The sequence below is a fragment of the Podarcis gaigeae genome (assembly GCF_964106915.1).
Source record: "Podarcis gaigeae genome assembly, chromosome: Z".
NCBI lineage: Eukaryota > Metazoa > Chordata > Lepidosauria > Squamata > Lacertidae > Podarcis > Podarcis gaigeae.
The window spans coordinates 12,787,508-12,928,536 of NC_139691.1; the positions used below are offsets into that span (position 1 = coordinate 12,787,508).

General features: G+C 45.1%; 7 protein-coding genes across 26 annotated transcripts in view; 3 read left to right on the top strand and 4 right to left on the bottom strand.

Moving 5' to 3' along the window:
- The first annotated feature begins 11,313 nt into the window (after positions 1-11,313).
- Positions 11,314-17,589, top strand: HSPA5 (heat shock protein family A (Hsp70) member 5). The gene is made up of 9 exons (XM_083721176.1): positions 11,314-11,641; positions 12,768-12,931; positions 13,468-13,699; positions 14,034-14,171; positions 14,744-14,856; positions 14,950-15,340; positions 15,842-16,079; positions 16,270-16,437; positions 16,712-17,589. The coding sequence occupies exons 2-9, from the start codon at positions 12,813-12,815 to the stop codon at positions 17,275-17,277; spliced, it is 1,965 nt and encodes a 654-aa protein (XP_083577302.1). The 5' UTR covers positions 11,314-11,641; positions 12,768-12,812; the 3' UTR covers positions 17,278-17,589.
- A 1,310-nt stretch (positions 17,590-18,899) lies between these two features.
- RABEPK (Rab9 effector protein with kelch motifs) lies at positions 18,900-27,858 on the bottom strand. Of its 2 annotated transcripts, none has more exons than XM_083721242.1 (7): positions 27,559-27,858; positions 24,767-24,927; positions 23,146-23,298; positions 21,686-21,847; positions 21,295-21,444; positions 20,467-20,616; positions 18,900-19,178 (listed from the first exon to the last, which is right to left on the bottom strand). In XM_083721242.1, the coding sequence occupies exons 1-7, from the start codon at positions 27,630-27,632 to the stop codon at positions 18,931-18,933; spliced, it is 1,098 nt and encodes a 365-aa protein (XP_083577368.1). In that variant the 5' UTR covers positions 27,633-27,858; the 3' UTR covers positions 18,900-18,930. The 2 variants fall into 2 exon arrangements, with proteins under 2 accessions (XP_083577368.1, XP_083577369.1); XM_083721243.1 differs by lacking the exon at positions 27,559-27,858 and adding an exon at positions 25,037-25,170.
- A 1,744-nt stretch (positions 27,859-29,602) lies between these two features.
- On the top strand, positions 29,603-42,417 carry PPP6C (protein phosphatase 6 catalytic subunit). The gene is made up of 7 exons (XM_083721249.1): positions 29,603-30,124; positions 33,455-33,550; positions 35,231-35,296; positions 38,261-38,402; positions 39,718-39,797; positions 39,936-40,145; positions 41,444-42,417. Exons 1-7 carry the CDS (start codon positions 30,050-30,052, stop codon positions 41,690-41,692), a joined length of 918 nt encoding a protein of 305 aa, XP_083577375.1. The 5' UTR covers positions 29,603-30,049; the 3' UTR covers positions 41,693-42,417.
- A 7,228-nt stretch (positions 42,418-49,645) lies between these two features.
- ARPC5L (actin related protein 2/3 complex subunit 5 like) lies at positions 49,646-59,613 on the top strand. The gene is made up of 4 exons (XM_083721259.1): positions 49,646-49,897; positions 56,509-56,581; positions 57,637-57,813; positions 58,976-59,613. The coding sequence occupies exons 1-4, from the start codon at positions 49,734-49,736 to the stop codon at positions 59,036-59,038; spliced, it is 477 nt and encodes a 158-aa protein (XP_083577385.1). The 5' UTR covers positions 49,646-49,733; the 3' UTR covers positions 59,039-59,613.
- Positions 59,614-60,995: 1,382 nt separating this feature from the next.
- On the bottom strand, positions 60,996-99,535 carry GOLGA1 (golgin A1). Of its 12 annotated transcripts, XM_083721167.1 has the most exons (25): positions 99,210-99,282; positions 98,500-98,605; positions 95,140-95,410; positions 94,315-94,405; positions 93,217-93,291; positions 91,915-92,012; positions 90,955-90,987; positions 89,287-89,415; positions 88,481-88,650; positions 87,066-87,177; positions 85,759-85,854; positions 85,248-85,373; positions 83,146-83,241; positions 79,233-79,328; positions 73,834-73,929; positions 72,302-72,457; positions 71,537-71,632; positions 70,136-70,216; positions 68,088-68,190; positions 67,163-67,323; positions 66,101-66,259; positions 65,511-65,570; positions 64,770-64,916; positions 63,358-63,444; positions 60,996-62,591 (listed from the first exon to the last, which is right to left on the bottom strand). In XM_083721167.1, exons 3-25 carry the CDS (start codon positions 95,272-95,274, stop codon positions 62,511-62,513), a joined length of 2,484 nt encoding a protein of 827 aa, XP_083577293.1. In that variant the 5' UTR covers positions 95,275-95,410; positions 98,500-98,605; positions 99,210-99,282; the 3' UTR covers positions 60,996-62,510. The 12 variants fall into 12 exon arrangements, with proteins under 12 accessions (XP_083577293.1, XP_083577294.1, XP_083577289.1 ...); XM_083721168.1 differs by lacking the exon at positions 98,500-98,605 and having other exon boundaries at positions 72,302-72,454; positions 99,210-99,535; XM_083721163.1 differs by lacking the exon at positions 98,500-98,605 and having other exon boundaries at positions 99,210-99,535.
- Positions 99,536-102,377: 2,842 nt separating this feature from the next.
- Positions 102,378-115,299, bottom strand: LOC310836151 (uncharacterized protein). Of its 2 annotated transcripts, none has more exons than XR_014559891.1 (3): positions 114,346-114,475; positions 111,510-114,235; positions 102,378-104,038 (listed from the first exon to the last, which is right to left on the bottom strand). XR_014559891.1 is itself a non-coding variant. In XM_083721058.1 (3 exons), the coding sequence occupies exons 1-2, from the start codon at positions 115,164-115,166 to the stop codon at positions 114,110-114,112; spliced, it is 318 nt and encodes a 105-aa protein (XP_083577184.1). In that variant the 5' UTR covers positions 115,167-115,299; the 3' UTR covers positions 102,378-104,038; positions 111,510-114,109. The 2 variants fall into 2 exon arrangements, 1 of the variants encoding a protein (XP_083577184.1); XM_083721058.1 differs by lacking the exon at positions 114,346-114,475 and adding an exon at positions 114,975-115,299.
- A 3,809-nt stretch (positions 115,300-119,108) lies between these two features.
- SCAI (suppressor of cancer cell invasion) overlaps positions 119,109-141,029 on the bottom strand; it is a 90,296-nt gene continuing 68,375 nt past the window's right edge. For 5 of the 7 annotated variants that reach the window (XM_083721179.1, XM_083721180.1, XM_083721177.1 and 2 more), the window contains 6 exons: positions 139,977-140,076; positions 139,294-139,375; positions 134,190-134,262; positions 130,875-131,048; positions 130,544-130,644; positions 119,109-129,849 (listed from right to left, as the gene is read on the bottom strand). In XM_083721179.1, coding sequence (XP_083577305.1) covers positions 129,700-129,849; positions 130,544-130,644; positions 130,875-131,048; positions 134,190-134,262; positions 139,294-139,375; positions 139,977-140,076 — 680 coding nt within the window. In that variant the 3' untranslated portion in view covers positions 119,109-129,699. Of the gene's footprint in view, positions 129,850-130,543; positions 130,645-130,874; positions 131,049-132,587; positions 132,765-134,189; positions 134,263-139,293; positions 139,376-139,976; positions 140,077-141,029 lie in introns of all 7 variants that reach the window. The other 2 variants (XR_014559936.1, XR_014559937.1) reach the window with 1 other exon arrangement.

Sequence of the window (141,029 nt, forward strand, 5' to 3'; positions counted from 1 at the left end):
TAAATAGGTACCGCTCTGGTAGGAAGGTAAACGCCGTTTCTGTGCGCTGCTCTGGTTCGCCAGAAGCGGCTTAGTCATGCTGGCCACATGACCCGGAAGCTGTACGCTGCCTCCCTTGGCCAATAAAGCAAGATGAGCGCTGCAACCCCAGAGTCGGTCACGACTGGACCTAATGGCCAGGGGTCCCTTTACCTTTACCTTACATCTGTATCCATACCTTTCCTTCTTGTGGTCCCCCCCCCCAAAAAAAAAACCCACTCTGTCTTCACAACAGATCTGTGACATAGGTTAGTGCTGAGAGAGTGTGACTAGTTCAAAGTGAGTTTTCTGGCTGAACCATGATTTGAACCATGGTCTCCCAGGTCTTAATCCAACACCATAAGGACAACACCACACTGGCTCTCATACACTATTGCTGTTTGTCATGCAATCTACATTCCCAGGGGAGCTGAAGGAAGCGGTGGTGTGTCCGCTCTTAAATAAAACTTCATTAGATCCTTTAGATCTGTCCAATTACCGCCCAGTTTCAAATCTTCCGTATCTGGGTAAGGTAATTGAGAAAGCGCTTGCTGAACAGCTTGGCAGGTTTCTGGAGGAAACATCGGCTTTAGATCCATTTCAGTCTGGTTTCGGGACTGAGATGGCTCTGGTCGCCCTAACAGATTATCTCCATAGACAACTGGATCAAGGTGGGTCGGGACTGCTGATTCTCTTAGATCTGTCAGCAGCCTTTGATATGGTTGATCATGATCTTCTGGACCACCGCCTTGCTGACGTGGGGATACAGGGCACAGCCCGACAATGGCTGTGCTCTTTTATCTCTGGTTGCAGACAGAGGGTGGCACTAGGGAGGGAGATGTCCTCATGCCACTCCTTGGTGTGTGGAGTGCCGCAGGGCGCAATCCTCTCCCCAATGCTTTTTAACATCTTTATGCACCCCCTTGCCCAGATTGTCCGGAGCTTTGGGCTGGGTTGTCACCAATATGCTGATGACACTCAGCTCTATCTGCTGATGGATGGCCACACCACCTTGGCCCTGGACAAACTGACCAGATGCTTGGAGACTGTGGTGGGTGGTTTAATGGGAGTCGATTGAAATTAAATCCTTCAAAGACAGAGGTCCTCTGGCTAGGTCGGGATGGCATGAGGATGAGGGACCAACTCCCTTCTCTTGTGGGGGCCCAATTAGTGCCAGTGGCTTCCGTTAAGAATTTGGGTGTTATCCTTGACGCCTCCCTTTCCATGGAGGCACAGGTTACAGCAACAGCTAAGGCGACATTTTTCCATCTTATAAGCACTAAGCAGTTGGTCCCTTACCTTTCCCGCCCCAATCTGGCCACAGTGATCCATGCGACGGTCACCTCCAGGCTTGACTACTGTAATTCGCTTACACGGGACTGCCCTTGAAACTGTCCCACAACTCCAGCGGGTGCAGAATACTGCAGCGAGGCTCCTCATGGGGTCCCTGCCATGGGAGCATATTCACCCAGTGCTTTACCAGTTGCACTGGCTCCCGGTGGAGTATAGGGTCAGGTTCAGGGTGCTGGTCTTGACCTTTAAAGGCCTTTGCGGCTTAGGGCCCTCATATCTATGGGACCGGCTCTCCTGGTATGCCCCGCAGAGGACCTTAAGGTCCATGAATAACCATAGTTTAGAGGTTCCAGGCCCTAAGGAAGTCAGACTATCCTCCACCAGGGCCAGGGCCTTTTCCGTGATGGCTCCGACCTGGTGGAATGCTCTGTCCCATGAGACTAGGGCCCTTCAGGATTTAATCTCCTTCTGTCAGGCCTGTAAAACAGAGCTATTCTGACTGGCCTTTAATTTGAATTCAGCCATATCTTTTATTTCCCTTCTCTTCCCTCCCCCTCCCCTTTTATGAAGATCACCCGCTCTGAGACCCCACAGATAATTCTCCCCTGGCCTCCTTGCTGGCCCAAGTAGGACCAATTCAACCAGCTAGCTCTGGGGATTATCTAATTGATTTTTGATTTTTATCGTTATTCATGTTTTTATACTGTATTTTATGCTGCTTTTATAATTAAATGTTCTAAAGTGTTTTAAATTTGTTGTTAGCTGCCCTGAGCCCAGTTTTTGAACTGGGAAGGACAGGGTATAAATAAATTAATAATAATAATAATAATAATAATTACATCTGCTGAAATTCTCTCTTTTACACAACTGTTAAAGCCCTGTCCTCTTTTCCATCTGACCAGTCTAGTTACATTTACATTTCATTCTGACCTTATCAAAAGGCAAGCAGAGTTCCTGGGGATGATCTTAAAGCTCAGATAGGCCCATGTGAGTGCAATCTGTCTTTCAAATAACCAGGTGTGAAATTCCTCCACTATAGATAACACCTGCTTCAAACATGACAACATTCCCTGAAATGAAAAATCCAGCACTTCAGGGAGAAAGGTGCTAGCACTTTTTAGGGTGCTAGATTGTAGTTAATGCATGTAGTTAATGCATGCATTTTATTCTGTGAACCACCCTAAGACCCCCAGGCATAGGGCAGTATACTACTACCACTACTACTACTACTACTACTAATAATAATAATAATGTGTTGCAGTCGCTTAATAATAATAATAATGTGTTACAGTCACTAACTCAGGTTACAGACGCTTCAGGTTGTGTTTTTTTTCGGGTTACGGACGACCCAAAACCCAGAAGTACCGGAACGGGTTACTTCTGGGTTCAAGCGGTCGCGCATGCACAGAAGCGCCAAATCCTGCATGGGTCACGTTTGCAACCTGAGCATCCACTGTACTTTAAAAGTGCCTGAATGAGGACACTTTTTGTCTAATGATCTAGCCAACCTCTGCTTGTACAGTGGTACCTCGGGATGCGAATGGGATCCGTTCCAGAGCCCCATTTGCATCCCGAACAGAACGTAAGATGCAACGGCGCGTCTGTGCGTGCGCGGGTTGCGTTTCGCTGCTTCTGCACATGCGCGTGGCGTCATTTTGATAATCTGCGCATGCGCTCCCTGGCGAAGCCCGGAAGTAATGCGCTCCGTTACTTGCGGGTCGCCGCAGAGCACAACCCAAAAGCGCTCAACCTGAAGCATATTTATCCCGAGGTATGACTGTAGTTTCTATCTCTTAAATTGGTTCCGCCCCTAAAACCTGAGCTACTTTGTTGTTCTCCCCAACTTGTTGATACAAGATGTCTGCTATTTCTCTCACTCTCTGTAACTGTAACTTGTTTATGCATTAATAAAGCCTTTGAACTCTAGAAACTTGTAACTGATTGTTTTGATCTAATTCACTCAAGCTGCAAGGTCTGCTAACAATGGTGAAGAATTATATTTTGAGATTTTAACATTCCTACTTGAGATTTCCACTGGCCTAAGGACAATGATTATCTCAATAGGGATCTGTTTTAAAACTTCAAATGGAAACGGTGTCTGCCAAAAAGGCAACACCCATCACAGCACAACTACAAATGATGGCTCTCTCGCTAAGATGCATCCACAAATAATTTGGTATGTATTCAGCTTTTGTTCTTCCACAGTATACAGGGTTAGGGGCGAGGGAGCACACAATTGTGGTGTTTGTTTGCTTGCTTGCTTGCTTGCTTGCTTTTTGGTGCCAGTTTTGCGGACAAGGAAATAAGAGCAGAGTTGGAACGGATCTCAAAGATCTCAAAGATCCATCGACGCAGGAAATCTGCTGATACAGTTGGTGGCCATCCAGCATCTACCTAAAGAACTCTTAACAAAAGAGAGTTTGACACCTTCCAAAGCAATCTGTTCCACTGTCAAACCATTAATAACATCTGGAAAATACCTTTTAATGTCTGGCCAGAATCACAGCCACAGATGCATACGTCAGAACAAGTTCTCTTTTTCCCTCACATCACAATAAGCCAGACTTTCTGGCTTATTGTGGTTTATTGTGAATAAGCAGTGTGCTGAAACATGCAGCCCACTTCACTCCTCCCCTGGTGCAAATAAGGTAAATGCACCCAGATGCCTTGGCATCTAGCTACATCCAAACCAGGAATCAGAGCTTTTTGCTCCCTGGAAAGTCATGATCGCTAGCTATGGTTTGCTGTTGGCTTCCTGATCATGGTTTGTGAAAGGGCAATGGACCATTATTCATGGTTTGGATGTACAGTGGTTCCTTGGTTTTCAAACATAATCTGTTCCAGAAGACCATTCGAGTCTCAAAACGTTTGATAACCAAAAACTCAATATGGAAAACTCAATATAGAAAACTCAATACAGAAGCTGCGTGGCATGTTCGACTTCTGAAAAGTGTTTGAAAACCAAAGCACTTCTGGGTTTACAGTGTTCAAAAACCAAAACGTTCATCAACAGAGACATTCAAAAACCAAGATACCACTGTAACAGGGAATCAGAGCAGGACCAGAGGCAAAAGCAAGTAGAATAACAGGCGTGTGCAAAAGTTGAAAATTTCTACACACACACTTCCATCCAGACAAGAAAGAGGCAATATCATAGTTCAATGACATATTCCAGCCAGGCAAAAACATTCAAGGGTAGTGGAGAGAGGAAGGGCCTGGAAGGAAGTTATTAAGGCCAGCAAAATAGGTGTGGAGACTGTATTTGGCTCCTGACCCTGAGGCTCCCCACCCTGACTTCAGGACTAATCATAAATATATCTCACATCTGAACAGTAGGTAGAACTGAAGCCATAGAAGCTGGGTGTGAGTTGTACATTCTCTGACTCCAGTGTGTTCTACTTCTGGAATCAGTGAGCTGCTCTGTGCACATTTCCACACCCATTTATTCCCTCCCCGAAATTATAGAAGATCCCCCTGTGGGGTCTCAGAAAAAGCCACAGAGGCCTGTTCTTGTCCTGCTTTTTTGGGGGGGGGTTGGCCTAACTGATGCCATTTTGCTTCTGTGAAAAACTGCTTGCTTTAGAATTTAGGAGGATGAGCCACAAATATGTGAAGACCATTTAAAGTTGCTAGGTGATTTTAAGGAAAACCTCCCTCTGCCAGGCAACTCTCCCTTTCAAGGTATCCAGGAAGGGTGTCCTGTTTTGATCAGCGCAAGGAACCTCAAAAGGGGGGAAAGAAGGGGGGTGCCTATAAAAAGTAAGAAGAAAAGCTGTTTGGTGCAGCTTCATCATCACACTAGTGAGTGTGGCTCCCCTGCTGTTTTACTCAGCTGAATAAATTAGTGATTATGGGAATCTCCTCTGTCTATGGCATTTATTGGCTTTTCAGTGACCAAGGCAGCTTGGGCCCAATTAGTTGACCCCAACACCCATCCCTCAACAGCTCCCATCTTGATACTTGCTTTATATAGTATTTTATTAGTGCCTGCTAAGGTAGGGTTACCAGACGTTCCCGGTTCCCAGGGACAGTCCCCGGATTTGCAAATCTGTCCCCGGACAAATTCCGTCCCCGGAATGTCCCCAGATTTGCAAATCTGTCCCCAGGACACGTCAGCAGCCTGGTAGCACATTTGGTTCTGGCTGCTCACTGCTCACTGCCGTGGCGCCCGCTATTTTTCCTCTCCAGAAGTCCCCATATGATATGTCTTGTGCACAACACACCATATGGGGACTTCCAGAGAGGAAAAATGGAGGGCACCATGGCCATGATCAGCTCCTGAAGCCAGCCAGAGCCAAATGAGCTACCAGGCTGGCTCCAGGCTGCTGACTGCCTCTGCTGCCACCACTGCCAAAGAGGAACCGGGGACGTCTAGCGGTACATATCTCCTGCCCACTTCCCCCTTTGTTTTAACTCATCGGGGAAGGCTCAGGAGTCTCAGGTGGGTGGTGTGCCATTGCCCAGGAGGGGCGCAAGGCGCGTGGTTTCTCTGCCAGGCAAGGTGCAAAGTCCTTATTTCACACCCTGTGAAACATAAATGCGCAGAGTCTTTTAAAAACTGGGCAATGGCGCGCCACACGCTCGTGATTCCCGAGCCTCCCCTGATCTCCTGTCCCCTTCCCCCTTTGTTTTGACTGATTGGGGGAGGCTTGGGAGTTGCAGCCGGTCAGCCGTTGCCCAGTTTTTTAAAAACTCTGTGCATTTATGTTTCACAGGGTGCAAAAGAAGGGTTTTGCACAGTGGCATAGCATGGGGGGTGCAGGGGGGGCCGGCCGCACCGGGCGCAACATCTGGGGGTTAGGGTTAGGGGGCGCAAATCCATGGGTTAGGGGGCACAAATTACTTGCTGACAACCCACGCTACGCCACTGGTTTTGCACCTTTATACAATATGCATATGTGCTTGGGCCCAGCATCCCCACTACTGACTCCCTGTTTCTACTCAGCTAAAAAAAAAAAAGGTGTCCCTGAATTCATTGAAAAAAAATTGGTAACCATATGCTAGGGCACATTTTCTCTCTTGGCTTCAGTCTTGGCTTTTGAATATGTTGGGCTGGCAGGAGGGGCTAGCATCTTGACAGACAACTGGCAGAAAAAGAAGCGTATCTGCATCCTCAGCTCTGAGGCTCAGCACCATATGCCTGAGTGAAAAATAATAATTTTGTGATGTATTCACAGAGTTCTGCACACATCAAACAGGTAGTTTAAAGTATGTGTAGAAAACAGTTTTATTACTAGGCAAATAAGAGCCAAGCTCATTAATCTGAATTGGTTCTGCAGTTATTGTGTTTGTAGCACCATTAAGGCATTTCAGTGGCACTTGCAAAAAGGCTGGAGATATAACATGGTGTGTTAGAGAGGAATTGTGTACTGCAAGGAGCAGGACACACACCCCTTCTCCCATTTGGGGCTGTAATCTACACAGCTGGCAATAGAGGTGGGTGGGACGAGAGCAGATGGTAGCCAGAACCTCCCATCCCATTCTCTCTTTCTTACCCCAAATCAGCTTTCCCCTTGCCCAAAATAATTACCCAGCCAGATTATCTGACTAGGCATTCTTAAAGTAGGCTTTGACCACCAGGTGGCTTCCCCAAGGTTTTGTTGGACAACTGGCTGTCATACTGTCTGAGCCTAATGGGAGTTGTAGTTCAGAGCGTCTTGGAAGGCATCAAATTGGCAAGGCTCATTTTAAAGTTTAAAGCAAGGATTCAGATATGCATCTGAATACCCTGCTGGAAAACAACAGGAATATGTTGTGCCCATATTTGCCTTCAGGGCTTCCCATAGATATCTGGGTAGCCACTGTGGGAATGCAGGACACTAGACTAAGAAGGACTTTGGTCTGGATACCATGGTTTGTCTCATGCCTTTTTATTGTTAAGCAACAAATCAGTTCACAGAAGGAATTACTGAAGGCTGTTTACTTTCCACATGGCACATTTCACAACAGCCAGTAGTTTGATGTTAAATTGTTGCTGTAACATCCAGCTGTTGTTTGCAACTCTTATTTCCCCTTGAATGACAGTAGTGTGTGGGACCCCAGAACAGAGCATAACTCTTGTATCCTGTTGAGCAGAAGTAATTTGTATGAGGACTGAATAGTGACACAACAAGCTTATAAAAGTTTTAACTGTCATGCTTTATTCCATCAAATTACGGGAATTGTAGTTTGTGAGAATACTGTTACATCTCCATTAAAAATCCCCGTCACTGCAGAACTATAGCTCTCAGGATTCCTTGGGCTTGGGCGCATCCAGGAGGGGGCAGGGGGCAGCTGCCCCCACAGATCAAGTAAAACAATACAAATACTTTATTATCTGAGGTTCTGCCCCCCCCCCATAAATTCTGGCTACACCTATGCCTTGGGAAGATGGAATGACTGTTAAACCTAATTAATTATGTGGCATATATATATATATATATATATATATATATATATATATATATAACTGTTTTTTTCCCCAAAGGTAGAATCACCTGTTTTATCCTGCAGAGGGTTAACAACAGCAGCTAGGAGGAAAATGTGCACATTAGTGGCATTAAGCCAAATGTAACTTCTCTTAGAATGATAGAATTATAGAATCTTAGAGTCATAGAATCTTCTTGGTATAGGTCTTGTTAGAGTTTATAGGTATACAGGCTTCACAGGTTCTTCCTGAAGGCAGCTGAGCAAGTTGAGGAAGTCTGTGCTCAAGTAACCCTAGGACAGCTCTCTCATCTTCTGCCTGGATGAATGCTAGGAAGTTGAATGGCAGGATATGGTGCAATACTACGAAACTGTGGGGTGACTCATACTATGTACATTTATTCAGATATTAGTCCCACTGCGTGGTATCTGACTTAAGTCAGAAAAGACCAATTGAAATCAACGTCTGCTGACTTCTGTAGGTTTACTCTGAGCATGGCTTAGGCTTCCAGACAGTTGCTGTTTTCAGGCGGGATGCAATCAGATACTGGCAAATTTATGTATTTATTTATTTTATTTATATCCCACTTTTCCTTCAAGGAGCTCAAAGTGGCATACAATGTTTCCCCGCTTCTTGTTCTATTCTCGCAACAGTGCTGTGAGGTAGGTTAAGCTAAGAGACAGTGAATGACCCAAGGTCACCCAGTAAACTTCATGGCTGAGGGGGAATTGAACCCTGGTCTACCAGGTCCTAATTCAACACTCTAACCACTGCACCACACTAGCTTTAAATCCAGGTTGTGCAACTGAAGTTGATTTGGTGCTTTTGTCAACAAACCTGCTTCTCCAATCCCATCAGAATTTTTATAATAAGTGACAGGAAAATGCACTGGAAAGTGATGGATAATAATTGCTTGATGAAGTATCATACAGCCTCTCTGCAAACAATCAGAACAGAAGTTCTAAAAAAGATGGTGTGACTGTTGTCTACCCTCCCCACAAAGTTTGTGCAAATAAAAAAAGAGCAAAGTGACCCTAATTGGATATCACCCATAGTGTTCAAAACTAAGTATATTTAAGATTCAAAAGCTCAACCTAAACAATATCCCTTCAGTGGATGGTTATGTCTGTTTTTCCCATGGGAACTCCCAGTTGGACATTCTATGCCAGGGATGCCCAAACTTTTTTCAAAGAGGGCCAGATTTCATGAAGTGAACATGCGTGAAGGCTGACTTTTTTTCGATTTTACCCCAAAGTTGTTGAGCTTTTTAAAGAATTATTGAGCTTTTTTTAGGATTTGACCCCAATGAATAAACTGCCACAGGGGCTGGATAAAAACAGACTTTGGACGTGCCTGTGAATGCTTCATGTAAAAAATCATGTGTGACTACTGCACGTGTGTGTGTGTGTAGGATCTTATTTGTCTTATCTACCTCTATGCAGTGACATAAAGAAGAAAGATTATCTTACCCACCAAAAGAGTTTATTTGTTGCCAGCAAATATGGACCCTGGCAAGCTAGTACTTGATATAATGGTTTGAAAAGAGTTTTTCCTTTGCATTAATTATTGTCAGAAGCAGGGGCACGCCTACAACTGGAGTTGCTACACCTGTGACTAAGGGGGAAATTGCAAGTTGATTTTCCCCCTAGTCACGAAAGCTTATGCAATTTTGAGTATTTCCCAACACCTTATACCTTAAAGCTATTGCACTGTTTTTATGAGGCTGCCATTCTCATGAACAGTTATGCCACTTTCAGACAACCTGTTAATTGAGCACTCGCATTGATTTGGAAGTTTGCAGGAAGGTTAGACAACCCAGGCCAGGCATAGGCAAACTTGGCCCTCCAGATGTTTTGGGACTACAATTCCCACCATCCCTGACCACTGGTCCTGTTAACTAGGGATGATGGGAGTCATATTCCCAAAACATCTGGAGGGCCAAGTTTGCCTATGCCTGACATAAGTTATTTATTGAACATGCATTTTTATTTCTTTGCAGGGACATTAAGCAACACTGAGTCAAGCAAGTGTAAGCCCACACTTTCCATTTAATTTTCCTGTCACTTTTCTTATTACAATAAATCCATTTTGGGTGGGATGGGGAACAGGTTTGTTTGCAGTATTCTGGTGAAAAGAAAGAATGTAAGAAGAGCTTGCTAGATCAGGCAAGTGGCTAATTTAGTCCAGCACCCTACTCTCACAGTGGCCAACCAGATGCCTCAATGGGAAACCTGCAAGCAGGACCTGAGCACAGGAGCACGCTCCCCTTCTGCAGTTTCCAGCAACTGAAATTAAGAACTAGAGGCAGAGAATGCCTATCATGGCTAGTAGCCATGAATATGCTTTTCCTCCGTGAAATTGTCTAATAAGCCATCTAAGTTGGTGGCCATCACTGCTGCATGTGGGAGTGAGTTCCATAATAGTAAATTTGTTTTATTTCCTGAATCTTCCAACATTCAGCTTCATCGGATGCCCACAAATTATGGCATTACAAGAAACAGAGAAAAGCACTCTCTATTCACTTTCTACATGCCATGCATAATGTTATAAATTGTCAGTTTGCATTTCTTAGTGCAGAAAGTATAGATCTGATGTATAGAGATCTTTCCTATTCTCCTTAATACACGAGGATTCTGGAAGCTACTCTGTGTGACAGAAGCAAGCCGAGGGGTTAATGATTGGGTTATACCTTCTGGGAAGCTGTTTGAACTAGTTCTCTTATCTCTTCCAATTAAGGGCATGCTGACTATAGAATGCTTAGTGTTAAGGTTTAGTCTTAAGTTTTTAAGTTTTTGTAAGTGCTGCAACTGGATTTTTATGGACTGTGCCAATCCTGAATGTACAGTATTTGGACTTGTGACCATTATGCTCGTTTGCCTTCAGCACAAGCTCTACTGGATAAAATATTGCCTCTGGTCTATTTTTGGAAACTCTGCTACTACGAGTTTAAGTTTTTTCTTCACATGTACAACATACAGCAGCAGTCTGTTGGTTACAAGGGGGTGGTGCTAGTATTGTTGTAGGGCAAATCTGCTGTTTCACTAGTACCATTAACTACTCGTGAATCGGGCTGAAGAGTCTGTATTTAGGCTCCCCATTTTCTCCTACATTGAATGAACTGTGTTACAACACCATATAACACAGTTTGCCTGCTTAATTATATATTCCCTATTTTGTCTGGGAAGCTCAAGGGATGAAAACGAGGTTCCAACGTTATACCCTCACAATAACCCTGTGAGGTAGGCTAGGCTGAAGCAGAATGACAGGTCTATCCTCGGCCAGTGAGCTGCATGGCCTACAGAATACAGCAGCCAGCATCTCCCCCAGTCCTAGTCTGACACTTTAACCGGTGCAAAGCAGCCTTCAACGGAGACGTTGTGGCAGCCATAGGCACAGCAACCCATGCCTTTTTCTGCCCCCGCCTATAACAGGCTGCTAGGCCTCGTAACCATAGAAACTTCCAGAAAGAGGCAACCCTTCCTGCCTAGAGATTTTTCAACATGACGCCTAATTCCAGCCAATGAGCTCGCTCCGCTTGGCTCATGCAGCAGCCCTTGATTGGACTGCAACACCGGTAGGACGGCCCAATGAGGCTCGAGGACGGCCGAGAGGAAAGAGAAGGGGTGGGGAAGGAAAGCGACACAACCAAGCCTGACGGAGCGGTGCGCGACGGGGACCTGACGTCACAAACGGAGCGGACCTATCGGCTCCGGCCAGCTTGGTGGCAAGCGACCAATCGGGAGGCTCCAGCGAGAGAAAATGGGCCAATAGTGCGACTCCACGCAAGGCCACGGGAAGGTATATAAGAGCCGAGAGGGACATCTGGGCCAGACCGTGATCTTTGAGTGAGAAAATCACAATTCAGATCGTTGCGTTCGTCGGATAGAGCGTGAGGCGACCGCGAGGTCCTGTTACCTAATCCAGGTAAGGCTCGGGGTGGCCTAGTGCTTGAGCGGAGGAGGAGGCGGGGGCCGGGGCCTAACGAGAAGGGGAGGGCGGCGTCTCCAAATCTATCGGGCCTTGTGGGGTCCCCCTTGCCCTCAAAATGCCACTTCGTTCTCAGTTATCCAGGTTCCCATTGAGAAAAATCCTATTGCGGCTCACGGTCCAAAGCGCGCCATTTTTATTCCCATTTCCTGCCAGTTCCATATTCCCCTTGGTGGTGGTGGGGTGGCCATTGCAATGATTACAGTATTTGGCATGCATGAATGAATAAAAGGGGTTTATATCGCAGAACAGAGGTTTGTGCGGGGTATTCTTTTTCGTTCCCCTTGCTCCTTATCGGGGAGAGGGGATTTATGCAAAAAGCAGAACTTGCTAGACGTCTCTGTATGGTGTTCGTTTTGTATATTGATAACCTTTACCGGTTTGGGGTGAATGGTAATGGCTGGGTTTCTGGTGGTGAGTGCAGCGACTACTCCCTTCTCCCACTTTTTACGATGGTTTTGTTATGAGAATGGGTGAAGGCAAAACAGCTGTGGTTGTAGTGAACAATGTTAATTATTTGATTTGAGGCTGCTACTCGTTTTACAGTGGCTCGTATACCAAAAAATGGGAGGGGGGAGCAGACTATCTCTGGCGCTGGATTACCAATTTACTCTTTGCCTTTGATGTTGGGATTGTCTGAACTAAAGTTAAGAGGTTGGTAGCCCTTTTTTGATGTGTTACGTTTTGCAGCTTTTACACACTGCCTTTCCACATGATTTTTCTCAATGAATGTCTGTAGAATTTAGCAGTGTGTGGGTTCACATTCATGTTTAAGTATCACGACAGCTACATATTTTCTTAACCTCTTGGCTGCCTTATCCTTGAACAGAAAAGTTTCCTTTGTATAGGATTTAGGGTGTTTTCTTTGAGCTGCCTGCATGTTTGCAGGCTGTGGGTCTTGGTAGCCTCTAGTCCTGATTGGCCCTCCCAGCCTTTGCTAATGATATGTGGGACCAGTAATACTTACTCTGTAAATCTGCCCCCATTTCTGTTAAATGGGCATCATGGTATTGTTTTTTTTGCTCATAGTATTGCCACTGATGATTGGTTTTACTTATTACAGGTTTTTTTTTCCTCCCTGATTGTGAATACTTGGTACAAGGGCAAAATGAAGTATGCGCTTGTCTGCCTGTTATTCATTGGCAGTGTATTTGCTGCTGATGACGACGACAAAAAGGAAGATGTGGGGACTGTGGTTGGCATTGATCTGGGAACCACATATTCCTGGTAAGTAAAAGAAGGGTGCCAATTTATTGAGTGGCTTCTGGGTGTCTTGAATAGCTTATGGCCACTGCACCAAAATATGGCCAAGATTTGATGCAGTGTTGTGAACCGTCATTCTGCACTAGTGTATGCAAATTAATTGTACTGTACTACTATTTTAATGCACTTGGTACAAGTCAGGGGAGTAACAATACGATAGCTATTCAGCTCAAACTATTTTGATTCAGTGTAGTCTTACAGCTAAAAGCTTGAGCACTGGCCAGAAACATTAGTATTAACCTGTTTAGCCTAGAGGATACAACTAGCTTACTTGTTGCACCTCTTCACAGGGCTCAGATTTTTGGCTTGATGTGCTTGATTTTCTGTTTGCTGTTGGTTTTATGTGAATTCTGTTTTTTTTTTGTTGGTGTTCATTTTTCCTTGGTTGTGTTAATGCATTTTAATGTACTATATCTTAGGTGTATTATATTTTGCGAACCACCCAGAAGGCTTTAAATAACACGTATATTTTAAAAAGTAACTTCCATTCTCTTTTACAGTGTTGGTGTTTTCAAGAATGGGCGTGTGGAGATAATTGCTAATGACCAGGGTAACAGAATCACACCCTCCTATGTGGCTTTCACACCAGAGGGGGAACGTCTTATAGGTGATGCAGCAAAGAACCAGCTGACTTCAAACCCTGAGAACACTGTATTTGATGCCAAACGCCTCATTGGTAGAACATGGAATGATCCTTCTGTGCAGCAGGATATAAAATATCTACCTTTCAAGGTACTCATTTTGTGCCTTTTATGTTATGGTATATATAAAGTACATTGAACACCTTTTGGTGTGAAATTTGAACCTAGCGTGTCCCCAATCATAGCACTGTCTTAGAGCAATGTATGAAGTGTTTTTCCAGTCCACACAACGTATGGCACTGCTTTCACTCTGCTTAAGATACCAGCATCCAAGCATGGGTCATTCTGCATCTGGCAACCCGATGGGCAGGTTGTTTGGTCCTGCCACTTCTTCAATGGAACCTCTTTAAGTCCACCACAATATTAATATTGTAGATGGTGTGCTTTTGGTTTGTAACCATTTCCACTTGTACTTGTCATTACAGGTCATTGAAAAGAAGTCCAAGCCCCATATTCAGGTTGATATTGGAGGTGGCCAAATGAAGACCTTTGCCCCAGAAGAAATTTCAGCAATGGTTCTCACTAAAATGAAGGAGACTGCTGAGGCCTACTTGGGAAAGAAGGTAAGATGATGTTTCCGCTGGAGCACACAAGCAAAAACAATAGGCACTGAGGGGAGTCTTCGTGAATCTACCGTGTATGGAGATTGGCCAGTGCTTGGTCTAATCTTTTACTGCTTAGTCTAGTTAGCAGCAGGTCTCGATGCCTTTCTGGTCTAGAGATCATTCTAAACTGGCTTGAACATGTAATATTCTACTTACAATGTAAGTGCTCTGCCACTGAGCTTTGATGCCTCCTAAAAGGCCTGGCTGCTTGTACATGAGGAGTCCCTGATTTTTTGGTTCCCCAGGACATAAAATGGATGGGGGTGGTAGAATTGCTCTCTAAGCTGAGAAGGCCAATCTGTAGCCTTCTGGATGTGTTTTAATTCCAATTTCCAATATCTCTGAGAGTTGACAATGCTGGATGGGGCTGATGAGAGCCCTGCAGCATCTAGAGGGCAACAGGCAATCCACTCCTCTAAATAGTCTTGAAAGGTGCATTCTAGACAATCGAGCTCCCCACCCCCCAAAAAAACCCTTTATTAGATGTTAATTTGGAAACGGCAATCAGAATTACTCTCATTCTTCTCCAGGTCACCCATGCTGTTGTCACTGTGCCAGCTTACTTCAACGATGCCCAGCGTCAGGCTACAAAGGATGCTGGTACTATTGCAGGGCTGAATGTCATGAGAATAATCAATGAGCCGTAAGTAGGGTTTTAATAGTCTTCTGCCAGTATTTGGAGTTTGTGTGGGTTTTTCTCACATTTACCAAACTAACAACTTGCTCTTTCTTACAGGACTGCTGCTGCTATTGCTTATGGCCTAGACAAGAGGGAGGGCGAGAAGAACATCCTTGTCTTTGATTTGGGTGGTGGAACCTTTGATGTCTCCCTCCTCACAATTGATAATGGTGTCTTTGAAGTTGTGGCAACCAATGGAGACACTCACCTGGGTGGGGAAGACTTTGACCAGCGTGTAATGGAACACTTCATCAAGCTCTACAAGAAGAAAACTGGAAAGGATGTTCGGAAGGACAACCGAGCTGTTCAGAAGCTTCGTCGAGAAGTTGAAAAGGCCAAAAGAGCGCTTTCTTCTCAACACCAATCTAGAATTGAGATTGAATCCTTCTTTGAAGGAGAAGACTTCTCTGAAACCTTGACAAGAGCAAAATTTGAAGAACTGAACATGGTAGGTATCTTGAATTTTAAAATAGGTTGTTTCTAATAAAATGGCTCTACTATTTGGAGCAATTGCTGTACACAAAACATACAATTGGGAGAGAAGTTAAGATTATAGTAACGTAATAACGTAGTACATGTGCGTCATGGGAAAAATAAAGTGGTGCCCTCCTGTGTGAAACTCCCAAGTTATAAGAGAAAAATAAGGTGGTGCCACTTCCAAGACACTATGCTGGTCAAACTGCACCAACGGCAGAGAATAAATTGGTTCCCTAATGGCTTGAGTCAAAATTGCTTGCCCTCTAAAAGATAGCAATGACTGATCTTTGTAGATTCTCCTGTTAAAGAAAAATGAGATATTAAGAGTAGGCCCATCTGATCTCAAATAGCATCATACATGGGCATCTTGGGGGCGGGATGTATCTGATAATTTGGTGACTGTATCATCTTGTGGCCTTGTTCTGTGATTGCCTTTCTACATCAATTAAGTGATTTTAAATTCTGCTTGTAGGATCTCTTCCGTTCCACCATGAAACCTGTCCAGAAAGTCCTAGAGGATGCAGACCTAAAGAAGTCTGACATTGATGAAATTGTGCTTGTTGGTGGCTCTACTCGCATCCCCAAGATACAGCAGCTTGTGAAAGAATTTTTCAATGGCAAGGAACCCTCTCGTGGAATCAATCCTGATGAAGCTGTAGCTTATGGTGCTGCTGTGCAGGCTGGTGTACTCTCTGGGGATCAAGATACTGGTAAGTCTGAGTGACTTAAATGCTGCATGAGGTGTTGGGCAGAGTAGCCTGTACAAGTGAAAAGCTTCCAGTCAGCCTCATAACTGTTTGGAATGGAAGATCTTTGTCTTTGCTGGCTGTCAAGTTTGTCACTACAGCTAGATAAATTATGGTGATGCTTCATCGCTTAAAACCTCCTTTTCATTCTTAGGGGATCTGGTGCTGCTTGACGTGTGTCCTCTGACCTTGGGCATTGAGACTGTTGGTGGAGTAATGACCAAACTTATCCCAAGGAACACTGTTGTCCCCACCAAGAAATCACAGATCTTCTCCACAGCTTCAGATAACCAGCCAACTGTGACAATTAAGGTTTATGAAGGTAAGTGGCCGACCAACATCATTTGGTTTGGAAACTTTTACAGTTTTTTGTCTTCTGGGCAGTAAAGAGTAAAAGGTGACTCCAACACAGCTTAATTTTGCAATGCATGATTCCACATTTGTGAGGTTCCTTAACATGCTTTGAGTATCACTAGCTGTTGATTATTAATAGAAACACAAGTGAGATGCCTTTAAAAAATAATAATCTTGTACTTGCATGATTACCAGAGTATAATCTGAGTGATTTCATATGAAATGAAATTTCCCCCCTGTAGGAGAACGTCCTCTTACAAAGGATAATCATCTCTTGGGAACTTTCGATCTGACTGGAATCCCTCCTGCTCCCCGTGGCGTCCCTCAGATTGAAGTTACCTTTGAAATAGATGTGAACGGAATCCTTCGTGTTACGGCTGAGGACAAGGGCACAGGCAACAAAAATAAGATCACCATCACCAATGACCAGAATCGTCTTACTCCAGAAGAAATTGAGAGGATGGTCAATGATGCAGAGAAGTTTGCTGAGGAAGACAAAAAGCTGAAAGAGCGGATTGATGCTAGGAATGAGCTGGAAAGTTATGCCTACTCACTGAAAAACCAGATTGGAGATAAGGAGAAGCTCGGTGGCAAGTTGTCATCTGAAGACAAAGAAACAATAGAGAAGGCTGTAGAGGAAAAGATTGAGTGGCTAGAGAGTCACCAAGATAGTGACATCGAGGAATTCAAAGCCCAAAAGAAGGAACTGGAAGAGGTGGTGCAACCAATTGTGGGCAAGTTGTATGGTAGTGCAGGCCCACCCCCTACCGAGGAAGAAGCAGCAGGAGGAGATAAGGATGAATTGTAGACATCAGTTTCCTAGATGTTGATGCTGTAAATATTGGACTTTGAACTTTTTGTTTAAACTATTTGAACTCTAGATTTGGAATGTGATCTGAATCTTCACATTGGGTGGAGTTGGAAATGCTAGCCCAAAAGTGGCTGTATACTGCTTTTCATTAGCAGTTGATAAATGTCCAGCAGGGGGGTGGGCAACCTGACACGGGGAGCGGGTGAAGTATTGAAACCATTCTATTTAACAAGTTGGGTTGTGTGTGTTATGTGGAGAACTTTTCTACCCTCCACAAGTGACAACAATAAATTTGTTACTTACACTGGATCTGGGTCTATTTGATCTTTGTAACACAAATGCTTATAGGAACTAAGAACATACCAGGACCAGAGCTATAGTTCTGTCTGCATGCTTCTTGGTCTGACCCCCTCAGACACCACCTTCCTCAGAGCAGAATACAATTGGACGAAGAATTATTCCCATGCATGTCTGCTAGGTGGTAGCAGGCCATTGGGTGATGACTTGGCATATGTGGACAAGCCACAGAAGCATTAGAATCAGAATTGTCCAGTTGCAAGATGCCCTCAGGGTCATCTAGTGGTCCTTAATGTTTACATGTTTTGTTTCTAGATGAAAAGTGATGTGTAAATGAGCTCAGAGTAAGTATGCATTATTGTGCCAGGTCAGAATACCTCAAGCTGGATCTCTGAATAATTATGCCTAATTTCAGGCCCAGAAATATACAAGAGAGAAGCTAAGGGCTGGACCAAGCACACAAGGGAGATGATTTTGGATAACTTAATCCCTAGCTTTATCAGCTGCTCAACTCTGCAGTTTGTTTGCTTGATCACACAAGAAGCAGCCCATCTACTATTTTAGTTAACCATAACTAACTCTGAGAGCCATGATGTGTTGCTTATTTAATATTCAAGCTGTCTGGCTCTTTAATTAACATAAGCTAATGCAATGAAACCACTTGGCCAATAACCTGTGTTAATTACAATCTGCTACCCATTGTTGGCAAAAGCTGTGTGCCCTTAGGAGTTAATGGTACTTTCCTATCTCTACTGAACTGTTTCAGTGCAGTAAATCTGTTATATGGGAAATTGTCCAATCCTGAACCCTCCAGCACTAATTCTTATTAGCTTCTTCTAACACATCCTGATTCATCCCATTGTTGGCAAGAGAGCACCATTTGGGGTTCAGTGCCTGTAGAAACTACACATTTCATTTTCTGAGGCAGATAGGTAGCCGTGTTGGTCTGCCATAGTCAAAACAAAAAATTCCTTCCAGTAGCACCTTAAAGACCAACTAAGTCAGTATCTGAAGAAGTGTGCATGCACACGAAAGCTCATACCAAGAACTGACTTAGTTGGTCTTTAAGGTGCTACTGGAAGGATTTTTTTTTTATTTTCTGAGGGTCTTATTTCACTTCCATGGTAGCAATATGAAGCAGTCAACCACGCAAATTTGATTAAAGGAGGGCAACTCACTTGTATTTTATTAAACACTCCCCTTCCTTTTCCAGCCACTGGACACGCTGAAACTTTCAAGAGGCAGAAATACGCGCGCGCACTTCATTTGTAGTCCTCCGGCACAAAATGTGGGTTGTCTTGTGTTACAAGCAGGGTGGCAGATTTAGATTATTAAACATTTATTTAAAACATTTTACTTAAGAAGAGTTACAGCACTGTCTTTGTAGATTTCCCCTTTAATATCCATTCCACCAAACACTAAGCACAAGTGTTCATCTGGGCAGCCTTGAGATAGATTGTCTCCATTAGAGCCTCCAGCTCCTTCCTTCCTGTTGCTGTCCTCACTGGAAGTCACTTTCCACGGAACAACACACATAGACTGGTCCAGACGAGCAGAAGGCACAGGAGTTTTAAACTCCAACTTTGTCCAATGTCCCTTTTCTGCAGTTAAAAATAAATAAATAGAAAACTATGCAAAAAAAGAGGGGGGAAGCAGCAGCTTCTTGTAAATTAAAACATCACTATTTGTCAATCTTAAAGAGAGCTGGAAAATTAGACCTGAAGCTTCTACAGGGAGTGGAAATATTGGGGATCTTTTTTCCCTCTTAACATTTTAAGTGACATACACGTGAATAGTGATGGCTGCCAGCTGTATGGTTTTAAAAGCAGCAAAGAAAGATTCTTGGAGGATATGGCAAACCAGTTGTTTGGAATCAAAAAGGGGAGACTGCAGTTTCGCACAATTCCTGCTTGCAGGCTCCTGACTGAGAACAGTATGTGGGGCTATTTAGACCAGAAGGGCTCTTGTGGGTGTTATGGAACACTGAAACACTGAGCTGCTCTTAGGCACCTTTCAAACAATTCCCATCTAGACCAGGAGTAAGAAACTCATGGCCTGCCAGATGCTGTTGGATTCCTAACTTCCATCAGCTCCAACCAGCGTGGCCAAGGGCGGGGGTTCAGCAACAAATTGCAGAGCCACAAGTTCAGATGGGTTGGGTAAAAATAATAAATTACGTACTATTATTCCTGGTCTAGCACACTGCTGCCTAATACTGACAGCAGCTCTTCAAGGTTTCCGTTAGTGAGAGAGAGGAGAGAGAAGCCCCTTTCCTATCACCTGCTGTAAAAGATCCTTTTAACTGGAGAATATTTGGGATTAAACCTGGGACCTTTCTGCATGCAAAACACCTCTTTCACTGAGCTATAGATGCTTTTGATAAACATGAAGCTGCCTTATTCCATATCAGATTTATTTTGCACACGGAGCCCAGGTGTGCCTACTCTGAATTGACCACAACTTTCCAGGGTTGCAAGCAAATCTGTTTCAATATCCCTTGTTCCCTGATGCTCCTCCTCCATCTTGTTAAAAATTGCAGACTCAAGGGACTGAGCCTGGGACCTTTTTCATGCAACAGGTGAGCACGACCTCCGATCTAGTACTCCCACTTCCTTTAGTATGTGGTGACAGTGTTTATAATCTGGGGCGGGGGCGGCGGCGGGGGGGGGTTCACACTACATAATCAGAGGCCACATAAGCACTCTGTTTTGGATTACAGCTCCCATCAGCTTCAGCCACTACTAGCTTCAGATAAGGTTGTCATGTGGGGAGGTTACATGGCTGGGGCTGCCATCTCAAAATTGCTGGCAATGGCACATACACAAAGAGGACTCCCCAGTATAATGTTCCCAATGGAAACTAAGCAAAGATATCATAAGAAACACCCACCTATGTGATATTTATACATTGTGTCCAGTGCTCCTGTTGGGTCCATTCCACCAAATATATACAAATGGCCCTGAAACACAACTGCTGAGTGGGCTGCCCGCCCTGCTGGTACAGATCCAGTAGCCGACAGGGTCTCCCACTTCATTTCAGCTGCAAGCACATTAAACCAATCCACATCAGTGCTCATCAGGTGCAAAGCTTAAGCAAACAGCTTGAAACACACATAACAGGGCTGCATGCACATTCAGCGATTCTGCAACAGGAAAATGAATTTGGTAAAGAGTTTGGGACAGTTAACTTCAAAGTTAAAGTTTCTAGCTGTAATGACAGCAAAGATTATTGGGGGCGGTGGCTTAAACAATGGGAAATGCCTGTAAAATAGGAATCAAAGGAAGGCTAAATGGTATTTAGAATTTATATTTCACATTAATGCCTGCCTTTCCATAAAGGAACTTATGGCAGCATACACGGTTATCCTCCCCTTTCCTCCCTTGTATCCTCACAACCCTGCACGGTAGGTTAGACTGAGAGATTATGCCTAACCTAAAGTCACCCAGTGAGATCTGAGTGGGGATCTGATTCCTCGTCTTCCTGGATCATGTCAAACGCTACTCACTACCCCACACCACCTCTTAAGGCTGTACCACAATTCTGTAGTAACACAGCCTGCAGGTGGAAACTGTAATCAGGATCCTACAGTATTTCTTACATCCTTAGCCTTTAAGGTTTTATAATGTGTGGCTTCTAAAGATCTATGGGTTGTTATTTTTTTAAGGCAAGGTGGGAAGATAATAATCCCTTTTCACAAAGTTTGCACCGAGTACTTACTTGTATCAAAGCAGAAGAGATCATCAAAAAAGGTATCACCAGCCAATCCGCCATGTATGTAGAGCCTGTTCTCAACAGCCACCACGGCATGGCCATGTCGAGGAGCAGGAGGGTCTCCCCGAACTTCTGGTTGCAGCCATGTCAGAGTGGCTACAGGTGGCAAGAGATAAATGTATTAAGATGAAGCAACAGCCACCTCAAGGGCCTTGCTCCCTGCTTCCCACACATAGGGTTAAAAGGCCTACATTAGTCATGTTTATCCATTTCAACGGGTTTTCTTTAAGGACTAACAGGATTCAACTCCTACTTTGCTCCATCTGCTGCCAGGCCCAGGGGAATCAGCTAAACATTTGGTTTGGGAAATATCTGCACAGGAGCAGAGGAAGCTTACCAGAGTCAAAGATGTGAAGCTGCTGGTCTTTGACTGGATCCACCCCTTTATCACCTCCTCCAAATACATATAAACGGTCCCCAATCACTGCTGAGGATGTATGATAAGTCCGAGGGGATGGTGGAGTGCCGCTCACCTTAGGGCTCATCCACGTTCCAGCTTCTAACATGGAAAACAAAAATATTTGTAAGCTAAGCTACAATATTGAAAAATTGGGGATTGCACACAAGTAAGTTATAGGCACAGAAAATTAGGGTGGGTGCAAATTACACATCACATGTGGAAGAAAGAAATGGAGTTCCTAGTCCCTTTGGTTACCAGGCAAGTGCTTAAATGCAAGGCTAATTTAGTGGTAATTTGATTCAAAGGAATGTCAAAGAGAAACTAGAACTTGAAACTACTGAACTGTAGTTCCTCAAGAGATTTAGTGCTATAAGTTAGGGACTGAATTGAAACATTTTGCGGGTTTTAAATCAACTTACATGTGCCAGTTTGCTGACCAACGGCTTGGATGTTAGGATGTTATAAACCAATTATTTTGTATGTATGTCAATGGCCACTGTTAAAACACAGTTATCACGCGGGTGGCGCTGTGGGTAAAAGCCTCAGCGCCTAGGGCTTGCCGATCGAAAGGTCGGCAGTTCGAATCCCCGCAGCGGGGTGCGCTCCCGTTGCTCGGTCCCAGCGCCTGCCAACCTAGCAGTTCGAAAGCACCCTCGGGTGCAAGTAGATAAATAGGGACCGCTTTCTAGCGGGAAGGTAAACGGCGTTTCCGTGTGCAGCTCTGGCTCGCCAGAGCAGCGATGTCACGCTGGCCACGTGACCCGGAAGTGTCTTTGGACAGCGCTGGCCCCTGGCCTCTTGAGTGAGATGGGCGCACAACCCCAGAGTCTGGCAAGACTGGCCCGTACGGGCAGGGGTACCTTTACCTTTACCTTTACATATTATTTCCTTCTGATCTCACAATTCCACCTTCTGACCCACCAGTGCAGTAACTCAGGATAATACTTCATGCATCTAAAGAAGCAAAAGCTGATGCCATAACAAATTTATTATAGAAGGTGACACAATATACTGTTGTTTTTGCTGCAGTACGATAACCCAGCTACCACTCTGAAATGAGTTTTATTGTTATTTTCATCATCTAACAGATAGCCAGTGGAGTGGGGTGGTAAGATTGTTGGACTAAGTCCTGAGAAACTAGGGTTCAACCCCCTGACTAAGGCCAAGTGAACTTGGACCACTCACTCTCTCCTAGCTTAACCTACCTCACTGGGTTGTTGTGAGGATAACCATTCTCAAGAGAGCTATATTTGCTGCTCTGAGCTCCTTGGTAGGATAGTGGGATGCAAATATTGGATATGAATGAATTTAGAAATTGGACAGCTGCATGTTTGAAATCTTAAAAAATAAAATACCCCAAGAAGCAATAAAATGAAAAGGAAATAACTAATACTCACGGAGGTCCAGAACTTGCACACAATTCCTGTTCCCAGTTTCACTGGCTCCTCCAAACACCCAGAGGCTCGTGGGCCAGCTTGTGGGAATGAAGGTGGCATGCTCATACCGCGGCAAGAGACCCCGCCAGGCAGGTGCCGTCCAGCAGTGTGCATCTGGGAGCCAGAAAGACACGTAAGAGCTGATAGTGGGATGAGGCCAAAGGCGGCTCATCTAGTTCAGCATCCTATTCTCACAGCAGCGCCTTATTTCGGGCAGTGTAGGTGCTTCCCATACATAGGGCACCAAAAAAGGGAGAGCCAAATTGAGATGGTTCATTTCGGTGTGCCAAATTTTGTCATAACTCAGCGCACCTTATTACCAAAGATTACCAAAGTCTGCCCCTGCTCAGGGGCTAGCCAGATGCCCCAATGCAAAGCCCACAAGCAAGACCTAAAAGCAGCAGCACTCTCTGCAATTGCTGTCAGGTAAAGGGTGGGAGGCAGGTGGCGCTGTGGGTTAAACTACAGAGCCTAGGACTTGCCAATCAGAAGGTTGGCGGTTCAAATCCCCATGACGGGGTGAGCTCCCATTGCTTGGTCCCTGCTCCTGCCAACCTAGCAGTTCGAAAGCACGTCAAAGTGCAAGTAGATAAATAGGTATCGCTCCGGCAGGAAGGTAAACGGCGTTTCCGTGCGCTGCTCTGGTTCGCCAGAAGTGGCTTAGTCATGCTGGCCACATGACCCGGAAGCTGTACGCCGGCTCCCTTGGCCAATAAAGCGAGATGAGCGCTGCAACCCCAGAGTCGGTCACGATTGGACCTAATGGTCAGGGGTCCCTTTACCTTTACTTAAAGGGTAGATGGGCAGGACTTTCCCAAAATGGCCTGGTGGGCCAAATGGAGTGGATTGGTGAGCCAAGTTTGGCCCCTATGGCAATGGCCCCATCAGGGCAGAGCTTTTTGGAAGAAGTCTAGGGCACCAAAATGCCACAGGGCTCCTTTGCGTGTCGAGACCCCGCAGTCACCCCCTCGTTGGAAAATAACTCACACAAGGACAGAGATATTAAGTTTATGCTATTGGGCAAATTTGGCCACAACTTTATTGAATTACAGAATGTGAGCGGTATTGGCTTAGGCATTGATTGACTATATCTGACTCCTGCCCGCTGTGCAGGAAGTCCGGTAAGGGTAAACCACCAGTAGGGGGAGCCCTGTCCATGCAAGAGGAAGTCCTCCGGCTCACTCCTCAGTTTAAACTGTCCCCAGCCACACCCCACCGGCCAGCGGATTGGCTGGCCAGGCTCTGACGTGGCTGGGATCCCTCCAGGCAACGGGAGACAAAGTCCCCTGCCCCCCCCACCCCGTGGGGAGTGGGTGGCCACACGCTCCACCGTAACTCCTCCCCACTGGGAAGTGGAGCAGATTTACCACATTTGAAAACCTGGTGAAGAAATACAGATCGTCATCTAAAGAAGGAGAAAGAACCCCATGAATCCAGGGTCTAAAATTACTGTATTGCAGCCATGAGGACCAGGAACTTGCTTTTTTTTACAAACAAAAAACAAAAGCAGTTTGCTTGAGAAGCTGAATTCTGCCACATATCATATGCTTCCTTCCTGCTTTAATGACACTCTAGCCCTTACCAAGATCCATGACGTAGGAGTCGGCAAAACTGCCACTCGGGTCTGCTCCCCCGACAAGGATGACTTTCCCTTTCCTGCAGCCTGGCTCTGCAGGAGGTAGGTACAAGGAGTTCTGCCCCACACGGGCACAGGGACTGTCCCCAGGTAGGAGAAGGGCATACCTGGCATGGAGAAATAAGCAAAAGGGATCTCAGCAAGGCTGCTGTTCCATGTGGAGCAGAAGATGAAGCGTGTCTCTTTAAGCCTGCAATGCTATCTATGAACACTTACCCAGGAGTAAACACCACCAAACAAACATGCATAAATGGTGTAGCAGATACTAGGATGAGCGGGGAACCAGGGGAACCCTGGGCTATGAACTCAGTCAGAGAGTCTCAGGGAAGTCACTCTCAGCTTCTGTTTTATCCCCATTTACAACATGGGGATAAAACAAGGCTGGGTAACCTTGCTGGGCTGTTCTATGGATTATTGAAGACGTGGTGCTGCTGTGGGTTAAAGCCTCAGCGCCTAGGACTTGCCGATCGAAAGGTCTGCGGTTCGAATCCCTGCGGCGGGGTGCGCTCCCGCTGCTTGGTCCCAGCGCCTGCCAACCTAGCAGTTCGAAAGAACCTCCGGGTGCAAGTAGATAAATAGGGACCACTTACCAGCGGGAAGGTAAATGGCGTTTCCGTGTGCGGCTCTGGCTCGCCAGAGCAGCGATGTCACGCTGGCCACGTGACCCGGAAGTGTCTCCGGACAGCACTGGCCCCTGGCCTCTTGAGTGAGATGGGCGCACAACCCCAGAGTCTGTCAAGACTGGCCCGTACGGGCAGGGGTACCTTTACCTTTACCTTTATGTGCAAAATACTGTGAATACCCCAATCTTATTATTCATACAAGAGTGAAACAAACTGTTGCAGTATGGACTCTGCCAGACAGCCTCTCTTCCAGGATACTCCATTCCACCACCAAATTTTCTCCTCCCTGCTTCTCAGAAGCCAGTCATTATTCCTTGCCCAGTGTGTACATTTCACCCTAAGTGAGCTGTTTTGCCCTCTCTGGGTCCAATCACTCCCCCCCCCCCCCACCAAAAAAAATTAGTTTTAAACTTTTGGAAAACTTCAAGCTCTTCCAAGCTTGTTGTGTGTGGGTGGTGCTGTTTTACCTACATGAGGTCACATACCAGAAGATGCTATGTAGCGTTTGCCAAATGGATGCCCTCCAGGTATTTGGGACTACAACTCCCATCAGCTCCAGCCAACAGGGTCGTTGTCATCCAGAAGATCTGAAATGCACCTTCTTGGCAAAGACTGTCTTCTCTCTGTCCCATCAACACCAGAAGCCCATTAGGTGGTGACAGGAGAGAGAGCCCCTGCTCCCCTAGATAGGATTCCCTCCCAAGAGAGGTTAGATGAGCTCCCTCCTTGTTATCCTTCCACCAGCAGGGTAAGGCCTTCCTGTTCAGACAGGCCTTTGGGAACTTAAGGTACAGGCGATGCTGACCACTGGGCTGTTGTCAAGACAAGCAGGATTCCAATTACTGGTTCCAAATGTGTTCTGATGTATTTTAAACTATTGTTCCTAACTAGTTTGTTTTTATTACTTTGTATTTTATAATGCTGCTTCAAAATGTTGAATCCCAACTTGGGAGAAAGCTGGGATATAAATGTAATAGGCAAACGAATAATACACAGGATAGCATCCTCACCCCCTGGTACACCAGATTTCTGCAACCTGGTGTACAGTCATGTTCTTTTGAGGATAATGAGAATTGGTCTTTAAACCATCTGGAGGGCACCAGGGTTGGGGGAGGTTGATGTGCGTGCACAAGATTTTAAAAAAAATAGTTCTTAACTGAGGTTTGCATATTTCAAAAGAAAGAGCCACAACACAATCATAAGGTAATACTACCAATAAATAAATTACCAGAGCTGCCATCCCATACAGCGATAAACAAGATCCATACCCCACATGACAATTCAAAATGTAAGTGTGGTGTTGTGGTTAGAGTGTTGGATTAGGGGTCTGGGAAACAAAATTCCAAATCTGCACTTAGCCATTAAGCTCACTGGGTGTCCTAGAGTCAGCCACTTCCCTCTCAGCCTAACCTACCTCACAGGGTTGTTTTGAGCATAAAGCGGGAAGGAGGAGAACTAGGGCCACCTTGATCAGCTTGGTATAAAAGATGGGATATAAAATAAACATGACAATGCAATTAATATAAAAATCTGTCAAAAGCAGCATTAGAACATTGTAGGTGTTGTCTTCCCCTTTTTAGTGGATTTTTTTTACAAAACACAATACTGTAATTCTTTAAGTATTTACTTATGCATTTTCATTAGTACAGTAATGCAAGAATTCTCACTGATGCGTGCAGACCATTTGACAGGGCTGCAGGAGATCAGGGCCCTGCCTCGCGGAGCCTACGGTCTAAAATTCAACCTAGGAAAGCAACAAATGGCGTGCAAGAAATCCGCTATAAAATTGGAGGCAGGAGTAAATATCGGAGGCAGAATCTTGTAAAGGAAGGGCTATTATTAATTTAAGCCTCTGGCCGCAAGCAGAGTTTGACTGCATATTGCATGTCATCTTCCGCAAGTTAATACTCCCTTTGCAAGGCTATTCCCCTCTGCTGGGGGGCACAGGAGAGAGAACTCCCTGATCGATGGCTGCCCCTTCCAGATAGGCTGAAGCGGATCTAGGGGGCCCACGCCTCAGTTCAGCACCGACCTCCCCGCACCCTGTTTCTCTTTGCACGTCAACTCCCTCAAACTGCATCCCACGTGCACCGATGCCCCGCCTCGAGAACGCACCAGTTGCCTTCCTCCGGATTTCCTCCCGGCTTCAGCTCCAGCAGCGCCGTCCGCGAGCCCGGCTCCGGCCCCATGGATGCAGGCCGAGGGAAAGGAGTGAGATCAAAAAAACCGACGCCCCGCCCCCGGGTCCGTTGCTAGACGACCAGCAGTTCCGCCCTCAGCGTGGCCACTGTGCAAGCGGACAGCGCTTCACGGTAAAACCACCCCGCCGCTGCACACTTTTAAATTGCATATTCTTTCTCCTCAGTTCATTCTAAGGTGCAGCATACTTTTCTCCCCGCTTATTTTTTTTTTTAAAGAAAGAAGGCCACGTGAGAGCGTTTCTGAGCATGTGCAGATCTCTTCCCATTTCATCACACAAGCCGTTACTTCCTTTTGCTTCAGATATGTGGGATTGCTGGTGGCCAGGCTGCTATTAATATGTTTATAAGGTGTATCATGTATATTTATATAAAATATTTCTTATTTATATCTGTTTATTCAAAATGCCTTAGAAGGAGTAGCATCCAACTGAGAGTAGGCCTACTGAAATCAATGGGCCTGTCCATTAATTACAATGGGTCTATGCTCTGTGTATGCCTAACATTAGATACAGACCAACATTTTTTACCTGCCCTCCACCATGTGGTCCCCATGTGGGTTACACAACAACTGCTTAATAAATATATTACAACAAAAACAACAGAATTCCAGACAAAAGCAGCACAAATACAGATTAATCCAAAGAGAGAAGTCAACTACAGTGGTACCTCTGGTTAAGAACTGAATTTGTTCTGGAGGTCCGTTCTTAACTTTAAACTGTTCTTAACCTGAAGCACCACTTTAGCTAATGGGGCCTGCCGCTGCTGCTGCGCTGCTCCCCTGCAATTTCTGTTCTCCTGAAGCAAAGTTCTTAACCTGAGGTAATATTTCTCGGTTAGCGGAGTCTGTAACCTGAAGCGTCTGTAACCTGAAGCACGTTTCTCCCTTTCATCCTGAGTCTGAGTCTCTTCAAAGCCCCCGACACCTTTGGTAAAGGCTGTTCTCCAATTGCAGCACTTGCAGGCTAGTGTCTCCCAGTTGTTGGTGTCTATACTACATTTTTAAAGATTTGCCTTGAGGGAGTCTTTAAAACTTTTTTGTTGACCACCAGCATTCCTCTTTCCATTTTAAAGTTCAGAATAGAGTAGTTGCTTTGGAAGACGATAATCAGGCATCAGAACAACATGAGCTGTCCAACGAAGTTGATGCTGAAGAATCATTGCTTCGGCACTGGTGCTCTTTGCTTCTTCCACTACACTGGCATTAGTTCACCTGTCTTCCCAAGTGATGTGTAGTTAATCCCTGGACACATGGTTGATGGAATCTTTCAAGGAGTTGGAGATGGCATTTCTAAGTGGTCCATGTTTCACAAGCATACAGTAAGATTGGTAGTACAGTAGCTTTGTAAACAAGCATTTTGGTTTCCCTGCAAATGTCCTGGTCCTCAAACACTGCACTTCAATTGGTAGAAAGTTCGCAGAGCTCAAGTGATGCTGGATTTCGGCATCTATGTTGACTCTTGTAAGGGATAACTGCCCATATACACCCCAGAGAAAAAATGACTGGAACCTGCTCACAACACACATGTAACCCTGTGGAGGTTATTACCTGGCGTAAACTGCATTTTATGTACAATATTCATATATGCACACAAACACATACATACTGCAGATCTCATTTAACTAATGTACTAGGCACATTTTTATATAATTGGACTGATGAAATGTGAATCAACCTTTAGATGAATTTGCGTGTGTCTCCTGTATTGTGTTCTTGTATTCTGGCTCCCGGCCTCTAGAGCGAGATGAGCACGCAACCCCAGAGTCGATCATGACTGGCCCGTACGGGCAGGGGTACCTTTACCTTTTATTCTGGTTTTTTATAAATATAACAAAGAATTGCTGGGTGGGGGAGGTAAACAAAGGCAAAAGAGCACCGTCTGACACCCACTTTACATCCCGACCTCCCTGTGGCGTTGAGCTATAGGTTTTGCGCCAGACTACGAATCCCAGAATGCAATGGGGTTGGGATTCACCTCAGAGCGCTGTAGGAGGAAGAAGCCGGTAGTCGTCTTCAATCTTATCGGAAATCAGTCTCCCGACGTCGAGTTTCGAACCTCCAGCGGAAGTGGGTCCCCTCGTTTCCGGTCTGGCTTCCCTCCCGCCGTGGGAGGGGAGGGAGCGAGAGGAAGAGAGAAGGAGGCGTTCTTGCGTCCTCCTTGCTTTTTGCTTTCGCTTATTTATTTATTTATTTTAAGGCACATTCGCCCTTTTTTCATCCGGAAATTCGAGGGAGGGAGTGGGTTTCCCGCTTCACCATCAGGGATTGCCGTGTCCTCGCTTCCAGTCCTCTCTCTCTTCTTACCTCGCACCCTCCTCCTCCTCCTCCTCCTCTTCTCTCTCTTTCTCTCTTTCCCCCCTCTTTTCCTACCTCCCACCTTCTCCCCCGAGAAAGCTGCCCTCCCAAAATGGCGCCTTTGGACTTGGACAAGTATGTTGAGATTGCGCGGCTTTGCAAGTACCTGCCCGAGAACGACCTCAAGGTAAGAGGAGATGGGGAGGCTGGGTCTTAGGAGGGGCAGGGGGCGAGTGGGGACCCCTTCTGCCCTCTCTTTCCACGTAGGGCTCTCCTTGGGCTTCCGCTTTCACGGAAGCCGCCCCAGCGCGTAGCGGCAACACGGGCACCCGCTGAAACGCTTTAATCAGTGGTCCCACAATTAGCTAATTACTGGGCACCCCTATTTTTTAAAAAGCCAAGCCATGGACCCCCTACTTTTGAATCCCTAATAAGCAAATCATTTTAGGTATACTTAAAAATAACCGTAAAATTTGTAATATTACAACAAAAAATGGCAAAGACTTAGTTGTTGGGGGGGGGAGACAAATTTAATTTTATTCATGTATAGTACAAGTAAACAGTTACTAAACCTTAATTTTATTTATTTGTTTCCTTGCTTGCTTCCTTGCCGCTCATCTGGCTTGGTTGCCCCAGCCACTTGGGGCGGCTCCCAACAAAACACTAAACCTAAATGTGATGGGAGAAATCATGTCTCTTTTGGCCCCCCAAATTTCCTTCCACGTTCAGTTCAATATTGCCTACTTTTATTCTCAAATCTGGTTCAACATCAAGCTAATTTCTAGATATTTCAAAGCTTTTTCAACTAACTTCTTATAATTAGCAAAAACCTTCACCCAGAATTGGTTCAGTCTACATTCTTTGAAAAATGATTGTAATGAATCATCACTAGTCACGTCAACAAGTGCATCTTGCTCTTCTGCTGATACAGCCTAGGACTTGCCGATCAGAAGGTCGGTGGTTCAAATCGCCGCTACGGGGTGAGCTCCCGTTGCTCGGTCCCTACTCCTGCCAACCTAGCAGTTCGAAAGCACATCAAAGTGCAAGTAGATATATAGGTACCGCTCCAGCACGAAGGTAAATGGCGTTTCTGTGCGCTGCTCTGGTTCGCCAGAAGCAGCTTAGTCATGCAGGCCACATGATCTGGAAGCTGTACGCTGGCTCCCTCGGCCAGATGAGTGCCGCAACCCCAGAGTTGGCCACGACTGGACCTAATGGTCAAGGGTCCCTTTACCTATACTTGTAATGCCTAATAAAGATTTGGCGAAGAAGAAGTAGGTGCACATCACATTCAAAAGGTTTCTATAGCCATGAGTTTTCAGGATTTGATACAGAAAAGTAATCTCTGAAGCTAGTCACTAAATCATGCAGGTGCTCAGTGGTGTAATATTTACTTCTGGTATCAATTTTTCGTCGGTAGCCTCCAGAAATGTCTCCAGTGTTGGAATATTAGTGAGGCTACCATCTTCTCAGCTTGCCCATAACCATAATTTTTAAATCATTGCCTCAATCTTATCTTCACCGTAAAAAATATTCACATCGCTACCCTGGAAACTTGTGTTGAGAGTGTTTACATGAAACCGTCTGCTAAGTAGTCTACCATACACAACTGCGCAAAGTTGTTAAACTGATCACATGGAAATTTTGAGTCCGTCAGAAAAAGTCATACTGCATCACGTAATTCAAAGAATCGCTGTAAGTCTGGACCCTTCAAATGAGTGTCTGTTTTATATAATCAGACAAATCATATATGCTTCATTTCACAGTGTTGTTCAAAAGAGGTACAGTGGTACCTCGGTTTAAGAACAGTCCTGTTTACGAACAATTCGGTTTACAAAACTCCGCAAAACCGGAAGTAGTGTCCCGGTTTGCAAACTTTACCTTGGTCTAAGAATGGAATCTGAATGGTGGAAGGGCACCGGCGGCGGGAGGCCTCATTAGGGAAAGCGCGCCTCTGTTTAAGGACGGTTTTGGTTTAAGAACGGAGTTCCGGGACGGATTAAGTTTGTAAACTGAGATACCACTGTACTGTGTTGATTTCCTTACCTGCAGACTCACCAAATACTCATTTGCATATAGCTGGCCCTATAGTATGAGCCTTTCCTGCTTTGGCAATGATTCTTGTCATATCAAGAAGCTAAGGTTGATTCTCCTGAGTGGTCACACCAGAGTTTTTCCTATGGCTTTTTGCCCCTTCTTCAACTGCAAGTTTGATCTTGAAAAAAATCTGTTTGTTTGTTTTTTGTAGTGGTTGTGTTTTGTCTCCAAATGGCATTGAAGCGTAGCAGGCGTCATAGATTCATTAGCCAGAAGATCGTCATCATTGTACTTACGGATTTTTGTTTTTTTCTGTGATTGAGATATGAGATATAACACTAGTAGACACGCTGACACTAAGCATACTAGGAAGTATCCACAGAATTAACAGTACTAATGGGTGGCACCACCTGAGAGTCTTTTGTTTCCTGCTCTGTAGTACTCCTTGGTCTTTTCAAAGATCCCATCTTTTATCATGAATTTGTTTTTACTGGTTGTTTTTCTGTAAAAAATTACACAAAACATATTGTTACAAAAGCTGGGTGCCACCCACTCTCTGCTGAGCCAGTCTTCCCAAGATGGCTCTTTCTTCCTAGAACACCTGTTCCTGTCACCTCATGCCCAGTTACCCTGGGAACCTTCTGTCTGCCCAGGTCCAAAATACCTCCTAGATGGGCCATCAACACCTTTTGTCTTGTAAATCTCTCTGTCTCAGGTGAGGCCTTGGTTTGGAAGGAAGCTTAGCTTGTACTTTTCCACTGGCCCCGTGGTAACCCGGAAGTACCGGGTTTTGCCGCATGCGCAGACGCGCAAAATGACGTCATGCGCAGAAGCGGCGAATCATGACCCACGCACATTGTGAACCCTCATTGTGAAGCCATTGTTTTTGAGAGGTCAGTTTATGTTTGATCTGCTGTTATCTTTCTTTTGCCACCTATTGAAATTTGAGAGTTCTGAGAAAAGTAGATAAAATCTGGGATAACTGGCTTTTTCACAGATCAGAAGCCTTTAATTAACAGGAAATAAAATCACAGTTGGATTAACTGCTGAGATGTGTGACCTAATTTCCTAGAGGAAGTAAGAGTTTCCACCAGGTAAACTGGAAGGACAGTTTTGTAGAGGATTTTTATTTACAAACTACAGTTGTCTAGATGGTTGGACAGTGTTCTCCAAGCTACTAACATGAGTTTGACCCAACTGCGGGAGGCAGTGGAAGACAGGAGTGCCTGGTGTGCACTGGTCCATGGGGTCATGAAGAGTCGGACATGACTAAACGACAACAACACCACAGTTGTCTATAGACAGCTGCTTAAAGTTCCTGTGGGTTAGTAACTTCAATGTACATGTTTACAAAGCTGACCCTTTCACAAGTTTCTGGTTTGACATGGTCATAACCTTGTTAGCTGGCTATGTGCCACTGTGATGACCATAATGCAGAGAAATCCTGTATTAATGACCAAAATGCACTCTCTCTTTGTAGCGCTTGTGTGACTACGTCTGTGACCTTCTTCTAGAAGAATCTAATGTGCAGCCAGTGTCTACACCAGTTACAGTCTGCGGTGACATACATGGACAGGTGGAGTTTAAATGGATTGTTCCTTTGATGCTATACCCTCCAAGAATAAAGGATTGACACTTGCAAACAATCTTTTGCATTGTAAAAGAATGTGCAAGTATTCACCAGGGGGACATGGAAACAGCAATGCAACATAATATCCCTCCCTTTTTTATACCTTGAAGGAAAATGTTTTTGTTGTCATTTGTTCATAATGATAATACTATACATTCCACAAAATTCAGAAGTGACGGTTGGTTGAGTGTACTCAAGAGCAAAGTGTGTTAATTTTCTGGAAGTAAGCATGATCTATTCATTTCTTTCCCCCTACAAACAAGTAATCCAGCTTTGCAGAATGGGGACTCAGCTGCATAGCTGCAAATGAAATATTTTAAGTGTGTTGTAAAGACATTAGATGGCAATGGGTGAGCTATGGCAAATTCAATATATTTTTCAAAACTTTTTTTTATAAAAAATGCATTTTCACAGCGTTTTTTTATATGTGTGTAGATTCCACCTGAGTTGACTCCTTGAATCGTTTTTTGAATAACCAGGCTACATAGTTTTGGTTCTTGGCCTTTAGACTGCAGTTAATTGAACTGCTTAACATTAACAGGAGTATTATCCCTGAAGCCTCTAATACAGAAGTAATTCTGTTCAAAGGTTATAGATATTGTGCCCAGAGGAAGCTGGCAGGATTAAATCAAAGGCTTCCTTTAGATCAGCACCCTTGTAGTAAAATCAATGGTGCTGCTTATGATTTGCATTGCAAGATTTAAAAAATAGAGAAACAGAGTTCTCGCAGTGATGCCATGTTACAAAGTTATGGCAGTATTTTGTTGGGGGTGGTGCATTTGCAGTGCTTTAGAAGTGATAGTCTAGGTGTACTTTGCAAGAACTAAATGTTGGTCAAGAGGTTGGGCGTGGTAGAGAGAGCATCACTTAGTGATGCGTGGAATACTTATTTCCTCCCAATGCACCATTGAAACCATAAAACAAATATTAACATTAGTTTTTGAAAGGAGTACCAAGGCCCATAATTGAACACAGAATATTTATCAGGAATAGTTCAGATGTTGTCTGCCTTGCACTGATTCAGCATCAAACAGTTTAGGTAAACCCCAGGTTCAAGCTAGTAGTAGCATTTTAGCTGTTTGAATGTGGGATTCTAACACTTGAACATCCCCTAACACACCTATGTCTGTCCAGCCCGTTCCTTTTCTTCAGATGCCTTTCAGAGCCACCTGTTCTTTAAAAAAACAAAAGTTCATAACTTTTGGGGCGTTTTAAGTCATTTGAGTTTAACACAGAATGTTTTTTTTTAAAAAAAAAATATTTTCAGAGTTTCAAAAACACACACACACTTGTTTACATTAAACCAATATCAGTACCTTTATGGGGTTCCCTGAACCCCCTGATTCCCCCCCACCCCCCTCTTGGCTTCCAAAATTTATCTTCCTTTTTAAACTGCATCTAATTACATTTATCCAAATTATTATACTGTACTTCATTTTTATCCTTTGTCATTTTAAATTACAAGTGCTATATTAATCCTGCTAGAGTTTTTACAATTTTTCCAGTGTTCTTTAATATACTGTATTCTATAAAGTTATGCCATTCTTTGTTGAATTTGTTATCCTCTTGGTTTATCACAGAATGTTAATGATACAAGCCTTCCCTCCTTTTGTTTTTGTGTTCCAGTTTTATGATTTGTGTGAATTGTTCAGAACTGGAGGTCAGGTTCCTGACACAAACTATATATTTATGGTATGTACAAATAAAATTCTAAAAATAACTAGCAGGTTTTTTAATGTAGTATATCCATGACTTGGTAAAGCAGGGGGCTCTGTGTATGTTTTAATTTGGGTCCTGTTTCCTTGCTTGCTGTGTCTTGCCTCTGCTTTTTTCTCTCTTTACCAGGTCAGAAAATATAATCTAATTAATGAAGGCTTGGACTGAAGTGCTTGATTGCTCATGTTCCTAAAATTTCAAACCTTTGCTCAGTGCTGTGCAAAACTGGTAGAAGTAGAAAATGGTTCAAATTCTTTTCAGGGCAATGAGCAAGAGATTTGTTTCTTTGTGAGGGGATATCTTATTATTATTGATGCAACTTTCATTATTGTGGGAATTCCTACTTTGCATGAATCAGTTACTTGAGATAGGAGAGGTTCTGAATCTGAACAGAACATTTGAAATGTGTTTTATATGAGCCATAGTAGAAGGGCAGAGGTTGTGGTTTTCTGCAAGTACAGGTTTTTTTAACCGTCATGCTCCTAGAACTTGTGGGGGGCCATAGCTCAGTGTTAGAGCACATGCTTAATACATCAAAGGTCCTACATCAGAATTAAAATTTGCTCATGCCACACAGATCTTTTTTATTGATAAGAAATATATTGGAAAACAAAAAGAAATAATTCCTAGCAGTGCCGGGTTTATAACATAGAACACAACTACTTTATAATATGATCACAGGATATCCAGAAAGTATAAAACAACACAGCTACATAAGAACATGAATCATTCCCAAAATATAATTATAAACGAGCGTTATAGTACCGTAAGTATGTATACAAAGTCATTTGTATGAGCTTTCTTTTGCTGGGTAATCTTATTTATATTAAGCCTAATTTGAGGCACGCTCATTTTATCAGTAGTGTGGTATAGTGGTTAAGAGCAATAGACTCGTAATCAGGTGTCTGTCTCCGCTCCTCCACATGCGGTTTCTGGGTGACCTTGGGCTAGTCTCACTTCTTTGGAGTCTCTCAGTCTCACAAAATGTTTGTTGTGGAGGAGGAAGGGAAAGGAGAATGTTAGCCTCTTTGAGACTCCACTTCGGGTAGTAATAACGTGAGATATCAAATCCAAACTCCTCTTCTTCTTCTTAACAGCACAGAGAATCCTTTCTCTTTTATGATCTTTCGTATTTGTCAGAGTTGAAAATCCCTGTTCCCAACAATATGTCAAGGAGAACTGTAAAAGAATAGTCAATACTATTCTCCAGCACTATTTTCCAGCACAATTATGGAACTCAGTTAGTATTGTCCTCAGTATATTACTTGATGCTCTTGATTTGAAAAGATATCTTTCCATATCCTGCAACTAAAATAAAATATTTTCATACTATACTATGCTGCACAACACTGAAATGTTTAGGTGTTTCTTTGATTGTCCTTTAGTCTACCTAAAGGTAGACTACACCCTTTGAGAACTACTGTCCTAGATTCAATCATTCTCATCCCCTGTTATCATTCATTATTTAAATTCATTGCCCACCCCTCACCAGCAGGTCCCAGGACAGCAAGTTAAAATTCAGAATTAAAAACAGTTAAAACAGGTTTGGGTCACAGAAATAGAACAAGTCCCAAAAATGCACATTTCAGTTGTCAAACACCAAGGTGAAGAAGTGTTCATCAGTCTCTGAAAACTGTATGGTGAAGAAGCCAAATGCATCTCTCTGGGGAATAGGCCTGGGCGATTTTGTGATAGATAGTTGAAAACCAGTTTAATAACAACTGGTTCAAAATATTTGCCCTGATGATAAACCTTATGAAGCCAAGCCAGAATGCTTCTGTCTGTTGTTCCGACGGGTCAGCTCTCCCCTGCCTCCTGCAGGGGGCAGCAAACCACAGAGCAGCCATAGACTGGGAACTTTCCTCTGGCCCCACCGCCATAAATTTCGCTTCTAGGCAGGCTGGTAGGTGCTGGGATCGGCATTCTGCCATGGGGTTATTCCGAGTTTAGAAAATAAATAAATAAACCTTGCACCACTTAGCCTCTTCTTTCCCAAGTTTCCTGCTACAGTGGTACCTCAGGTTACATGCGCTTCAGGTTACATACGCTTCAGGTTACAGACTCCGCTAACCCAGAAACAGTGTTTCAGGTTAAGAACTTTGCTTCAGGATGAGAACAGAAATTGTGCTCCGGCGGCACGGCAGCAGCAGGAGGCCCCATTAGCTAAAGTGGTGCTTCAGGTTAAGAACAGTTTCAGGTTAAGTACGGACCTCTGGAACGAATTAAGTACTTAACCTGAGGTACCACTGCACTTTTCTTTCTCCACACCCCACCCGTGTGTGTCTGCTTTCCCTTTCTCTCTTTCTCTGTGTGCTTGCATGTGTCTCCCCGCTTGTTCTGCCTGCCTGCGTGTGCCTTTGAGGAAGCCCCTACGCCCCACATGAACTGAAGTGGCATGGGGGCTTGCTCATCTGTAGGGCTGGGCAAGGTATCTCAGCTGCTTCTTCCTTGCCTAAGGTGGGAAGAGGCAGCCGAGATACATTTCAGACATTGTGCTATATTATTATATTGCAGTATTTAGCTACTGATACATCACAATGCTGAAAACCAGATATTGCCCAGCCCTATTGGGGAGGAAATTCCACAATTTGGGGGCTGCCCCAGTTTTAAAAAACTACCTGGTCTACTGACTCCTCTGAAGGGGATTGCTTGTTTTTATAATATTATGTAAGCTGTTTTACTATCCTTCCTTTTCTTTTTTCTTTAATTGTATAATTATGTGTTGTGCCCTGGGACCTTAAAGGCAAAGAGTGGATAAACAGTCTTATAAATAAATAAGCAAGCAAGCAAGCATACATATACTTTTGGAAGCAGAGGCTAGTAGCCCTGTCCTATGCATATTTAGTCTGATACAAGTGCCTCCGAGTTCAAGTGCATGTAACATTGCAGCCTGAGTGTCTCATGTCATGCAGTATAGTAAAACATTGTTTAACTTTTCAGGGTGACTTTGTAGACAGAGGCTACTATAGCCTTGAGACGTTTACCTATCTTCTTGCCCTAAAAGCAAAATGGCCTGATCGCATCACACTTTTACGTGGGAATCATGAGAGCAGACAGATAACTCAAGTGTATGGATTTTATGGTAAGTTCTCTTCCTACCCTACCTTCAGTTTCATAGTTATAATCAACATAAGCCCGTGGTGAGTTGGCTTGTCCTCTTAGAAGCTGTAGAAGAAGGATGGTGAAGCCTCTGGCTCAGGGACCAGATGTGGCCTCCAAGCCTCTTGTATTTGGACCTTAAGACTCACCCCAGACCATCCAGTTCACCTTCCCTGCTTCACATCCTTATTGAGCCTTCTTGCCTGTCCTTTAACACTAACAATAACTCTTGCTTGTCTGGATGAAGGATAGAGAGGGGTGTGTTAATGTGTGCAGAAACTAGCCTCCTGTACAAAAGTAAACAAACAAACAACCTTAATTGCTCCACCTTCTTTTGCCTCTGATTCCACCCATCACTGGCTGTGGCCTCTGCAACTTTGCCAGATGTGAATGCGATCCCTGGGCTGAAAAAGTCCTTGACTCTTGGGCTGAAAAATTCCCTGGCCCTTCCTGTAGAGTTTGGAACATTTTTAGAAGGATTGTGAACAAGGGGTTTGTCGTTAAAACAAGCATAAGCTTCTGCTTTATAATGTAGGAAGCTGTCCTTAGAATCTTAGAGTGATGCGTAGTGCTAAGATCTAGAAATAGAGATTCTGTGTAATTTTCCTCACAATATATTTTGAAGTGCACCCACCCACCCAAAGAATCCTGGGAACTGTTGTTTGTTAAGGCTGCTGGGAATTGCTGTTCTGAGGAGTGAATTATAGTTCCCAGGATTCTGGCGGGGACACGACGGAATGAACAGTGCTTTAAAAATATGTTGTAATATGGACAACTAATTGGACCTGTATCTACAACTGTGTGTGAAGGAAGAATATGGCTTAATTAGATTTGTCTAATGGAGTATTGGACTCGAAATGGAGCAGGTTGTTTGTGGGCATGCTGAGTGATGCTGGGCATGCAATACTATTTAATTTACTTTTTGAAAAAGAAATATCTGTCAAAGTCTCACAATTGATGTAAAAAGCATGTTCATCTGCTCATTGAGCATTTCTTTCTTCATGATATATTTAAATGATTACACATTTTTTCAAGTTATTCAAGAAATGTGAACCAGTTAGGATAAAACTTTTAAAGTAGCTAAATCTGTTTTATAAGGTTGTTGTGAATATAATGAATTTTGGATGCAACCCAAATTAAATGAGTGATTAGGTGAACAGATAATGCTGGGTTTTCAGTCAACATGGGAGCTCCTATCTCCGCTGTTGTTCCTTCAACCCGTCTAGTTTAGTCTGAGAAATTATAATCACTAAAACATTACTCTCTTCACCTCTTTCCCCTGCTTCTTTCTCCAATAGATGAATGCCAAACCAAATATGGTAATGCTAATGCCTGGAGATACTGCACCAAAGTTTTTGACATGCTCACAGTAGCAGCGGTAAGGGTTTCTTTTAAGTGAATAACAAGTGACTTTCTGTCTCTGTTTCTCTAATTATACATTCACCAAAGTTTTTTTCTTAATTTCAGGATTGTGGTCCTAATAACATCTTCACCTCCTATCTTTTTTCCCTTCAAGTTAATAGATGAGCAAATCCTCTGTGTACATGGGGGCCTGTCTCCAGACATAAAAACACTGGACCAGATTCGGACTATCGAGCGCAACCAAGAGATCCCACACAAAGGAGCTTTTTGTGACCTTGTTTGGTCTGACCCAGAAGATGTGGACACCTGGGCCATAAGTCCCCGAGGTGCAGGCTGGCTGTTTGGGGCAAAAGTCACAAATGAGGTAAGAAAACCCAGTTTCCCAACCATGTCTCTGGCAGTGACTCTGGCCTGCAATCAAAGTATTGCCTGAGAAAGAGAAATGATGGGGAGTTTGAGACTGTGTTTGCCTCAGAGAACAGGTTTGCGTTTTGGGAACAGTTTTGTTTTATGATTCTGTTTTTGCTTCACACAACTGTTTCATTTGATATCCTGTTGCTTGCACAAGGCAAGTTAAGACTGGGCGTGCCCATTCCATCTTATTCATGTTGCTGGGGGTACAAGTGCTAATAGTACTATTATTTTTATTATATCCCACCTGTTCTCCAAAGAGGTCAAGGTGATTGACATATGTGGTTCTCCCCCTCCTGATTTAATCCTCACCACAGGCCTATAAAGGGACCCAGGTGGCGCTGTGGGTTAAACCACAGAGCCTAGGACTTGCCGATCAGAAGGTTGGCGGTTTGAATTCCCGCGATGGGGTGAGCTCCTGTTGCTTGGTCCCAGCTCCTGTCAACCTAGCAGTTTGAAAGCACTTCAAAGAGCAAGTAGATAAATAGGTACTGCTCTGGTGGGAAGGTAAACAGTGTTTCTGTGTGCTGCTCTGGTTCGCTAGAAGCAGCTTAGTCATGCTGGCCACATGACCCGGAAGCTGTATGCCAGCTCCCTCGGCCAATAAAGCGAGATTAGCGCCGCAACCCAAGAGTCGGCCACTAATGGGTCCCTTTACTTTTACCTTTACAGCCTATGAGGTAGGTTAAGGGGAGAGGCTGTGACCCACCCAAAGGAACCCAGTGAGCTTCATGGCTGAGTGGGTATTCAAACTCCCATCTTCTAGGTTCTTTTCCAACACACTGCTATATAGTATAAATCTTGTGTTCAGGGATATTTTATTGGAAAATATGACACTGGTGTAGGATGTCTGGATACAGTAATCAAAATGGTTGCACTTCATGTTACTTCATATTGAAAGTGCCTTAGTGCTGTGTCACTGCTGCCTGGTTTTGTTAACATATTCTTAAAGATTGCGTTCGGCTTTCAGGATCACATTTTAAAAGCATCAACTCTTAAGGAGAAACTGAGAGTTTAAGGGGAGAGAACAAGAGAGTATTTGAAAGAAGACTTTAGTATGAGAGAAAGAACATCGCCGCCTCCTGCTCTGTGTCTTTGTGCTGGGCTTCTGTAGTGTTGCCATGGCTCCTTGTCAGTGGAATAGAATGCGTGTGCATCCGTGCATGTGTGTGCGCGCGTGCACTACCTCCAACATTTTTACTGTAAATATTTTCCTTAACTTCCTTCCTTATTTTTTTGTTTACACCTTAGTTTGTCCATATCAACAACTTAAAGCTCATCTGCCGAGCCCACCAGCTGGTGCACGAAGGTTATAAATTTATGTTTGATGAGAAGTTGGTCACAGTGTGGTCTGCTCCGAACTACTGCTATCGCTGTGGAAATATTGCCTCAATCATGGTATTTAAAGATGTAAATACAAGGGAACCAAAGCTCTTCCGTGCAGTTCCAGACTCAGAACGTGTGATCCCCCCAAGAACAACCACACCGTATTTCCTCTGAGATGTGGCTTTGCCCTTTTCTTTTGTGACATACCCTTTTAGCACTTTGCTGCTGAAATGCTGCCTCTTGCCTTTTATATACTTAAATTATCTAAATGTGTTGTATATTGTCAATAGGGGTGCATATTTAAATCTCTCTCCCTCCTCTTATCCCTACCTTACCTTACTTGCCAGCTTTTGAAATGTCTCTGAGTACCCACCTACCTACCTACCTACCTACCTACCTACCTGTTTTGTAGTACTTGTGATTTATTTTTTTTTTCCTTCAAAAAATAGGAACATGCATTTTCCCTTTATTGAAATAAATCTGAACAGCAAAACATCAGAACTAGCCTGATCTTTCATTCAGGGGGTTGACTTTGGGGAGGCTATTGTTTTTAATAAGCTCTTTAAAAATTTCAGCAGCAAAGTTGTATTTGGTGTGCATGATGGGACTGTCCGAGCCCTGCTAGTGAGTACATTTCCAAGATGTAAAAAAAATGTCCTGGCTTATATTTCGCTTTGTCAGCATAAATAAATGGTGTTAATGGCTGCTCCTGATCTCCCTCCACCCGTTGCTTTATTTTTTTAGGATTTAAACTAAAATGCAAAACCTCGTACAGGTAAACGAATTTGTACAACGAAATAATTGTTCTGATTTTTCTCAGATACTTGTCTTTTTAATAAAGTCATAACTCAGTCTCTAGGTTATGCATTCAAAATAAAGCCCTACATTGTTGATGTGAATTCATGTCTTTTCATTCTCCCCACCCTCCTTTCACAAAGAAATCTCACATGTGTGGGTATGGTTTGATTGATAGAATGTTTGGATTCTGCTAATACAGGACTTCTTTTTCCTTAGCTAAATTTCCACATAGCAGCCCCTGATTTTCAGGTGTGTCAGAGCTATCAGTTGTACAAGGAAGTAAGCAACTTTTAATAAGAAAAAGTGATACCTAGGCATTTGTGTTCCTAGATGTTTTAAATTGTATGGCCCACAGAAGTATCTGACTTGGTTGCATATTATGTACAGTAGTAATATTATGCAACCAAGTCAGACCCTTCTGTGGGCCATATAATTTAAAACATTTAGGAGTTATAAAACTGTAAGTTGTGATATAGTTGAATGAGTTGAACTACTGAAAGGCAATGAGACTTGCACCATGCATGCTTAATACAAGCATTAGATGCATTAATCTCAGTTCACCTGTCCCAATTAAGTGCAGGGCCCTCATGTCACCTGATGTAAATTTCAGCTTTGGAGTGTGGCTGGTACTGTTATCTAGTACATAAACTGTTCCCTCGACACTGCCTTTTAATCAGGTATTTCTGATACACTGAAATGTTTGCTTCCAGGCACCAGAATACAACTGGGTTGCTTTCATTTGGAGAGCTTGTCTAAAACATTTGGTAGAAACACCTGTATGTGGGAGTTTGCTTTTGTTTCAATCAGTGGTGTAGCATGGGTTGTCAGCACCCGGGGCAAGACAAGTAATTTGCACCCCCTAACCCGTGGATTTGCGCCCCCTAACCCCCAGATGTTGCGCCCGGTGCAGCCAGCACCCCCCACGCTACGCCACTGGTTTCAATCGTGTGCTTTTTGCTCTCACTGAAGAATGCCCACACTTTTTGGATTTCCAAGTTCCTCTTTGTTAATAGCCCTTCCTGGTATCACATCGGTAGATGTTCAAATTCAACCAAGATACAAATATTCAAGTACAAAGTATAAATATTCACTTTATATTGCTTTTACAAATCTTTTTCAAATGACAAAAGTTACCTTAGCTACACCAAATCCACTAATTCTACAAATGTGGTCAAGCTGTTTTTGCAGATGGACCAACTCCTCTCTCACATGTCGGTTTTTATGGTTGCCTTGACCACTGCCTCCTGTTTATGTGTATGACCTTTTGCTTCTCTGCTGTACTTCGCAGCTTGCCTCTCATCAACACTGATGAGCTAACAGCTGTGGAAAATATCTATGACTTCCGCTTAAGTGAACAATTTGGTATATGAGATAGAGATGAGATATTGATCCTGGTAACAAGGATACATGGCTATGTGCTTACAGGACCTATGCATAGCTTCTTCTTTTTTTAAAAAAAATTCTTTTTTCTCATTACAAATATACTTATAACATACAGTTTACATAACATCTCTCCCTTTGGACTTCCCCCAACTTCTATTTCTGATTTATTATCCTCATTATATTCTGCTATTTTCTACAAATATCATATTTTCCCTTTTATTACATTATTTGTTCCCTATCCATAAAATTGCGAACATTTATTTAAGTCCTACCATCAAGTCAATATTCTTCCTTTGTTTCTGCAAATATAATATACGTAAAGGGTTCCCACTCTTTTCCAACATCCCTACTATCCTTTCCCTGAAGTCTGTCAGTCAGCTTTGCCAACTCCACATAATATACATAGCTTCTTAACAGTAGAGCCCTGCTCTGCATTGTGGACTGCTGTTTTAATCTTATTCCCTGTGTCAATATATTTTAAAATTTAGTTAAAAGCCTTTCTTAAACTGCTAAATATTTAAACATCTCTTTAAGTGGTATACAAAAATACAATAATAAAACAGTATACTAAAAACAGCTGTATCCAAAGTTAGCTCTATAAAACCCATTGAAATTAATCAATGTGGGTTCCTTAATTTCAGTGTGTCTTAGAATCATAAAATTGTAGAATCAGAATAGAAGGGACCCTGACAGTCATCCAGTCCAACTCTCTGCAATGCAGGAATCTCAGCTAGATTATACTTGGCAGATCACCATCCAAACTCTTAGAAACCGCTAAGGAAGGAGAGTCCACCACTTCTCATGGGAGTCTGTTCCACTGTTCATTAGCTCTTACTCACAGAATGTTTTTCCTGATGTTCAGTGGAAATCTCCTTTCTTGCAACTTGAATCCATTGGTTCATGCCCTAGACGTGAGCAGGATAAAACAAGCTTCCTCTATATGACAGTCCTTCAGCTATTTGAAGATGGCTATCACATCTCTCAGTTTCCTCTTTACCAGGCTAAACATACCCAATTCCCTCATCTATTCCTCATAAGGTTTGGTTCATCGCCCTCTGCACACGCTAAGATTGTTAATATCCTTTTTAAATTGTGGTTCCCAGAACTGGTCACAGTACACCAGGTTTGGTCTGACTTCTGTTGATTGGGACACTACTGTTGATGCAGCGTAGAATTGCCTTAGCTTGATTTGCTGCTGCATCACACTGCTGACACATGTTAAACTTGTGGTCTACTAAGACCCCTAGATCCTATTCACAGATACTGCTAGTAAGCCAGGTGTCTTCCATCTTATATTTGTGCAGTTGGTTCTTCCTGCCTAAGTTGTTGTTTAGTCGTTTAATCGTGTCCAACTCTTCGTGACCCCATGGACCAGAGCACGCCAGGCACTTCTGTCTTCTGCCTAAGTTTAGAACCTTAGATTTGTTCCTATTGAAACTGATTTGTTAATTTGGGCCCAGTTCTCCAGTCTGTTAAGGTTGTTTACACAGTCATACCTCAGGCTGTGAACGTGAGCCATGCGGGAGGCATGTTTGCAACCTACAGCACCGCGTCTGTGCGTGATACGCTTCTGTGTATGCACGTGATGTCATTTTGCGCTTCTGAACAAGTGCCGAAACCCAGATGTAACCCGTTCCGGTACTTTTGGGTTTGACATGGTCAGCTACCCGAAAACCTGCAGCATTCGTAACCCGAGGTATGACTGTAACGATGTTGAAAAAGAATGGGCCCAGGACAGAACCCTGCAGTACCCCATCTAACATTTTTTTCCTGGATGATGAGGACATGTCCGTGAGCATTCTTTGGTTTCCGTCAATGAACCAGCTACAAATACACCTAACAATTACCTTGTACAGTCCATATTTTACCAGCTTCACAAGAATATCATGGGGAGCTTTGTCAAAACACTTACTGAAATGAAGATAAACTATGTTCACAACATCGCCATGAACCACCAAGCTTATAACTACAGTGGACCCTCCAGATACAAATTAAATTTGTTTCAGGGGTCCGTCCGCAATCCAAAAGGTCCGTAGGCAGAGGCACTGATTCTGCACACATGCGGCACGCAGAGTGCTTCTGTGCATGTGCGCGGGGTGAATACTTCCAGGTTTGCCATGTTCGTTACCCGAAAGTTATGTATCCAGAGCAGTACGGAACTAGAGGGTCCACTGTATATATAAAAAACAGATTTGTATCGCATGAGTTGTTATGAGAAACTCATGCTGGGTCTTAGTAATTACAGCACCCTTTTCTAGGTGCTCACAGATTGACCATACAGTCATACCTCCACGAATGTCCGCCCCCTCGATCGTCGATTTCAGTGGACATCCGAAGCAAACCCAGAAGTACCGGAACTGGTTACTTCTGCGTTTGCCGCTTTGCGCATGTGCAGAAGCGCTAAACCGATACACACGCAGAGCGACGCTCTGTAGAATGTCTCTCTTGTTGAGTTTCCGGGGCTCCGGAATGGATCCTGGACACTTGATGAGGTACCACTGTATAATTAATTATCTGTTATCTGTTGTAGGACCTTTCCTGGTATTGGCAGTTGGCAGTTACAGCACCTGGGACTTATTTCTCCCCCTTTTTGAAAATTGTGACAACATTTGCCCTCCAGTCTGCAGGGACCTCCCCTGTTCTCCAAGAGTTCTCAAAGATTATAGACCAGGGGTCAGCAACGTTTTTCAACTGTGGGCCGGTCCACCATGCCCCAGACCAAGTGGTGGGCCGGACTATATGTGTGGGGGGGAAATGAACAAATATTTGCCCCACAAATAACCCAGAGATTTAAATAATAGGACAATTCTAATCTTGTAAAAACACCAGGCAGCCCCCACAAATAACCCAGAGATGCATTTTAAATAAAAGGACGCATTCTACTCATGTAAAAATACGCTGATTCCCAGACTGTTCATGGGCCGGCTTGAGAAGGTGATTGGGCCACATCCAGTCCCCAGGCCCCTGTTATAGACACTGAGATTACATCCGCAAGCTCTTTTAGTACCCTTGGATGCAGCTCCTCAAACCCTGAAGATCGGAATTCATTTAAATTAGGTGTTCCCTTACCACATTTCCTCCTATTTTGGGCTACAGCTCTCTCCTTGCATTGTTTATTTTTTTATCGCCAGGTTGGGCACAGTTTTCCTTTTGGGTGAAGACTGAGGCAAAGTAAATGCTGAGTAGTTCCACCTTCTCTCTGTCACCCAAAGAATTTTCCATCTCTTCCACGCAAGGGACCTACTACTTGCTGCTTCTACTCTAAGTCGAACTTAGTTGGATATAAACAGTATTATGAAAACAGAAATTCAGTAATAAGAGTGAGTTTATGGTTCAAGGAAAGCCTGTGCAGATAGAATATAGAATAAAATATGCAGGAGTTTGGGGTAGGTTGGAGTATTTTCTGGGGCTTTCTGGATTGAAGTGAATTACTAACTTGCATTTTCACTTGTACAATACTGCAAATGATTTATGTTGCTGTATATCTCCTGTGATGCTTGTAATGTCCTTTATAATTGTGGCATTCATACAGAGCCCCCGGTCATCTCACGTACACCACTAATCCGCTGCCACCAACCAGGGTCTCCCCGGTAAATCACTTAGTCTCAGTCAGGTTCTTAAGTTAACAAAGAAGTGTAGTTTATTGCAAACACAAATAAACTTTAACTGCATTCAAAACGTTGTTACTCTTTACCTTCTTAGTCTTATTTTATCCTGTCTCTAACTCTTCTACCTCCCCTCACATAAGAACCAACTGCACTAACTGTCTCTCTATTTCCAACTGCCAACTGCTTTCCCAACTGCCTTTCCCAACCAATCAAAACTAACCCAAACCTCAGGCTGAGTCCTTTTATAAGCAGGTAGGCTCCACCTCTGGCTTTTCTATTGGTCTGCCTGTTAACCCTTTCTCTCCCCCATACAGACATTTTCAAATGAACGGGCAAACGCCACAATAATAACTTTTAAAATTGTAGCTACCGAGTTATTGTCATTAGGATCCGATGGACAACCCAGTTTGAAGCAGCTGTTTTCTCAACATCTTCACAGTGTAAATGTGTGTGGGTGTACACAATAAACTGTAATTACAGTGCATAATGACTAATGTGGGGTTTTTTTAATAGGGAGGTTTTTGCACAATACTTCTTTATGATAATTTAAGTATTTTACTGCTGTTTTGTTGGTTGTTTTAAAGGTGTGGGGTGGAATCTGAGATTGTACTTTAATGGAAGCCTACAGCTTCTTAATATTTTTTGGATATTGCAATCTATGCCCGCTAAGCAGCATATTGAGAGCATTATTGTTCAAGACCTGAATATTTCTTTTGAAAAACACAGTGGAAATGGATATTGCCCTCACACTACCTACAAAAAATATATGCCCTAATTTCCCTCCATTCTGAAACATAACTATGGACTAGCAATGTTTGCTCTTCTTCCTGTGGATATTTTTAAAAGAGTGTGCACACATGCAGATGCAGTAATACTTGCCCATGCTCCAAGAATGGAAAAATATAGCGGAGGAGTGATTAAGATGGGAAATAATCCCAAACAGCATGAATATATTCCATCAAGCTCTTGCCACTGGTGTGGATGGCAAATGGCAGAATAGCAATGAATATGAATGACTTAGAAACTGGAATGTGAGGACACTTGTGTCCCAGTCACATGCACACAAAAATAGGATCCAAACAATACATTTGTGCAATAACTCCCCTTTGTCTGGATGCAACCATAATCTAGCATTTGTTGTAAATAATTTGCCAAGCTTGATTATACTTTTTTAAAATGTAGACGTACAGAGAGTGATTTGAGAGACTGAAGTGTAACAGTACAGTCATACCTCAATTTACAGACGCTTCAGGTTGTGCGTTTTCAGGTTACGGATGTGCCGAACCCCGGAAGTACCGGAATGGGTTACATCCAGGTTTCGGCGCTCACCTATGTGCAGGAACACTAAATCACACTTTGCGCATAAGTGCCAAATCGCAATCTGTGCGTGCACAGATGTGGTGCTGCAGGTTGCAAACGTGCCTCCTGCACAGATCACGTTCGCAACTGGAGCGTCCACTGTACTTGTTTTGTAGGCCCCTTGAAATGAAACGGACTTGACCAGCTTCCTAGACCTGCAGTAATTCCCCTGCCTCCCACCCTCCTGCCCAGGGATTTGAAATATGATGCACTGAAAACAAAGCAGACTGGCTGGATTTTTTTTTTTTAAATGAAGCTGATTGGAGGGAAATTGAAACAAGCAAAATGTGAAATGAATTGAAGTTGAATTGGACCGAGGTAAATTGACGTGGGTATTGGCCATTTTGAAAAGGGCCAAAGTTCAACAGAGAAACCGGAGTGAATTGAGGTGAAAGTGAATCAGGTTCTCGTAGCTGTTTATATTAAGAGATTAGGCAGATTAACATAACCGCATTGTGGTTTATGAATTGAGGCCGCGGACACGCATATGCATCTTTATTTAAAAGGTGCACTTTTAATTCGAATCCCAAATCGAAGTGGCACTGAAGGAAAGGGGGCATAGCTGTCAACTTTCGGATTTGAAAATAAGGGATCAGTAGCCTCACCTGTCCTGGGGACAGGCTACGGGATCTCTAACAATCCGGGATAGCAGCGGAAAACTGCGCTGGAATAAGGGAATTTCCCATAAAAAAGGGAAAGTTGACAGCTATGGAAAGGGGAGAGAGCGGGAAAAAAAGATGCTCCGAGCGGGGAGGCGGGGAAGGTGGTTGCGTTGTGAGGTCACGTGGGTGAGACCCGCTCGAGGCGGAGTGACGCAGACCCAACGGGAGCTTCTCCTCCTCACTCTTTCTCGCCCTCCGCCCTCGCCGCAGGCTAGGCCCCGCCCAGAGGGTGGGTTGACCGCGCCTGTCAGTCGGCCCCGCCCTCGCCCTGGCAGGCGGGCGGGCGGGGTTTCCTTTTCCGGGCAGTGCTGTCCTGAGGAGGGAAGTGTAGCCTCGGCGGCGGCGGCGTGCGTGGCTGTGGCGGCGGCGCCTCGGGAGAGCGCCCGGCTGCCGTCCGGCTCAGCTATGGCGCGGAGCTCGCTCTCCTCGCGCTTCCGCCGCCTCGACATCGATCAGTTCGACGAGAACCGCTTCGTGGAAGAGCCCGACGGCGCCGATGCGGGGAGCGGGGCCGGCGCGGCGGAGGCGGAGGGAGGAGCCGGCCCGGAGGTGGAGGCGGCGCTGCGGCAATATCCTTTCTCGGCCCGAGCGAGCGACCCCGGAGGCCCCTCGATGTCGCCCACCCTTGACTGGCAAGGCGCCCTTCCAGGGTTTCAGGCAGCGGGGTGGGGTGTGTGTGTGTGTGTGTGTGTGTGTGTGTGTGTGGTGTCTCTGTCTGTCTGTCTCTCTGTCTTCCAGGCTTCCAACCCTCCCTAGAGATGTCGTTGGGGATTGAACTGGAGACCTTTCGCGTGCAAAGCATGTGCTGTGCCACTCAGCTGTGGTCCACCCCCATTAGAGATAAAGTGAAATGCTAGTGCTGAATAAAGATGTGCTTTTAAATACAGAGTCAGACCGTCGGTCCGCCTAGTTCAGTGTTGTCCGCACGGACTGGCAGCAGCTCTCTAATAGGGTTTGAGGCAGGGGGATCTCTCCCATCCTTACCTGGGGATGCTGTTGAGGATCCAGCTAGGGCCCTTCTGCATGCAAAGCTAATGTTCTGTTGTTTGAGCAAGGACTGCTAAATAAAAAAGGAACGTAGGAAGCTGTCTTATTTTTTTTTTCCTGTGTGCCTTGGGCATTGCTTCTCTTCAGCCTCCCTCTATTTCCCCCCCTACCCGTACTCTTGGAGATCCCTTTGTTTTTGCCCACTTTTGTCTCTGTGTGCCTCAGTGCCTTCATTTCCTGCTACTCTCTCCCCAGTGTGCTTTGGGGCATTTCTCTGCTGCCCACCTTTCTCCCTCTTCTCCCATATGGGCCATTACTTCTCATCTTTATTCTCTTCCCTGCTCTGTTTCATGGGGCATTCTTTTTAAACCCTTTTCTCCCCATGTGCCTGGGTGCTTTCATCTCTTCTCTTCCCATTGTCTTTGTATTAATCTGTGAAAAAACATTAATTTTATCCAGAACAGGGATTCTCCTTTAAGCTCAATGTGAATTGAGGGATCACCTCATAATGTTTTTTACCATATAGGGGAAGGACTGTATCTCAGTGGTAGTCTTTGGTTTGCATGCAAAGGGTCCGATATTTCCCCTCTGACATCTCTAGGTAGGACTAGGACAGAACCCATTTTGAAATCCTGGATATCTGCTGCAAGTCAGTGTGGACAGTACAGAGAATAATGGACTCAGTAATGGGTACTGACGATTTGTAGGCCACTGTGCTAGATTGTCCTCTTCTGCCTGATCTTTCCTTCCCTGATAGATTCTAAGGAGTTGGTTGTATCTCTTGTTGTAGCTGCTTTTATGGAGAAGGCACCATTCTTTTATTTCTCCCCCCTCCCTGGAATATTTCTGTCCACTTCACTGCTTATCATTCTCTCTCTTCGAGCAACTGTCACTGAAGAGGAATGTAGACTTTGCAAGATCAGGCAAGTGCGTAGTTAGCCATTTACCCTACTGTGAAACTCTGGAAAGCCTTGAGAATATATTCATTCTCCTAAACACCTCATCTCTGACTTTCCCCTTTTGGCATTGGCAGAATTTGCTTCACATCAAAACACTGTCTCTCCTTTTGTCCAATAAGATAGCTAGAGTTTTATCCAGTGTTAGTCCTACACCCATTGAAATTGATGTGCATGTCACTCTTGGTTTATTCATTTCAGTGGGTCTGTTCTGAGCAGAACTTAGTTGTGCACAACCCTTAGCTTCCTATGATTTCATTTAGTGGGGGGAGTGAGTCCTCCTTTACCTAGTACAATGGTACCTCAGGTTACAGACACTTCAGGTTACAGACTCCGCCAACCCAGAAATAGTACCTTGGGTTAAGAACTTTGCTTCAGGATGAGAACAGAAATTGCGTGGTGGTGGCGTGGTGGCAGCAGGAGGCCCCATTAGCTAAAGTACCTCAGGTTAAGAACAGTTTCAGGTTAAGAACGGACCTCCAGAACGAATTAAGTTCTTAAACCAAGGTAATACTGTAATGGACTTCATAATAACGTTTTTCTTCCATCAGAGGGTCTGGGTAGTCCTCAGGGGTGCTCATCCGTTTTTAAGAAGGCAGAGGTTGAAAAGGGAGGGGTATGGATGGAGCTGGCATTTGAAAATCGCCCAGGGTAGGGTGAAGCAGCCTCTAGTGAAGGAACTGTCTTAAGGCTTGGTCCTTAATACCTGTAGCCTTCTGGAAGTTGCTTTACTTGTAGTGGTTGCTGATTGTTGCCATTCTTGTCTAGTCATTACAAGGAGGGGCAGCTTGGGTCTGGAAAATTGTGTGAATGATCCGAGGAGCTTCAGATACCTGCAGAAACACTGTCTGAAAAATGTGTGTGTGTGCATCTGAACAAGCTGTGTTGGGGAAGGGTTATGAGTGTGTAAAGAGACCAGGTGGTATGAGGTTAGCCCTACCCCGCGGCTTTCCACAGTGTGTAAGCAATTAAAAACATGCGTAAGGGTCGTGAGGCAGGCTTCCGTCATGCATGGAATCAGGTTTGGCAAGAAGGCACTTGCCTTACTGGATCTCTGAAGGGTGCTGGTGACAGGGGCGGGCTTGTTCGTGCCAGCCGGAATTGGCAAATGTGGCCCTGCCTGTGCCTAATGGTGAAATGGGAGCCTGTGCTTTCTGGAATGAGGAGCAGAAAGTCCAGTTCAGAGACCAACAGGTCAGGAAGCTATTGCTTCTGTCATTTCCAGGAGAGAAAGAAAGATGTTAAAATATGAGTGTGTGCTTTTGCTCCAAAAAAAAGATGTTGAAATGTAACCAGAGCTGAATTGATGCAGCTCTGTCTTGGACAGTGCTTGCTGAGAGACTGAAATAATGTATTTAAAGTGTGACCTTGTACCGTCTGTAATATTCCAAGGAGGCCAGTGACAGCTGACGCACTACAAAAGACAGGAAAGGCCAGCATGTTACAGAATCAATAGTATTATCAGCTCTTTCGTGGGTTCAAACAGTATATTTGCTGCTGGGTTTGTCCTATCTGCTTGCTTGCTTTCTCGCTCTCAGTAGTTGGCATGTGTATCTTTCCAGCAAGAATAACCCCATAGATTCAGAAGTATAAGCTTTATGAGATGAAGGGGATGTGACTCACAATGGCAGAATTATGAACAGAAGTGTTAAATGCTTTGAGATTCTCAAGATGAGATGCTTTGAAACGGTATTGTTCATGCTTCTAATGATGACTCTCCCAGGTGTGGCACCTCTTGGCTTTCTCTACCTTTCATCTCCTTTGCCATTGGATTTCCATAAGTTGTTCTCTTGGTTAAATGGAACACACTAGTCTCTGCACTTAAATATTGTTATTCTTTGCTGAGAGTAGGCTGTGCAGTTGGTTGAAGCATATTTCTGCTTGGCTGAAGAAGTCCTGTGAACTCTGTATGAAAGCAATTTCCAGAGCTTGGGTTCCTGCTTTGGATAGGCGTCTTTTTAATTTTTAGGTAGCTGTTAGTTATGCCAGAGTCTGAAATCCAAAGTTAACTGCATCCTTGTAGATAACAAGAATTACAAATCAACATGATTGTTTTTTCACTCCTTCTCATTTTGTTGTTTAAAGCTGTGGTTTACAAACTTATTTCTGGGATTCTAGGAGCCCCTCCACAAGATTAGTAATTTGGGGGTGGGGGTGCTTCCTGAAAGATTGGTTAACTAACAAACTATCTTCCCCTGCAATGTACAGCCTTAGGTTTTTATGGGGCTACAGTGATGCAGTGCATAGTTACAGTGCAGTAACCTTTAGGATTATCTGCAATGCAAATGTATTCTGCACCAGATATGAATGGGGTTCTTTCGCAGACAGATCTGCATAGAAGGTATTCCCTGTAGAAGTGTGAAGTTTGAAAAACATGGGTTTGCTGCTGGTGAGGGTAGTGTTGTAGTGTTTGAAATTAGCCAGCTGCATTTTGCACCTGCCTGTTGGCCACTTGCTACCTGACATCTTCACCATCTGGAGGTGCATGCCTGGGGATCATTGGCTCTTGACTGTTTTCACACACCAATACCACATCCTGTAGAATTCTATCAGTTATACTTTATCTGTACAATCAGAATGAATTTCAGGAACCAAAATGCTTTTTCTGTGCAGCCTGAGCTGAAGCAGTGAACAATGTTATAATTAATTGTAGCTTGTCTTCACTTACCCCACCCCACTGCCCTGCTCACAGTTGTGAAGAATATTCTTATGTTATGAATGGTCCATATCACCATTCATAAAAGAGATAGGAAGAGGCCAATGCATATGTTGACTGTCCCTGGATCAAGTGACTTTTCTTCGTTAAGTTCTCAAAGCTTTTAACCTAGCTCAAGGTTGTCCTCTAAACTAGCCAGATATTTAACTGATAATCAATCAATCATAGTTAGTCCAAAACTGAAAAATAAGACTTTTGAGATATCTTGCCCCCAAATGGCAACTACACATTCCGTTTTGGAGACGGAAACCTTGGTTTAAGGAGCAATTTGGTGCCTAGTTTATATATCTGAGTTTCTAACACTAGGTGAGTGTTGTGGGTGATTTAGGGTCTATTCTTCATCCCTTAGTGAATGAAACAAGACACTTTGGGTGCTGTTCTTCCAGGATTTGCCAAGTTGTGAAATCACCATTACTGGTGAATTAAATCAAACCATTGAGAGTTCCTATGAAGGAAAAGAATATTCCACTCCCTGCTGTCTTTTGCAACTTTTCAATGAACGAATAGTGTTAAACTGGTATAAAGATGATCAGAAAACTCTGCTGCCAACCACCGAGGGACATAACCCAGATTGTTCCTTTTATTAAGAGGTCAATGCCTTTTAAATTTGAATGCTGTAACATGCATAGGTCACACAGGCTTTTTCTGTGCTGCTAGCATATTTGGATGTCTTGTCTCATTTAGTCTGTACAAAAAATTCTTTACCACTTACTGTAACCAAAGGTTTTCGCTTCCACCCTTGCCTGCAAATTCATTTGCAGTGTATAACTTTGGTGGTTAGATTGAAGGAATTCCTGGTCTCCCAGCAAAACTGGTCTGTGTACTGGGATGTGACAGTGAATTAGAACTGTGGTGCTGAGGAGTAGGGTTGTGTATTTGCTATTTTAAAACCTCGAGTTTAATCTTCCAAACTGGTGTTCTGAAACCTGACCTTTAGCACCTTGCTCAAAATGTTTCTATGGTAGCTTTACTTGTTTTGTGAGAGACAACAGTACAAGAAAATTTGAAAGATCCTGTGTTGGTTAAAAGAGTGTTGAGAAGAAACAGGTATCAGGTAGTTAAGAAGATTGCATAGGTAGGCAGTGGGACTCCCCTTAGCAACTGCCTCATGTATATTGAGGAAATCACTTACCTTCTTGCTACTGTTTAGCTGCAAATGCCTAAGACCAACTAAGAAGGTTGAGCAGTCTTCAGTTTCTTGTAGCTATCCTTAAATTTGGAGTTGTGATGCTCATGTGGGGTGCTGGGTATATTTGAGGAAAGTGAGTGTGTGTCCTAGTCCATCTCCCACCACCATTCAGCTGAATGGACATTTGAGACTGTTTCCCTGAAAGGCAACAAAAATAGCCTTAGTTGCTGTGTAGGCTGCTACTTGCTCACTGGTTTCAAGGCTGGAAGTCCTCTTATATGTGTGCCATCCATGAGATGGGTTGCAGGCTGTTTAGTTTTCTTTTTTTGTGTGTATGTGGTGAAAGCATTTGTTTGTGTGTGTAGACGGGTCTTTGCAAGTTTAGCAGCCCTAATTCATTTTAGTGAAAGGTTTGAACTTTGTATGGGTTTAAATTCCTTGCAGCCACTGGCAACACCAGCTCACTGCTGCTGTGAGTTCAGTCTTACTCATTTCAGCTAAGTAAAGACAACCATAAAAAATAAGGGGCACTTTTAATCTTTAGTGTGTTTGTGGAGATTTAATAATAAATGCAGCCTTTTTATCTACTGTTCCCTTGGTGTCTTTTCTGATTCCTTGGTATCCTGGCAGCCGCATAAGTAGAACATAATATTATTATCATTTTAAAGAAGCTTTAAGGAGAAAGATTAACAAAATCAGATTTGTTGTAATAATGGGAGAGTTATACTGATAAGTTCCAAGGATGTCTGAGACATCAGGTTTCCTTGACCTGATGGTTCTGTCACTTCTGCTTTGGATGATAAAGGGTTTCCTGTCAACTATAATGTGAAGTTTCTTTTAATAAGTGTAGAGGAGATTGACCTTGGCACGGGAGGAGGCTTTCCTTGCAATCAGTGACGCTTTGTGTGATGGAGATTCTAATGGACTCCTTGTGGAGTAATTTCAGGGCAACAAAAAAATGAAAGGCACTAAATAATGTTCATCACATGGGAGAGGGGAGCAAGTTCTAATTTGGGAAGACTGGTTCCAGCTTCAATGTTTTTCCTTTATTTGCTTGATAAATGAAGTGCCTTGTGGGGCATCTTTGCCTGCCTCACACACACTCAATGGATGCCCGTTTCTGTAACTGGTGAATTAGGAATTGTAGTGGCAGAAGCCAAGTCGTCAGCATTTCCTTTACTAGAGGGAATTGTAGGCTGTCTGGCAATGGTTGGGTTTCCTCAGGGTTGGTCAGTGCCCAAATTGATGTCCTTGGGTCTAGCTAATGTGTCACTGTGCAGCGAGTGCTGAGAGACCCTGGTTAAATTTCCAGGCCTGGTACAGGGTGCTGGTTTTGTGTGTGTTGTGTGGGTCAGCTCAGTTGCTTTAGTTCCTTGACCTACGTGGCTGCACAGGTGATATGCTCAGAGCTTTCCATGCGGCTTTACAGAATTCTCCTGTCAACACAAAGAACCATGCAGCAAAGGTAAGTTGAATCCTGGAGAAAGTCATTGTTTTGATAATCAGAAATGCTTAGAATCTGGAGACCTTCTGGTTACAAACACTAGAATGTAAGTGCCTGTCTCCCTAATTGCTCACCAGTGCCTGGCTGGGGGCACTCCATTTTTGTATTGCTCTTTTTTTAAAAAACACAAGCCATCAAAAATGTATTACATAAACAAATTCCACATTGCCTTGAAGAGGAAGAACAAGAGTCATCTTAAATCCTTCAAGAACATCTTTCCAGAGATTGTGTTACAGTTACGCTTAGTTGTGGTAGTGTAAGTAATGAAGCTACTCCGTATATCTTCATAAATGCCATCTTCCACCGCTTCCTGATGCCACAGCTCCAACATATTGGGAGCATGGTTCTTCCCAATGTCCTGCTACTACCAGGGCTTTTTTTTCAGCCAGACCTCGCCAGAACTCAGTTCTGGCACCTCTCAGGTGGGCACTATTGCCATTATAAGTTCATGGTGAATTCCAGCCCCCTTTTTGCTAGAAAAATAGCAGTGGATACCACAAATATAACAGCAGTCAACCAAAAGCTCACCAAGCTAAGGGTATCTTTTCCGGCAGAGAAGGTTCTGAGCATTCCTCCTTTAATCAACATTTATTAGTCATTAATCACCATTACTAGGTATCATAAAATGTAAAAGATAGTACTGTAGTACAGTACTGTTGAACAATCTTATAAAACACAGGGGTTCCTCATTGACAAGGGAGATGCACTCTGTACATGCCCTTGTGCTTTATTTCTGAGGTTCATAGTTCCTAATTAAATCTTCCCAACTCTACCTCCTAAACTTCTTTTCCACCCCTCCGCCTTTTTTTATCTCTAGATCTTCATTCACTTCCCTGTTCACCCCATAAGGTCAATAGTGACCCCTTTGGGAAAGACTGATCTAGTGTGTTTTTGGTAATATGAAAAGACTTGTTTCTGGATCCTGCCTTTGCTGTTAAGTGAGTTCCTGGGAAACAGCTGGTGTCGGTTGGGTTGTATTTGCGGTCTTATTCTTCTCTTGTTGCCTGTCTCTCCAGGAGCGGGCCCAGGAAGTGGTGCTGAAGGTTCTGACCTCCTTTAGAGGCAGCGAGATTGAGCAGGCTGTGAACTCCTTAGACAGCAACGGTATTGACTTGTTAATGAAGTACATTTATAAAGGATTTGAAAAGCCAACAGAAAATAGCAGTGCAATACTACTCCAGTGGCATGAAAAGGTAGGTGATTTCTCTCCCAGCTTAGAGGTCCTAATCCACGTGATTCAGCAGGTCGGGTCTTTTTGAAGGGCCAGTGACCTGTCACTGCCCACCTGTACAAAACACTCTTGCCTGCAAGAGGATGAGGATTGGGGCGAGGCAGGGGAGGGGCTCTTGAGAAGTGTAATCTATGGAGGGATGAAAATGCAACATACAAAATTAGAGTTGATGGCAAGAAAGACATAAATGTTGTACCAGCCTTTCTGTTAGTGACTTTTCCAGGGTTGGCAGTGCAGCGATACTCAATACTTGCCTCTCAAGAGGTGCAGATGTACCAGTGGGCGGGTTGGGGACGGACGACTTTTGTGTTCTCATGACAACATGAAACCTGTTTCTGCTTGCTTTCGTTTCCAATGGAAACGAAAGCTTATGCCCAAAGTGGGCTGATGTGGCGGGGATGGGGAGTGTGGAGTTTGTGAAATCAGATAGCTTAGAAAGAAGAGTTTCTGTGTGGCCTGCCAGGCTCAGAGCAGCAAGGTGTTTCCAAGAGAGGTTTGGTACAGTGTCTGGCTTGTGCACCATTGTTTGCACCACTCTGCAGGGCTGTAAGTGCAAAGAAAAGAAGCCTGCCTTGTGCTGCGGTTTCTCACAGCTTCCAAGAGCAAATTCAGCCACCTGAGGGTAAGAAGCTGCACCTGCCCAAAGCCATTACAACTGTAGGGTTATGGAGGCTAGCCTTGCTTATGGTTTTCCCATCCCATGTGCACAGAAGACTCAGAATGAAGTCTAGCAGAAGCTCCCATCCTCAGCTATTCAAGCACAGCATTCTCCCTATCTTATTGCCTGGCCTGGGGTAAAGGGATTCGTAGAGCCAAAGGGCTAACAATAGGGGGGAATCAGTGAACTCCACATAAAAAAGCAACATTAAAGTCAGCAGAAAATAGATGGGTTCTTCTCTCCCCCCCACCTCAAAAAAGAAAAGAAAAAAGAAATAGCGAGAGAGATTGATACAGCCTGGTTAGTCAGCCCATAAAATTAACTGGTTTTACATGAAGAGGTGGTGTACCTTTTTTAGAGGTTCTGCAGATTGGGTGAGCACAAATGCTTATCATTCACTGCCTCATTTGCTGGGGTGGGCTTGAACTGGCCCATAAACTAACTTTTCTTTCTCTTCCTGTCGCAGGCATTAGCAGTAGGTGGCCTAGGCTCCATAGTCAGAGTCCTGACTGCACGAAAAACTGTTTAAAAGACTTTATGTTCTCTGGAATTGAGACACCAAGAACTCTGTTGGAGTCAGGAAGAAGTACTGGCTACACCGATACTTTGGTCCACTCTTCTAGGAACCACAATCTACTGAATACTGTGTGTGTATGTGGCAGGCAGGGGTGTCCCTCCTTCCTCTCTTGGAACAGTGTCCTTTAACAGAGGTGGTGGTGGTGGGGCAGTTTTATGTATTCTTGTTTTCTGACTATCAAGGCAGGAGCTGGGAGGGGAGTCTGTGTTGTGAAGGGAAGTGGGGGCAGCCCGTTTATGTGCAAGCACCTGCTTCCAGAACAGCTATTGCTCTAGCCAAGTGTGTGTGGGTGAGTGAGACATTAATTTAAATTTAACAATTATTTGGGGTTTTGGGATGGGGCGGGGTGGGGAGCTGTTATGTCAGATGCAAAATGAGAATACCTTGTTTTGGGGGTTGGAAAAGGGTTTTATTATGCAAGAGAGCTTTTTGTACATAGTTGAGACTAGGTGGGCTGAGTATGAAGTTGGTTTCATGTAAAGTGCCTGCTGCTCTTTCAAAATAAAGTTCTTGGATGGTTAGAATAATTAGCAATGGATTTTAATGGGAGTGGGCTGCACCCTCTTCTGCCTATACATCCAAACACATACATTACGCACACCCACACACATTCTCTCTGCCAGGTTTTTTAAAAAAATAAAAATAACCTACTGCTACTATGTGGTAGAGCTTTCATTTTTTTCCATGGATGTCACTTAGTTGTCCATACATTCCTGCCTAGGAAGCGTAGCTTTTATATTCATGTACCATTTGGGTTTGAGGAAGCTGAAATTGATTCTGATATGGTGGAAGGCAGCAGTAGTCTGCTTTATATGTTTGAAAATCCAGATTTTCCACATTCAGACACTAATCTCACACTGCTAACTAGTTGCCCATCTCCCCCCAAACAATGGTGGTAGACAGATGAGTCTTTTGTCAAAATAACACATTGTACAAGTCTTCGTAGCGCAGATCAAAGGCTAGTTTCCACAATAGCAGCTGCTAAGATGCCTTTAAGAAGCTCACAAGTAGGACCCGTTGTTCTTGCAGGGTAGTATGTAGCCATTAAAGGTAAAGGTACCCCTGCCCATACGGGCCAGTCGTGTCCAACTCTAGGGTTGCGCGCTCATCTCGCTCAAGAGGCCGAGAGCCAGTGCTTCCGGGTCACGTGGCCAGCGTGACGAAGCTGCTCTGGCGAGCCTGCACCAGTGCTGCACACGGAAACGCCGTTTACCTTCCCGCTATAAAGCGGTATCTATTTATCTACTTGCACTTAAGGGTGCTTTCGATCTGCTAGGTGGGCAGGAGCTGGGACCGAAAGACGGGAGCTCACCCCGCCGCAGGGGATTTGAACTGGCAACCTTGCGATCAGCAAGTACCAGGCGCTGAGGTTTTACTCACAGCGCCACCCGCGTCCCGCTAATGTAGCCATTAGAGGTTGGTTAAAGACAAGAGTACTTCTGAAAGACAGCTTGATTTTATAATCCTGCTTTAAGCTTCCCCTATTACTGTATTGTAAAGTATTACAGCCTAGAGAAAACACAGTATAGTACATTCTTAATTTGAAATTGAGAAGGTGAAGTGCTGTATCGACTGTGAAGCTGAGAATGGGGTCCATTCTTTTCAGGAACCTGCACAATAGACTTCCAAATGGACTATAGGGGTAATAAGTAAAGCAGTGCAGTTGAAATAGGCACTTTGCAGTCACAGCAGGAAAGGTGATGTGGCGTTTTTAACCCTGAACGGGAAGACAGATGACAGAAGGGCTGTTCACATTCTCAGGAAGACAGACCCTGCCTCTTCTGTGTTTAAAAAGAGAAGAGAGAACTAATTCCACATGCCCAGTGAAAAACTTTTCCATTAAGCAACCGTAGGCAAGGCTTGGAACCTCCAGTGCTACCAGTTAAGTATATACCATGAAACATGAAGATAATTAAGTAGCCTCAAGTTTTAATCAAAAATGTATTGCACCACAAATTAGGACTCTACAAGCCATTACATAATACAGTCCATATGTACACAGAATGAATAGACTTCCCAAGTGTCCATAAAGGCTTTTTTCTACATACACTCCAAAGGTGGTTTGTGTTTTCTTTGTACAAGGAGAAAAAGTGCATTGGTTGCTACCGTTGAATGAATATACACACCTCATTCGTGCTCTGATACCTTACAAGAATTCAACACTAAGGCTACTATAGAGTCCTGCCCAAGAGGGTTTCCATACAACCCCTTTAAAAAGGTGACTCTGGGAAAATACAATAAAGTATCAACCAGTAGAAATTTTACGCTGTGCTCTTGGTAAGAAAAACCAACCTCACCATGGCTGATTTTTTCTTCTTAATAAGCACTTTGTAAACAAAAATATACTGTAGCTTAGGAATATGCAGTGGCAATATTAAAATTGCAACCTGCTCTCTTAACATGGTTGATGTTCTGTACAGAATAGACAGTATCTTTACATAGACTGGTTAATAAAAATATAGGGGTGGGGGGCTTTTTTGTTTGGTTTATAACTAAAGAAAAAAGAATCCTTAAGCAAGGTCATGTACTTTGTTTCTTCTTTCTAATGAGCCAAACTGACTGTTACTTTCAAGTAGTGTAAAAAAATTAACTGTGATTATGTGAGGAGCTCCCCGTTTGTTAAGTAAAGCAACATTGATTGCTAGTGTTGTAGCTGAAATGGAGCTAGGATATGTCCCCTTCCCTGCAAGCAAAATCAGCTAGAGGTGAAACAGAACATGTTCTCTCAAAGCAACCCCATCACCTTACTGTTTTCACTTTAAAAATGAGAGGCCGCAACCCTCCTTCCGCTCTGCAACTTGCTATGTTCGTCTAGAAAGGTAAGGCAAGTACATGAAGCTTTGTGAAGACCACTTAATCATTTTTCTTTAAGAAAAATAAATCTGGCCCTGGCTGAAGCAGATGAGGCTGTTTGCAGCATAGGTGTGAATGCACCAGCAGTTTCAGTCAGCCTTGGTGAAGCAGTGCTGAGACGAAAGGGAGGTGTTATCAGTCTGAGAAAGCAGAATTGCTCCCCACCCCGACAAGGTTTTCTACACTGTCTGGAATGATGTAAGTGCAGAACAGAGACATGCACTTGTTCCTCAATATACAACACTCGGGATTTCTGTTTGTGACAGAAGCTGCCCCATGCTGCTAATTCCTGCCACCAGAATCACAACCGCTTGGGTTCCACAAGGCCTCGGAAGCCAGGGCCATTTGTTATCACTAAATGATGGAATAGGGAGAAAGGGTGTCAGGCTGCAGCAAAGGACACTCCTTTTACAGTACAGCTTTGTAAACAATTTTTCAAAGTTCTTGTACAAAATACTGTGGTGACAGCAATAAAGACACCACCTCAGTTGGTGGGTGCAGGATCCTTTTCATAGAAAAAAAAAAGCAGCTGGAGGCAGGCAGCACATCCTTGGGTCAAGGCGGGGGGCACTCACGACCATGGAGTCCTTGGACTTGAGATGGAGGGTCGGATGCTACCCCTGGGAGATGGTTTTGACCCAAACCACGACATCTGGCAGAAGGAAAACAATAAGACAAAAAAAAGGCACACCATTAATTGAGCAGCCAAACATTAGGGGCAAAGGAAGGTGGAAAACTGAATAAAGCTGTGTGCATCTGCAAAGTCCCAGCAGAACAAAAATGGGGAGCAAGAAGTCAATACCCTGAAAGCTAAACAAAGAAAGATAGGTTGAAAAGCCATCACTAGGCCAGGCTGGGGTGTGAAGCTAATGCAGAAAAGTGATAGGCAATCTCAGTATAATGCAAGACAGACAAGCTTAATTAAGCACAGGTCTTTGAGGACAGATGCAAGAATCCATCAGCAGCCAGTAAGAACAGAGGAGCCACCAGGACATGGACTTCTGAACAGTATGTATGTATACGTGGAAAGAAGACAACTCTGGAGTTGATAGAAGTGCAAAGAAGAGCTGCATTCCCTTGATAGGGCCTAGGACTAGGTGACCCACTGCCATGTAGAGGCAGCAATTCGCAAGCACATTAGAAAAAGGCCTGAGCTTAAATATACTTAAATATATACTGAGCATAAATAAATATACTTTATGCATGCACCCTGTAATGCTAATATCAATGTGGCTGAGACCCAAATTGAAAAGGAAGATTCCCAAAGCACATGTGATGGAAGGACTGGAACAAAAGCTCCATTTCTGGCACAGACCCACAATGCCTTCTTCACACATGCAAGCTACCCCTTGATATAGGGGTCATCAAGTGATGGAAGATGCCCAAGTGAACTTGTAAGAGTTCAAGCAAAGTCTTACCTTATACTCCAAGGTTTCCTTGAGCATGTTTTCTTCCTCTTGAGAGAAGTTTAGCAACACAGACATGGCTTTTATCAGGTGGAATGCCTGAAATGCAATAGCTGGTGAGTTACAACTGATTGTTATGTGTAACCCTTACAGATTTGATCACAGAGGTACAGCCAACTAGCTAGAGAAAAATGCTTGTTGCTCTTGGTGTCTGCTAGTGGGAAATGCCTGGTGCTGCTGGGCAGTTTGAAGAAACCAACAAATAATGTGATTTTTAAACAAAGTATAATTTGTGAGTTTGGGGGCTATGTGCACACACAAAACATACCCACACAGCAACCCAGGGCTCTGACCTGACCTGGAGAACAATGACCTGGTCCCAAATCAATTTTTGTGTGTGGCAGTGGAAGCCAATGCTTATTAAGGTTTAATCTGATCTGCCATCTTGAGTCAAAATGGCACCTAAATGGTGACGAAGTCCACTGCCGGAGTTAGGCAGCTGAATCTATGCCAAAGAATGGACAGAGTCACACCAAAGTAATGTTTCAACCCTTCATCTTGATTTGAAATGGCATTTGGCATCCAAACACTGACAAGACTGCTGCCTCCACCTCAGTAACCCTTGTATTGCATTTGGAGATGGTACTGTATTTTTCTGTGTATAAGGTAATGATTTTTGCTATTAAAAAAATAGGCAAAAATTGGGTGTTGTCTTATACATGGATAATGAATACAGAAGGGGGACATGCGATTAATGGCAGCAGCAAGCAGGAGGTTGGCAGCGGCGATTGGGCGGGTGATTGGTGGCTGCAGCAAGGCCTGCTGGCGATTGGCAGCTGTGGCGAGGCGGGCAGGTGATTGGTGGCTGCAGCAAGTGGGCGGGTGGGCTGTCGGTGAGTGGGCAGACAATTGGCTGCGGTGAGATGTGTGATCGGCAGTGGCTGTGGCAAGCAATTAGCAGTGGCAGGCAGGCGGGTGAGCGATTGTTGGAAGTGACCCCCCCCCAAAGCTAAACAACTTAATTTCTTAATTTTGGGTTTAAAAAAAAATACACAGAAAAATACGGTATCTTGAGAGGTGGTTGAATGCATAGAGAACAAATGGGCAAACCACATTCCAAAATATATAGTAGAAAATAGTGGATTAGACTTCTGTGTTTCAAGCTGGGATCCTGAGGTACCAGCTTACTGTGGTTAATTCTGTATGTATGCTTCATCAAGGTGGCATGCAAAAATTCAAAAATATTCTGAATTATGGTATGTTTTCACATTTGATCAGCTTCAGTGGAAGTCACATGGAACTTATCACCTGAGGCATGTTGATTCACAGCCAAAAGCAAAATAAAGAGGGAGGAAACTGGAGGGCAGGGCAGGAGGATGAGGACACGTTAAAATGGCATCATCAGTAAAACATGTTTTTCTTACCTCTGATTCCCGGCAGGACATAAATTTTAGCACCACGTGCTTAAGGTACTCAAAGTTTATCTCTCGGGAGTCATTCAGATCGGAGTTGTTTGTTACAGTCAAGGCAGCAGTGGGGACCTCAGGGACCTCACCATCGGGTCGCATTTTCTGAAAAGGGTAAAAACCAGTGCTAGCTTTAAGGGACAGGCAAAACCGCCACATCCAACACTCCTGAAGCCAGGCCTCACATCCTCCAAAGCCATTCTGGAGAGCAAGAAAGAAAACGGCCCTGCTGGGTCTGCATATATGCCACACTATCAAATTCTGCCCCCCCCCTCCAAAGGCGACTGTAGCAACCTACATAAATTATGCAAACTGGGTAGCTCATTCACAGCAAGCGCTCACTAATTTGGATCATATGTTCCAGTTACGCTAGCTAGTCCCAAACAACACTTGAGAAAATTCAAGTCACCACTCAGGCTTCCAAAACATCAGTAGTATTACCCATGCATATATTTATCCTCATAAGTGCTAGAAATTTGTCTTTACAATAAAATTCAAAAGCTGACATCCTCAAGAAACTGAATTCTGCTTCTGCCACCAAATTCTGCACTTTCCCCCCCTTTGCATGCTAAAATCATGGCACGCACGCACGCGCACACACACGCACGCACACACACACACACACACACACAGTGACATACACCAAACTAGTCCCTATGATAATGACAGAAACTGCCATTCAGCACAAGATGAACTCACCAATTCTTTCTGCAAGGTTTTCTTCAGCTCTGCCATCCTCTGCTGCAGCTGCTTTATTGTCTACCAGAGGAGAAAGGGTAGGGAGAGAACATCAGTTCACAAGTCTGGCCATCAATAAAAGCCACTTCACCTCAACTATCAAGCCTTTTCCACAGTGGCTCCCCACTTTTGGGATGCTCTCCCCAGGGAGGCTTGCCTGGCACCTTCATTACATATCTTTAGGTGCCAGGCAAAAACACCCTTCTTCTCCCAAGCTTTTAGCTAATTAAACAACCTATGGCCTTTTTTAAAACTGGGTGGTGGTGGTATTGTTTGACTTAGACTCCCGGAACTGTTCAAAAACCAATGCACGACTTCCGATTGGCTGCAGGAGCTTCCTGCACTCAATTGGAAGCCATGGAAGCCACATCAGATGTTCAGCGCCCAAAAAAAGTTCATAAACCGGAACACTTACTTCCCGGTTTGTGGCGTTCAGGAGCCAATTTGTTCGGGAGCCAAGCTGTTCAACAACCAAGGTACCACTGCATATCAGAAACAATTGGAAGGAGTGGAAAAGTAGGAGAAAGGCTTATGAACAGTTGAACCCACACCTTGTTCTTCTCTGCGATTTGCTGCTCCAAGTCTCTGTTTTCCTTCTGGAGCTGGACAATATCAGTGGCAGCCACCTCCCCGTTTGGCTCTGTTCCCCCATCTTCAGAGGGACACAGATGCTTTTTCAGGGCTGCAGAAGTCAGTTCTAATGTAGCAGCCTAGCAGGGGGTAAAAACGGGCTGGATTTAGCAAGATCAGGGAGGCAACAAAAAGAGAGCTTATGTACATCCTGAAAAGATTTGGGACAAGTAGGTTTCTCCTGGCCACATATGAAGGGGCAAGGTGGGTGAGAAGAGATAATCAAGCAACAAAACCACAGGAATAATGGCTGCACCAAGCTACAAGCAGACCAGTCAATATGGGTCAAAAGGCTATACTGGCACCTCCAAAACATATCAAAGAAAGCTTAAGGTAGAAGCCGCACATCTGTGATGAGGTAACCCAAATTCTGAAAACCTGCATAAATTGTGTTTATTTTGCATATATGTCTTTTGCTTCCACAATCATGGAAAGTGTTAAGGAATTATAAAGGACATGGAAATCTTACATAGCAACCCTTCTGGCTTCTGAGATTTCATCAGGCATTGCCCACAAACTCAAGTGCATCTTTGCATCCATAAGGCTGGAAACTTGTCAGTTTTTAAAAAAGAAAGAAAACAAAATTGTTGGGATTTAAAAATCTGTCACAGTAGGTAGGATCTCAACGCATTCTAGTTTTGGCTCCATCTTTACCCTTGTTGAGTTCTGCCAGGGGGACACAAAAACTAAGGAGCCAACACTGAGTTGTTCCCACCCTTCCTGTCCCCAATTGTAAGGAGATAGGTAGGAGGGTGGATGACAGCAGACCAAGACTGGTGGGGGGGTGCCCCATTTCCCCCCTAATGACATTATGGTTTGGCTGAAATTGCCCAGTGGACTAAATGGGGAGGTGCATGGTCTGGAGTTTCCCCACTGCTGCAGTGTTCTAGCACTGAAGAGAGGAACATTCCAGAGGAGAAGCCACAGTGCTGCTTTTAGAAAGGCTAAGGGCTTGCCCTGCCCAAGGAGGGGAAGCTGCTTACTTGCTTCTCGCTGGCTAAGAGGCGCTCCTGCTGAAACTGTAGCTGCTCTTGCAAAGCACTCATCCGTTTCTCTGCCGCAGCTTCTGTCTCCATGGCCTGGTGCTGGCACAACTCAAGGTTGGACTTCAACTGGTCCATCTGCAGCAGAAGTGCATCGTGGTCTAGAAGGAAAGGGAAACCAGTTTAGAGGCAGGGAAGAGAGAAGAAGAAGAAGAAGAGTTTGGATTTGATATCCCACTTTACCACTACCCTAAGGAGTCTCAAAGCGGCTACCATTCTCCTTTCCCTTCCTCCCCCACAACAAACACTCTGTGAGGTGAGTGGGGCTGAGAGACTTCAGAGAAGTGTGACTGGCCCAAGGTCACCCAGCAGCTGCATGTGGAGGAGCGGAGACGTGAACCCGGTTCCCTAGATTACGAGTCTACCGCTCTTAACCACTACACCACACTGGGTGGGATGCGGTCATTAAACAAGAAGCATTCAGTCCAAGAAGCATTCAGTCTATTCCCCCAATTTTATCCTCACAACAGCCCTGCAAGGTAGGCTAGGCTGAGAGAGGAAACGACTAGCTCAACATCACCCAGCAAAAGATTCGTGGCCAAATGGGGGTTTGATCCTGAGCCTCCCAGGTCCTAGTCTGCCATTCCAACATAATAAAATTCAAAACAATAACAATTAATTGCACATTTAATTAAAATGCAAGTAAACCTATTTAGTTTAATTAATTCAACAAAACTGATGAACTTGATCCAGTCATTCCATCCACTCTGGACCACTGTTCTAACCTGTGGTGCTCCAGATGCCATTGAACTACAATTCATCCTGAGCTACTGGCAGCTGCTGACGACAGCTGGGAGCCCAACAGAACTTGGAGAGCCACATCACCCTCCTTGCAACTAGTAAATGAAGCTTTGCTGGGTCTTACCTTGCCTTAAGTGCTTCAGCTCTTCCTCCCCTTTCAGAAGTGCCTCTGCTTTCTCTGCAATCAGCAGGTCCTTCTCATTCAATAGCACAGTCAGCTCCACAAGCTAAGCCACCAGGGGGAAAAAGAAAGGCAATCGACAGGTATGATGTTGCTTCCAGCCCTTGCTTTTCAGACATTCCAAAATGAATGTTTATCATAATCCAACATCACTGTAAGACTGGATCCACTTGAGGGCTATTTTACACTAAAAGCTGGAGTGCTATATATCAGAAAAGGAGGATGGCAGCCAAAGATGGTGTCCTTTTTGTGCAAAATCTGGTGTAACAGCATGTACAAGCAGAAGTGTCCAGACAACATATGCTACCTATTACGACACTGGACAAATGTCAGCCCTTGCCAACCTGGGGCCCTCCAGATGTTCTAGACTTCAATGCCAATGTGCTGGCTGAGCTGATGGAAGTTGTGGTCCAAAACATCTGGAGGGCACCAGGCTGGCTGAAACATTTGCACAATGAGCTTTCGTGGCTATTTCCTGTCTTTGCTTTCAGATCTAAAACAGCTAACTTTCCCTCCTCCCTTAACCTCACCTCACCACATGATGCTTTTTGACAAATGGCTGTTCACACTTTCAAGGGTGAGATGCAAGCAACACAGGACACCTGTGGAGAGGGCTAACTACTGGCCCTGATGGCTGTGCTCTGACTCTACAGCCAGAGGGAGTAACGCCCCTGAATACCAGTTGCTGGAAGCCACGGGAGGGGGGAGGTCCTGCTTGTGGATTTCCCATAGGCATCTGTTGGCCACTAAGGGAAGAGGATGCTGGACCAGAAGGGCCACTGGCCTGATCCAGCAGGTTGTTCTTCTGTTCCCCCCCCCCCACTCCTCTCACAAACTCACTCAAGTCTCTCTTCCCCTTACACTGTCCTCCATCCCCAAATACCTGGAACACCTTTCCCCCTCTCTAAACTGTTTCTCCTCAAAATCCTCTTTGTCTTGATTAATCCTGATTAACTTTGCTGGACCTCCAAACCTCTTCTGTATCTTCCTAAATTTGTGGGTTAAGAATCCACCATTTCCAGACTTAATTTCTATAGCACCCAGCACCCTGCTGGAGCTAGAGGAATATGTAACAGGTAAAGAAGGATCAAAGGCTAAAAATGCTCCAGAGCCTCCGTGAAGAAGTGTGACAGATTTCTATGGTGAAAAGTTCTGGCTTCATAGCAGAACAAGCCCTGGTCCCCAAAGCCACTGCTTTGGATAAAAGCTCTGCCCGAACACAATTCCCACTTCATAAACAGCAGGGAGCAGCTGGGGGAGGACAAGGAAGTGGGGGAGGTCTCTATCGGAAGGGGATTCTTCCTAGCCACTGAAATGACTGGTTACCATGAACAGTTACCGTATTTTTTGCCCTATAGGACACACTTTTTCCCCTCCAAAAATGAAGGGGAAATCTGTGTGCGTCCTATGGGGCGAATACAGGCTTTCGCTGAAGCTTGGAGAGCGAGAGGGGTCGGTGCGCACCGGCCCTTCTCGCTCTCTAGGCTTCAGGAAGCTATCAGCAAGCCTGGGGAGCCCATGGGACAGAGCGCCCCTCGCGCCAGGCAGACATCGACCAGCCCCACAAGCTCGGGGGACAGCGGGGAGGCGGAGCACCTCCATACCGCTGTTCCCCAAACTGGTTTTTGGGGGGAAATAAAGGGGAAAAAATTCCCTTTATTTCCCCCCCAAAAAACTAGGTGCGTCCTATGGGACGAAAAATACGGTAAGTTATGACAGACAGCTTTTACCCAGGCAGTAAAGTCAAGACAGAGGCATCAGTTTTAGATTCTCAGCTATTATGGAGACCACCTGCCCATCTCCAAAATGGTCCCTATCACTGTCTGATTTGCAGTCATTCATGGTGGGCCAGAACCAATTTATTTGCATTGGCTCTGATTTGACCTGTCAATACCAACACAATGAATGGCTCAGGTGCTGCCTCCCGCCATGGCCAATCCTGAAGACAAAGCCAGCTACACCCACAGTGGGTGCCAAAGGAGTGAGCCCACCTCCTGCTGCAGTTGATGCTCCTTTTGCCCTCGCGTCTCCTCCAGGGCTTGGGTGGTTTCAGCGCTACTGCTCAATTCTGCCTGCAAAGCAGTAAGAATCCTGGGGTTAGAGAATGGAGGACTCAGAATGAGAGTAAACTCCCTAAACCCATGCACTGTAGTGTGGAAAAGGCCATCTTCCCAACCACAATTCTAGCCTACTTTACCTTGGCAAACTACCAAATCCCAAACAAAGGGAAGGCAAAGAGTTGTATCCAGCCAAGTTATACTCAAAAAAAGGTAAAGGTAAATGACCCCTTGACAGTTAAGTCCAGTCAAAGGTGACTATGGGGTGTGGCACTCATTTTGCCTTTCAGGCTGAGGAAGCTGGCATTTGTCCACAGACAGCTTTCTAGGTCATGTGGCCAGTATGACTTTACTGTTACTGGTGCACAGAACACCATGACGAGTGCCAGAGTGCATGGAAACACTGTTTACCTTCCCACCGCAGCGGTACCTATTTATCTACCTGCACTGGTAAGCTTTCAAATTGCTAGGTTGGCAGAAACAGGGAAAGAGGAACAGGAGCTCTGTCACACAGATTCGAACTGCAAGACCTTCCGATTGGCAAGCCCAAGAGGCTCAGTGGTTTAGACTACAGCGCCACCCGTCCATCAATTTCAATGGGCCTGCTCTAAGTAACTGGATGCAATCAAAGTCCATTTTAATCAAAGGAAGACGACAGAAACAGAAAGAAGACATCTCAGTTCAAGGTGGACTACTATTCTGACCTTCAAGGTCACATTACCTTTTGCCCACCCTCTGAGGGCTGCATGCCAGTGGTGGGCAGGGCCAAAGTCACCAGTAGGTGTAGCCACACACACACACACACACACACCTCTCATTCTCCCCCTCATCCCTTCAAATGCTTGAAAAAAGAATTTTAGTTTTTCCATGGAACTGGTATTGATAGGCAATGCTGCTGGGGAGAGGGAAGTTAACCCTTTACTCCTGAGCTGCTATATCAACAAACAAAACCCCCTCACTTACACAGCAATAATATTTGAAAGGGGGCAAAGTGGGGCAGTGAGGAGTGAGGCCTGGGGTCAGCCCTGAGGGCTAGACAGAGAAGACTGGAGGGCTGCATTCAGCTTTCAGACCCATGCTCTACAGCTCCCCACCCCAGGTTTATAAGGATGCCGGCCCACAGCCTTTGAAACAATCTGCTAGCAACATTTGCAAAACAAAACCCATTAAAACACCTGCAAGTTGCACTGAACTGGCTGTCAAAGCTAGCACGTTTAGGTTCGGGGTCCCTCTCTTCTCTGCTGCACTAGCAACATAGCTTTTACTTAACCCAAAAAAGGCAGAATACCAGTTTCCAACATGCTGGATGGATGTGACTGTTAAGAGCACAGATACCTTTAGCCTTTCCAATTCAGATTCTTGCTTCCTTAAGGCGCTTTCCAAGTCTTTGCATCTGCCTTTCAGTTCTTCGTTTTCTTTTTCCAGTTGGCTCTAAATGAAAAACAGAACAAAACATTGGACTCATGTAGGAATAAAGATCAAAGATTTATTCTTTGTCAACACTGGAGGTAAAGTTATGCTGGACTGGAGGAAGACTACTGTTGATCCAGACTCGGAAAATATCGCCTAGCAGGAGGAGAAACAGCTGGGTACCAACCTAGAATGAATACTTGGAATATTTTGATATATATATATATAGAGAGAGAGAGAGAGAGAGATACAGATGGAGAATTGGAAGCCCTTTTTATTTCTCTTTCTTTCCTTTTTTTTAAAAAAAATATCATTCTTTTGTTATTTTTATATTCTTGTTTCTGTTTCTTTTTCTTTCCTTTCCTCTTGCTTCTGGGTTGTTGTTTTTTTTTTTAATGTCCTCTACTGTACACACATGAAGCTGATGGACCCAGTGTGTGAGGCAGGGAAAGGAACAGGGAGGGAGGTTGGGAGAAGAAAAGGAAGCTCCTAGGTGAGGGTCCGCCCCTTTTTGTGTGAGACAAGGTTTAAGATCTACTTTTGAAAGATGGATTTGCATCTTTCTTTCTCTTTCTGTTTTTTTTTAATTGTACCGTATTATGAAAAGCTTTAATAAAATCTTATTAAAGAAAAGAACAGAAGTGGCTGGAAAAGATGGACAGTTGCTCTGAAAAGGAGAGCAGGACTCACTATCGTCTGATGTGCAGCCATCCTTTCTGTCTTCTGGGCAGCTTCCAGGGTTGCCATCTGCTCCAGCAGCCTCCCAACTTGCTCTGTGCACTGGTGCTGCACAGCGTAGAGGCCTTCCTGTGCTTGGATTCTCTCCAGCTGCAGATCTGTTTGCTGCTAAGAAAGGACAGAGTGAGAGAGTGGGGTGGGGGAAGAATCTAGTATTGAAACTCCATCAACTCTGCATGTGCTCAGAACAGGTTAAGCAGAGGAAAGTGTGCTGAAATAAAATTATATGAATATGTCTTAACATATATCTATATATGTTAATTCAATTGGCTTACTCCCATTCACATGCTTGATTCTGAAATTATTTCCAGGTCTGTTTTTAGATCTGTAAATTGTTTTGGTCAGAACCAATAAGGCAGAGAGTGAGGAATGGAGGGAAGGGGTGTGAAGCCTGTGGTTCTCTAGATGTTGTCAGACTCCTAACACTCATCAGTCATGGGCCGGCACAGCCAATAGTCAGGAATGATGGGATTTGTGATTTAAAATATGGAGGGCCACAGGTTCCCTGGGTGAGGGGAACGTTATTGTGAGGCTTGAGAAATAAATAGAAAACCATTCTCCTAGAAAACTTGGGATGAGAAAAGCCTGCAAAACACTTCCGGATTCTCCCCTATATTCTTCAGGGCTAGGATCTTAGGAAAAACAAGCAAACTGAAAAACCCACAATGCAACTCAAACAGGATGCAAGAATGGCAAAAACAAAGCAAAAAACCCCAACCCTCTGATGGGCCTCTTCTTACATGAGTGGGCCTGGAGCATTTACAAACTGGGAGGCAGTAGTAGTAGCAGCAGCAGCATTGCAATCCAGGAGGTGCCATTTTCATTTCCCACAATGCATCACTCTGGGCATGGTGGAATATGAAAGTGCTGGTGAAAATAATCTAAAAGGGGAATCTAGGGCAGACATCTGATGGGGGTCCTGGTAATTTATTTATTTCACAAAATTCATAGCATTTGACTGTAAAAAAGCAATGCTCAAAGCAATTTACAATAAGAATAAAACAATGAAATCATCAGGCCGGGGGAATTAAAACCTTCAAAAGACAATCAAAATCAGCAATAAGCTAAAAAGCAGATTAAAACACATATCAATATACTACATGTCTAGGATAGGTTTGCCTTGACAAAACGGTTTTTAGCAGGTGTCAAAAAGATTTGATTGAAGGCACCTGTCTGACATCAGTGGAGAGGGAGTTCAAAAATGTGGCTGCTGCCACACTATGAGATCGTTTTCCTGCAAATGCAGATCATGTGGTGCTGCTAACAGTTCTAGTTCCACAGATCAGAGTGGGTGGGTGGGCATATAGGGGGAACAAGATCCTGGAGTTGCCTAGGGATACATTATAGTGACTCCAGGCATGCCTTGCTCACGTGTCTCTACTGAAGCTCTCAAGTCAAGTAGGAACATTGGGCTATTGTAAGTATTTTCCTTCCCCCTCACATCCTGAAAAGCTCTGCCAAAAGCTAGGCCACCCTAAACTCACCAGCTTTTGGATCTGCAGCTCTCTCTCCTCCATCTCTTCTTTGCTTTTTGCTGCTGTCTCGTTAGCAAGCTGTAGTGCCTGTTCTAGATCTTTCACCTACAAAAAAAACCCACAGAGAACCTTCTTTGAAAGCCAATGTGGTGTAGCAGGTAGAGTGTTGGGCTAGGACCTGTGAGACTAGGGTTCAAATCCTCACATGGCCATGAAGCTTGCTAGGTCATCTTCGGCCAGACACTGCCTCTCAAAATAATCTACCTCACAGGGTTCTTATGGAGATGAAACAAGGAGGGGGAGAATCATGTACGCCACCTTGAGCTCCTTGGAGAAAAGGTGGGATATTAAGGAAGTAAATAAATAAAATAAATAATACTTGCCTTGGGTTTCTGACACCTCAAACTCATAAACAAATTACTGAACCCAATGGGTGTTCCCTAATGGTTCTTCAACACCCTGGAAAAAAGTGACAAGTGGGGTGCTGCAGTGTTCTGTCCTGGACCTATTATTGTTGTTCAGTGTCTTTATAAATGACTTGGATGAAGGAATTGAGGGGATGCTCATCAAATCTGCATGTCACACTAAACTGTGAGGGGTGGCTAATGCCACAGAAGACAGGATTCGAAGTGACTTTAACAGATTGGAGAACTGGGACCAAACTAACAAAATGAATTTTGATAAGTGCAAGTGGAAGCTTCTGCACTTAGGCGGGAATAAACAGATGCACAAGTATAAGATGGGAGACACCTGGGACTTCTGTCGAGACAAGATGGCAAGCGCCAAGGCCGCATGGAGCTCTTGAGGGTCACCAGACCAACTATGCTGCCTGGCTGGTCCCTGCGCCACCACTACTGCCACAATCGGGGGGAGGGGGACCAGGGGTGCCCAACGCAACAACCAGGGAAGAAAGCCACCAATCACAATGCCTGTACAACTCTATAATTCCACAGTAGCCAGCAACCACTACCACCAAAACACCGAACCACAACATCCCCCCACTTCAACAGAACACAGCGCACATCCCAGACGAAGGCCACCAAGACAATCAAGATGGCACTAACCAAGGAGATGCCGAATGACAAGGAAGTCTCAACATCCCCCCCATGATGACAACTGCCCAACAACAAAAGGGACCTGAGGGAAATGGAACAGAATCTAGCAGAACTGTTGAAGAACACAGTTACTCCCCTGAAGACGATAATCAGCGACCTGACCTCTAAAGTGGAGACCCCCACTGGCACCATCTCCACTCTAGAAAAGGAAAACCAGATGCAACTCAAACAAGTACTGCAGAGCAATTCTGAAAGGAAAACACATGTCTGAAAAATAAATTAGCTGATACGGATTGCCGCCAATAAAAAGAAAGCATGGAAGTGAGAATTAAACTAGAAGCCCTTGAAGATTGCAGTAGACGCTGCAATAGCCACTTCTGCAATTTCCCAGAGAAAATGAAGGACAAAAAAACGGCCAATCTCATTGTACGCTGGCTAAAACCCACAATCCCAAACCTGAATCTCAAAGTAGATGATCTGGAAAGGGCACACAGCGCTCTAAGACCCATGCCGAAAGCCAACACCCCTCCATGAGACATCATTGTGTACTTTACCTGCTACAAAAAGAAAGAAGAAATATGGAATAACTTCAGAAACACAACCATTCTCTGATGTGGAGAAGACCCCATTCTGGCCTTTCAGGATATATCGCAAGAGACCCTAAACCGAAGAAAAAACCTACAACCATGTATCCAAACAAGCAGGAATCAAGTACCAATGGGGCTTCCCCTTTCGCCTCATTGTAACAACTGACACAACACAGCACACAGCCACCAACATTTAGCGAAATCATAAAAGGAAACCCCCTTCCCCAAAACCCGGACCTCTTCGAAAATAGTCTCTATCCCAAAACCACTCAAAGATAGCCTCAAAATAGAATGAATCTGATAGAACACAGCAAAACGATCAAACTCCTACTGACATCCCTAGACATGTCGCTAGACATCCTTAAAGCCTTTGATTGCTTAGAATGGAAATAGCTATTAGCAGTATTAACTAACATGAAATTTGGCACCAACTTCCTACAAACCCTCAAACAAATATACTCCCAAACCTCACCAAAATGCAGAATTAACAATATGGACTCCAATACTATAGCAATCTGAAGAGACACTAAAGAAGGACACCCACTGTCTCCCTTCCTATTCATCCTGGTCCTGGAAACCCTAGCAATCCTACTGCGAGCAGCCCCAGATACCAAGGGTATGGAAATAAAAGGTAAAACCTACAAACTAAGGCTCTTAGCAGACGACCTGATGGTCATAACACCCCATAAACAAAGCAACCATCCTAAGCAAAGAACTCAACACAATGGTGTTGGCCCTACAAGTAAACTTTGCAAAATCTGAGGCTATGTGCTTCAACACTACCACCTCCAACCTGCATACCCAAAAGGAATTCACCAACATTACAAAGATAAAATTCTGCTGCATCAAATTCAGGTACCTAGGGGTTCAAATAACCAAAGACCTCAACAAACTATACCTCTACAATTACAAGCAACAAATCAACAGAGAATTGAGGAAATGGAACAACACCAGTTTCACCCTCTCAGACAAAATAGCAATGATCAAAATCAGGGGTCAGCAACCTTTTTCAGCCGTGGGCCGGTCTACCGTCCCTCAGACCATGTGGTGGGCCGGACTATATTTTGAAAAACAAAACAAAACAAATTCCTATGCCCCAAAATAATCCAGAGATGCATTTTAAATAAAAGCACACCATCTATTCATGTAAAAACACCAGGCAGGACCCACAAATAACCCAGAGATGAATTTTAAATAAAAGGACGCATTTTACTCATGTAAAAATACGCTGATTCCCGGACCGTCCATGGGCCGGATTGAGAAGGCGATTGGGCCACATCCGGCCCCCGGGGTCTTAGGTTGCCTACCCCTGATCAAAATGATCACCTTCCCAAAACTAACCTATTTATTCCAAACCCTCCCAATCTAGATTCCCCCAACCCAGCTTCAGAAGTGGCAGAAAAAACTACACTTGTTTATTTTCTCACACAAATAGCCAAGAATAAGCCCCAAATACCTGCACCTCCCCTCCTCAAGAGGAGGATGGGGAATCCCCAATACAGAATCAAATTACATCGCCAACCATGTATGCCACATAATCCTGCATATTCTAGAAGACAAGACAAAAAAAAAAATGGGTTCACTTGGAGAGAGACTCAATCAAAAACATCCTTGCAACAGCATACCTGTTTCTCTAAAACAAACTAGGCAGATTATCCCCATCTGCACTCATCTACTATTCCAACATGCAGCACAAAACATCCAGATAAAAACTTGGCAAGCCAAAGGCCTACACTGTTTAAAAGACTTCTACAAAAACAGCAAACCCATACCAACACAAGAAATACAAGACAAACTAGGAGACACCCAAATACCTTGGCTAACACATCACCAAATACATGCCCTCTTAAACAAACCAGCAGTTAAATAAGCAGACACTAGGCCCTTGACCACCTTCGAAAACCTTCTCCCAATAGCAGAGGGACATGGCAAAGGGATGGTATCCACAATATACAAAATACTGGTCCAAAATCCCACAACCCCTCTTGACGCAATCAAAGAACAATGAGAGCTCAACATAGACTATGAAATTAACCTCACCCAATGGACTAGAATGTGGTCTAAACATCCCTTTAAGTCCATATCAGCCAAAAGAAGGGAACTCACTCTGAAACTCACCTACAGGTGGTACTTAACACCATGGAAACTAGTGCTGATACACCCAGGAACCTCACCAAGATGCTGAAGAAGCTGCACCTCCACAGGCACATACCTCCACATGTGGTGGGAATGCCCTAAAATCCAACCCTTCTGGACAGCAGTCCTACAAGAGATATGCAAAATAACTAAACAGGTATTAGAAGTCACCCCAGAACTGGCCCTACTGAACATCTTCCAAGATCATAATGTCCACTCACATTATGCAGAACTTATAAACCACCTACTCTCAGCAGCCAGAAGCCTCATAGCCAGACACTGGAGGGACCTGTCAGGAGTAAACATGGGCCAATAGTATCAAATTGTATGGGAAACGGCCTTACTAGAAAAGCTATCCAATAAACTGAAACCGACACGGGAACAAATAGAAGAGGGCACCTTCACCCCAGTATGGCTCCCCTTTATCACATACACAGCCCAATGAGACAACGATAAAAATCCACTGATAGCATATGAATCAATCTGGCTCATCTGACCCAACAAACCCTCCCCTCCCCATAAATGCAAACAAACCCCACTGCGGATAACCACAGACAACCAACCACACCCTGCCCCCCAGTACCACTCACTACCAAGGAAATGTAATAAACAAATAGAAAGAGAACCTACCCAGTTGACACTGAAACAAAACCACACACATACACTATACAAAATATAAGCATCACCACCCTAGCCCTCCTCTCTCCCCTCTTCTTCCCCAACCTTATACTGTACTCAACACAAATGTCTCACAACATATGTAACTGATTTGTAAGACTTGTACAACCTGAAAAAAGAGAGAATGCATGTACTTTTATAAAGCAAGAAAATCTTTAAATAAAAAAATAAGGGAGACACCTGGCTTACTAGAAGTATGTGTGAAAAGCCCTAAGGGTCTTATCGGAGCACAAGCTCAACTTGAGTCAACAGTGAGATGCAGCAGGAAAAAAAGCTAATGCTATTCTAGGCTGCATCAACAGAAGTATAGTGTCTAGGTCAAGGGAAGTCATAGTACCGCTCTATTTTGTCTGGGTCAGACCACACCTGAAGTGCTGTGTCCAGTTTCTGTGTACCATAATTTAAGAAGGATATTGACAAACTGGAACGTGTGTAGAGGAGGGTGACCAAGATGATCAGAGGTTTGGAAACCAAGCCTTATGAGGAATGGTTGAGGAAGTTGGGTATATTTAGCCTGGCTAAGAGGAGACCTGAGAGGTGATATGATAGACATCTTCAAATATCTAAAGGGCTGTCACATGGAAGACAGAGCAAGCTTGTTTTCTCCTGCTCTGGAATGTAGGATCTGAACCAATGGATTCAATAAAGGAGTTTCCAACTAAACATCAGGAAGAACTTTCTGACAGTAGGAGCTGTTCAGCAGTAGGACGAACTCCTTTGGAAAGTGGTGGATTCTTCTTCCTTGGAGGTTTTAAAGCAAAGGATGGACAGTCATCTGTCATGGATGCTTTGGTTGATATACTTGCTTTGCAAGAGGTTGGAGTAGATGACCATCTGGATCCCTTCTGACTCTACAATTCTATGATTCTATGCACACACCACCCCAGCCAGCCTACCTCCCAATTTGGGGAAGAGGAAAAAGATATAGACCAGCTGACGTGATGGCCCCTACCTGTGGTGAACTACTTTCCTGGAGGCTCTGCACAAGCTCCTCTCTTATGTTTAGGCACACCTGCCTTTCAGCCAACTGGCAGTTCAGTTTGTCAATCTAGGAGGCAACAGACAGGACCAATGACTCAAAGCCAGGAGAACTGCAGGGTGCAGCTTTCACTGGCTGTACCATGAAGGAGCCCACACTTGAATGTTGTGGATCTCCCTCCCTCCACCAAGGACCACAACAGAATATAGGGCCAGCAGTGCTGCTACAGTGGTACAGTGGGGCTTTGGGGTGGAGGTCCAAGCCCTCACTCAGCAGCACAAGCAGGAGGGGACCCCAAATCCAGAGGGGCCACATTTTGAAGCAAGTGAAGTAATGTTTATTATGACCTAAACAGCCCTCTCCCCTCACCCACATAAAACCACAAAATCCAGTTTAAAACTACGTAGAGATATAGAGATAGATATAAAAATAAATAAAATGCCTGATGCCTTCATTATCCACCTTTAGGCACCAGGCAACAACGTTCCTTTTAAACCAGGCCTTTGGTTGATTTGATTGACATCATACGCCCTTTTAAAAAGTGCTTGGGGTGTTATTGGACTGTTGTTTTTATTTTGATTACATATTTTGTGGTTTTATATTCTGCTTTTATTTTGTAAACCGCCCTAAGACTTGCAGGTATAGGGCGGTATATGAAGAAGGAGGAGAAGAAGGAGAAAAAGAAGAAGAGAGATGGGAAGTGCCCTATACAGAATCAGACCATTGGTCCATCTAGTTAAGTACCATCTACCCTGATTGGCTCTCCAGGGTTTCAGGAAGAGTGTTTCTTCCTGCCCTACCTGGAGGATGATGGGGATTGAACCACCAGCGACCTTCAGCATGCAAGGCAGGTACTCTACCACAAAGCTAAGGCCTTTCCCTTGAAAATAAAGAAGGTTCTAGTCCTCACAGTTCTGTATAAATGGCTGAATTAAATAACAAGCTAAGTCTACCAACTGCAGCATTATCTGCACTGACTGCAGCAGTTCTCAAGGCAGTGGTGTTGCAAAGGGGCGCAGGGGCAGGCGGACCACCCCGGGTACCATCCTGAAGGGGGGCAACATTCAGCGCCCCCCCATGGCTCCCAAGCCTAAAGCTAGCGGCAAAGCGGGAGTGCTTTGCTGCTGCTTTGCCACTTGCTGTAGGCTTGGGAGTTGTGGGCAGGCGGAGGGTGCCAAATGTCACCCCGTTTGGCACCAGGACCTTGAGAGTAGATGCGCACACGCCAGAAAGGCTCCTCTCGGCGCAGCTGGGTGAATGAGCGTGAAGCTACAGCATCTCCCAGAAGGGAAGGAGCGAGAGGAGGCGTGTGCGAGAAAGGGGGAACACTCCCTTTGCTTCCTCCAGTGACTGCAGGACGAGAAGAGGGGTGGAGGCGCCCCCACGTCTGGTAAGCCACGAGCAAAAGGGCTCAAAATGGAATGCAGCGGCAGGTGTGGGTTGGCTTGCTATTGGACAAGTAGTTTTATCTCGCGCGTGGGAGTCCTCAGCATGAAGCTATGAATGGCACCAGGAAGCTGCACAGGGTGAGGGGTGGGGTGAGATGGCGGGATGAACTGAAGTGAAGGCATCACACAGCTCCGTCTCACTGGGGTCTCCTGGTCTGTTTCGTTAAAAAAGGAAAGCGCTCACTTTGAGAAACTGAGCATCCATCCGTCCCTAGTCCTAGATAATCCTTGGGACGGGAAGGCATTTCTTGCCATTGACAGCTGCCACTACTGCTGCCTTCTCTGTCTGCTACTCAAGGTGCCAACCGGCCAGTAATTACCATATTTTTTGCACCATAACACTCACTTTTTTCCTCCTAGAAAGTAAGGGGAAATGTCTGTGCGTGTTATGGAGCGAATGCCTGCGGATGGCGGGGGGGATCTACTGCAATCGTGAGCCAAGGATCCATGGTTCCCCATCCTTCCCTCCTCCGTGGTTACAAAGCATGGATCCACATGGATCCTCAGGATTTTTGCATTGGGCTACTCCAAACTCACTGTCAGATCACATGTCTGTGGCCACAGCATGAACCACAAAAATCATATATCCACTATTTCATTTAGAATATATTTTTTTTCTTGTTTTCCTCCTCTAAAAACTACGTGCGTGTTATGGTGTGGTGCGTGTTATAGAGCGAAAAATACAGTACTTTCAGCTGGTGGGGTTCCAGGCAGCAGCTCGGGCAGAAGGCGGCTGCTCCAAACAGGAGTGAGCAAGCAGCGCGAAAAGAGCAGCAAAGAAGCACTACTTTCTACAAATAATAATAATGATAATATCTACAACAGCTTCCCTACAGTCTCCTGTCCCCAACTCGCTGGTGCCGAATGAGCCTCGGTTCTCCTCCCACCATTGATCTGAGTGGATTGCAGCTTATGGCTTCCATTTCCAGCCAATTTATGTGGGAGACAGTCCCAATCCACACAGGGTTTACTTCAGAATAAACACTCTTGGGCTCAGGCCATAAGTAGTCATAATAAGGGCTTTACGCATGAGTAACCCGCCTTCTCCCATACTCAAACTCTTCTTAGGGCCAAGTCCCATTCAAATGACCACAACCCCAAGCCTGTTTCCAAGGAAGGAAATCCCATTGCGTTCAGGCTAATAATAACAACAACAACAACAACAACAACTACTACTTTTGAGTAATCTCGTCTGGTTCGAAGTCCTGATTTCTTGTTTTAGCATGAGGGTTTCAAGTGTACTTAAGGTATGGAATGTGGCTGCAAGCAGCCTTGCTAGGGAGTAACCCTTGCCATGCTCAGTGAGGAAGGAAACATGCATAGGATCCCACTGCGAGGATGCTTGCTAGCCGAGCTGGATACTTCTGAGTAAGCACACTTGGGGCTGCACCCTCTCAGGTCCAGAATTGGCCCAACCCAATTCAGTGGAAGCCCTCAATTTCTGAATTTTGTGGGGAATGCCGGGGGCGGGGGATGATTTGGGGATGGCAGCTGGGCTGCTTTCAAGGTCGACTCCTTACTCAGGAGTAAGTTCCTTAGACATCCATTTTACTTGATGCGAGTGATCTACAGGAACACATCCCTTGGGTCAGCTTGCAAGCGCCATCCTATATGTTCACTCAGAAGTAAGTCCAACTGCATCCAATGAGCCTTACAGTCAGGGGTGTAGGCAGGACTAGGCAGGGGGGCAGGGGCAAGGGGGTGGACTGCCCCAGGTATCATCACTGACTCCCAAGCCTCCCAAGTCTACCTCGAGCTGTCAATGTGGGGTGAGGGCGTGACAAAAAAAATTCCGCATTGGGTACCATCTGACCTTGCTACGCCTCTGTCTCAAGGATTTCAGGACTGGGGCTTTCCCAGCCTTACCTGGAGATATTGGGGACTGAACTGGGGGCCCTCTAAATTCAATGTAGATGCACTCCTGTTGAGCTACAGCCCGTTCTTAGGGGTGATTATGTGAGGGATTGCTCAAAAGATGTGATTCCTGCCCCCTCAACCTGTCCAAAGTGGTACAGCCCAGGGCACACAGCATTTCGTGCCTTTCCTGAACATGTGCTTCACTCACACCTTCCTCCTGAAACCAAGTCCAATATCAGAAATATTTATTATTATTTTTAATAAACAGGTGCTGTGGCCTGGAAAGGCAGCCGCTTGCCCTGAAAACCATCTCCTCCAAATATATAAAAGGTTGGTTGCAGATACTCAGCAGCCAAGGAAAAGCACTCAGCACATACTCAGAGAAACTCTATTCCTACTACATCACACGTTCTAGGGCAGAGCAATGGTCCTGAAAACCATGAGAAGAGAGCCCCTCCAAACTGAATACCTGGCTTGACCAAGCCAAGAGGAATCCCCCACCCCAGAAAGTAATTAGGGCTGTAATTCACCAACCACTAAACACCATCCCAGGCTTCAGAAAGCAATCCTGCCCTGTGTACCTGAGTCTCCAGAAGACTTAAACTCTCTGCATGGCTTGTCCGTGCAGCTGAAAGCTGCTGCCTGGCCTCCTCCAGTCTCTGTTCCAAAGCACTTTTCTAGAAAGGGGAGAAAATTCAATGACTACTAATATTATTGTTACTATGGCTTTTATGTGTTGATGTCTCACATCTTGGTGGCCCTCCAAGCAGTCAACAAAATACAATGGAAAGAAGAACAGACAAAAATGCAAATAAATTAATAAAAGTACAGAGCAACCATGCAAATGAAACAGAGAATCATTAAGCAAGAGTTTTCTACATGGCATCATTAAAAGTCTGCAGCCAAAACTGTAATAGAATTGGAAAATGCTGCAGAAAAGTAGGGAAAGGGTCATAGCTTAGTGGCAGAGCATCTGCCTTGCAGAAGGTCCCAGGTTCAATACCAAATTGTATCTCCAGCTAGGGCTGGGAAATACTCCTGCTGGAAATCCTGGAAAGCCTCTGCCAGTCAGTGTAGACAGCACTGAGCCAGATGGACAACAGTCTCACTCAAAAAGAGGCAGGTTCTTGTGCTTCTAGAAGTCAAGTAGGCAGCTATGTGAGGGAAGAACTGTGCAGCAGGAACTGTCCTGTCTTCGTGGCCTTGATGCTGTCACCAGATCTGCCCCTGGTTCTGAGTGACGTGGGTGGGGAAAGCTTCAAGGAAGGGTCTACTCTTTACAAAGGGCAAGACAAGCAGAACCTCCATTGACACTGGCTGTAAGCTGAAGAATAACCTGAATAACTTGTGCTTGAGCTTGTTTGCTTCCTCCACCTTCCCATTCATTTTTTCTCATGTGCAGTCTCTTTTTTTTATTGTGAGCCTTGAGGGCAGAGCCTGTCTTAGTACTGACTTTTCTAAAGGGCGGGTGCAAAGACTGCAAAGAAATAAAACAGTGGTAGAGAACCTTGGGCCCTCCAGAGTGGTCAACTATAATGCCCATCAACCCCAGCCGGTGGCTGGGAATGATGGGAGTTGTAGTTCAGAAAACGCCTGGAGAGCTGAAGGTTCCCAACTCTTGGACATAAAACAAAAATCTGGTCTAATGCCAGCCAAACTTCTCACAGTATTTAGTATTTCCTGGGTGGCATGTAAATACTTACTACTCACTCAAGAGAAAAATTAGGGCCATGCCAAACCTAAACCAAGTGAGGACAATGACATTGCTAAGCTGAATTCACATCTGATTGATGTTTTAAGACCCATCAGAATGGGCAGCCCCACCCTTTCAGTTACCCATTTGCAAGAAGACCATGCTCTACATCCAGAATGAACTGAGCCCATGCTATCAAAATCCTTAAAGCCAGGCTCTGACCAGAAAGCATCATTAGCCCATGATGCAGCAGGAAGGATCTAAAAGATCCATCTTTCCATTATCCTTCCATTATTTTCAAGTGGTGAGTGTTGTTGCTTGTTCAGTGAAAGGGGAGTTGTATCAATAGGCTCGGGGGAACATCAACAAAATCTTTAGCAGGGGGAACCCTAATGGGGAATAAAACAAACCCCTCAAAAAGGTCCAGTGAATACTGAGCAAGCTCAGTAAGAATAGAATACTGGTTGACAGCAGTGGGTGGAAGGGAGGACTGTAGAGGAGGGCACAGCTGACTGAGACACTGCAAAGGAGCACTCCACACTGCCAACATCTGTGGCCAGTTCCACTTGTCTCTACAAACAGCATTTTACTGGAAGTGTGAAAGCTCAGCAGCTTCCACAAGGCTGGTAAGCTAAAGGGAGCCCTGACCATTAGGTCCAGTCGTGACTGACTTTGGGGTTGCGGCGCTCATCTCGCTTTATTGGCCGAGGGAGCCGGCTTACAGCTTCCGGGTCATGTGGCCAGCATGACTAAGCCGCTTCTGGCGAACCAGAGCAGCGTACGGAAACGCTGTTTACCTTCCCACCAGATCGGTACCTATTTATCTACTTGCACTTTGACATGCTTTCGAACTGCTAGGTTGGCAGGAACAAGGCCGGTACCCAGCCCTAAAGAACATCTTCATGGATGATGAAGCAATGGACTGCATGAAAAGATCTGATGCCCTCAGTACAGCACTCTTGCAACCCCTTCTAAATGCCCCACATTTACCTCCCTGAGCAGCTCCTGGACATGCTCATCACCAGAGAGATTCCCTTCAAAGTGCTTCTCCAGGATGGTCACTTTCTCCTGCAAGTGGCTCACAAGTTGGCTTTTCTCCTCCACCTCAACAATCATCTGTCGAGAGACATACGTTTGCTCTGCAATGAATTCTAAATAAACATGGGCACATTGAAGCGGGCATACCCATCAATGTAAGAGAGGCTGAGCATTTACAATCAGGCACTGAGCAGGGAGAAGAACCAGTCTCTCACTTTTGTGCAATGGGGATTTCTGATGGGCATATTTACTAAGACCTTTCACAGGAGCCATAGGAGGTACTGATTCATGCACCCATGGGCCCCAGGTTGCTGACCCCACAATCTCTGCACATCAATTCCAGTTTTTCTGGTTGCTGAAATATCTGTATCATCACATAGCATTCTCTTCTTCATTGCAGAAATGTCCAAACCCTGGGGGTCTGCTTACCCCTTTTCTCAGTGTGATAACATCCAGGCCATACCTTTTGCTTATTCTGTTCATACTCCTGTTTCAGAGAGTCGTGTTCTCGCTGCAGTGCTTCCATTCGCTTCTCACAACTGGTGGCAGATACTTGAGCCTAAAATATATGCTTTATTAGTTATTGGGTTTTCCCACTTTTCCACCAAATGGGGCTCAAGAAGATTAACAATGACAATGTGGAGGAAAAAACAATTAGAGCAGCCATGCAAAAGCAAAGAAACCCAAGAACAAAGAACAAAGTTATTGAAATAAAAACCATTTTCAATGGGTTGTACACAACTTTAGTCCCACTCAAGGGTGGGCCAACTGAAATTAAAGGACACGGCTAACTTTATTAGTCATTAGTTTCAATAGGCCTACTCTAAATAGAGCTTAGTTGGACACCTACTGAATTCCCCCCATAAAAGTTATAAACCACTTGATTGCTTAAAGAAAACAACCCTCCAAGTGGTATACAAAGAGAATTAAACAATAAGATATCAATAATGAAGCTAAGAACATTGTTTAAAAACATTTTAAAGATAATTAAAATTAACAATAAGCTAAAAAACATATTAAAACACATGTCAATATTCTATGTATCAGTGTAGGTTTGCTGAAACAAAAATGTTTTAGTAGGTGCCCTCCCTGCTGCTGAAATAGGACATGCTCCCATCAGCATTGGCATTCAGCTGGCTCCTGAAGACACACCTGCTTGGGCAAGACTTCTCCTGAACTGAACTTGTGATTTTACTGTTTTCACCGTCTTTTCACTGTTTTAATTGCTACGTTTTTAATTGTTTGCTTTAATGTAGTTCCAGTGCATGTTGTAAACTGCTTTGAGATTTCCCCCCCTTAAAAATATAAAGTAGTATAGAAATGATATAATAATAATAACAGTACTACTACCGGAACTAATGATAATGTAAATTAAATAAAAAAAATATTTAATTTCTCTACTATCTTTCGATTCATTCAAAGGAAGAAGAAGAAGAGAAGAGTTTGGATTTGATATCCCGCCTTTCACTCCCCTTCAGGAGTCTCAAAGCGGCTAACAACCTCCTTTCCCTTCCTCCCCCACAACAAACACTCTGTGAGGTGAGTGGGGCTGAGAGACTTCACAGAAGTGTGACTGGCCCAAGGTCACCCAGCAGCTGCATGTGGAGGAGCGGAGACACGAACCCGGTTCACCAGATTACGTGACTACCGCTCTTAACCACTACACCACACTGGCTCTAAATAGGGAAAAGGAAGGCTTTTAAGCACACTCTCTGCTTGCAAGAGAGGCATCTGATGTATGTGGGTAAGAGAAGAGAATCTCCCACTTACATTTTGTAGATCTACTGACAGTTGCTGAATGTACGCTTGGAGCTCCTGGCTCCGCTGCTCTAAGGTTGTGATCTTGCTTTCTGCATTCTCCTCTGCATCGATGAGCTCATCCCTGTGAGGGGAGGAAATGAAAGGAGGAAGAGAAATTTAACTTGAAGGCCAGAGATCAGGGATAGCCAACACAGTGCCCTCCATATATTGTTATGACTCCAACTTCTATCAGCCCAGCCAAGAGGACCAGTGGTCAGGAACAAAGGATTTGGGAAGTCCAAGAATATCTGGACGGCCATAGGTTCCCATCCCTGAGCAAGAAGTTCAATTCTGTGTGTTAGGTCTAAGCTGAGATAATGGTTTCATATCCAACCACAGGAAGCTTTATTTCATTTGCTCTGAAATGGTGCCCCCATGACCTGTCTTATGGAGATGGCAGTGGTTTTAGGTCTGCCCCTTAGAGCCGGCATGAGAAACCTGGGCCTGCCAACTTCCATCAGCCCCATCGTTTTGATGATATTGTTTGGTTTTCTATTGTACACCATCTAGAAATCTTTAAAACATTAAGCACTTTAGAAATGCTTTTTTAAAATTGTTCATTAAACTGTTTTGAAGATACAGATTAAAAAAATTAAACAAACAATACCGATGCAAAGAGTGAGCCATTAACATAACAGGCTTAAGACAGCTCAGTAACAATGCAAACTCATCAGCTTATGTTTATATTTCTTCTACAGGGTTTCAAGGTAAAGAGGTAACTCAAAAGGTCCGTGGTCTAGAGTAGTACTCTAATGTGGTGGACCAGCTATTTTTTCCCTCCCAACATCCCAGATTCTGGTGCCATATTTGGTCCCGGAAGCATCCCATCCAACCTGGGCTGTGATGGGGCTGCCACAGGCCAGCAGCCAACGGCTTGTGGACCGGCACCAGTCCTTTTGAGGTAGCACTGGTCTAGAATATATGAAGGGCAAGGAGAAAACATTATCCTTTACACTGGCATATCTTAAAATCATCACATACAAGATTCTGCCTTTCCTAAAAGATGCTCAAGGTGGCGCACATGCTTCTTCTTCCCACTTTATCCTCACAACCCTGTGAGGTAGGTGAGGCTGAGAGTGACTGACTGGCAAACTGAACTTCAGGGCCAAATGGGGATTTGATCCCTGGTTTTCCAGGCTGTAGTCCAACACACTAACTATAACACCATGATGGCTCAATAAACACTACCCATATTTTCCTCAAATGGGTTTTTCACCTACCATCCCATGGCTGCCCTGAGTTTTTGTGTTTTCTCTAAAAGGGCACATTGCCAAACTTGTGCAGCTAAGAGGAGATGCTTTTAAATAAATAAGAATTTTCAGGCACACAAAGCCTGTCCAGGACAAGACACCCAGAGGGTCTAAGCAGAACATTCTTTCCCCAACCTCTCTGCTTCCAGCTCTGCATGCTGCTGTCGTAGTTGCTGTAACTCTGCTGCCTGGCAGGAGGACAAAGTGCGAAAGGTCTGCAGCTCCTCTCGAGTGCGCTGCAGCTCTTGTGTGGAGGATCCCAATTCCTGCTCCATCTGGGCCAGTGACTCTTCCTTCTTCAAAAGCTGCATGTTTTAAAGAAAACAAACAACAAAACCACATATCAATCAGCTAGCTCTCAGAGGCAGAGGGAACCTCTCAGTACAGTGCTACCTTGGAATATGGCAGGGCTGGCCAGTTTAATGCCATCCACATGTAGTTGCATTGTAATTCCCACCATGCCTGACCTCTGAGCCCTGCTTGCTGGGAGTTGTAGGATGGCTTCCTATGCCCCTGTGTCTTAAGGGAAGGACCATAGATCAGTGGAAAAGCATTTGTTTTGCATGCAGAAGGTCCCATGTTCAATCCTTGACATCTACAGGACAGGCTGATAATGTCTCTTGCCTAAAACCCAGGAGAGCTGCTGATGGTAAGTGTAGACAATACTGAGCTAAACAGGACAAACTTCTGATATTCCTACTTTGAGATTGCCCATGTACTCCCCTTTGATTCCCACAGTGAAAAAGAGGTAGAACATAAGCTAAAGGGTGAAGGCAGAGTCCAATAAGCCCAAGGGTAGATAAGAGAGAAAAAGAGGAAGACCAGCTGGGGAGCAGGCGGTCAGTGGAATATAAAGGCAAGAGCTTCCTGGATTATGTCCCAGAGGTTTAGGCTGGGTTTGGCTGCCCTACCCCAAATGGGTTTCCCTTGGGATCACTCACCATGTGCTTGACTTTAGCCAGCTCCTGCTGCTGGAAGCCCTCCAACTCATCAATCTCATCCCTTTTCTGGAAAAGGTTCAAGCTCTGCTCTTTCATCTCTTGTAGCTGTGCCGAAAGGAGCTTCTTCTCCTGTTAAGCAGCCAACACATAGAAAAGAAGATTAGGGAGATTTCCCAGCTTCAGTGTAAAAGCCAATTAAGATCTGAAAAGGGGGAGATTGTCCAGTGTTCTGCTTGGTGGGAGGAAGGCCCATCTGCCAAGGTCCTATATATCAAAAAGTACTCACAACAAGGATTTTGGGGTGGGTCTTGATGTTCAAACGCAATCTAGCTAAGGTCTGTCATAGAAATTATCTCTATTCTGTGTAAAGAAAACTGAAAGAGCAACAACAAATGCTACAAAATACACAGTAAAACCATGTATACAAATTAGTAATATTTATAGAAAAAGGTTCTCAGGACCCAAACAACCCACAAATTGCCCCAGAAAACTCACAATGAAGAGCTTTTCTGGGACCCACTAGCACCACCCTAGTTTCTCAGGTGAGGCTTTATGAATAGACACCCAGTCTGATGGCGCATCTTCTGTGTCACATCCAGCACTCAGATCAGTTGTACTGCACACACACCAGTTCCAGGTGACAGGAGGTCTGGCTTGGTTAGTTTCCCAGGGGTCCCCTCAAGGATGGCAAACAGAACACCCCTCCACTCAACTGGAGGCTGCATCCGGTGCTAGTCCATTATTTTCAATGGGTTTACTCTGATTAGAACTTAGTTGGATGCAACCCTTGGGAACAAGAGACCCTTAAAGCCACATCCCTTGAAGCAGAAAATGAAGCAGCAGCTTTGGAAGTTCTTGCTCAGGGGTAAGGATAAACTGAGAGGTACTGCCAGGTGTAAGTTGGGGTGTCGCAGGCTGACCTTGTTTTCAAGGCATCTGGGCATTGCCACACTCTCTATTGTCGAGGGGTGTTACAAGCAGAGTAGTCTCTGTCTTTCATTCAGCAGGGACGGCATTTAAAAGTTTGACAATTGTACCTAAGTATTCAGAATATTCTTCTAGTCTGGTAATTATTCTATTGCTTGTTTGCCATTAGCTACCCCTGAGTAGTATAGGTGCTCAAGTAACTAGAAGTCTTTTTTGTTCAAGATTCTATGCCTCAAGAATATAGAGAAAAATCTGGAAGCCTTTTACAAGCTTCTCTTATTCAAGTGTTCTAGGGAATGGTTTTCTGCTTCTCTTTCAAGGATCACAATAATATTTCCGTAGCCCAGTAGAGGGAAACCCATGGCCCTCCAGATGTTGGCAAACTAACATGCTGGTTGAGGCTGAGAGGAGTTGGAAGCCAAAAATGCAGCGGGGGGGGGGGGAGTTTCCCACCTTCCTGCCTTATGGAGAGAGAATTTACATCATTCTGCTGGTAACCCTGCAAGACCACATAATGCTTTTGCTATCAAGAAATGTCTATAGGATTCAACAGTCTAGACTGTCATGGAAGACTGAGGGACACAAGGCACCAAGACTAAGTTGCTTATTATGTCTGCAGCACAGCTGGGAACTAAATTTGAAGTCTATTTGGGAAGGGGAGGAAGAGAAGATTACAGCCTCCAAAAATGAGATCCTGTCTGTTTGCACATTTTAGGGCCCAGCTCTAAGTAAGCTACTTGCCTTTTCAAGGTGTGACAGCTTCTCCCTCCATTCCTGGGAAGGAAGAAAAGGACAGGTCAACATTTGCATGCCAGAGGGGCTATAATGAGGGAGAAGCTGGCAACAAACCAGGGAGCAGAAAAGTTCAGAGCCTACACCATCTGTCCTGCACAGTTCAAAGGAGCAACAGCAACTGGTGCTGTTATTGCATCACAGAGAGGCTCCCTTCCTTAAAGGGACAGTCTCAGAGAGAAGGAGCATGACTGTTTGTTATTTTATATGATTTATGCTATAATGTTTTACTGTGTTTTATTATGTTACTGTTATTTATTGTTTGTAAGTCACTTTGGGATTCATTTAAATGAAACGCAGCACAGAAACACAATCAATCAATCTTCAGTGGTGGCTTCTCGCTTGTGGAAAGCTCTCCCACAGGGAGGCTCACCTGGCACCATCGTTACATATCTTTAGGCACCAGACAAAAACAGTCCAGAAGACCATTCGAGTTCTGCAATGTTCGAAAGCCAGCAAAGGGCTGGCTGCAAGTTCAATGGAGAAAACTGAAAAACATGCAGCAGAATTCATTCGATTTCCAAGGCACGTTTGAAAATGGAGGCAATTACTTCCAGGTTTTTGGCTTTCGAAAACCAAAATGTTCAGCTTCCGAGACACTCAAAAACCGAGGTACCACTGTAATTGTAAGTGGCTCTGAGTTGCCTGGGGGAAAAAAGTTACTAATAAATTTAACAATTAATAACAATCTTGAGAGACTATTCCTGGGAGAGTAGGAATGGGAGGGGAAAGTGCCCCCTTAATGTTTGTTGGGACTACGAACCCCATCATTCCCTACAATGACCATGCTAAGCCTGAAAAAAGTGAGGACCTGGCAGAGTGGGGTTGTCCAGGAAGGCTTGTCCCTCTCCTCACCCATCTCAGAACTTCTGGAAGCATGGCAACAAAGGCTTCACGAGCCTGACTGACCTGGTCCTTCTTCTCCAGAGCCAAAACCGTGCCTTCTGCCATCTTGGCCGTGCTGGCTTGATGAGCCTCATTCTGCTCTTGGAGCTTCTTCACAAAGGCTGCGGGTGACAACACATGAGCCGGAGAAACACCTGGGTGCTGCTGTGCCCAAGGCCCAGACTCATTCCATTTTAGGAGTGCAAGTTACTGCCTAACAGTGAGCCAAGGCTACTCCAGTGCTGCCTGCTCTGACTGGCAGTAGGTCCCCAAGTCCCTCAGCAAAGTGTTAATTGCTAAAGACTGCTACCTGAAATCAGTAGTGGCTGGTGCCCAATGAGGTTGGTAGGGCAGAAGGCAGGGAGTCCAATGGTAGGTGGAGGCACAGCCAGTGACAGATGGAGCTAAGCAATTCTAGTTTTGTCCTCTTCCCCCTCCCTGCAGAGTTCTACAAGGGCAACACTGAGATTAAGGAGCCGCAAGCTGACAGGCAGTGCCATCTCCTGGACTGTTGTGAGTCAGAAAACAGGCAGGCAAATATTGGCTGTGGGTAGACTGAGGTTAGTGGGGCAGTTCCAGTACTGCCTGAAATTGTTTTAACTGGAGATTTTTGGGTCAGGTGTGGGGGGAAATCACACCAGGTCCTTCCATATGGAAAGCATGTGTTCCGACACTGCCCCTTGGTACTGCCCCATCAGCAGAACATTACTCCACAGAATGAGGTAACTCTTCGACAGGACCCAAGGTGGAGTTTGGGGCGGATGCTCCCCCTGCTTATTCAAAAACCTCTGAACCTTGCACAGGTCCTTCAGAAGCTGCAGATAGCAGCTGAGAACTTTGTATGAGAGATGCCTATGTTTTGTATGTATTATACTTCTCAGAATAAAGAACCATTCACAGTTCTCTGGTCATTTCACTTTCTCTTCTTTCAGTGTCCCAGCTACACTTCAGGCAGCACAATACTGAGCAACATTAAATTCTGACTCTCTCCTAGGCCCAAATCTCACCCTCATCTGCTTTCCCACAAATGAGGAAGTAAATAAGGGGCCTGCTCAAGTGTATGCCAAACCACAGCTTACCATTTCAAGAATGAGATTCAGGCTCACACGCTGCCTCCTCCCCTCAGGATTTTGCTAGTGATAAACCTGTTTCGAACAGCCAGACTAAAGTCCATGCTGGCCTACAAACTGTGCCTTCATCCTCATTTGCAAGCAAGCAAGCACAAATAATAATTTTCTTGGCTGGCTCAAGTTCAAAAAACAGTTTTACTTCCTGAGGCTTCTATGCCCTTTTTTAAAGGGAAATGGAAAGAAGATGGGTACGTACAATCCTGATGGGTCTCTAATGCGTTCTCAAGCTTCTCCTTAATCTTCTGCAAGTTTCGGACCTGCTCGGCGTAATCTTGGGGGAAGGAGGCAGCAGCACCAACCAGAGATGGGCAGACAGGAGGGAGAAAACCGGGAGGAGGGGAGGAAAAAAACCTGGTGAGTGAAGAGGAATAATGATTTCCTTTGTTTGAAAATCATTTCTGTTAAGGAAGGTGAGGCAAACGGCCACACCTCAGCACCAGGCAAAACAAAATACTGCTACTGCACATGAAGTATGAAGAAGAGGTACAGACAGAAGGAATTTTGCTAGGAACAGAGAATCAAACATTGCTGAAAGGGCAGGGCAAGTTACCAAGACCAGCAGTGTGGCTCCAGCAGGCCATTCCTTTCTCGGTAGCCCATAGTATAGTTGCACAGAGTATGTGTAAACCCAGACCTTGATGCTCTATAAAATCACACATACACCATCCACACTGGCTCAAAGAATGGAAGCAGTTTTATCATCATATGTTAGAAGAGCAATGGTCATTTTTGACTGCCTATCCAAGTGCAGACAGTGGAAGGATTAATGGAGTCTTACAAAGGTGGACCTAAGAAGTGGAATTAAAAACAGGAAGGGCTTTTTTTGACAAGGTGGGAGTGCTGCCCACTCTAGCAATGGATAAGAGACATTTTTCATCTTGAGGGCTGCATTCCTTTGTAGACAACCTTTGTTGGGGGGGGGGAGAGACATGCCAGTGGTGGGCAGGGCTAGAAGCAAAAGTGGGGGAAAGCAATGGATGTGACTCTTTTGTATAGCAGGTTCCTTTTTGGGCACATAAATATCAGAGGGTCTCTGCAAATACATAAATCCCTTTCCACCCTCTATTTACACAAGCAAGAGGCATGATCACATCCAAGGACACATTTGGGCCATGCTAGAGGACAGTGTGGAGCAGGCCATTGAGAGGCATGGCCTGGACAGAGTCCAGAAGGCCAGGAGGGCTACTTTTGGCTCACCCTGTACTTTGAACAGGTATGACTTCTGAATGTTGTCTATACAACAGGGAGCACCTGTGTTCTTAGGCTAACCCCTCACCCCCAACATAGCACCTACCAGACAGCTTGACTTCCAGCTTCCGGATTTGTTCATTCCTCCGGAAGAGCTGAGACGAGAGGTCCTCCCTGGAGCTGCTTCCATCTGAGGGCTTAGTGGATTAAAAGATATATAGTAGGAATACTCACTTTTAAAAATTCAGAAATGAACAGTCCAACACTTGTCCATTTCAGCAACAGCAACAAAAAAGAGCCTGCCCATGGGAAGCAGGGGGAGAGATGAGAGGGGAATGGCACTTTGCTGCAGTTTTTACATCATGCTACAATTTTTAAAGCATGGGCAGTGTTTTGTCCTTTCCACTAGCAAAAATGGTGCTCTCAATTCTTCTCTTATGATTAGATGTTACACTAGCTGGATAGGCTCATTCCTCTCAACTCAGCATTGGTCTTCCTCCACCTTCATGAGGTGCTAGTGAATTTTGCCTTTTTATGCTAAGTTGCATAGCAGCTGTCATACTGGCTGCTTGATACTCTTGCCAACACAGACATGAACCCCGCACTGCTCACCAGTCAACACCACTCACTTGTCAGAGTTACATCAGGTGACTGACAGGTGGACATACTGCTTTAGTGAAAATTTGGAATAGTAAAGCGGTGCTGGATTCAGCCCACACTATCAGTGCTACCACCTGGTGCACTTCATTTCTTCTCCTGGACAAAAGGAATTGGTACTATGACATTCAAGAGGACCAAACCACACCACAGAAAGATTGATAACATTTTTAGGTTTGCTTTTGTATTCTGTAGACTTCAACATAAAACTGAGCAAAACAACACATAGTTGTCTTAAAAAACTAGATAGGAAAATGTAGCATTTGGCACTTACAAAGTCATCCCCGGAATCTGCTCCTACAGATGCGATGGACTCCTTGCTGACTGATCTGGGCATTCTAGCCACCCCTCCTGGCCGCGGAGAAGTAGCTGCCTCTTCCGCAATCTTCTTCTTTAGTTTTGCAAACATCTTCAACAGCCAGACAGGCCTTCAAAGGCCGGATCACCGCAGTTCAGACAGTCAAGGCACAAGCACACAGCAGTCTGTGCCTGATTTATCTTCCATCCAATCAGTTCCTCTCCCTCAAGGGGCTCATTGCCCAGTGCTGTTTCAAAATTAAGGGGGTGCATTTGTAATGACCAAATCTGACAATACGGTTCAGTGAACACAGATTAGGCAATCTGCAAGAATTAGTTCAAGATCAAAATCTATGTTTGGAACAATTTTGAACTCCTTGAATTCTAAACCTACATTGCTCTCCAACTCTCTTCTGTCCACCCACCCCAACCTCAATGCAAGGCAAAGTACTGGAACAGATACAATACTAATCAAATCTAGAAACAAAATCATAACTAATGTTTTTTGAAGCTACTGTCACTGGGAACCACATTTGCACTCAAGTTTCAGACCTTTTAACAGTCTTCAGTTCCTTCATCTTTTTCTTAAAACCAATACAAAAGATTATGTACTTCTGAGTCACGTTTTACAATATTTACAAGCATCCCAATATATATAAACTCCATAAGGCATTAAAATTGACTGTAAAATTTAAACCACAAGATGTGCCCTTGACTGATGGGCTCAAGATATCAAGACAGAATGAGACACATCACTAAAAATAATCATTAGAAATTCCGGCCCATACCAATACTTGGCTCTTCTGATTTTGTTGGCTTCAAGTATGTTGGAAGTCACAGGGACCCGTGACATGCGCCATATGCAAGAGGCAGAACACAGATTGCAACATCAAAGCCCCCAATGCAAGATAAAAAAACTCAAGAAGAGGTCTCATTGAAGCCATATGAAGGGGAATTACCATCTCCTGGCTCGGCCTCTCTGTCTACCTAACACCATCTCCCTGAGCAACCATGAATTATTCACTGGATTTCCTGACAGCCCTGCAGGAGCTATAGGACACCTGACACCACCTGTCCAACATGCTGACCTTGAAAGTACTTCATGAACATTGCAGGCTGATTTGTGATAGTAACTTCAGCTTCCTCACATATTTAACTCTGCCTCTCACTACCAAATCTCATGATGACACCCTCAAATTTGAACCCAAAGGATGACTTACAGGATCCACTCTGAACCAACACTTAGCAAGAGGTGCCATAGCTTGTGTACCCAGAAATCACTATCGCTAACCAGGAAGCGCTCTTCTCTAGTTCTAGAAGCAGGTGGGATGGTGGAAGCAAATGACTAATGGCAGGCAATGTTAATAAATTATGCCTAAACTTTTTAGCTTTTCTAATGCAATTTCTAAGATAATGTTTGAAAAGCATTTTTAACTTACACATGCCTGTTATTTACATATAGTTGAGAACATAGCCAGAGGCACTCTTTATTTATACATTCTGGCTCCGAGAGATCATATTTGGCCCCCGGTATGATGCTCTTTGAATTTCTTGCCATATTCAGTTTCCCACCAACTCACATTAGACTACAGTAATGTCAATGCACTCCCCACCATCACCTGTTACTGAAGGGGTGGGGAAAGTCAAATTTGGCCTGTGGGATCATTTTAAGACAAGTGATGCTCATGCTATATATCAGGCACACAGATCTGTTATCTCCAGTGTAAGCACTAAGTGCTAAGACAGGAGATAAGGGATCTCTTATCCCTGATCCTAGTGCTAAGCACTACAGTAATTATTACTGTATTTACCCCTTATCAGTTGCTTATTGCAGTAGAGGCAAACCCCCTTAGGAGCAGCTACGATGAGCTGCGCTTCTGTCTTATATTCTTCCTACAGAAAAGACTGCTGTCTGGGACTGGGCATATGAGACATCTTTTGACAATCTTTCAGACACAACTCAATGTGCTGGCGTTAGTTTAAAATTCTAACACAGCTACCTTAATGATTATTTTCTCCTATATATGGACCTGTCCAGACACTAAGGTAATCTTAAGAAGACTTTCTTTGGATTCCACTTGTTAGAAGTGAGCTGGGCTGTGACCCAAAAAGGCCTTTTCAGCTGTGGCAATTCAACATCCTTTCAGTGACAGGTGGAGACTTTTAGGTTTCTTTAAAACAAAGCTTTAAACTGGCTTTTAAAAAAACTGGTTTGGTACTGGTGCGCTGCTCTACTCCATACTTTATCGTAACTACTGTTTTGTTAACCTGGTGCTGTCTAGATGTGCTGGGCTACAACTCCTTCAGACCACACCAACACAGCCATGCTGTATGGAAATAGCAGTCGAAAACATCTGGAGGGCACCAGATTGGCAAAGGCTGCTTCTCTGCCTTATTCACTGTCCTTAAACTACCATTAGTTATTTTGGGGCCCTTTGGGTAGAAGACAGCAAGAAGAGAAAGCTTAAAAATAAAACCAACCATCTCACGAAGCAGTGAGCATGAGTCAATATACACATTTAAAGCTGCTTTAAGCATCTTAAATAAATTTGATTCTTGCCTTCCAAAATTTGCATAACATTATCTTTAACCATTTTACCTTTGAATAGCAAACCCCTCATTGTTTACATTGCTACTATAAAAGCCATGTTCAATGCAACCAGATCCACATTGAAATCCTGCCGCACCTGTATTCCAGGGGGCTTATGCACTAGCAAGTACTCTCAGGTCTTGCTAGCAAGTTTCCCATAATGGGCATCTGGCTGGCCACTATGAAAACAGAATGCTGGACTAGATGCGTCTTTTGGGGTCTGACCCTAAAAGGCTCTTCTTGTGCTATAAGTACGGTACATTTAGGATTGCAAAGGGCATTATGGTATGGATGTTTCGGCCAGGAAAGATCTTGTCTGAAATTCCCACTTGGTCACAAACCTCAGTGGATAACCTTTGGACCAGCTTTGTTGTGTGAGCAAAATATGGAGCCATGGAAAGACTTGATGTCCCTGCTCTTGAATAAAGCACAATAAAAAAACATCAAGTAGGTGATTCCAAATATAGTTTTATTACTGGATCAGAGCTTCTGAGGCATGCCAGGTGTTTTCCTTTTTCTGCAGTGCCCAAACAATGTTGCTAGCATCAAAATGCTAGCGTGTATCCCATCACTCACCCCATAATTAAATCTGGATTTATTCTTTTCAGGGGAAATTACAACACACACGTTACCAATACCCTGTTTGTAAATTAAGCCCCATCTAGAAGGACTCAAGGTTAACACTAACAATAATGATACAAAAGTCACAACATAAAAAAGGAAAACAAAAAGTCACTGGAGTCATACCTTTATTTGGGTCAACTAAAATGCTGCAAAACAGTGGTGTGGTTTTGAGTTACGTAGAAGTCTTCTTCACACTTACTGTACAAAATCAGGCTTTGGTGGGGCAAGGCTTGGAAAGAGAGAAAAAGAGAAGTAGGTATTTCCCTCCCCTCATTACTGTGAAAGCCAATGAAGAGCGGCAAGACCCAGGTTCAAATCTCTGTTAAAGCCATTAAAGCTCACTGGGTTACCCTGGGTCAATCACTATCTCTCAGCCTTAAATGCTGTGAAGATAAAACGCGAAGAAGTGTGCACACCACCTTGACCTCCTTGGAGAAAAAGTGGGACGTAAGTGTAAGAATAATTCATAAATAAATAATGAATAACGATGCCTGAATCTTCCCCTCTTCCCTCCTCGAACCCTTTTCCTTTTACATGCCACCTGAAGAACAGCGTTGGGGAACCCGAACACTTTCTCGCATCTTTTGCTTGGTCCTTTTATAGGCAATAAATATGGTAAATGAGTGGGGAAGACGGAGGCTCTTAACAGCCGCGCCAAACCTTCCCCATTTACCGTATTTACCGTCTCACCTTTCTTTCCAACACTACTACCACCCTCCAGAAAGCAAAACAGAAACCCACCCCCAACGACCGCAATACACTGACATTTCACGCACCCTCTAAACGCCAAGGAAAAGAAAAGGCGGAACATAAAACCCTTTCTCTTAACTCACCGGCTGGTTCCTGACAGAACGGACGCCTCAACCACTCAGCCGGACCCGGAAACAGTGTCACCACCGGCTGGCGGAAGTGACGTGGCAGAAAGGGACTAGGGACGCGTGCGCAGAGAGAGGTGCTGTTTGTTTGTTTCTTTCTTTCTTTCTTTGTGTGTAAGTGTGTGTAGCGAAGGAGACGATATAAGGTTGGAGGGCGTGACCACTTCGGAGGCGTGGCTAAAGAAGAGGCCCCACCCCTCGCGTGACTGGAAAAAGGGCGGATATGAAAAAATGGAGGCGGTACTTGCGTCACACTTCGCGCCCCTCCCACTTTCGCCTCAGGACGACGTTCGAGGAGGCGGGACAGAGCGGGAGGCAGGCGCTCAAAGGACGCTCACCGTGCATTTAAAGCACACGCTTAACGCTCACCCCGCAAAGTATTCTGGGAACTGTGGTTTGCCCTCACAGACCTACAATTCCAATAGCACCCTTAGCAAACTACTGTTCCCAATAAAGGTGATTTAAATGGGAGGCGTGTATGCAGCCTGTACAGAAAATGAAAGAAACACCATTTGTTCTTTGCTGTTATATAAAAAATATTTTTCCTTTTTAATAAAGAGGTAGTTGTCTACACTTAAGTAAACTCGCTTCAAGTCTCTGCCAAAGCAGACTGTGACTTTTTTTTTTTGCTGTCCTTTGCTTTGTGAGGAAAGTGCTGATTTGTTTTTGTAAAAGGGCTAATAAATTTTTATATGGTTATTATCTCTCACCTGTACTGTATATGTCAATTTTGTTGTTCCCAACTTGGATTCGAAATATTCAATGGGCATCAGGTTATAAACACTCCAGATAAATAAAATAAATTTACCCCAAAGGGGTAGTCAACCTGTGGCTTTCCAGCTGCTGTCGCTCAGGTCCCAACTCCCATAATCCCCAACGACTGCATGCAACATCTGGAGGGCTACAGGTTGATTATCTCTCACACCTCAACACTTTCCCCATGTAGCACTAGGTGTATTTCCTATTTCTAAATATAAAATTCACTGCTGAGGGCATTACACCATTGATTTAAATCACATAGCTCCCCCCAACCCAATAATCCTGGAAACTGTGGTTTACCCATCACAGAGCTACCATTCCCAGCACCCCTAACAAACGAGTTCTTTAAGAGAATCCATATGCTTTAAATGTACATCACATAGTAACACAGGAGGCTGCCTTAAGGTAAAAGGTAAAAGACCCCTGGGTGGTTAAGTCCATTCAAAGGTGGCTATGCGGTTGTGGTGCTCATCTCACTTCCAGGCCAAAGGAGCAAACGTTTGTCCACAGACAGCTTTCCGGGTCATGTGGCCAGCAGGACTAAACCGCTACTGGAGCACAGAGGACCGTGACGAGTGCCAGAGCGCACGGAAACACCGTTTACCTTCCCGCCAGAGCGGTACCTATTTATCTACTTACACTGGCGTGCTTTCAAACTGCTAGGTTGGGAGGAGCTAGGACAGAGCAATGAGAGTTCACCCCATCGTGGGGATTTGAACAGCGGGCCTTCTGATCAGCAAGCCCAAGAGGCTCAGTGGTTTAGACCACAGCACCACCCGCGTCCCCTAGGAGGCTGCCTTATACCAAGTCAGATGCCGTGGCCCATCTAATTTATTGCATACCCTCCAACATTTCTCCAGTGAAAATAGGGACATCCTCTTCAGTGAGACTAAAGAGATATATTTTTATAAAGGTTATTATAAAGGTGCTCTTTAAATGTCCACATTTCAGATGAACAGGGTGTGTTTTAAAATCTGATGCTTTATGCATCTGCTTTCAGCTGCTCAGCTGCAGAAATGCAAGCTCCAGAGCTGTGTTTTAGCAACCTCATCAGGATCTCAGGCATTCATCAACATGATTTCCAGCTTCTTTTACTGGCTGAGCTGCTTTTTATAGATCAGCAGTTGCAAAAGTCTCATGTCTCCCTCCCCCCTCCCACCACCACCTCCAATATTTCTAAAATCAATAAAACTGCCTCTTTAGTGCTGGTTCAAGGAATGCTTTGCCTTACATATTAATCTTCTATTCAGTGGCAGAGTCAATTTGCCTGCTTTAAAAAAAACAAACAGAAGGGGTGTTTCTTATGAAACCCTTGGCAAAGATCCATAGCCATACTTGTTACAATTGCTCATCAGAAGATCCTTGCAGATGGATAATTATATATTTTGTGATTTTATGTTCTAGTTTTGTTCTGTGAGCTGCTCTGAAACCTCTGGGGATAGGGTGGAATATAAATAAAATTAAATAAATAAATAACAAAACATTTCTCTCATAACACCAGAACTCTTATTCATGCAGCACATAGTTAAAACTGTGGAGCTCACTGCCACAGGAGGCAGTGATGGCAACCAACTTGGAGAGCTTCCAACTTCTCCTGATTGAAGTGCAGAGTTTGAGGACCAGGACATTTGCAGGGAAACAAAAATGCTTGTTTATAAAGCTGTTGTACTACGAACCCTACTGTATGCTTGTGAAACATGGACCACTTATAAATGCCATCTCCAGCTCCTTAAAAGATTCCATCAACCGTGTCTCTGAAAAATTTTACATCTTACTTGGGAAGACAGGCAAACTAATGCCAGTGTACTGGAAGAAGCAAAGATCACCTGTGCCGAAGCAATGATTCTTTAACATCAACTTCGTTGGAATGGTCATGTTGTGTGGATGCCCAATTATTGTCTTCCAAAGCAGCTCTCTATTCTGAATTTAAAAATAGAAAGCGTAATACTGGTGCTCAACAAAAGAGGTTTAAAGACTCTCTCAAGGCAAATCTTAAAAAAGTCGTATAAACAGCAACAACTGGGAAACACTGGCCTGCGAGCGCTCCAATTGGGGAACAGCCTTTACCAAAGGTGTCATAGACTTTGAAGATGCTCAAACTCAGGACGAAAGGTAGAAACTTGCTAAGAGGAAGGGACATTTGGCGAATCCTCACCGTAATAAACTCCCGCCCGGAAACCTATGTCCCCACTGTGGACATGTGAATCCAGAATTGGCCTCCATAGTCACTTACGGACCGTATTCATGGAAGAATCTTACTTGGCTATGAGTGATCGCCAAATAAGAAGAAGGTGGGGACCCCAGGACTAGGTCAGAAACAATGTGCTGGGGACGAGTCTCAAGGAAGAGTTCTCAACCAAGCATCTCTTTTTCTTTTATTTTTTAAAAAATATTATTTATTGATTTTTTACAAAAAAAACTTAACTTATGTTAACATAAACTGTAAGTTACTTTATGCATTTTCTTCCCGTCCTCCCCTTCCATGGTTTCCATATTTACCCTTTTTCAATAAATACAAAAATTGATGAAAGAATTCCAATTATAAAGAAATAAAGTTATACCAAGGAAAAAGGTGGGAGTGAGGGGAGGAAATAACAATGATGCATATGAAAAAGAAAGAAAACAATATTTAAAAATGCAGTATAATATACTCTCATACATTCTTACATAAATTGATAAAGTGTTATTACCCTTGAATGCAGCATATTTCTCCTATAATATTCAATGCATTCATTTCAATCTCCTCTCTCCTTTAAGCCTGATAGCACCCTCTCTAAGATCAATGAGTTCCTTGTATGTGCCCCAGTTTTGTTCACATTTAATTTATTGACTGGCCCTGCTTCAGTGGGGGATCATGAGGACTTTCTTTCTAGGACATTTTTCAGTCTTGCCGAAACACAACAACAACAACAACAACAATTTATTATTTTTACTCCGCCCAGCTGGCTGGGTTTCCCCAGCCACTCTGGGCGGCTTCCAATAAAAGATTAAAAATACATTAAAATGCCAGACATTAAAAACTTCCCTAAACTACATAAGTTATTCTGTAGAACGCGGATGAGGAAGCTGTTGCTCATTCTTCAAAAGTCCTTCTTGTGTTTTCACCTCGCTGTAGCAACTCTTTATACTCGGCAAAAAGTCACCATAAGGGTGTGGATCGAGGTTGCAGACGGCGTCTCTGCTGAGCCTCCTTTCCCGGCAGATGACATTCTTGTGTGGGTCTTCTAGCTTCCAGAGGCCTCCTCTCAGGCTTCAGTCGATAGGCTGCCATTTTCCAGCGTGGATTCATCGTTTCATGCAGGAAAGACAGAAAGGAGGTTCTGTTAGAAGGGTACTGAGTATTAGTAACGTTAGACCCTCTTGTTGCCCCAGAAATTATCACTGCTGATGGTGAATAAATAATTAAAAGGAGACTTTTTATAATGGAGAAAGGGAACCAAACTGCTGCTGGGGGGTTGCCTGCTCCCCCCACTCAAGAAGATTGCGGAGAGTCCTGCAAGGACCAGGACCCTGGGTAGGCAGGCAGCATTGGCGATACCTGCTGCCCCAGCTAGGCATACATACCTAACCTCTACTGGGTTGGTGGGAAGATGAAATGGGATAACCCTGTGCAAAGCTGCAAAGAAAGCAAAGTGACCTACCAGATGCTTAGCTGCCGGATGGAGTACAAAGTGGAGGCCAAAGCTTTTGGGATGTACCCACCACTTGACTTGTGGGGCTAGATGGCAAAGAGCCCTCATTGTGGCCTCGAGAAGAGAAGAGGGTTAGAAGTCAAGGAGAACTCAGAAATGAACTCTTCAACAGATTTCACCTTCCAGTGGTAGCCCTAGGGTGAAAGTGATCAGCCCCTTCCTGTTTCTGCAATTCTCTGAGTTTGCTCCTTATCCTCTTCTCCTGTTCCTTTTTCCTTTGGTTTCACCTCTGTTTGACAGCCACTAAGCCATTAATTTGGATTGCAAATGCTTGCGAGAAGCTCAATGAGCCATGCCGGAGAGCCGGAGCTGGACCAACAATCCAAAATGATTTGGCTGCAAGATGGAAAATACAAAATGGGACGATGGAGGAGGAATGCAGTACTGTACGAATTAGTTGTCCTCCAAAAGCTAGACAATCTCTGAAGCTCCTGAGAACAATCTCTCCCTCCTATTGAGTAAGTCAACCTTGTTGGCCCTCACCTTGGCCACCTCGTCCTCATCTTTGAAGTGAATGACAATGACCAGTTCTCGAATGGCTCTTGTAGTTGTTCTGGGAAGCAATTGGTCTCTAGCCCTGACCCGAAGCAGCCTTAGATGTTCCATGGCTGCTGCCTGCCCAGATGAAGTTTTCCTCACACAGGCAAAAAGCAAAAGAGATTGCGTCTCTCATCAGAGCTGTTAATTTCCCCAGCAGAAAAGGTGAGATCAGGACCCCTGTCCACTGGGGTCTTTTGAGGCTGGCCAGCCCCCTATCCTCCCCCTGGTGCAGCATTGGGGGCAAACATGACTCTCCTCCAAGGCGGTGCCTGGGCATCTGTTTTCCATGCAGGCTTCCAAGAACAGGTGCTCCAGAGGAACACCAGAGCCAGAACATTTTCCTTGCATGCCAGTCACAACACCACCCTTCTTTTTCCAAAACAATAAATGGACCCTGAGGAGTATGGCAAGCCAGATTCACCAGGTCAGGATGGAATTACAGAAGTCCTTCTGTTGAGGCTGGAAAGGGCTTTTTAATTGTTTTAGCAAAATGGTTTTAATGGTTTCACAGAATTCATATACTGCCTGATGCTAAAAACCAATGTCTTGAGACATTGTCACGCAGAACCCCATGAACAGAGGGACTGTTCATCTTTCAACCAAATTATTTCGTGGTTTAAAGATCCTATTCAGAATAAATAATGCCTAGGACCATTTCTCCTTAACAGTGTATTATGTAATGTGCAATCCAGAAAGCAGTTGTTCCATAATACTCACATGGGCAGCCAGATTGCAGTAGTTTATAGCCAGCATCTTCAGGTACTACAGAAAGAAATACTCTTTTCAAAGATCTGAAAGGTCCAACAGTTTTTCTTTTAGCACAGACTTGTGCTTGGCTGTGATTTGAATCTAAATCCTTCTCGTGCCCTCCCTCTAAGCATCACTTGCCATGTCAGAGTGCAAAAGCAGGGATATCCCTCTGAATCTGAGCTTCCAGATTTGTAGGTGATCATGCTGCAGCAAGGTGAGCAGGTGGTCCAGTGCTTCCTTACAGGGATAGACCAGCATATTGTAGATAAGCAGCTCAAGAGACCCAAAGAGAAAGAAACTCTTTGGTGATAAGATGGGATACTTTCCTTGTCCCCACAAAGCACTTTTCTGATGGAGGTTTAGACGGGTTCTCATTTTATCCACCATCTGTAGTCTTACTTACAGATGGAGAGTTGGATCCAACTATGTTCTGTGCTTAGCAAACCCACTGAAATGAATGGACCTAAGTTCATCATGTACATCAAATCCAACTGGTCTACTCTGAAGAGAACTAAAACTGGAGACAATCCGGAGCCTTGACATGAGCCACAGAATATTTAAGGCAACTGATTACTCAGAGTACAAAGTAGGGGTGAGGTTCAAATTCTGAAGGATGCCTGTTTGTGAACCCCCTATTGGGGTTGCCATCTAAACTGGGGAGGGCGGATGCTATGTATTCAGTGGTCTGTATTTGCCTGAGCTTGAGTCTGGATTAAGGATTCTGAGCTTCTGTGTTCTGATTCAATACATGATGTCTGTAATGGTTGTTAGGGGTTACTTGTGCGTAACCTTACTTCAGTTCAGTTAGTTTGCTTGCCCCAACCATGCCCAGGGTCGGAGCTCGCCCTCCGTGACCTGTTAGTCACTTGCAGAATCCGAGAGTGGGCGTCTCTTGAACCTCTTCCAGCATAAAAGCTGTTTGACCCCGAGTCTCCTCCTATGTTCTCTGCACGGAACGCGTCTGCGCAAGTAAGGGGAAGGCAGGGGCGTCCCAGCGCTCTCTCCACTATCGTTGGGGGAAGGGTCTTGGAGCCCTGTCACCAATTCCTCCATCTCCCTCTCTTCTCTATGGGTGTTACGTTGAAATCCTTTCCCCCTGCTCATCCCCTCTCTGGCATCGCTGGGTGGCTCTGCCTCCGTTTCTCGTTCTGATGGCAGTTCCCTGACATCCACCTCCTCCCCAGGACCCCCTTCACCCCCGGCCTGACCCTGTGACGGGACCTTGTCCCCTTCTTCAGCCGACGATGCCAGGAACCCCCGAAAGGAGCTGCTGTCGACGTCCGTGGACTCAAACACCGCCTCCCACCTGCTCCAATTTATCACGGGCGGGACTTCCCCATCTGACTACTCCTCTCCTGACGATTCTCCTCCTTCCTCCTGGGAAGCCGGAAAACCCACGAAATCCTCCTCCTCCTCATTGGTGGTGGCAAATTGCTCCTCCCAGAATCTCTCAAGGGATTTGGGCTTCCTCGGATACCTGTTGTGGAACTCTTCCACCAGATATCCATCATCTATTTCCCCTGCAGGCACCCACGTGTTTTCTGACTCGGGTTCCCCCTCCCAAGCCACTAGGTACTCCACCTGCCGCCCTCGCCAGTGCGAATCCAGGATCTCCATTACCTCGTGGTGGCGTTCCCTCTCTTCCATTAGTGGGTGGGTGAGCCCTTCCCCTCCTGCCTCCCGGACCCTCTGTACGGTGAGAGCAGTGACCTATGAAATACTGGGTGGATCTTCATGCTGTCTGGCAACTTGAGCCGGAACGCCACCAGGTTCACTTGGTGGGTCACCTCAAATGGTCCCAGCTGTCTTGGCCTCAGTTTCTTACACCCGCCCTTGAAAGGTAAGCCTTGTGTGGATAACCACACCCGGTCCCCCACCCTAATGGTCTCCCCTTCCCAGCGGCGTTTGTCTGCTTGTCTTTTGTACACTTCCTTGGCCCTATCCAGGTTCATCTTAAGCTGCTGGTGCAGAGCTTCCATTTCTTCCACAAACTGCTCTGCGGCGGGCACGCTCCACCCTTCCTCCCCTCTCCCAGGAAAAGCCCTGGGGTGCAACCCATAATTAGCCATGAACGGGCTCATCCCCGTGGACACATGCTCAGCGCTGTTATACGCAAACTCCGCTAGTGCTAGCTTCTCTACCCAATCGTTCTGTCTCTCGTTGACGTAGCAGCGTAGATATTGCTGTAAAATGCTATTCGCCCTCTCTGCTTGTCCATTGGTCTCCGGGTGTCTCGCCGTCGAGAATCCCACTTCCACCTGCAATAAGCTAACGAGTTTCCTCCAGACCCTCGAGGTAAATTGTTTCCCCAGGTCGGAGATAACCCTCGTCGGAGCCCCATGCAACCTGAAAATGTGATCCACAAACAACCGGGCAGTTTCCTCGGCCGTTACTGCATGTGAGCACGCTATAAAATGGCACATTTTGGTTAGCAGATCTACTACTACCATGACTGCTGTCTTCCCTCTAGATTTGGGTAAATCGGTCATGAAATCGATCGACACCTCCCCCCATGGTCTTCCCGGTGTGGGTAAGGGCTCCAGTAACCCCGCCGGGGCCACCCTCTCTCCCTTGGCCCGTTGGCAGCGGTCACACCCCCGTACATACTCTCGTACATCTTCCCTCACCCTTGGCCACCAGAATTGCCTCATAACCAGTAACATGGTTTTGTGTTGCCCAAAGTGCCCCGCTGTTGGGTTGTCATGAAGCTGTCTGAGAACCCTTTCTCGCAGGGCTTCCTCGGGCACATACATTGCTCCCCTGTAATGCAGCAGTCCTTCCCTCTCCTCAAAGCCTCCCTGATCTCCCCCCATTCCCCTGAGTTCCCTGATTCTGGTTTGGGCGAATTCGTCCTGGCGAATCAGCTCGGTTAGTTCTCGTTTCCCAACCAACGCTCCCCCGCAAACCCATAGTTCCTCAGGAAACACGTGTTGAGCTTCCGGCGGTCCTTCTCCTTCCATATACTCGGGCTTCCGTGAAAGCACGTCTGCCCTCACGTTCTCTTCCCCCGGCACGTACTTGATCTCAAAGTTAAACTTGGAAAACTCCTGTGCCCATCGAATCTGTCTCTGGTTGAGCACTCAAGCTGTTCTCCAATATTCCAGGTTCTTATGATCCGTGCAAACCTGAATCTTGTGCTGTGCCCCTATTAGGAGATGTCTCCACTGCCGAAACGCTGCATAAATAGCTAACAGTTCGCGATCATACACCGTGTAGTTATACTCCGATTTGTTCAGTTTCCGTGAGAAGAAGGCGCACGGCCTCCAGGTGTGTTGGCTCCGTCCCGGCTGTAGCAACACTGCTCCAATAGCTCTGTCTGATGCATCGGTCTCCAGCCTCATCGGCTTCTGCAGATCCACGTGCAGGAGCTGTTCCTCCGAGGTGAACGCCTTCTTTAGTTTTTCGAAGGACCTTTGGGCACTTTCCATCCAGACGAACTTCTTCTTGCTACTGAGACAATCCGTGATGGGTGCGGTCAAGTGGGCGAAGTTCTTGATGAACTTCCGGTAGAAGTTGCTGAACCCAAGGAACCTCTGCACATCCTTCCGGGTCTTAGGGGCCTTCCATTCCAGCACTGCCTGCACCTTGCCAGGGTCCATGGCAAGTCCTTTGTCCAACTTGTATCCCAGGAATTCCACCTCACGGGCGTGAAATTGGCACTTTTCCAGCTTGACCCACAATTGGTGCTCTAGTAGCCTCTTCAGCACTTCCCTGACGTCCTGGATATGCTGCTTTTCATTGTCCGAATAGATCAGTACGTCGTCCAGAAATGCTACACAGTTTTTGTACAGCAGGGGTCCCAGCACATGGTGCATGAAGCTTTGAAAACAGGCTGAGCCTGATTGTAGTCCAAATGGCATGACTAGGTACTCAAAGGCCCCTAGGGGGGTGAACATGGTGGTTTTCCATTCGTCCCCCTTCCTTATTCTAATCAGATTGTATGCTCCCTGGAGGTCCAGCTTGGTGAAGATCTTGCCCTTCCTCACCCTAGTCAGAATATCATCAATTCTGGGCATTGGGAAGGTCACGGGTTCCGATACAAGGTTTAGTCTTCGAAAGTCCACTACAAGCCTCAGCTGATCCGTGTTTTTCTTGTCCACAAAAAACACAGGGCTGCCCCCCACTGCCTTAGATTCCCTTATGAACCCCCTCTTAAGGTTTTTGTCAATAAAGTCTCGCAACTCCTGCATCTCTCTGTCCGACATGGCATACAGCTTACCCACCGGTAGCTGCGCCCCAGGGAGCAGGTTGATCTGGCAGTCGAAGGGCCTATGTGGTGGCAGCTTGTCCGCTTTCCTCTCACTGAAGACTTCCTGTAAATCCGCGTACTGTGGCGGCACGTCCGCTCTCTGCTTCAGTGTAGTTGCTGCCACTCTGGCCAACCTCACCCTGGGTTTCACCCCTCCTAGACAGTGTTCCAAACAGTGTGCCGACCCGAAGGTGACTGTCCGTTGGTGCCAGGCCACCACTGGATCATGTAGCACTAGCCAGCTCATGCCCAGTATTATTGGGGGTCCCGCCAGTGTGCCCACGTGAAAGGCAATGGTCTCTGTGTGCCTGGAAGCACTCATTCTCATAGGTGGGGTTTGATGTGTCACTTCCCCTCCCAGCAGCTCCCTGCCATCTATTGTGGTCACTTGGAGCGGGAAATCAAGTGGCAGCAGGTGGATCTGGTGCTCCAATGCAAACTCCTTACTAAAAAAATTACAGGAGCTGCCTGAGTCCAGCATTGCTTTCACCTTGACTGAGTGTCCATTTGGGAGTTCTAGCACCACCTCTATCGCTATAGAAACCTTGGGTGGGTCCGGTTGGGGCACTTCTGTTATCTGTTCGCTTGGCTGCTGCGCCCCCCCCCCCCGTGGGCAGTCAAGCGCTGGCGTTTTCCTGCACCTTTTCCTCTGCCCCCTCCTCCTCGCTTCCAGCGGCTCCCACCATCCCTTGCCAAGCCTTTCTTTGAGGACAGACCCTGGCAAAGTGTCCTGGCCGTTGGCAGAGGAAACACTTCTTGGTGCTTTTCCCAGCCTTTCCCTCCCTTTTGCCTCCTTGGTTGGTGCCAGAAACCTCACACGCCCGCGCTCCATCGATTTCCATTGGCACTACGTCATCGGCAGGCAGCTTAGGCATCTCCGGAATGCGGTAGTCAGAGTGGCGCTCTCCCCTCCCTTCCCGCCTTTCCAAAGCGCGCGCTTCTTGGCGAGCGCCTATCGCCAGCGCTGCCTTCGTCAGCTGATCCAGAGTCTCCGGGCGGGGCGCGCGGGAGAGCTCATCTTTAACGGTTGGGGACAACCCCTCCTCAAACAGCATCCGTATGGGAGGGCTATCTAGATCCCATTCGAGCCGGTGTATTAGCATCGCAAAGCGGGACCAGTAGTCTCTCACGGAAAGTTCCCCCTGCTTGCATCTCAGCAGCTCCCTTTGGGTAACGCTCTCCCCCAGTTGGCTAGAATACATTGCGTCCATTGCCTGAAGAAACTTCTGAACGTCCTTCATAGCGGGGTTCTGCGAGGCCATTAGGGGTCTAACCCATTCCCTCGCGCTGCCCTCAAGGTGCCCCACGATATACGCCACCTGCGCTGCCTCGTCAGCAAAGTCATCATGCTGCAGCTGCAAGGCGTACTCTATTTCTGTTCGGAATCCATTATATTTCTGGGGCTCCCCCCCAAATTTGTGTACTAGTCCTGGCACCTTCTTTGCCACTGGGGTAGGTCTAACCTGCGCGTCCTGGGTGCGCCTCTCGTCCAGCCGTGCCATCAGCAGTGCTACATGCCGTTCCAGCTCCTGGTTCCTCTTTAGTAGGTCCTGCGCCCCCGCAGCTGGCTCCGCTGCCCCGGCGCCTCCAGTCTGGCTCATGTTTCCACTGCTTGCGCACAAGTAACAGCAGCCACTCTCGGATTGCTGTAATGGTTGTTAGGGGTTACTTGTGCGTAACCTTACTTCAGTTCAGTTAGTTTGCTTGCCCCAACCATGCCCAGGGTCGGAGCTCGCCCTCCGTGACCTGTTAGTCACTTGCAGAATCCGAGAGTGGGCGTCTCTTGAACCTCTTCCAGCATAAAAGCTGTTTGACCCCGAGTCTCCTCCTATGTTCTCTGCGCGGAACGCGTCTGTGCAAGTAAGGGGAAGGCAGGGGTGTCCCAGCGCTCTCTCCACTATCGTCGGGGGAAGGGTCTTGGAGCCCTGTCACAAATTCCTCCATCTCCCTCTCTTCTCTATGGGTGTTACGTTGAATCCTTCCCCCCTGCTCGTCCCCTCTCCGGCATCACTGGGTGGCCCTGCCTCCGTTTCTCGTTCTGATGGCAGTTCCCTGACAATGTCCAATCACAGAACATTCCAGGATGTGGGCCTCTGCCATTGGCCCTTGAACTCTAAGTCGTGATTCACAGTTTGGAAGTTTAAAAAGCCAATGATGTTGGGAGTGGGAATAGCCCAGGCTTTCATAAATGTATATAAATGTTTTGCTGTTATGAAGTTCAGCAAAGGTTCTTGCTGTTGTCACTGTGTTTTGCCTCATGGGAACTACCTACACTTCACTGGTGACGAAGGTGGGATGTAAGGCTAGGTATGCAGACTTGGCTAGCTCCCACAAGCTGAAAGCACTGCTGGAAAACTGTCACCTCAACTGAGCTGAAATCACTGACTGCAGCCACAAGGCAGATCACACAGAGCGGGTGTCATGGCCAGCCAGGGCCACATCGAGGTATTTGACGCCACAGTTCCAGGGAAATGAGACTCGCATGCCACCTGGCTTAAGTTATTCCTCGCAACCAATAACATGACTGACTCCAAACTGAAGCGGGCTATGCTGTTCAGGGTGTGTGGGCCTGCTACGTTAGAGATTGCTTAGGCTCCAGTGGCCCCAGCCAAGCAGAGCGATACAACGTTCGATGCAATAATGCTGAAGCTGAGGACCCTCTTCGCTCCCCAGTCATAAGAGATTGCCTGCCAGCATGCCTTCTACAAATAAGACCAGGCCTCATGTGAATCCATTGCTGCCTTTGTTGTGGCTTTGTGGCAGACTACCTGCCACTGCAACTTCAGTGACTGCCATTTGCCCTGAAACCCAAGTTTGATGCAGAGCTAGATCACCTCATCGAACAAGGGGTCTTGACCCAGTCCTGCATGTTCAATGGGAGACCCCAATTGTCACTCCCCTTAAGGCAAACGGGGTTGTGAGGATCTGCGCTGACTACAAGTGCACCCTCAACAAGGCCCTGCAGCAGCATGTGTATCCTGTTCCAGTTGTGAGTCATCTCCTTGCATCGCTGGCCAGTGGAAAAGTCTTTGCAAAGCTCAACTTGGCCCAGGCATACCAACAACTTCTAGTCGCTGAGGCTACCTCTGAGGCACAGGCAATCATGACCCACCACGGGGCTTTCCACGTCAAGAGACTACAGTTTGGTGTCAGTGTGGCCCCAGACCTCTTCCAAAACCTCACGGAAGAGTCCTGAAAGACCTCCTGGGCGTCATTCCTTATTTTGATGCCATCCTCATCACAGGAGAGTCGGAGGTAGAACTTGCAGCTTGTCTTTGAGAAGTCCTGCACCGTTTCCAAGACGCCAGCCTTAAGGTGAAGAAAGAAAAATGCCAGGGGTGCCCAAGGTTGAGCTCCTTGGGTTCCTGATTGATGCTGACGGCATCCACCCCACACTGGCAAAGGTCAAGGCCATACAAAGTGCTGCACCACCACGCTCGAAACAAGAGCCCTGCAGGCCTTCCTGGGCTTGCTGAACTACTACAACTCCTTTCTTCCCCATAAGGCAGCAATAGCGGAGCCCCTGTACTGGCTATTGGACAAGAAAGCCGCTTGGAACTGGGGCCATGCTCAGGATGCTGCTTTTAACGCTGTCAAACACCTGCTCTCCTCTGACAGCGTCCTTACCCATTTTGATGAGACCAAGCCTGTTGTGCTTGCCTCTGATGCTTCTCCATATGGAATCGGCATGGTCCTCAGCCACCAGTGGCTGGATGGGCAGGAGGCCCCCACTGCATTCTACTCCAGGACCTTGTCATCTATGGAACACAATTATGCCCAGTTTGACAAGGAGGCCCTGGCTATTGTGGCAGGAGTGAAGATTGTGACTGACTACAAACCTCTGCTGGGCCTTTTCGTTCCTGATCAGCAGATCCAGATCCAGTCTCCAAGGATGCTAAGGTGGTCCATCTTTCTCAATGCATATGACTACGTGCTTCACCATCATCCTGGTAGGAAACTGGGCCACACAGATGCCCTAAGCCACCTGTCATTGGCAGACATTGACACCAACCCATCCCCAAACTATGGTGTGATGCTACTGGAGGCTCTGCCCCAGCCACCGCTCCATGCCACAGATGTCGCCACACACTTGGCAAAGGATTGCACCATCTCTCGCATCTTCAACTGGGTGTGGAGGGGGTGGCCAGAGAGTTGCCTTGATGCAGAGTTCTCCCCATTCATCCCTGGCAACATGAACTGTCAGTCTACAATAGATGCCTGCTATGGGGAAACTGGGTCATGATCCATACTAAGCTGCGGACCAGAGTGCTGGAGGCTTTCCATGTGAGTCATCCAGGCACTGTCTGCATGAAAGCTTTGGCCAGGAGCTACGTCTGGTGGCCAGGCATTGATGCAGCAGTAGAAGAGTGGGTCCAGCACTGCCAGACCTGCCAAGAGTCCCAACCAGCCATGCCCAAGGCCCCAATTCAACAGTGGGAGATGACACGCACACTGTGGTCAAGACTCCACATTGATTTCACTGGCCCATTCCAAGGTCAGACGTTCCTGATCATTGTGGACTCTTTCTCAATGTGGCTCGAGGTGATGACAGTCTCAACAATAACCTCCCAGGTTGTCATCCGTTCACCACACACAACCTGCCAGAAACTATTGTGTCCAACAATGGCCAAAACACCAAGAACCAAATTGGAAAACCACATTTACAAGGCTCCCCCAGAAGTTGATATTTCCAGAAATTATGAATTATGCAGATCTGCCTTGACATGCAAACAGAATCAAATTCCTTCCGCATCCTTGCTCCCTAGTAGCCACTTGAAGGATAGTCTCCCTTGGAAAATCAAGCTGGACCAGAAAACCCCAGAAGCTGAAGGAAAAGGGACTCCATTTGTCCCTTTGTGATGTGCTACTCAGTTGAGGAATTCCTGGGCAGGCAGGAAGTTGGCAGCTATCAGCAGCTGTGGAAAGTGATGGCGCACAGGTACCTTGTATTCATCCATCCTAAGGATGGTGTGCAACAGGCTGGTCAGGTGTTGCTGGGAGAGAGAGGAGTGCAAGCCACTTTCCCTGCTTTTCTGCAGAATACAGAAACCCCTTGATATTACTCTGGGGAGAAGAAGCCAGAAAGCAGGGAATTCGTCCTTACCACAGCGGTAGCAGCCTCTGCCAAGGAGCTCTGATGCAGCTGCTCAGCCTTCAGATGGAGTAGTTGTTGTTGGTCAGCCAAGACCTCCTGCCATATTCTCTTGCAGGCACAGCAACAGTCAGATCTCTTGGCTCAGGGATGGCACATTATTGCACCGAGGGGACCATTTGGTTCTCTGGGCAGTGGTGCGGGGGCCAGAAAGGCGCTTTGCCTCTAAACCTGACCCCTCCACAGGTGGTCCAGCTCCATCAGGAACTCTACTGCTTGCTGCCATGCCACAGAGAGAGGAAATGGCTTGGTCTTCCCTGGTCTCCTGCACTCCAGAAGGATCCCTCCGTGATCTGGATCAGCCCCTCTGTGCTGCTGCATCTCTGCAGATGGCAAAAAGAGACGGGAAACCTGCACCAATCTCACCCCTTGCTGCCTCGCCTAGAGGACAGAGGCCTGTCCCTGCCTTCTCGGCTTCTGCTCTGTTCCTCTTCCTGTTAAAAGGACCTAATCTTGGCTATGATACCACAACACTAGCCCTCCAGGTCCAACAAACATGTGTCATGGCCACCCAATGGCATGGGGTGGACTCCCCTACTTCAAGGTGGAGATTCTTCTCTCCTACCCTGGCAGCATCCTACCTCCACTGCTTTGCCGCTGAACTCTTGCAGCAAGTGGGAGATGTCCAGGGGCTCGAAGGTGCTCTCAGCAGCAAGGTCACTGGCCAGGAAGCACTTGGCCTCCAAGAGCTGCTCCGCAGGAAGGAAGGTGCCAAAGACCCGAAACAAGAGATGAAGGTCAGAGACGGCCACGGGGAGAAAGTACTCATTCATTCAGAGCATTTGTACTCCTCTTTTCAGCCAAAAAGGCTCCCAGAGAGGTTTATACAAAATCAAAAACAAGACACTCCCTAGTCACAGGCTTACATTTGAATAAACAAACCAATAAACACAAACAGAAGCTTCCTTTGACATTTGATAGCTCTTTGCCAAACTTGGTGATACCATTATTCTACGTCTTAAAGCGAAGTCCCCTGGAAATGCCAACTTTCACTTACCCCCAGGAGTCTTTGAGAAGCCATATTCTAATCTAAATAAGCAAGGGTCACTACAGCAAACCTCTGCCAACCTCTCCATGCTGGGGATGCCAGAACCTCAGTTCAAACAGTCACAGCCTCCGTTGCTTGGTACCATGGAACGCACGGCCACCATGCCAAGATTCCAGGAGAGTCCATGTGGCCCAGTGGCGTAGCGTGGGGGGTGCAGGGGGGCCGGCGGCACCGGGCACAACATCTGGGGGTTAGGGTTAGGGGGCGCAAATCCACGGGTTAGGGGGCGCAAATTACTTGCCTTGCCCCGGGTGCTGACAACCCACACTACGCCACTGATGTGGCCGAGTGGTTAGAGTGCTGGGCTTGGACCTGGGAGAGCAGGGCTCAATTTCCCGCTCGGAGCAGGAGGAAGCTATAGATGGCCCCCTGAGTTCCTTGGAGTTCAAGGAGGAGTATAGGAAGCTGCAGTGTTCTGCAGTGTTTGCAGCAAACATGTAAGCAGCACAAAAAGGAGACCAATACGGTGCCATGGATCAAACGTGGGGCTTTCTGCATGCAAAGCAGGTGTTCTGTCATCAAGCTTTGCTCTTTCTTCAAATACACGGAGCCTGTGCAGTCTTCCATTTTGGTTGGAAGAGACCCAGAGTGTCATATTGTCCAACCCCCTGCAATGCAAGCCTCAATGTATTCAATACTGCATGTGTTTCTTAAATATGTATATTTTAACTGCTGATTTTATTAATGTTTTGATTATTTTATGTCTATTTACTATATAATTACAGTACAACTAACTAAATAAAAGAGAAACATAAACAGTATTACAGTTTGCCAAACTCATTAGCTTTTTTAAAATTTGTAATCCACAGTTAATACTTTTAAAAAGTGCTGATCTGTACAAAGAAAGAAAACCACCTCCCTCCCCACCCCAAATCTAACATATGATGTAACAGGGGTAACTACCTCTTTCTCTCATGAGTTAGCATCCCTTCCAAATCATTCCCCAAGTTTCAAGCTCTTCCACCTGTCAAGAAGGGCTGGGACAGAGGTCCCGCCAACTAGGGGCTCAGGGGCAGTAACACAGGCAGAAGGTCCCAGCCAAGGTCCAATCCATACTTAACCTTTTTAGACCCAGTCTCTCTGCAAAGCTGCTAAATATTATTCCAAAAGTTGGTTTTGGAATCCGTCTGCTTCGGGAGACAATATTGAATCTTGATGTTTTACTGTCACTTCAAAGTCCCGCTAGGCAGCGCTGCCATTGTGCTGGGAGCCTGTCTCCACGTGCAGGGGGAAAACGTCCCCTGTAGCATCATTACGGTGCCCCTCCTTTGTTATTCCCCCACCCCGCCTGGGTAAGTGGGAGCTGAAGCCTTGATGTCGATTTGCCCCAGGCTGAAAGGCGCTAACCTCCAAACAAGCAGGCGGGCAGGCAAGCCGAGCACAAGGCGCCCCGCTGAAGCCCGCAGAGAAAGCTCGCGCGAAACCCGGGAGCAGGAGACGCCCCTGCAGATCATCGCTTCCCCGCAAAGCCGCTTGCCACCCGCGGCTGGATCCCGCGGCTAGATCCGGCCGCCGGGAAGCAGCAGGTGAAGAAGGGGGCGTGGACGCAGCTGCCCCTCACCACTCGGCTCCTTCCTCCCCTCCTGCTGCCGGGCAAGGGCGCCCCGCCGGATTGCAATGGCACTTCTGCCCCGCTGCTCCCCCCACCATCATCTCCCTCCTCTGCTCTAGTGCAGCAGTCTCTGCCTCGGCCGCCCTCCTTCCTCGTCGCCCGCCCCCCAGCCAAGACCCCACCGCCCCCTGCCTCCCAACAGAAGGATGGTACACCTGAACGGCATGGAGCTGAGCGCGTAGCGTGGGTTGTCAGCACCCGGGGCAAGGCAAGTAACTTGCGCCCCCTACCCCCTAACCATGGTCATTAATACTGACGGCTCTACTCTGGGGCAAACTCCGTGGTGACTACTGCCCTCCGTGGTGTTGTTTTTGCAATTAAAGGACCCCTGCCTCAAATAAAGCATCTTGGGGATTGGGGACTGGGATTTGCCAAGGGAGCTGGGAATTGCAGTTCAGTGGCGGCTCAGGGGGAGAGGGTCCCTTCCGCGTCTGGGTGCCTCGGGCCCCTTTGCGCCAAGACCCGCGTCTTTGGGCGTCGCGGCGCAGCCTTCTCGGTCTCACTCCCCGCCCGGCTAGCCCCGACGCGGCTTCTTTCTGGCGCGGGGAGGGGCTGCTCTGGGGCCAGTGCGTCGGCCGGCCTCCGGCGCGGGTGGGTGGGCCCCGTCGGGGCGGGTGGGCGGTCTTGGCGCGCAGGCACTAGAGCGCAGGTGGCTCCGGCTGGGCGCTGCATTCGCCGCCGGTGGCGCGTTTGGTGGGCTGCGTGCATCCAGACAGCGAGCCGAGCCTGGGCGCCGTGGCGCTTGGTGCCGGAGCCTCCGCCCGCAGCGCCCCGTCGGGAGACCCGGCCGGAAGGAGCCTCGAGCCGGCTGTCGGACGCGGCTGAAGCAGCCAGGGCGGCAATGCAGGCAGCGGCTCCTCGGCGACTCCGGAGGCAGCAAGCGCGCCCCCCCCAAGTTGCGCCCGGTGCGGCCGGCCCCCCTTGCACCCCCCACGCTACGCCACTGGCGCGCCGGACTCCGCCCGCAACGGGGCGCTGCTCATCGCCGGCCAAGAGCGCAGCTTCGAGCCCGGCCCCTTGTTGAAAGGTCCGCCCCCCTCCCCCGAGGAAGCTGCAGCATTGAAGCTCTTCCGCCGCGCTAGGCAAGGGCAGGGCAGCGGCATTTGCCCGCGCACTTTGAAAGCGGCGGCAGCTCTCCGTCTCCTTGCCGGCTAAGTGAAAGCGGGACATTCCCGGATCTGTTAATTCGCGATGTCCCGGGACATGGGGGCATTTGAGGGGGTCAGCTGTTGTCTACCCCAGGGTGGCAGGAACATTGGGCCCTCCAAGTGTTGCTCAACTCCAAAGCCCATCAGCCGCAGCCGGCAGGGCCGGGAATGAAATGTGACTCTGGTCCCAAGATGGCCAAGCAAGAAGAAAATGCATTTCTGCTGGTAGAGGGTGGGGAGGTGTTGACCCCACCCCAAAAGCCTTTTGGATTGCTTCCCTCATATAGTTTCATGTTTAGCCTACTTCTCGGTAGAAAATTCCAGGCTATTTTCATTTCTAGAACCAAATTTAAGATATCTGCTGTCATTGACCGGTGTGTGACATCACAGGAAGAAAAAATAGCGCAATGTACTGCTAATGCAGGTGGGTTCTTCGGTCTCTAATCCAAGGCTTTAAAAAAATCCACCAAGCCTGGCATTTCCTAACTATTTTTCAAAAGAATTAACTGCCTTGATTTTAAATAGCCGTAATTACTATATATTGGTAGTATGCCCCCCAAAAGCAGTTTCTGGGGAACAGGAGGAGAGAGTTTTAGTTCATATGTCCTGTTTTGGATCTTCCATAGGCATCTTGTTAGCCACTGTGAGAACAGAATGCTAGACTATGTAGGCTTTGCGTTTGATCCAGCAGGGCTCTTATATTTTTTTCCTTTAAAGTCAGAATGTAATGAGATTTTCATGAAAACTGGAAGAGTGGCTGTATAAGAGGGCCTTCCTGCTCTTAAAGATGATTGAAAATAACATTATTATTCATCAATGTGGTTGAGAATTATAATGATAAACAGTAATGTGAGTTTCATTCATTTAAATGTGTATCCCACCTATTCCTGAAGGCTGAAATGCACACTTTTAAGCAAATATGTTTATTGTATATTGGTAGTACATATAATTTGAGTGGGTCTCAGATACAAAATTCATGTACAATAATTCACAACCGATGAGTGTACTCACATTTCAAGCAAACATTAACCAACGTGAAAGCCTTAAATACACTGACAGCAAAACCCCAGAAATGTCATATCCTTGTTACTTAAACACAACATAAAAAGCATTTTTTTTACAGTATTTTGTTCCCTTGATGTTATGTTAGGTCTGTAGAGAGTCACAGTGTTAGATTGCAAATTTTATTTAGTGGAATTGTCTTCCCAAAAGCAGTAAACAGAAGGGAATGGCAGACACGCCAAATTTACAAAAGGTTGCCACAAGCCCAGCTGTTACTATCTTGCGGAGATAGCTTTCATTGAACCCTTGGGAAAACACATCTGTACAAACCACAGCACGGATTATAAATATCAGGCAACAGAGAAATGTCAGATGGGACAAGAAAGGAAAACATCCATGGTTGGGCGTATGGCTTGGTAATTCAGATGCATTAGACACACAAGCTTTGTACGAGAAAAGGGAGAGAGAGAGAAAGGAAAGAGAAAGAAAAAGATTGGGTTTCCACACTGATGGGGTGTGTGCAATGGTGTGTTAACTCTTGGCAAAGGGGGAGGGGAGCCATTTAGAACCTTGTAAACAAGAATGACCCCTGATCTTCTCAGCATCAGAAAACAAAAGCATCACATCACACTGGTCAGATCAGGAATGTTGTAAAAATCTCAAGTCATAACATAGATAGACTGGCACCAAAGACGTGGTTATGTAATAAATGTAACAGTGGCTTTGTGAACCGTTACAGGGGTTCCCCTACAGTATCATCACATGCACTATGAACTAGCAGCACTGAGAACAGGTTAGGTACATGTAAAACGCTTGTGCTTCAATCCCTTTGAGAAAGGGATTCTAAGAGATACAGCTGTATATTCCCTACAACTGGCATCACAGTTCAATAAACATTTCAACCACAGACAAGCATTTGCCACAGATAAAAAATTTATCTTGTTTTTACCATTAAGAAGTCATGTTATTAGTTCCCAAATGAAGTGTTGTTGTTTTTAAAAAAGAAAAAAGTAGGCATGTTATTTTCTAATACAAGCTTATTTATTTGGTGTGTTTTTTAATTGCAAGTTTGTTAGCAATGTGGGGAATGTGCCATTCTAGGTAAAATGTTACACCACATCGCTTGACTTCAATTTAATGTTTCAGCAGGGATCCAATCTCACTAAGACTAGCACTGGAGTCTGAAACTTGATTTCTGTGTATTCATAGCCCTTCCCAATTTAAAAGCTGTTGGTGTTGTCCAATATTTTATTTTATTTTTAAAAAAGCTTGCTGATGCATATTAGTTTAATCCTTTCCTTCAGTTGTGCGGCAGGGTTCAGTGCTATTCTTAATCTATTGTACATAGGCTTCCTGCTGCATTATCCAAAACATGCCTGCATGAGCAAAAGATGAGCAGAATCACCATAGCAGAGAACATACTACCATTTTTCTATAGTCAAACCGAGCATCTGCAGATCTAGAAGCTTACAAGGCACACATAAGCAAACAAAAGATGCATCAACATGCAAAAATGACACAGAAATCGGAGGCTTAAAGATCCACAATAGAATCAGTAATCAGGCCTTAGTGGTATTTAAAATTCAAAAGCCACCAGTTAAAAAAAATAAAGATAGAATCTGACATCTAATTTCAATGCATTGTTCAAGGAATTGTTGCTTGTAGCATCATTACAAGATGTCCAACTGTTGCTTGTTCATCACTGTCAGCTCAGCCAGAAAAAACTGAAATAGTAAGCAGTTCCTAGCTTAAAACCAGCCTGCTGATTACAGATGCATTTACCTAAAAGGCACACTTCCTCCTAAGTAATTTTCAGTTTTTCCAGAGAAATGCAAAAATGTGCTCTATTCTTAGAGGAAGCAGTTGAATGTTTATTGTTTTTAATTATCTCCTTATCCCTTTACTCATCCTCATTTGGCAGCCCAACAGGACAAGAAGGTGGAGGAAGGAGAGTTGGTTGTTGTGCTTTAGGCTATGGCATAGTGGGGGGGGGGCTAACTTCTTCTGGCCCTCCAGATCTTGTTGGACTCAAACTCCCATCAGCCACAGGCAGCATAGCCAATGGTCAGGAGTGATGGAAGACGGGAGTCCAGCAATGTGTGAAGGATCACAGCTTAGCTGATCCTGGCCTAGATATGAGCAATTCTAAGGAAGCAACAGAAGGTTAGTCCATGTTCTGCTTCTGCTGCCCAGCTTAAGCATGGCTTAACAACAACGATAAAAGGGCCTGCACACTGAATGCTGGGAGCTTCTCACTTGGCAGCAGATGCATATTTTCTACTTACTGTAGTGTATATCTCACATTTACTTCTTGCATATGCTCTACTGTTTCATTGGAATTTGCTTCCAAGGAAGCATAGACTGAAACTTTAGACATGGCTAAATACAAAATAGATTCTAAAGGAGAAACCACACAGATTCCAGGACAAACTTTGTTTCTGAAACTTCAGAGTGAAGTGCTGGATAGGTCACACTTGTAAGAAAACGAAGATGACCCACTTTAGATGCGAGAACTATTCTAACAAATAAGATTAAACGGGTACCTTAGTGCATTACATTTACATATCATTGGGTGCTAGCACAGCAGAGCAGAAAGAGTGAATGAAAGTCAGCCTTATTCTCAAAGCATTCGTACAGGATTATCATTAACACAGGAAGTGTAGAGATTTGTATTCCAGAGGATGACAAGGCAAGGCTGAAAATTAACTTTGTCTGATAGATAAGATGATCAGCAAGTGGAAGATTTAAAACTGATTAGAGTTAAATGATCAATGATCTGTACCTTGAAGTTTCCTGAACCACTAGCATATTCAGCAACACCAACAGCAATAACCACTTAAGTTGATTGCATGCTGTGGTCACAAGTCGGTCCAGTTTGGGTGTCCAGAGCACTTAGCCTCATCCTTCATTGTAGAGATTTTGCTATCAGCAATAGCTTTGCAAACGGTCAAGGGACTGCCAGTGAGCCTCAGCATCCCACCTCCCCCACCGCCAGTAATGCAGTAGCCTTTGGACTAGATGGACACTGGCAATAATAATAAAGTAACAATACTTTTATTAACACAAATGTAATAAGCTGGGATTAGAGAGGAAAGGGGAGAGAGAGAAGATGCTAAAGCAGGAAGTGAATGTAAAATCTTCAGGAAGATATGTTAATTCAGAAATCTTCAGACAGCAAATGTCACTGTGGATCCAGACACAGCCCATCCCAGGCTCCTTCTGTCCCAGAAGAGTGTAAGGAGACAAACCTCAAGCCCTGCCCAAAATCCAGAGAGATTCAACGATAAAGGCAGCCATTTCTGGGAAGACATGTAGGAAGTGGAGGAGGGGAGAGTGGGTATTTTGGACTAGCCAGGAAGTCTGTGGAGAGAAAGGGCCACTTTGCATTAAGTCCTGAGGAGTGGGGATGTACTGGCAAGTACTGGGCCTGCATATCCAGCATTTACTTGCCTGATTTCCCCCCTCTGTTACTGTGTGAGGAGCCCAACAGGCCCTGCAGAAGTTTTTCTCCAGACCGAAACGACTTATACAGTGGTACCTCGGGTTACAGACGCTTCAGGTTACAGACTCTGCTAACCCAGAAACAGTACCTCGGGTTAAGAACTTTGCTTCAGGATGAGAACAGAATTGTGCGGCCTCAGTAGGAGGCCCCATTAGCTGAAGTGGTGCTTTAGGTTAAGAACAGACCTCCGGAACGAATTAAGTTCTTAACCTGAGGTGCCACTGTATAACACCATCAAGAGATGGTTTGGGCAGCTCATTAAAAGGTAAAGGGACCCCTGACTGTTAGCTCGAGTTGCGGACGACTCAGGGGTTGAGGCCCTCATCTCGCTTTATTGGCCGAGGAAGCCAGCGTACAGCTTCCGGGTCACGTGGCCAGCATGACTAAGCCGCTTCTAGCGAACCAGAGCAGTGCACAGAAACGCCGTTTACCTTCCCGCCGGAGCGGTACCTATTTATCTACTTGCATTTTGACGCGCTTTCAAACTGCTAGGTTGGCAGGAGCAGGGACCGAGCAATGGGAGCTCACCCCATTGCGGGGATTCGAACTGCCAACCTTCTGATCGGCAAGTCCTAGGCTCTGTGGTTTAGACCACAGCGCCACCCTCTTTAGGGGCCCTTTAAGGGATTTCATTTCTGTCACAATTGGCAGAAGCAACAAAACAAACAAAAATGGTGGGTCCCCGTTGTAGTCCACCCCTCCCCCATTTCCTAGAATTCCCTCTGCAACTGAGTTCTCAAAGAGACAGTAACTCTTTTACCAGTCCCAATACCTCCAAAAGAAAAGGAACCTGACAGGGCAGGAATGGAGGGTGAGATGGTCCTTCACTCTGGAAGAGGAGGCAAAAGACTTGAAATGCCTCGGAGCCGTTCTATTAACTGAATGCCCTCCACTCCTCTCTGGACGATGGGACTGCAGGAGATGCAACACAGAAAGGCTGCCTGTGTCTGGTGATCGAATTACAATACAAGGGTTCACCCAGCTGCAGAAATTTATGTGGCAAGACCACTGAGTATTATATGATGAAAAGATCTAAGAGGAAAAAGCAGACTTTGAAACAGTATGCACAAGAGAGTATGCTTTGGAAGTGCCTACATTTTTTTTTTAAATGTGAAGCTCATTAAATGAAAAAGGGAATCAAACCCTAACACAGCAGGAAGTCTTGTCCAATCCCTAATCCTCCCCCCCTTCCACTAAGCATAAGACAACAACCTGGATTCAAAGCAAGTTCACAGGGGGACATGAACATCAATTTCTATTTTTGGAGATCCACCTAAATTCAAGACTACTCTCAGCTTTTCCTTTTGCCTTTCTAGTCTCCAAGACGTGTCCAAGCAGCCATTTCAGATCAAAATATCATTTCTCTCCACACTCACAAAAGAGCAGTTTTTCTATTTGGAAACCATTACTAAAATACACTGCAAAAAGCAAGTTATGGCTTTAAGGGTCTCAACCAGAGCTAATTTATTATTGCCATGCCAGCATATAGCAGTGCTGTAATATATTCAGAACAATACAGTTAAGTGCTTGAAGCCCCAACAAACTCTAAAACCTACTGCTCACTTTCCACCAGAACCGCTAAAGGAAGAAGGCAAGAGAGCTTCCCTTTTTCTTGGGTTCAAATCTGTGAAGTATTACCACAATATCAATCTATGTTGAAGGAAAAGCTCACTTGACCAAAGGCTTCTACCGCACTGGAGGCAAAAAATCTATGTAACAGGTGCTAGTCAGGTTTGCATATTTGAAAGTAGGGTTGCATGGGCGTAGCAGGATTTTTTTTTGGGGGGGCAGATATGTATTTTTCTTGTTAGTGATTGGCAGGCAGCTGCCCCTCACTGCCCCCCTTGGCTATGCCTATGCAGGGTGGGCTCTGCACATGCAGAGCAATGTCATCAAGGAGAGTCAGAGAGATATCAAGAAGTGCCAAGACTTAGGCTGCAGGATAAGGAAGACTTATTACTAGACTCTTCATTCTTACATCTCTGCTTTGGCCAACAGTACTGTTTCGCCTCTCCAGTATCAGGACTTGTTTAGTATTACATGAACTACCTATATTTTTTGCTCTGTGGTGTATTTATGTGTATCTACAAACACACCATGGGGGGTAATACTGGTGGTTTATGTAATACTGATTCTATACTTCATATTCATAAAGAGCTGTGCCATGTACTGAGAACATGCTCCTCCTAGACAAGGTGTTGCTGGAAACTTCAACCCAACAATGCTGGCTCAAAAACAGCTAATGCATTGGCCCATATTGAAAATCAGCAGATAGTCTCCATAGTCTTTTAAATCCTTGAAACTATTGACTGTGATCATTTGGCCCTTCAGATGATCACTGGCCAGGTTGGCTGGGGCTGATGGAAGTTGGAGCCCAACAACAACAACAACTGGATTCCCACACCTTCCCCATCTCTGACAAAGCATTTTCACTGCCTTGATTTGTCTTTCTGGATTTTATAGCTGACTGCACCAACATAATAAACAGTTGACTCACACAGAGTTTTAAGCACTTGGCCAAAAAACCCCAAAAATAAATTATAAAGGGGGCAGGTGTTTGGGGGAAAATATGTTGGCAATCCCACCTGCCATTGCACTCACCTTGAGAGAGTGGTCAGAGGGGCAGGGAGAGTTTTCAGAAGCCTTGGGAGAGTACAGGTGGCCTTGGGATGGCATTTGGAGGTACAGGAGGAATGGGTTGTGTGGGGTTTTTTTGTTTTTTTACTATACATGATTTTGGCTTTGTGTGCTATACCCGCAACATAATCTCTACATAAGTTGAGAGTCGATTGTACAAGCAAAACTGAGACAATATGTTCCTGTTTACAACCTGTGCCTTATGTAGGCATTAGAGAAGCCAACTTTTCTTTACCCAATTTCAGCTAGAAACATAAACTACAATGCCAGACTTACTTATCCACTTAAATCTAAGTATGTTGGTTGTTTTTTTTTAAAAAAAGAAGCCGTTCAAATAGAATGTAGTACTTTTGTAGAATATATGAAAGGGGGGATCTGGATACAAAGACCAATTCATCTGGTAAGGTCTTTCAGTATCTCTCCATCATATTTTTCTAAATTTAAAGCTAGTAGCATAATTTCAAAAATGGATAATGTCTTCATCCAGCAGATTTCTTCCCTTTGCTTGATGTGGAGATCAGCCCAAATAGTACCAAATGATCACTTGAGCATTTCCTTGAGCAATATGTGGAATGGAAATGGAGAATGGTTGCCTGCCTACGATTTCAGCAAACATTCCTTGCCACATCCTTGTGGCCACAATGATAGGAATATCCTGTATTTGTGTAGTTGGTACAGTGAAGGGTGTCCCTCACTATTCATTTGATTGTCCTATACGTAACAGGGCCAGAAAATACTTTCCTCAACTCTTAATTTGGTTTGATTCTATATCAAGCCTGCAGATCTTTGCAGGCAAACCATCAGGCTTGTTACAGAAAAGAAGCTGCAGTAGAAAATATCAAGATAAGATTACATCAATGTGGTAGACTGGATATTCTTAAAACAAAATTGTAATATCTGTCCTTATTTGCTTTTAGAAATATAGTCCTTTAATTATTTGAACTTTGCATATCTGTTATGCTGGACTATGTATGGCTGGGATCCAGTTTTAACCTAAATCTACAGTTAAAGCAAAACTTGAACAGAATACAAAATGCAAACTCTAAAACAGAAATCTTATTTCCAAGCTTGTGGACACAAGCTATTTCAGCTAAAATGAGGCAACATGGAGTAAGGTAAGTCAGAGCCAACTGTGGAAACTGACGTATGATCACCACAGGTGACCAGAGAAACCTTTGGACCTTGAAAAGGAAGGATCTCCTTGATGGAAACCTTGGCTTCCAAAATGAACACAAGTGTTCCATATTCTTAGTAAATTTCCCCTAAGGACCATTTGCCATTTAAAGACTGCTCAGAGGTACATCGGCGGTACAGGGAGACGTATTGGCACCAGAATGTTTCAGGGACGTCAGTGTGTGTCCATCATCACAAACCTTTGGTTTGCAAACATTACAAGGTCACAGTTCAGTAAGAATTAGGTGAAATACTTGTCCCGAGTTTAAGGCCTACACAAGTCCCTAATCTGTTTTTGGACAGTGAAGTCCTCCAATAAGTAATTCACATTGCTGAAACTATGCTTCTGAATTATGGACCCATGAAACCACCGTCTTGAGCAACGGTGCTCTCTTGCAATAGAACAAATGCTGCTCAGCACCTAATGCTTAGATATTTTTTTTAAAAAAATCCGTATTCACATGGTTCTCAAGCTATCACACACACACACACACACACACACACACACAAAATTTACAAGAAGCACCCTCCACAAGCTAGCAGACTGTGCATATAATACATATAACAAACACCTTTTACCTACACTGTTGTTATTTTACTTTTTAAAAAATCAGGAAAATGGGAGCACCCCAGGGAAAAAATGCAGCAGTGCCAGTTACCAAACCTAACTTGATGGAAACAACTTGGCAATTAAACTGTTCTTTCCAATTGCCTGTCAAAAGTGAAGGCATTTTAGAAGCAAGCTCACTGGGGAGCAGGGAAGAGAAGAACATCTCTGCAAAAACTCTGTATCTACTTGCCCATGCCCCATTGCACTTTTTTTGCCCGACCTAAGGCACCTGTCGCTACACCTCCCAAGCATTGCCTTCTCAGAGTCTGGAATGCATCTCAGTTCTGCTGTTGTGCCCAGCTTGTTGGCTATTGCATCATACTTTGGGCAGCGGCGTACATGGCAGCCTGCTGGAAGAGATACGAAGGAAGCAATATTTTATGCGGACAAAACAGATTCAGGAAGAAAAAGATGAAAGAAACACTTACTCCATTGTTCTCTCCTTGGCCTCCATGAAACCCAAGCTGCAACAACAAAACTCTTGTTTTTCCTATTTGACAACTCAAAGATACCCCACAACTGCAGAATTACAGAAAATGCTCAATAAGCTTAAAAAAATAAAGCCTGAAATGTGTGCTGTGTTTGGTGGGTTAATCCTGAATGTACTGGCCAACAACTCCCCACAACACACCCCCATTTGCAAGATGACCACCAAAGGAGTCTTTATCAGCAGCCCTTCCAGGACCATCTGGAAGACACTTAACACACAAGCCTATGCTGTGTAATTTTGCCAGGACTTCCTATCCATTTTCAAATGAAACGGAATGTGTTCTTTACATTCTAAGTCTTTCAAAGCCTGTTGCTGTACTCAAAGATGAACATATTCCTTGGTGGGCAAAAAAACCCCACTGAGGTCTTTTCTAGGAAGGTTGTATAGGAGTGGGGGTAGACCTCTTGAGCCACAACTTGCCTTAAAAAGCTGGGTGCTGAGGACAATTTGAGAGCAGCACCCTTCCCCAGCAACCCTTTCCTTCTGCTGCAGCATTCCTATTTAATTATAATTATATACTAGTATCTTCCTAACATATGTTGAAAACAGACAGGCTGCCTTCAGGCAGTTTAGCTTCCCTTGCATTGCTCCCCTCCCCTTGACACCCCAGCAAAAACCCTCTGGCAGCAGCCTTCAGATTCCTGTAGATTGGCCCTCTAGATTGCTGCTGGACTACAACTCTCATCATCCTTGGCCAAAGGCCATATGCTTGCCAAGGCTGATGGGAGTTGTATCCAGCAACACCTGGTGGGCTAAAGGTCCCCTGCACCTGCTGTAGACAGAATAAATACTTAAGGGCTCAAATGAAAAGTCAGTATGTTCCCCCACACCTTCTCATCTAAACACAGCTATGCCAGGGAAGATTCATGTTTTACACAGGCAGTGAGGGGAGGGACGTGCCTTTCCCACAACTATAAACAAGGTTTTATTTTGAGCAGCTCAGCCACAGAGGCAAGGCAGTGATCTTTCCCCCACTACACAGCATCAACTTGTGTTGTCAAATCACAAAAGACTGGGTAGGAGTGGGGGGTAGGAAAAGTGGCTCTCTTGGATCTGGGGAACACCACAAACAGGTTAAGGGTTTATTCACAGTCCAAGTGTGGCAGTGGTAGTTTGAAGCAGTTCCTTGCCATGTGTTCATGTGCAGAGAGAGAGGCTGGCATTTTCCATCCCTAGATACAAGTCTCTGGGCAGAAGCTGAGGAATGATACTTCATTGTGTGGCGGAGGAAGGCAGATTGTCTCCTTCTGAGGTTTCAGAACCCAAAAACTGACTGGTTCTGACCTTCCTCCCAGGGCAGGAAGATCGTCATGGCTCTGCAAGAGGCACGGAGGGTGGTCCAATAAAGAGATGGGGGCCAGTCTCTTGATGTGATTCCTATGTCAGGAGGCGATTCCTTCACAGGCTGAGATGGGGTAAAAGTCCTGCATTCTTAATCAACATGCAACATAGCTTTAACATCTGGATAAGGGGATTTATGGGAGTAGGGAACACTACATTTTCTGCGATCCCTTCAAAAGTGATGCTCCTTCTTGAGTTGGCCATACATATCTTGTTTTGAAAGACTTTTTATTATTGCTATTGCTGCTTTGCAATGAGTGATCCCATGTTTCACATTTCAAATCCAGAATCTTTGGGGACAGAAGAGGTCTTCTTCTTGGTTTGTTTGTGTTTTGTTTTTGCTTCCAAATTTTTAAAAATCGTACAAAAATAAAGAATTTCCACATACAAGGGCGAAAAGTGACCAATAGCATTTTTTCCCTAAATACTTAGGCTCATTTATGATGTGTCGCTGGTTTTCAACCACCACAAACCAAAATTTTAAACCCAAGGGATTCCTTTAAGTCTTTAATTTTTTTAAAAAGATGCAGGAGGGATTAGTTTATAAAATTGACCCCATACAGAATGGAACAGCCGTGCCCACAGCCATTCCATTTGTTTAAAAAAATAATCATTAAGTTTAAAAATAAAAATCAAGTAAATTCCTTTTGTGGATCTTCACATTAGAAAACTGCACCATTTCAAAAATCTGTGGCTGGGAAACACCCCATTGCAGTAAGAAAGCCAGAATGTGTATTTCCATTTTAATAATCATCAAGCGTGGTTTCCAGGAACACATTTCGAACATCCAGCATGGAAGCCAACTCCAAAATATGCTTTTGGAGGTGTGGATTCTCCACAGTTTCGTCCCTTGGCAACTGGGGGTAGGATTCTGGATAATTTCTAGTTTCCTGCTATAGGAAGCGGGGAAGAGGAGGAGAGAAAAAATAGAATTTCAATTATCCAGTACAGTAATCATTGCAATTTCATGAAAAATATCTAAGTGGTCCTCTTTTCAGCTTCTACTGAAGACCTCCTTCTTCCAAGAAGCCTTTTAAGTAGAGATTCTTTTCCAGTTTGTATCTGGAATTGTTTTAAAGGTGTTTTTATTGTTTTATTGTTTGCTACCCCCGAGCTCCTTTGGGAGGAAGAGAGGAACAAACAATATATATTTATGCTGATGATCTGTGATTTTAAATTTTACCTTTTTTTTTAAACACACACACACACACACACACACACACACGTATGAAGAAAGCTGTGTAAACATTTAATATAATAATCAGCATAACTATCATAGATGTTTTCTTAATTGTCTGTGCTTGGTGGCATAGAAAGGTTTATGGCAAATTTTGAAAGGTTAAAATAGAAGGTGCCTGCTGAGCCTCCTTAGGGAGAGCATTCCTACAGGACTGGGCCTAATGTTGCTAAAAACTTGACGGCTGCTTTGATTTCACTGGGTCTACTCAAAGTAGAGCTTGGTTGGATACAATCCACAGTCAGCATCTATCAAAGAGCTGTTTTGACAACAAGAAGGGAAGAGTTCAATGCTGCTTTGAGATTTTCAAGCACTATGATTTTTTAATAAAATAAATAATAGATAAATACCCGGAAGATTTTGTGCATCCTCATGGTAGCTGAGCAAAAGATGAATCTTGTTAGAAGTAAGCGAAGGAATTCGTCTCCAAAAAACTGGAGAAAGGCCTGATCTGCAGAAAGTAAGAAGGCAGCTCTTAAAGAAAAGCTGAATTCAGAAAGTTATTTTTTAAATTTCTGGAGTGGAAAGGAGACTCTGAGTTGCATCTAATGCTAGTCAGACTCATTAACATCAATCTGTCTACTCTGAATAGGACCTTTATAGTAAAAATAACAAACTCATCATTTTTGTTCATTTTCAGCTGCATGGTTCCCTTGGTCTAAGCATACCTACAGTACATACCTATGGAACGGGAATGAGTCAGCAATTGTGCAATATCCCGGTTGATTTTGCGAAGGTAATCATGACACTTGTCCCACAATCCTTTGCGCATGCTTGATAATCCAGAGACAAATAGGAATGCCATTAAAGGATTGTTCAGGAAGAAGGTGAAGAGGCTGCCTCGCTGAGACTGATCTGGAAGGAAATGAACACAAAATGCACTTAGCATATGAAACAGGAGAGGTGGTTGCCCACTGTTAGCAACCATCTACCATGACACATAAATAGGGAGGCACTATTATAAATGCACCAAAGATGCCCTCCTATCCAAGTCTCACAAACTTTGCTTAGCACTGAGGAGCAGCAAATTTATGTCAAGGGTCTAAGAGGTTCCCTATAAATCCAAGGTTGTATCAAAAGAAGTTGTACTCAGAGAAGACCCACTGAAATGAACATGCCTAAATTAACGATGCTCATAAATTTCAATTTACCTAATCTGAGTAGGATTGGCTACAACCCTCAGATTTATTTCAAGGTAGATTTTACACTGCCGAAAGGTGTTCAGGCTTCGACTGTTGACAAATGGAAGGGGGGTGGGGGGACCAAAAGCCATTCTATGATGTGAACTATCATTCTGTAAGATACCAGCAGAAATCTGTCTATCCAAAGATATGGAACCTTAGGCCCAAGAGCCAAATATACCTGGCTTAGGGAAATCTCCCTAAGTCACAACCCTCAGTGACCCTGCTTCGCATCTCAATATGCCTTGCTGGAATATGCCCTTGATTTCTGAGACCACCTTTTGCTTGTATGGATGGAGGAAAAAGAAGGGCCGTGTGTGAGGATGCGAGGAAAATGTTCTGCTGTACAAAGGTAAAGGTTTACATTTGTAGCCCTGCCCACCACTGGCATATGGACCCTAGAAGATTTCTCAGAAGGGAATGTGGTCCTTGGGCTGCAAAATGGTTCCCCATTTCTATTCTAGCCTACTGAGCACTGCAGACACCCTGGCTGTGGCGATCAAGGAGTGTTTCCTAATTATGATGTACCCACTGATAGCTGTATTATTTGATTATCTGTTACCCAATGCAAAACGTTTCTCCAAAGCATCATCCAATACAAAGAGGCACTATTACCCCAGTGGGGAGAGGAAGCACAATACCTTGAAAAAAACTATCCCCAACCCAATCCCCAAAACACACATATGAAGAATTATTTTGCCAGCAATCACCATCCCAATTATTCACCAGAATGAAAGCTGATCCTTCAAACTTGACTAGCTCTTAGCTCTGTTTCAAATTTGTACAACTAAGTAAAATGAGAAAAAAGAGAGATTTAAGGTTTTGATCAGCAGGAACATTACACTAAACAAGATACGATCTTCCTCCCCTCTCCCGCTGGAGACATTCACCAGTTGGTAGGTGTTTTCTGCTTGAAAAAGGGTAAGTTCTATTATTTTCATCATTCCTTTGACTGAGGCTATGTACATATTATACATTTAAAGCACACCCTTCTCTGGGAAAAAAAGAAAGAAAAAGAATCCAGGGGCTACAATTTCAAGTACCCACAACGAACTACAGTTCCCAGGTTTCTTTTGGGGGGGGGGGGAGATTTAATGTTGTTGTTGGTTTTAAAAAAATGTATGATGTGTACTCAGCCTCATTAATGTTCTTTTCACAGGAACAATATTTATTTATTTTTACTCAAAACCTCTTGGCACATAATAGAACTTACCTCAACAAGGCCAAAGGGTGAAGTCTCCAGCTCCTTTCATGCATTCACTGCTGACCACCACCTTCCTGTGTCACAAATTATGTCACCAGACTGGACTTCATGCTGGGAACCAGTAGCAGTAAAGGGGCTGCTCTCTCAGAGAGCGACACACCAGAGAACCACTTACAGTTATGGGGACTGGAAAAATGGGTTGGAAAGTTAATAGAGAGCTTTCGAATTGGTCAAATATTTCGCTCCCTAATTAGATTACAAGGCACTCCAAAAAGACTTCCGTTAACGTTAGTCCAGGCAAGGAAGAAACCCTAAGAGAGAGTGCCCACCACAGTTACCGCTGCAAAGGAAGAGGAGATAATACCACCCCCCTGCCCCACATTTTATCTGCATGAAGCAAAAGGACAGCGGACGTTAAGGAGAAAAGGAGCTGTCGTATGCTCTATTTGCACTATATATTTAAATCGGTATCATACCAGTATAAACAATCATGGCTTCCCCCAAAGCATCTTGGGAACTGCAGTTTCTTAGGGTGTTTAAAGTCGTTAGATTTATTCCCCTCACAGAGATACACTTCTCAGTGTGGTTTAACAATCAATTATTCTTCCCAGGGAACTCACTTTATTTATTTTGTGAAAAGTGACTAACCAATATAATAAATAAAAACAATAATTCTAGGAATTGTAGATTTGTGACATGAATAGGAATCTCCTAGCACCCATAACAAACTACAGTTCCCAGGATTCTCTGGGGGGGGGGGAACTGTGATTGTTTGAAGCAGTATACTACTGCTGTAAATGTATACCGCAGAGGGGTCCTTACACAGACCCCGGGTCCATCCAGATTGGTACTGTAGACATTGACTGGCAGCAGCTGTCTAGGGTGTCAGGCTGGAGTCTCTCCCAGCCATACCTAGAGATGCCAGGGATTGAATCTGGAACTTTGTGCATGCAAAGAAAGTGCTCAACCCTCTGGCCTATCCCCCAAGAAAATAAAGAGCCTGATTGCACCTTGACCTTTAAAGCCCTACAAGGCTCAGGAGCACAATAATTCAGGGACTGCCTCTCCTCATACAAACCAGCCCAGTCCCTGCAGTCTTCAGTCCTTTTCTATGTGCCCCACCTGAGCATCTGAGAGAAGTGAGGAGGCTGGCAACACTTTTCAGTAGTACCACCTGCGGAATGCTCTCCCCAGACTCATGCCTGGTGCCATTCTTATCAATCCCTAGGCACCAGGCTAAGAGCTTTTTGTTTACCCAGCAGTGGAATGAACAATGCAACAGCAACAACAGGACTAAGCACCAGAGTTTCACCAAACATCCAGGACACGTTTGCTTGCAGGCAGCCAATTTCAAGGCTCAAAAAGTACGTTAGTGAAATATTTATTGTAAACTTCCAGACGACAAATGCCCTGTTCTTGCAAAAAAAGAGAAAGAACTGCTCACTGTGGTTCAGGGGATCAAATGAGGGTGGGGAGATGGGGAGGTGTCATTGCAGTTTTTTAAGCTGGGAAGCTACTACCCCCTTTCCACTGACTTTTGTTGTTGCTGTAAAATACAGGAACACAATGCAACACCTCAACTCCTGTTACAGAGGAAAAACACCTTCATACCTTGCAACGCTTTTGGATATGCTGTTGGTGAAAGTAGGCACACCAGTGGTTGTCCGAATAAGTTTGTGAAATTCTGGAAGAGGAGCGAGAGAAAGAGAGAGATCTCAGCAGTTTGGTTTGAGAACACATATAGCAATAGGAAGCTACTGGAAAGGTAAACCTGATCAGTTGGTTGAAGAGGAGGGCTACTGGGAGCCCCATACAAAAGAAAGAGTGGGATGTTCAGTATAAAGGTAAAATTCCCTAGCAATATGTCTATGCCTCTGCATCACAAACATGTTCTTCTCTGCCATGGCTAAACACAGGGTGTTCTGGAGACACCCAAGGTTAGGCCACTGGCACCAGAGGGACTTGACTGTCACCAGGTGATCAAAACTAAATTGTGTTTGTGTCACTCAGAACTACCACAGTGCTGCTTGCAACCTGGATTACTCCCTGGTGGCGAGCAAGATCCGTCTCTAGTCAAAAAGGGCCCATAGTACAAAGCAGAAAGTGTGGCCTTGAATCAACACCACCAGAACAGTCATACCTGAAATTTGTGAACACTTCCCTCTTTTTTAAAAATATCCAAATATTTTTATTAGTTTTCACGTAAATACAAGAACAGCATATAAATACAGTAACTTTGTCCAGTGGTACCTTCTTATTAAGTTTCATAGGCAGTACACAGTACACAGGCAATACGTTTAGTTATACACTGTCCATTCAAGTATCCTCTCCACAGAGATTCTTGTTTTGTGTGTGGAATAAAAGTATCTTCTGTCTCATTTATAAAGGAAAAGAATGGAAGTCAAGTCTCGCCAAAAGTGTCTATCTTTGAAATGCCTTTAATTACCCTTCTATGACGAGTAAGGTGTCCCGACAGAGCCATTTTCCAAATATTATTTACCGAGATTACAATGGGGATTTCAATAGGTTTCCAGTATTGTCAGCTACTGTTAATCGGGCTGCTGATAATAGAAAAAAATACTAAGTCTCCGTATTTAAAGTTATTATTTAAACTTGAGTCTAAGGATAACAAGGCAAGAACTGAATTGGGTGGAAGGGATTGCACATAGTTTTGAGACATGGGCAACTTACATCCACCAGGAGCAACACCTCAACGCCTTCCACATGTGCTGTGTCAGAAAGACTTTGGTTATCACATGGGAGGACAAAGTTTCAAACAAAGACATGCTCTCCCAAATCCACATTCCCAGCATGTTCACACTCCTGTCTCAGACATCTATGCTGCTTTGGCCATGTCCACAGAATGGAAGATGGCAGGATCCCCAAGAACGTGCTCTATCGGGAGCTGGTTTCAGGCACTAGGCCTATTGGCAGACCAAATCTGCATTTCAAAGAGGTCTGCAAATGAGACATGAAGACTGGCAACATCAACCCCTCGGAGTGGGAATCAGTTGAGAAAGTCAAGTTGTGTATCCCTAGCAGTGACCAGAGGAGGAATGACCACTGGGAGAAGCACAGAGATAAAAAAAGGAGCCATGGCACATCTGCAGCAGCACAACTGGACGCCTTTATCTGCTCCAGATGCAACAAAACATGTCTCTCCCGTCTCAGTCTCTACAGCCACAGCAGATACTGTAACCTTCCAACAGCTTGACTTCACCCTCAAAGGCGAACTCCTCCAATGTCTCAAGAGACAGGAGGATGTCAACATTAAGAATTAATGCCTGAGTTTAATGCCCCACCTCTTTCACTTCCCTTTCACTTCCCCCTTGTGTGTCATGTTTTTGTCCGTAAGCCACTGTGGGAGCCTTTTTGGCAGAAGAGTGGACTACAAATGTTCTGAATAAGTAACAGAAGTCTTTGCAGAACACTAGGGGATGTCATGTGGACAACCCAACATGAAATTTAACTTTCTGTATGCAACAGCTAATGAGACAAAGCAAATGTTTTTTTGAGGCGGATGGCTGCTCAGTTTTTCCAGCCAAATGAGTATTTTCTAATACGTGGTGGAAAAGAGATGCTGGGGGAAGTTGGAAATTTAGGCAAGGAAAAGGAAGGAAAGCATCCTTCTAGTTTCTATCCAGGACTCAGCCTGTAAAGACAGCAAGTGCTCTTCCAAATGTGTCAATTCCACTAAAATTCATTAAGTTAATTCCTACTAAGCTTGTTAACATATTAAAGAGCAGCTGGGTCTAATCAGAGTAATAGTCACCCCCCTTCTCTCCCTCTCAATGTCAAAGTGATGATTAAGCACAGAGCTCTGTGCTACTCTACCCAGGGCATGCGATACAGACACTCATATATATACATACAGTGGTGCCTCGCAAGATGAAATTAATTCGTTCCACAAGTCTTTTCGTCTTGCGAGTTTTTCGTCTTGCAAAGCACGGTTTCCCATAGGAATGCATTAAAAATCAATTAATGCGTTCCTATGGAAACCGCCTTCAGACCAGGTCCGGGGACAGTCTGTCCCCCGACCTCTTCTGAAGGCCGGCGGGGGGCGAAAGTCTTTGCTTCCCCCCCGCCTGCCTTCCCGGGAGAGCGGAGAAACGCAGCGCTGCGTTTCTCCGCTCTCCCGGGAAGGCAGGCAGGGGGGAGCAAAGACTTTTGCCCCCCACCGGCCTTCAGAAGAGGTCCAGGACCTCTTCCGAAGGCGGGCGGGGGGCAAAAGTCTTTGTCCCCCCTGCCTGCCTTCCCGGGGGCTTTTAAATCGCCCCGGGACTGTCCCGGGGCGATTTAAAAGCCTCCGGACGGCTTTTGAAGGCAGGCGGGGGGGAGCAAAGACTTTTGCCCCCCGCCCACCTTCAGAAGAGGTCCAGGACCTCTTCTGAAGGTGAGCGGGGGGCAAAAGTCTTTGCTCCCCCCCGCCTGCCTTCAAAAGCCATCCGGGATAGTGGGAAGCACTTCCCTGCTATCCCGGACTGCTTTTAAAATGCTGGGGGTGGGGAGCAAAGCCTTTCGGCCCCCGCCAGCCTTCCTGGACCTCTTCTGAAGGCCGGAGGGGGGGGGAAAGGCTTTGCTCCCCACCGCTAGCATTTAAAAGAGGTCTCCGGAGATTTCCCTATGGGCTTTCTTCTTGCGAAGCAAGCCCATAGGGAAATTCGTTTTGCGAAGCGCCTCCAAAACAGAAAACCCTTTTGTCTAGCGGGTTTTTCGTCTTGCGAGGCATTCGTCTTGCGGGGCACCACTGTATATTATGTGCAATAAGGTAACTAGAATTAGCAAGAGCAAAATACAACTGAAATAGTCAAAACAAGGAAGGAAGGAAGTTACAGCACAGCTGCTGGCACATTAACATGGCTATGTCTCTCCAAAGGGGCTGCCGTTATCCATGGGTTAACACATCACACCACCTTAGAGAGCCAGTGTGGTGTAGTGGTTAAGAGCGGTAGTCTTGTAATCTGGAGAACCGGGTTCGAGTCTCCGCTCCTCCACATGAAGCTGCTGGGTGACCTTGGGCCAGTCACACTTCTGTGAAGTCTCTCAGCCCCACTCACCTCACAGAGTGTTTGTTGTGGGGGAGGAAGGGAAAGGAGAATGTTAGCCGCTTTGAGACTCCTTAAAGGGAGTGAAAGGCGGGATATCAAATCCAAACTCCTCTTCTTCTTCTTCTTCTTCTCTAAAAAAGCCAGTTGCAATTGTGCTTTAAATCTCAGAAGTAAGCTCAGTACCAAATCCCAAATGTGTTGGGTATTTCACTGTTTCACAAAGGGCATTTTAGTGTTTTATAAAAGTCAGTTACTACTACCAAGGCATTATGTTTTTTAAAATTTTGTGTATACATATTACAAGAATGTTCTATTTACAACAAATGGCACACGTAAAATGCATTAAAAAAATACTTTGGTGTAGGGAGAGGGGCTGACTTTAGAAGCACTCAAAACACAGACATCTTAAAAATCATCTTATCTGTGAGTCTTGCAAGAGCCTCCTCCCTGCTTTGCTGGGCTGGGGTGGGGTGGGGTGGGGGCAGCACCCTGATTCCAGCTGCAAAAGCAGCTGGTGCTGGAGAGGCCAGAGACTATCTGACCTGTGAGGCCAGTAAGTCCTGCTGTCCAGTATGTCTAGAAACTATTGGCATGGGGGGTGTTGCTTAGGCGTTAATACTGGAGTCAAGATTTCCCTTACCTTTCCGGCCCCGACCTGGCCACAGTGATCCATGCGACGGTCATCTCCAGGCTTGACTACTGTAATTTGCTCTATGCGGGGCTGCCCTTGAAGCTGTCCCAGAAACTCCAGCGGGTACAGAATGCTGCAGCGAGGCTCCTCACGGGGTCTCTGCCATGGGAGCATATTCACCCAGTGCTTTTCAAGCTGCACTGGCTCCCGGTGGAGTACAGGGTCAGATTTAAGGTGCTGCTTTTGACCTTTAAAGCCCTTCACGGTCTAGGACCCTCGTACCTACGGAACCGCCTCTCCCAGTATGCCCCATGGAGAGCCTCAAGGTCCATAAATAGCAACACCCTAGTGGTCCCAGGCCCTAAGGAAGTTAGATTGGCTTCAACCAGAGCCAGGGCCTTTTCAACTCTGGCTCCGGCCTGGTGGAACGCTCTGCCTCATGAGACCAGGGCCCTGCAGGATCTGATTTCTTTCCGCAGGGCCTGTAAGACAGAGTTGTTCCGCCTGGCCTTTGGCTTGGAGCCAATTTGATTCCCTCCCTCTCTTTCTTTTTTCTTTTCCTTCTCCTCCTGCGATGAGGCTACATTTTAATATTTTAATGTTCCATTATTTTAATGTTGTATTTTATTTTTGTTTTTAAGTTGTAATCGTTCATCTTGTTTTTATTATTGCTTGTAAGCCGCTCTGAGCCCGGCCTTGGCTGGGGAGGGCGGGGTATAAATAAAAAATTATTATTATTATTATTAAGATTTAATTCTGACATACATTATTTTTACCTGTTATTGGGATTACATTGCTTGGTTTTTATTCTCAGATCTTATGATCTACGTAACAATTGTTAAATTTTACTGTATACTTACTGAGAGGTTTTCATTTTTTATCATTTAAGATTTTAAATTTGGTTGCATTTTTGTACCTACAAGAGCAAATTATGTGAATTTTCTGGGGTTGTAAGCCATCTAGAGCACACCTTAACTACGGAAAGGAGGCATATAAATAAATAATGATGGTGATGATGATGGAGAAAAGTTGTTACCTTGTAGGCAACGCTGTTAGAGGAGTCCACTATGATAAACAGAGGCTTCCTCGTGAAAGGATAGAGATCACCAGGGTGTAGACTAAAAGAGAGAACAGAAATGGTTCAAAAGTACACTTGGAACCTGGGAAGAGATTGTTGCTTCCTTAGTAACATAACATCATTCCAGGGGTCTCCCTGGCCCCCATCACAACCTTCCATTTACTGTACTTATTTATAAAAGCGCTTAAGGGAAACTAAGCAAACCTAAACAGAACCCTCCACCCACCAGTTTAAACAGAGAGGCCTGAGTTCATGGTCACAAGAACATAAGAAGAGCTGCTAGATAATGCTTGTTGCTTGCCTGGATGGAGAGATGTACGTGTGTGCCTACAGCACGAAGGTGTCACCTCCACTGCTCACCCTACTGCCTTTGGGTCCACTCACCACCAGCATGCAGCCACCCGAAAATGTTACTATTGAAGGAATGTGGCACGCAGGTTGAAAAATACCCCCCAGCCCTGCCCTTGAGGTTAGGGCTTTATAGGAAATGTGTATGAGTTGTGGGAGAAGCATCAGCCTCAAAATCCCAGTTGGAAGAAACCAGTGCAAATGCTGAAACCATGTGGCAGCAAAAGTCCTGTAACTAAATTCCAAGGGCTGAGGGCTCCTGCCACCTGCTCTTCCAGGTACATGGTACTCACCAGTGCATCTCTTTGTACGACTGGTTCCGCTTGTGGATGCCATCCCCATTTATGATGTCCCGGTTGCTGTTTGTCAGGACACCCCCAAAATCATAGGGACCTGCAGAAAATGCAAACAGGAGGCCAGAATGAACAGCAGCTACACAGCGAGGTATTGGCAATGAAACAAACACGGAATATGGACAGCAGCCCCCATTTGGGCGAAAAAGGAGAATCTGGGAGAGCTTGCAGATTACTAATGGATTATGGGTATGGAAGTTCACTTGGCCAATGTCTGCCCCCCATCTTGACAATACAAGATGTCCTTTAGCTTTTGATTCATTTTAGCCTATGAATTCAAAACACAACACAGATTCACTTTGTCCCAATATAACTTACTATGATCTTGATTAGAATTTGGTACAGCTGCCATAGGTGGAATTGAGGGCTGCCAGCTGACTATCCCTGTTTTAGATTGTGTAGGGCCAAAAGTATTGTGCCCTTTTCATTAGAGACCTCTCTAACTAAAACCGTGTTTATTTCACATATATACAGGAAGGATCAATATACACCATGTTTAAACCCACACACCACAATCAAAATCAATACAACCAAGAACTAGAAATCCATCCTTCCACCTTAGTAGGTCAGGAAGAACCTTTCCAGATTTGCTGTGGATACCAGCCACCAGCATAGTGAGAGAGAGAGAGAGAGAGACAGAGACAGACAGACAGAGAGAGAGAGAGAGAGAGAGAGAGAGAGAGAGAACAAGAACGAACGCTGATGGGAGAATGCCAAGGGAAGCTTAAAAAAGGAAAAGCTGTTTTTTGAGCCAACTCTGGGCAACAGCCACTCACACAACATGCTTCACTATCAGCTTCACAACTGCCTAGTGGGAATTCAAGCATTTTCCACAAGACAATGGGATTTTCCAAATGGTCTTTGCGCTTAACCATCTCTTCCCAGTGGAGACATTATAATATGTCTAGTTTGGCCCTAAGATTTTACTCCTTCTCCTGGAGATGCAGTTACTCATTTCACATAGCAAACTTGACAGGTGTCAAATGCAGACTT

Coding starts and splice junctions, on each gene's coding strand:
- HSPA5 (XM_083721176.1), top strand. CDS start 12,813: ATGAAGTATGCGCTTGTCTGCCTGTTATTCATTGGCAGTGTATTTGCT. Junction 12,932..13,467: donor CTGGGAACCACATATTCCTG/GTAAGTAAAAGA, acceptor TCTCTTTTACAG/TGTTGGTGTTTTCAAGAATG. Junction 16,080..16,269: donor CTCTGGGGATCAAGATACTG/GTAAGTCTGAGT, acceptor TTTCATTCTTAG/GGGATCTGGTGCTGCTTGAC.
- GOLGA1 (XM_083721163.1), bottom strand. CDS start 95,274: ATGTTTGCAAAACTAAAGAAGAAGATTGCGGAAGAGGCAGCTACTTCT. Junction 85,855..87,065: donor TGTCAGTAGATCTACAAAAT/GTAAGTGGGAGA, acceptor CATATATTTTAG/GCTCAAGTATCTGCCACCAG. Junction 67,324..68,087: donor GCTGAAGCACTTAAGGCAAG/GTAAGACCCAGC, acceptor CTTTCCTTCTAG/ACCACGATGCACTTCTGCTG.
- LOC310836151 (XM_083721058.1), bottom strand. CDS start 115,166: ATGAATGAGTACTTTCTCCCCGTGGCCGTCTCTGACCTTCATCTCTTG. Junction 114,236..114,974: donor TCAGCGGCAAAGCAGTGGAG/GTAGGATGCTGC, acceptor TCTCTCTCCCAG/CAACACCTGACCAGCCTGTT.
- PPP6C (XM_083721249.1), top strand. CDS start 30,050: ATGGCGCCTTTGGACTTGGACAAGTATGTTGAGATTGCGCGGCTTTGC. Junction 30,125..33,454: donor TGCCCGAGAACGACCTCAAG/GTAAGAGGAGAT, acceptor CTCTCTTTGTAG/CGCTTGTGTGACTACGTCTG. Junction 39,798..39,935: donor ACATGCTCACAGTAGCAGCG/GTAAGGGTTTCT, acceptor TTTCCCTTCAAG/TTAATAGATGAGCAAATCCT.
- RABEPK (XM_083721242.1), bottom strand. CDS start 27,632: ATGGGGCCGGAGCCGGGCTCGCGGACGGCGCTGCTGGAGCTGAAGCCG. Junction 23,299..24,766: donor CTCCTACGTCATGGATCTTG/GTAAGGGCTAGA, acceptor TCTGGCTCCCAG/ATGCACACTGCTGGACGGCA. Junction 20,617..21,294: donor TCTCTTCTGCTTTGATACAA/GTAAGTACTCGG, acceptor ATGTGCTTGCAG/CTGAAATGAAGTGGGAGACC.
- ARPC5L (XM_083721259.1), top strand. CDS start 49,734: ATGGCGCGGAGCTCGCTCTCCTCGCGCTTCCGCCGCCTCGACATCGAT. Junction 49,898..56,508: donor GTGGAGGCGGCGCTGCGGCA/ATATCCTTTCTC, acceptor ACGTGGCTGCAC/AGGTGATATGCTCAGAGCTT. Junction 56,582..57,636: donor CAAAGAACCATGCAGCAAAG/GTAAGTTGAATC, acceptor CTGTCTCTCCAG/GAGCGGGCCCAGGAAGTGGT.